The sequence below is a fragment of the Podarcis raffonei genome, chromosome 2, assembly GCF_027172205.1.
Source record: "Podarcis raffonei isolate rPodRaf1 chromosome 2, rPodRaf1.pri, whole genome shotgun sequence".
Classification (NCBI taxonomy): Eukaryota; Metazoa; Chordata; class Lepidosauria; order Squamata; family Lacertidae; genus Podarcis; species Podarcis raffonei.
In genome coordinates, this window is record NC_070603.1 from 74,455,976 (window position 1) to 74,585,250 (window position 129,275).

The 129,275-nt window shown below is 44.4% G+C and overlaps 4 protein-coding genes across 8 annotated transcripts; 2 read left to right on the forward strand and 2 right to left on the reverse strand.

Annotated features, from left to right (window-relative positions):
- Window positions 1-2,021: 2,021 nt before the first annotated feature.
- GRM2 (glutamate metabotropic receptor 2) lies at window positions 2,022-80,881 on the forward strand. Its single transcript, XM_053377476.1, has 6 exons — window positions 2,022-2,848; window positions 43,982-44,741; window positions 65,475-66,312; window positions 67,843-68,909; window positions 77,608-77,782; window positions 79,739-80,881. Exons 2-6 carry the CDS (start codon window positions 44,265-44,267, stop codon window positions 79,810-79,812), a joined length of 2,631 nt encoding a protein of 876 aa, XP_053233451.1. The 5' UTR covers window positions 2,022-2,848; window positions 43,982-44,264; the 3' UTR covers window positions 79,813-80,881.
- LOC128408182 (IQ domain-containing protein F5-like) lies at window positions 54,252-56,437 on the reverse strand. Its single transcript, XM_053377500.1, has 3 exons — window positions 56,332-56,437; window positions 55,115-55,192; window positions 54,252-54,693 (listed from the first exon to the last, which is right to left on the reverse strand). The coding sequence occupies exons 1-3, from the start codon at window positions 56,356-56,358 to the stop codon at window positions 54,334-54,336; spliced, it is 465 nt and encodes a 154-aa protein (XP_053233475.1). The 5' UTR covers window positions 56,359-56,437; the 3' UTR covers window positions 54,252-54,333.
- A 7,271-nt stretch (window positions 80,882-88,152) lies between the features above and the next one.
- RRP9 (ribosomal RNA processing 9, U3 small nucleolar RNA binding protein) lies at window positions 88,153-98,444 on the reverse strand. Of its 2 annotated transcripts, XM_053377486.1 has the most exons (15): window positions 98,290-98,443; window positions 97,553-97,635; window positions 97,069-97,175; window positions 96,042-96,109; window positions 95,434-95,475; window positions 94,784-94,910; window positions 94,390-94,514; window positions 93,582-93,674; window positions 92,850-92,950; window positions 92,597-92,731; window positions 91,699-91,761; window positions 91,454-91,599; window positions 89,955-90,034; window positions 88,999-89,072; window positions 88,153-88,442 (listed from the first exon to the last, which is right to left on the reverse strand). In XM_053377486.1, the coding sequence occupies exons 1-15, from the start codon at window positions 98,383-98,385 to the stop codon at window positions 88,337-88,339; spliced, it is 1,446 nt and encodes a 481-aa protein (XP_053233461.1). In that variant the 5' UTR covers window positions 98,386-98,443; the 3' UTR covers window positions 88,153-88,336. The 2 variants fall into 2 exon arrangements, with proteins under 2 accessions (XP_053233461.1, XP_053233464.1); XM_053377489.1 differs by lacking the exons at window positions 88,153-88,442; window positions 88,999-89,072 and having other exon boundaries at window positions 91,454-91,594; window positions 98,290-98,444.
- A 1,008-nt stretch (window positions 98,445-99,452) lies between these two features.
- Window positions 99,453-119,199, forward strand: PARP3 (poly(ADP-ribose) polymerase family member 3). Of its 4 annotated transcripts, XR_008328991.1 has the most exons (12): window positions 99,679-100,058; window positions 103,353-103,612; window positions 104,395-104,520; window positions 110,076-110,270; window positions 112,059-112,194; window positions 112,901-113,127; window positions 114,798-114,965; window positions 115,181-115,267; window positions 116,405-116,582; window positions 117,642-117,788; window positions 117,897-118,603; window positions 118,723-119,199. XR_008328991.1 is itself a non-coding variant. In XM_053377484.1 (11 exons), the coding sequence occupies exons 2-11, from the start codon at window positions 103,412-103,414 to the stop codon at window positions 118,064-118,066; spliced, it is 1,635 nt and encodes a 544-aa protein (XP_053233459.1). In that variant the 5' UTR covers window positions 99,453-99,560; window positions 103,353-103,411; the 3' UTR covers window positions 118,067-119,199. The 4 variants fall into 4 exon arrangements, 3 of the variants coding, with proteins under 3 accessions (XP_053233459.1, XP_053233460.1, XP_053233458.1); XM_053377484.1 differs by lacking the exon at window positions 99,679-100,058 and adding an exon at window positions 99,453-99,560 and having other exon boundaries at window positions 117,897-119,199; XM_053377485.1 differs by lacking the exon at window positions 99,679-100,058 and adding an exon at window positions 99,500-99,564 and having other exon boundaries at window positions 117,897-119,199.
- The last annotated feature ends 10,076 nt before the right edge of the window (window positions 119,200-129,275 follow it).

Sequence of the window (129,275 nt, forward strand, 5' to 3'; positions counted from 1 at the left end):
ACGTTTTGACTCCCAAACGCCGCAAAACCGGAAGTGACTGTTCCAGTTTGCGAACTATTTTTGGAAGCTGAATGTCCAACGGGGCTTCCATGGCTTCCAATTGGCTGCAGGAGCTTCCGGAACAGATTCCGTTTGACTTCCAAGGTACGACTGTAATACGTTTGGCACCAGCTTGTCTGCAGGAGTTGCTGGAAGGAGGATTACAAGATGCCATCCAACCATCTTAGGGACTCCATTCTGGATTTGTGTAGGGTTTCCTCCTTAACCTTTTCCTCTCCCAAAGATATCCCACAAGGCACTAAACCAGTAGCTAAATACAATAGGCTAGTAAACTCTTTAAAACTCTAGAAAGCTTTGGAGAACAGAAAGATCTCAAAGTTTGGGTAGGTATATGTGGGATGAGTTCCTTCAAATTCCTGGATATCAGGCTATGTAGGGTTTATAGGTAAGCACTAGTACCATAAACTGAGCTTTGAAAACAGATTGGAAATCACTGGTTCTCTTTTAGTACCAAAAATATATACTCCTGATGACCTAAAATTTTGAACCTATCTGTGTACACACCATACATTTCTAACACATTTCCTCCCTTCAAGAATCCTGGGAACTGTAGTTCAGGGATATTTAGAATTCTGGCTCTGTGAGAGGTAAACTACAGCTCCCGTGATTATTGGGCTGTGTGGACTGTAAATGTATGGTGTGTGAGCAGCCTTGGTGATGACAGCTGTAGGAGAGCAAGAAGTCATGAATCTGTGCCCAATTCCAGATAAGGGCCTCAAGAGACAATATGCAGCTCTATGTAGGAGCTTTACTCCCTTTTCCCAAGAGATCTTCTGCTAGGAAAAAACTCAAGGACGGGAGTATTGCAGGAGCCTAGAGCTCAAAGTCACGTATGTTAAACATCTGAGAGCACATCACTAATAATATATTATAAATACATTTTGGCCCATGTCCTGTAGATGTACTCAACTTAAGGTATTCAATTGATTTTTTAAAAATGGAAAGGGAAAGATGGCCTGTTGACTGAATTGTTTCCCCATTGCACATAATTAGTAGCTGATTAAAGAGGCTATTAACATGAGGAAAGGGAGAAAACATGTCAGCCCTGAACACAAACTATCCCTAGACTGGGAGCAATTCAAGAGAATAATTTGTCTTTCCACACCATCAAGCTGATCTGCTCACTTAGTAAATTAAGTTCAAACCATAGCTTTATCCACCAGTAGGATGTGATTAAACTTAAGAGAATGATCCCCCCTCCATAATTAAATCTGGGGTATTTCAAGCTCTTTCATCCTGGGCTAAAAATTGCTGCTAGTTTCTTCTATATAAAAATCTATTATATATTTTCTAAAGGAATATATGTTTCTTATGGATTCCCGGTACAGATCATTTGGGTGCTCAGGCAAGGGAGGACACAAATGCTGAAGAGCTGAGATGCATTTAACTAGAGGTGACAAACTCTTAAAATACTGAACCATCATATTTACCCACAAATTCATGGGAATTAGAAAGAGACGTCACCAGAGAGGCAAGTGCATTTCTTACAGTAGGGGTTGTCAGAAGTTAATCTGGTAGATCTCTGGGTGGTTTGCAGTAGCTGAAGAAGGATTTCTGACTCCCAGCTGTTTAACAATAGCAACAACTTTTTCAAATGCCACATTGATCTGCTGAAATTGAGAAAGTTTGGAGAGAACCTAGAATGGACTTTTGTGTGAAAGGACAGTGAGTTCAATTTTGGTACTAAAAGCAAATTCCTGGGTGCCCTGTCTTCCTCTCTCTCTGAGTATTTTGCACTCGGTTCCATCTGGTGGATCTTGGGGTTCTAGAAACAACAAAATAGATCCCAGCAGCTACATGTGAAAAATGCTGCAAGGCTTTGCCTTTCTGCTTTGGGTCTTATGTCTACTTGCCTATCGTTTCTTCTCCCTAATATTTATTTTATAACTTGCCTTAATTTACATTCTTACCCTTAACCCTTGAAGCTAGAAATTTCAGGACGTTTAACAGATGTTGTCACAAACATGCATTTATAGCTTTAGGTTACTTCACTTGAGGATTGTGAAGAGGCATCCTGAGATAACCCTCTGCTGCCTCCAGTCCCTTAGTAAGCTTGGGGGGGGGGCTTTATGGTGGTTTCTGTACTGGGATCCACCTACAGAATCCAAACAGGACAACATTCTTCCCCTTCCTATTGTTTCTAAGGATCAGTACTGATCCTGACGACCAGAAGGAAGTATCAGTACCATAATAAATGAAAGCCCTTTACAAGGTTCAGACCTTTCCTCCATCGCTTTGGTATCCTGGGAGCAAATAATTTAAGCAGAGGGTGTGCTCGCTCTGGCTTCCTGCGCGAAGCATTGCATGCTGAAGCCCCCTTGCCCCGGGAGCTTGAATTTAGCACCACGTTGTTGGACAGCTCCCTCCGGGGAAGGCTTTGTGCTCCTGGCCCCCGCGCGGGGAGTTTGATTTCAGCACCCTGGATTCGGACAGCTCCCTGCCGAGATAATAAATGCTTGGCAAGCTGCTTGACATCAGCGTCTTTGGAGGAGTTTCAAACGTGAATCAAATGTGTGAGCATCGCGGCGAGCGAGAGACCCGCTTGTACGCTAAGCAAATCAAGAGCTTTCAACACCAGAGCTGTGGGCAGCTACTTATGCAAGAGAAGAGGATTCGGAGGCGCAGCACCTCCAGCACTTGACAGAGGCGGCATCTTTACAGCAAGGAGCAGGCATCCAGTCCGCCAGAAGAAAGAAAGTCGGAGCATCTTTGCCCAGCTCGCCCGGGAAACCTCGCACAGAAGAGAGACGCTTCCTCATCACCTAACAGGTGTCTCTGCTTTGCAAAGGTAAGCTTTGTTATTCAAAAATGCCGACAATGAGTGGAATTCGAAGCCGTGCCTCTTTATTTTGTCATTTTCTGAAACATGCGGCTATACAGTGCTTCTTTTTCGAGAGGGTTCTGAAGGCTTTACAGTGCTATTTCTTGCTCTTATCTCGCATCATCAAACTGATATTTTCTGTTATTTCCCGTCTGTCCTCCTTTCCTCCCCCGCCAGTCTCTGGCATTTGGTTGTGGTGGGATGAATTAGTCCAACACGTTGCTTTTTAATCCTATAGATATCCTTGGCATCTAATCCTATTCTTCCCAACAGATTTAGAAGCTAATAGAAGATTGCACTGGAAGCTAGTTGTCTCTCTGCCAAACGCCCACAACCATTTCTGGTAATTAATTATCTTTCAAAGTTTAATTTGGAAGACATACCAATCCACTTCAGAGCTCATTGTATGAGCTTGATCCAGGATGTGAGAACCACTATTTGAGATCTCACAGGTAGCAAACAGCAGCAGCAGCAGCAACAACAACAACATTAAGTTTTGTAACTGGTGCTTCTAGGAAAGGAATTTTGTGTGTGTGTTTAACATTACTATCAGCTGTATCACAGTGGTGACCCTATTTGATGATTTTCTGCGATTCTAGCTATTCACTGATACTTTAGAAGACAAATGTGGGGGTAAAAATAAAAGTGTTTGATAATACCCCAAACAATTAGCTTTTCAAGATGTATGTTAAAAAATTGAAGCATTTGCAATTTAAGAAATGAGAAGATGTTGACAGGAGGAAGCAAGCATGAACACACGGGTTTGCTTCCACTGTCCCAAACCTGTAACACCTTGCCACTTCATTCTAACTTATAAGTAAGTGTTCATATTTCTTGGTTTAATACTTTTACCAGGTTACATTTTGCCTCATATGTGAATGTCCTCCACAGGAATTTGGAAATAAAAATCTATTTCTTCTCATTTTTCTATACTAACAGTAAGTCAAAAAAGTCACAAAACAATTAACAAGTTAGGTAAAATCAAGATTGAGAACAGGAAAAGTTCTTTCTTTCTATTTCCTTCCTCCCTCCCTCCCTTCCTCCCTTCCTTCCTTCTTTCTTGGTTCCCAGCAGGGATATCCTTTATAATCTAGAGCCAGAGGCAAGCTAAAGAATAGAGTGCTAGAACATTTAACGAACTCCTAAGGGAGAGGATGTAAGGTAGATTGTCTCTCAGCTCAAAAGAAATAGCCAGATGAAGCCCACACTGTAAGACATGTTAAACAAAGAGCATTATTTATCATTCACTGAATTTAAAAAAGCTCAAATACCTTTCCAAAAAGTTGATTCTATTTCATAAACGAGCAAGGTCTAACTTATTGCATTGCTTCCTTTAAAAACAAACCAATGAATGCTTGCAAAAATAGAAAGTCTGATGTCCATTTCCCCACTGGTGTCTTTCAAATGTTCTGTTTGACCAGCTACTCTGAAAAGCAGTCTGAATTAATTTGCGTGAATTTAAAATCACCCTGGACTGCCATCCATCAGACAACGACTGACAGAGCATCTCCCACTCAGAAAGCTGCCCCTACAGAATGTCTCTTTTGGGGTGATGCATTGAAATGACTGATGGTGTCAATTAAGCAAGGAGACATGGGAGCCTAGTTCTTGCCCTCAGAATCTCCTTGCATGTTTTTGAATGCAGATCACCACCAAAACCCAAGCCTTAGAACTCTAATATTTGGTGGGTGGGTGAGAACAAGGCAGAGAAGCAGGAGATTGAAGCGCTGTGTGGCAGCTTGCTTGTTGCCATTGCTCTTATGTAAAAGATACATGGCTCCTGCCCTCACAACGATGTACCACTGATGTCCTTCTAGACACTTATAGATCTTAGAAGGGTCTTGGCAGAGATTTTTGACCACAAGTGTATGGAGGCAGATATCCAAACGGCCTTAAGGGAAGAGCATTGCCAACTGGGGCAATTTCTTATTGCATGGCCCTGATCCAGGAATACATCTTAAGTTTATATTAAAGTTGAGTGTTAGCTGTGATTCCTGCTTTTCAGGGGATGATCCTTTGGGTCCATTCCAACCCTATAGTTCTATGATTCTGAGAGTGGAGTGGTGCATGGTATAGAGTGTGAGACCTGAACTGATGATAACTTGGATTCAAATCCTATCTTGGTCATGAAGTTCACTTATGGAGTGGCATAGAGGAAGTCTCTTAGCAGGATTTTTGTGAAGATAAAATGGGAAAACACCATGGGTGCTGCCTCAGGCACCATACAGGGAGGGCAGGATAACATTTGAAAAATAAAACAATGTTTCTTGAATCTTATTGGTGTGTGTGGAGTGAGGTCTAGGGAAGAAGGCTCTGCCAGTTTATCTCACTGGAAACAACAGGGCCATATCCACTTGTGGCAAATGAGGTACACCTGTTGGCCTAAGAGGAACTGAGAAATAATGAAAATAATTGTTGCTTGAGTCAATATACAGTGCAGGGCCAAACGGAGTTGAACACCCTCATAACACATGTTTTGCAAAAACTAAGCAGGAATTAATGTTACAAGTGGATCTAAAAGCGGTGACAAGTAAAAGTACAATCCAGAGTTCGCCATACATGGAGATCCTGATAACAGTTACCAGTTGTGACTGTAGCCAAACCCTGATCTGCGAAACCAAAGGGTGAAATGGGGTGGCAGTCTCCACTCAGCCCAAAAGGGCTGTGCCAGCCTCTGCCAGTGGAGTGACGCTAGTGTCACTCTTCAGCATGAAGTCCCCTATTTCACCCACCCCAAATGCAAGTGAGTGGAAGTATCATGGAAGCACCATGGACAGGATCCCCATGAGTGGTATCACACAGAGACCCCCAAAACAGAACAATCTGTGGGGAGAGGCTGAATCAGCCTGCAACCTACTGGATCCCAAGTGCCCCCCAAGTGCCATCACTTGACATCTAGGCTGGTGTAACATGGAGCAGGGGTTTGCCTACCCCATTGCATTCCGCCCTCGGTCAGCCAGCATGAGTGGCAGGGCTGCAGATATAGTGGTGTCTACAGAGCTCCATCACACCCCAATGCTGCCCAATGAGGGCTAGGATTGCTATGCCCGCTGCTTTTCTGGAACCATAGGAAGCAGCTAGCCACAGGTCGATCCAAAGGTTGGTGGACAGCGCTGCTTCCTAGAAGACTGGTTCTGCCTCAGCAATAGAGAAATGGCCAAGTGAGCCCTGTTGCTACTGCATGGATAGGGCATCATTAGGTTATGGTTCTTCAAAACAACACATAGAGCATTAGCATTTTTAGAGAAGGAACGAATAGAGGACAATACAGTATCCCTGAGCCCTTTTATTAACTCTTGGACCATCTATATCCCCTGTTTTGTGTATCGATTATGGTAGCCCCACCTTACCAAGACAAATCTAATGAAACAGGGAAATATCTATTATAGAATATGTTCTTACATATGTAACAGCCAAGGGAGAATTGGATAGAGATGTACACAATTCTGAATGGCCTGGGGCAAAAGAGGAAAACAAAATAATAATAAAAATCCCCCCCTGAACTGCTCTTCCACTGCACCTCTACAAAATTCCAGAATTGGAGGGCACCTACTGAAATGAACATGCAGCAAAGTGAACAAAAGGAGCTCTTCTCCCTCTTTCCCACAAAACTGTCGCTTGGGATCCTTTTGCAATGGAATGTGATTTACCAGCTGCTGAGAGGGCAAAGCAACAGGGGAGGGCAACAGCCTTCCTGCCCTCCCTATGAGCTTCCCAGAGGTGCCTGATTGGCCCCTGTGAGGAACAGAATCATTAGTCTTGTCCAGCAGGACTCTTCGTATATTCTTATGTGCAAGTGGATTTAAAACAACAACAGCAACAACAGCAACAAGGCAAGTTCATAAAAGAGAGGCGTATTGACAAAGACTTTTAATTAAGGTGGCCAAGGCATCTCTGCCGTCTTGCTGAATGGATTTCTAAGCACAGAAATGCTGGAGGCTCCAAATGATTGATAGTAAATGGATGTCTCTGGCAGTACTTCATTCTGTTAGACATTTTATTTAAATCAGGCAGAAGTAGTCTTTATTAAAAAATGGAAAGCTGGGCTAAATATTCCATTGGTCTGATCCAATTACAGCTTTCTCTTAGTGTAAAATTACCTCAGCGATCCTTCCTTGCCTATCAGTGGGACAGTGAAGTGGAGTGTTTATAATCTGTTTGCAACCTCTGGTTGCAAGGAAGTCTTTATGACAGTTGTTCTTCCAGGAATAGATATTAAAATGTGACATTATACAAATGTTTGACTAGAAGGAGACCGAGAGGTCAAATTTTTATCACTGGGTCTTGAAGAAACCATCTTTTTTGTTCTGTCAGATTGGAACAAACTTTCTGCGCTCCAGAGCAGCCTTCGCTAAACTGGTGCTTCCCATATATTTTTAGCTACACAACTTCTGTCATCTCTGTTCCTTGGCCATGATGATTGGGTCTGATGGGAAGGAAGGGTAGTCCAAAACATCTGCAGTGCATCAGGCTGGGGGTGGCACTGTGGTCTAAACCACCGAGTCTCTTGGGCTTGCTGATCGGAAGGTTGGCAGTTCGAATCCCCGCAACAGAGTGAGCTCCCATTGCTCTGTCCCAGCTCCTGCCAACCTAGCAGTTCGAAAGCACGTCAAAGTGCAAGTAGATAAATAGGTACTGCTGTGACAGGAAGGTAAACGGTGTCTCCGTGAGCTCTGGTTTCTGTCATGGTGTTCCATTGCACCAGAAGCGGTTTAGTCATGCTGGCCACATGACCCAGAAAGCTGTCTGTCGACAAACACCGGCTCCCTCAGCCTGAAAGCGACATGAGCACCACAACCCCATAGTCGCCTTTGACTGGACTTAACCATCCAGGGGTCCTTTACCTTTACCTTTTACTCTAGCACTTAATCCCCACTAAGAGGATATGTTGCTGCACGACCTCCACAGGGCAGTGAATATTTCCTAGAACTACAGACAGCAGGCCAACAAGGGTCAATTTTGGATCAGTGACTACTGGATACCAAAGGGCTTCCCTTCTAATTTATTGTAACATTTTCTGAGACATGATTGTTGACTATCACAATCCATTGCAAAAGGGTAGGATACCCAATGGGTGCCTTGTTCCCAGCAACACTTATGAGGAAGTGAAACAGGAGCTATCTCCAGAATATTTGCTTTGGTGTCCTAATAGATTATGGAGAAAGCATTGGTTCCAATCTAAGAGCCGATTGATTCTGTCTCTGTGAAACAAGCTACTTGTTACATGAGAATGTAGGAAATAGAAACCTAAATAGCTGCTGCTTCTATAGAAAGGAGGTTTGTGAGCACAGTCTGTAGGAGAGAAGCAGTTGGTGTGCTCATGCACTTAACTCTTTCCTGCCAGATACCTGCCTTCTGCAACTCTGCAGCCAGTTTCCAGATGCGTGCAATCTCATAAATTTACAGATACATGTCCGGAATCCTGTAAGTGGAGAGACGATTGGGGAAGTTGAAATGGAGAAAATACACCTGTCATGGGATGAATTAAGCACACCCTGCACTTTGCCACTTCACAACATCCCTTTCTGAAGCTGCTTTGCCTAGGAGAAGAAACTGTCAGTTTTGCTATGCTTTTGCAGTTTTCTGTGTATCATGTAGTTTGCCTCTGTGAGCATATTTCTTGCCTGCAGAATGAATATTTGTATCGAGACCAGGGTTCAAGTTTTGCAACCTGCATGCTTCCTTGAAAACTTTAATGTTTAGTTGCTGAATATATATTTGTTGATCCTATATAACAAAACAACTATATCCTCCTCATGGACTGGCTGTTTGGCTGGCTGTGTTGTCTCAGTTGCTGAAGGAGAGGTGGAGATTTGTAGCTTTAACCATTTGGAGAGCAGTCAGAGCTCGATGAAAGAACATATATTTTGCAGAAACTCCCAGAATCAGCCCCAGCATCATATTATGAACATCACAGGCTAATGTTAGCATGTTGGTTAATCCAGCCTTAATCAAAATGGAGCCAATCTCTCCTGTTGGTGGTGGTGGTGGGGAATCAAATGCAGGGCCACGTACAAATATACAAGTACAAGTACACATAGAGGAGGGAGAAAGGTTGTTTTCTGCTGCTCCAGAGAAGCGGACACGGAGCAATGGATCCAAACTACAAGAAAGAAGATTCCACCTAAACATTAGGAAGAACTTCCTGACAGTAAGAGCTGTTCGACAGTGGAATTTGCTGCCAAGGAGTGTGGTGGAGTCTCCTTCTTTGGAGGTCTTTAAGCAGAGGCTTGACAACCATATGTCAGGAGTGCTCTGATGGTGTTTCCTGCTTGGCAGGGGGTTGGACTCGATGGCCCTTGTGGTCTCTTCCAACTCTATGATTCTATGAGTCTATGATTCTACAAATTTTCTCAACTTTTCCACAACCTTTTATTGGACCACCTAAATGGAGCTAGCAGTCCACCCCCAGTCCACATGGATCACGGTTTCAGAACTTCTGTTCTAACTGGGTGCACTGCAAGGAAACTTTCCATGCTTGTAGCTTGTTGTCAAATTGTGCTTCGATGATATCTGGTAGTTGTTTACATTTTGTGGGTGGATTTACTGCTGTTGATTATATCCATATCTAAATAGCCATATCTGTATCGATGCATATATACATATTTTTGCACATAAACAAATGTGTTCAAATATCATCAACACGTTTCCATTCAAGGGATACAAATATAACAGGATACAACCCATCTGTCAGGTGTAACAAGATAAAGATAACCACTACTTCACCAGGAGGAGCCAGGTACTGTGGCTGAGTTCTGAATCTCTTCTATGCACATTTTGCTGAATGGCAATTAAAATTTGATTAAGTTTCAACATTTGAATTCCTGCCTTCTCCTTTGTATTTGGATTGTTAACACAGGAGAAATTCACACTGTAATTTTTTTTAAAAAAATTGAGGTCCGGTTTTAAAAGCTGTCTTCAAAATTGTGTGAGACCAGCATCCATGAAGACTCCCTCAAAGAGTGGGTGGATATAAAGCAAAGCTGGGAAAGGGTTTTTTTTTCCTGTGTAGCATCACATGCTGGCTGGGAGCAGGAGTTAGAGCTAGTGGCAGGCAGGGCAAGATCAAAAGTGGGAGGGGCACTCCCCCCTCTTTTTTCTTGCTCCACAGGGGGTCCTGTTGTTAAACACCTGCCACCATGTTTCTAACAGTGTTTGCTGTTAATGAAAAGTCCAGAGTTTTGTTAAAAATGAAGGCTTTATTTCTGCAGACTAAATGTGCTTTCTCATGCTTTAACTCCTTGCTCTATGTGCTGCATCACTTTGTGTGTGTGTGTTGGGGGGGAGGTCCCTCAAACCATGTCCTTTCTCTGTGACTGTCTCCTCTATCTAGTTTCCCGAGTCTCTCACTTAGTTCAACACATTGATACAATTTCTACCACTCTCTTCTCCCTCTCCCTCTATGCCACCCCCCTTGCCTCCTGGGTTCTGCCTCCTTGCCACCAGAATGAAATCAAGGTTGTCTACCTCCTGACATTAAAGGCAGACACAGTGCTTGGCTGGGACCAGGGGGGTCAGAAGTCAAATCACTCCTCAGTCTATCTTCTCTACCTCCTTGAGATGGTCACATAATTGTTGTAAGAAGGTTTCGTTGCAGAAGGATCCTTGCAGTGCTGCTTTGAATACAATTCATTCTTTCCCTGTGAATACAGCAAATGTTTAAACAGTTTAGAAGGGCTAGAAGGCAAATCTTAAGGGATTTGGCAGTGTATTTTTTAAAAAGTGGTTAATGGCAAGTGGTCAGGGCCTGCCTTGATTCTACGTATGAGCTGTGCTACTACGTCCCTCTGTTTGGAACTGGCAGATTAGGTTGAGATGTAAGGCAGCATAGACTCTGGCCCCTATTCCTTGCTAGTTGTATAAGGCCAAGGCAAACTGAGTATAAGCGAGAAAGCAGCATTTCTTCTTCATTCACCAATAAGAATCCAACCATTCATTGACATCAAAGCATGCCTAGCAAAGCAAGAATATAAGTATTATGTTAAGTATTAAGTATTAAGTAATTATTTTAAAAAACCCTTCATACACTTGAACAAGCTGTGTGGATGAGAGTGAACATGTTGTGCCTGAATCTAAACAAGATGGAAATGATGGTGGGAAATCCAGATGGTCTGTAGGAAAGAAGGCACTGTCCACTAGAACCAGAATGTCCCTACCTCTGGCAGGGCAGATTTCCAGGCTTGTCAGTGACTAACAGCCATGGCTCACAGTTCTGACAGTTCTGTTATTTGCAGATCAGGGTCTTTCTGAGATCTAGGTCCTGACACCCATTATTTCTGCCTATGTAGCCTTAAGGATAATTTACTGCAATACACTTCTTAGGAGGCTGTGCTTGAAACAGTTCAGAAGCAGCCTGATTGTTAACAACAGTAGGAGAAAGAGAACACATTCAGTCAAGCTTTTGTCAACAACACTGGGTGCCAGTTGGCTTCTGGGCCCATTACAGAATGCTGGTTTTGATCCAGATAGCTCTGCCAGTTCTGAGGCAATATTTCTTCCCCAGAAGAGGCTGTCCAACTATTAAAATCAGCTTGTAGCCCAAAGGCAGATAGATGCAGCAGGGCTTTCTCAGTAGTGGCCCCAGTTCTATGGAATTTCCAGCTCTAATTGTTCCACAGGCTTTTGTTTGTTTTGTTCTAGGCAATTTGATCTAGGCAAATGTTTTGTGAACTTCGGCGCTCTATTGAGGTGGTTTATTAGGACATGTGCATAAAATCTTTTCTGGTCATAGTAGTCATTTGATATTATGATGCTTCTTTTCATAATAGTTAAACAATCTTGACATTTTCTGACTTTATTTAATTATAAACCCATCACAGGGATAATCTCAGAGCAACCTACAACAGGAACGAATTCAAAATGTTGACGTTATTCCTGTTGTAGGCTGCCACAATCCTATCAGAGGAAGTGGGATAAATAGGTCAACAACTAAAGGCAATTCCTTTGAGTCCTGTTATTCTGTAATTTGAATTGTGTGGGTTGTTCTGTAAGTGGGGATAAGAGCAAGGTGTCATAGGGCTAACATAAGGTTACTTGAGAGCTACAAATTAATCCAAGCGTCATTGCCATCATTACCTGTAGCACCAACTTCTAAATAAACCAGCAAGGTGGTACTTCATAATCTCCTGCTGTGAAAACTGTCACCAGTTTTCTGCTACCTTCTTGGCTGGGGAATATATTTCTCTGATTTTTTTTTTAGAGTGGGCTCTTGTTCACTTCCCTGGGTCTTGCCCAGAAATGTGATGACTGGGAAGCTGTGGAGAGAGCCTGGTGCCACTTCCCGACAGCCATAGTTTCTGGAATGCCCTGGAAGTGGCAAGATGCAATGGGAAGTCCCATCAGTCCCAAGGCATTTCAGGAAGTTCAGCTGGCAAGAAACTGCAGAGAGAGCCTGTGTTTTTTTATATTAAAAGGCAAGGGACACACTCCCTGCCCCACAAAGAGAAAACAGGTAGTTAGCAAGCTTGTGTCCCAAATAATTTTAACATATTTATTTCCCAGCCCTGATATTTCCTGGAGATTCATTTCACTCTCCCCACCCAACCCCACCCATCCAACAAATAGTAAAAAAAAAAATCATCTCTGCAGGAACACCTTTCATATTGAGCCACGTGCTCCAAGATCAGCAGATGAGGCCTTAATAAGAGGTGCATGGTACAGGGGGCTTGTTGTTGTTGTTTAGTCATTTAGCCGTGTCCGACTCTTCGTGACCCCATGGACCAGAGCACACCAGGCACTTCTGTCTTCCACTGCCTCCCGCAGTTTGGTCAAACTCATGCTGGTAGCTTCGAGAACACTGTCCAACCATCTCGTCCTCTGCCGTCCCTTTCTCCTTGTGCCCTCCATCTTTCCCAACAGCAGGGTCTTTTCCAGGGAGTCTTCTCTTCTCATGAGGTCTTCTCTTCTCATGAGGACAGGGGGCTAGGAAAGGGCTTTTTCCGTGATGGCTCCACCTATGTGGAACGCCCCACCTCCACTGACCTGCATCTGGCTCCATCTGCTTGCCATTTTAGGCAGCTAGTTAAGACTCATCTTTTTTGGCAGGCATTTGATGAAGGAGATGGCTGGTTGCAGCTGCTACTAGTAATATGTATTGTGATTTGTAATATGTATTGTGTGATTTTATAGGCTTTAAAATCTATTTGCCTATCATAAACTTTTCTGTGGCTTGTGCAAATGACAGTATATAAATGATCTAAAGAAGTAATAAATTTTCAAGATTTTTGGCACAAGCCTCATTTCACCTGCTTTGGAATCTCCCTCAACATCATGTTTGCAGTATCTCAGGAACAGCATCCAATCACATATTTTCTCTCTCTCTAGCCTGGTGACTGCCCTATTCCCTGATCTAAGCCATTTGAGACTCAGTAACACATCCTTCTCTAGCTCTCCTACGTCAGGCTTTTAGGGTAGATGAACTGATCAACCAACATTCCATTTGTGTTAAAACAAATAACGGGCTGGGAGGAACATCTCAAATGCTGTAACAGCCCAAAATAAAGATGACTGCCCCTCAGTCTCCATTCTGTGAAGTATTCTGTGCATAGCCAAACTGCGGTAGTTAGAAGACTAACATCCTGGACTGCAAGCAAGTTGTCCTAGCTTGGACAGGTTAAGTAAAAGAGAATTGGAATAGCATATTTTAAAAATATTTTTCCTGCTAGGCTGCTAGTTCTCGCACTCTGCCTTCAACATCATGGGAAAGGTGCCTGTTTTTAGTCCTTAGAGATAGGCAAATTTATTTAAGTGTAATCAATTGTTTACAACAAGGCAGATGGTTAATCAACTAAATCTTGTTAGTGCCAGTATTATAGTGCCTATTGCTTGTTAATCCCCTGGGAACTTAGGCACATATCAATAAAAACATTCAAATGAATGCAGCTATTTATCTCTTCTTCTTCTTCTTCTTCTTCTTCTTCTTCTTCTTCTTCTTCTTCCTCTTCCTCTTCCTCCTCCTCCTCCTCCTCCTCCTCCTCCTCCTCCTCCTCCTCCATCTACTCAACTTACTAATGAAGAGGGACAATCCGGTTCCATACCACATCCTCTTCTCATGATTAGAACATCCTTTCTCTAACACACACACACACACACACACACACACACTTCACTGGCCCCTAGTCTTTGTTTATTCATTGCATTTAGATGCTATCTCTCCTCCAAGAAGCTCAAGGTAGCCCAGATGGCTCTTGCCTTCTTCATATTATCCTCACAGTTATCCAGTTTAGGCTGAGAGTTGGTGGATGGCCCAAGGCCCAAAGTTACCCAAGTGAACTTTGCTGCGAGGGTCGAGTAGCAGCTGTGGTGGCTTCCAACACGATCTCGTGAGAGTTCTGTGTGATCTTGCTGGAAGCCTCCCCCGGAAAAAACCCAACAAGTGAGGCTGTGGTGGTGTGGCACCTTTTCACTCCATCTCAGGCGGCAAAACGGAACCAGCTGCCCCTGCGTCTTCCAGATCCTAGTCCAGCTCTCACACAATCTTTCATACGCACACATATAATTACCACTTTCAAGGGTGTTATGTACTGAGTTGAATAGGATCCAAAATGCAGCTTTCTGACTGGTCCTAGAACAATAGGATTCAGAATGCAGCAGTCTGATTGGTCCTAGAACAATAGGATTCAGAATGCAGCAGTATGATTGGTCTGCAGGAGCCAATCCAGCTCCAGGCGGAAGTGAATCCACAACCTGATTGGCCTACAGGAGAATCCCGGAATTAGCCAATCACGTGCAGCCCATTGTGTAAATAATGTGTATAAAGCAGATATTTTGGGGGAAATTTCATTCCTCCTCACCACTATGAGCTGAATAAAGAGCATGAAATCCACTCTCGATTCCAAGTATATTTCAAAGGGACAGACTGGATCAGTCCATAGGTACTTCTGCATTACTTGAAATTTTAGATGCCTGTTTTTCTGCTCTTGGGAACAGGGAATCTTTCTTATGGGAATGGTACCAACATTTCTGCACTCAGTTAAGATACATTAAGTTTTAAAATAACCAAAGTCTTTTTTTCTCCCCAAGTTTCAGTGCAAAATATCCATAAAATATGCAACTTGATGCCTCCACTCCTAGACATTCATCTGTTTTGTCCTATTGCGTCTGCTCTCAAGTACTTAGTACTCTCCACTGTTGTCAGGTAATGGTAACAAACAATAAAAACACATGCATATAAATGAAAACAAAAATAAGAAATACAAAGCAACAGAGAATCTAAAAGCAGGTGATACTAAAGGAGGGGTGGGGGTGGGGTGGAGGAAGACCAAAAGTCTGCCACAAACGGAAAATATTCCCCCTGAAATGGGGCATCATCCAAGAGGGAACCAAAGATGACCAAGGCCTGGGCACAGCAACAGAGAAGACTCTGTCATCGCATATTCCCATCAAATGGTACAATTTCCCCCATGGATTTCAGAGAGTGGGCAAGTTCACATGATAGGTGCTGCCCCTAAGCCATTTGGGACCTTAAAGGTAATTCAACCAGCACATTGAATTGTTCTGAAAGCAAACCAGATGACAAATGGAGTCATGTGGTTCCAATAACATGATTTATTTCAGTGCAATTTCTTTTTTTGGTTAAATCTATATACCAGTTTCCTGCACAAATAAACTCCTCTCAAACAGGGATGAAAGAGTGTTCATGAAGCCTCTGGAATCTGGATGCAAAAGAAGGACAACCCCTATTTCTTTCCTAGATGTCTTGATTTCAATCATCTCATGATTTTGAGGAGCTGCATCACAATTTTAATCTCAACCTGAAAGGGACTACAAATCTTCTGGTCAACCCAACTGGCTGGATTGAGGCCCTAGGGAGATGGGGGTAGGTCATGCTTCCAGGAACGTGCTTCCTTACATTGAAATGCTGCCCAGTCTGTAGAATCATTGATATCTCGCTCCACCTGTGCAACCCCATGAGAAGTGCAAAAGCTCCATCAGCCTTGACTTGGCATCCAATACATGCATTCAAATCCCATGCAGATTAAATTACTTACATGCAAATTAAATACAGAAATGATGCGGCAATTTGAAGTTCACACGTTTCCAAGGAAGAGTCATTAGGTCTGAACAGAATCCTTCCATAACTTTGCTGGACACGTGATTCCCCTAAACTTGGAGATCCTTCCATGACCTGATTGAGCCCCAGAGACCAAAGTACTGACTCCCACTTTTACTCATTTTCCCTTGTCACCTTACCAAGCCAATGAGAATCTTCTGCTGAAGTAATTATCCTGGTCCATTCAGCTACCTCATGGTGTTGTGTGAGTCCCATCTTGCTAAGTGAGATATGAAGGCAAGATGCATTGTTGATGGGCTGTTTATTATCCTCCCCACAATGCTAAAAGCAGAGGTAGCTCTGTCAACATGGACCAGATGCAGTCTCTGTTCCTTGTTATTTAAGTCTACCCCTGATGCTGCAACTGATGCTCAGTGCAGAGCCAGAAGCCATTGCTGTGAGACTAATCAGGAGCAAAACCAGGGCTCCCTGCAATGAGGAGAGAAATAATATCCGTACTCAGTTATTATGTCTTTCAGCCTCCTCTGAGCTCCCCACAGGCCTGAACTTGCATGATTTCAACCCACTTTGCATGTATCTCACCCTTCCCATTTTGCTGCTGTATTGCCTGTTTGAGTTCATCTGATCAGGTCTCCTGTTCCTTAAGCATTATGTTTCACCATATTTATGAAATGCAATAGGCCAACAATTCTGCATGGACTGCCAGGACATGCCTGACTGCCCCATCATGCCATTAACAAGGGAAAGGTCATGGGGTATTCAGCAAATGTTTAATTCAAGAAAGCTGTTTCTGTTCTATTTATATCTCATTCAGTCTTCCCCTCCATGGCAGCTCTGGAATGGTCTACTGTAGTCACCATGGAAGATGCAGGATGGGAAAGGCTGAGAAGATGAACGGAGCAACTATGATGTGACTGGGACATATGCCAGGGTCCCTTCTTATGCCTTCATTTGAAACCAGAAATGCACAACAAAGTTTTGTTTTTAATTGTTTTGTTTATTATTGCATTTCCACCCCACCTTTTTCCTTCAAGGAGTTCAAGGTGACATATGTGGTTCTCCCCTTTTCCGTATTACCCTTCACAATGACACTGTGAGGTTGGCTAGACTGAGAGATGGTGACTGGCCCAATTTCAGCCAGTCAGCTTCATGGCCAAGCGGGCACTTGTGCCGTGCTCCCCTAGGTCCCAGTTCAACCCTCTAACCACTACACCACACAAGCTCTCTGTTTCCTTTCCTCTGTCTCTGCTACTGGAGAGAGATTGGCATCAGGAGACTCAAAATAGGTCTCCTGGCTGAGCTGCCCACCCCTTGGGTTTGAAGCTGGCAGCCTTATCTATGGAGGAGCCTCATCTACTGGGGTGCGTAGTGATCTGCTTTGATGCTTGATCCTAATGCTTTGCTTATTTAGGTGTTGAATAAGATGTTCTAACATGCTGAGGGGTTGAAACGAACTGCAGCACTTCAAACTGAGAGCAGAGGATGAAATTTTGGGGTGCATTCATAAGTTTTAAAAAAGCCTCCACACCAATAGAAAATAGCAAAATAGACAATTTTGCACTTAAATGTAATTTTCTGCCTGCAAGGGGTTGCATTGTGGTGCCGTGTTTATCATTTTTAACGCTCTCCTGTGTAATAATATGTACAGCCCATTCAACCACTTCAACATACTACCATCTCCTTATTTAGCACCTTATTCTGCTGCAGTGGTGCAGCTGGGTAATCTTAGGCGCTGGACTGAATGGTCTTCGTGATGTAGGTGTGGAGAATGGGTGAGGTATTTTAATACATCTTACTTCATTTCTCAGAATGTGTTAAGCCAGTCTTGCTGCACTTGGGGACCCTCCTGCCAGTGACAGCTAGTGATATTTGGAACTGGGCGGGGGGCAAAAGGCAGGGAAGCCCATCCTGCTCCCTTCTGAGTTCTGTCAGGGTAACACTGAGACTAAGGAGCAGAAAGCTGACATGAAGAGCCAATCCCTGAGACTGGCTGTAAGTAAGAAGGTTGGCAGGTGGGTGCCGGCTGAGGGCAGACTGAGGGTGGCGGGACACTGTTCCTTTTGCCCTAATGGACAAAATGCTCTATGGCCTCCTGCTCATTTGATTCCTCCTGGGTGGGGGGTCCTGGACAGCTGCCCCAAAGTCCTGCCCTGATGGTGCCACTCTTCTGCTGCGTGTTGAACAGCCAGCTTTGGCTATGGGCAGCCAACGCAGAGCAAAGTGGCCCATTGGGGCTGTTTTATGCTCTACTAAAAATAGACCCAGAATTGGTACTCTACAGATGATGCAGTTTCCAGCTTGGAAAGTTTAATCATAGACACCTCTGCGCCTTTCCTTCACATCAGGTGGCAGGCTGAGGTCTACCGTGTCTCACACGGTGAGGCAAAATAATAAGCAAAATCAGAAAGGCCAGCAGGTTTACTTACCAGAAGCACTGGGGTGTGAGGCTTGTAGAGGAGCTGTACTTGTCACACACCGGCTCCTGTGACCATCAGTGCGATGTCAGTTGTGCTCTCCTGGTTGCTGGCACCGTAACCTTGGCACACAGGAAAAATGTACAAGCCGTGGCCTGGATTAACATCCTCTAGAGTTTAAAAACGGAGGTCCAAGAAAGCAAATGTGACTAGAGGAACATTGGGGAGAAGGCAGAATGATAATTTCTCAGTGACTGTTTCACCCACCCCCAAGAAGAAGCGACAGTGTGTTAAGGTTAAATTGATTTGCATACAAGCATAGCCACGTACCTGTACCTTGGTGCAAGTTTTTAGCTAACTTAAATACTGGTAGATGAAAACAATCCTCCTCACGTGGGGAGGAATTCACTCTCTCTGCTACCTTTTATAGCAGCCATCAGTAAGTGGTGCGGTACTTTGTATTTCTTCCACCCTGCCAGTGTGCTTTCAAACAAAGCCTGCTCCTGGATTGCATTGTAAGTCCTCGCCAGACAGAAATTAAGGCAGTTGACCTTATTAAGCTGTAGTTACAAGGAGTGATCCAACAGCTGCTGGGCTCACTGTGGCTAGATAATGTGCTGAAGCGGAGGGGAATTACTGGGATTTTCACACCCTGAAGCTTCAGCTCCAGTAGCATTGGCATCTTAATACTGTTAAAGCACCACCAGCTCAGCAGTGCTGAAGTAGGGGCCTCTTTTCTCTGTTTCTTACTGCAGAATCATCTCAACAGGTTAGGAGTCTGCTATCCTTTTTACTAAGCCTTTGGAGAAGTGGCTGGTGAACACTGGGCACCTGGACTGCTTATTGAAGACTGCTTAGGATGACTGGACCAATTTAGGGTCAAATAATTTGGTTACGCAAAGGAAAAAAAGGAAGGAAGCTCAAAACAGCTTGTACCACAGGTGCTAGACTTATTTATTTACTTACTTTCATAATTTATAAACCATTCTACATTCAGAGAATAGCTGAGTGGTGTGCACAAGAGGAACGTAAAATATAGCACAGATCATAAAGCAGTATTGAAGCCTGAAAACCAGCAAGAATGAAAGACTTCTTAAAATGAAAAGAAAGTTTCTGACAAATGTCAAAGTCATAACAATGTTGGCAATTGCTTCACTTCGAAGGGAAGAGAATTACAGAAAACTGGTGTCACAACAATAAAAACATGTGCTCAAGTCAAAGAATGCTTGAAAGCAGGGAAATGTGGCTTGACTTTGAGTTCCAAAAAGTTGAGACCAGTCTTTCCAGAAGCTGCATTTTGGGCATTTTTAAAGTACCAGCTCATGGAGATATCCCTCATGAACTTTTGTTCTATGTACCTCTTATGATATTGCTCACATTTTGGGAAAACAACTGGACAAGCATGCTTCTGTATCAATAAGCTCCTGTTTCAGGAAGCTCCTGGGATTTCCCCTTCCCTGGGCTAATGAAAGACTTTGGGGGCATTCAAAACAGTGCCAGCAATGCCCACCACAACCAAAGCACTGCTTCTGCTCACCACCAAATGCATTAACATTCCATCTCCCCAAGCTGCCTCCCCAGCATCCCCTGCACTACCAGCAGGACCTCTGACCTGCTTGCTGCTGTGCTCTGGGGTAGCAACACCTCTCATCCCTTCCTGGCCCCTGTAGCTCCTTAAACTCAGCCCCCATTCACAGTTGCCTTCCATCACATTTAATTACCCAAAACACACTGACTCAACCCTTAGATGTATAAAAAAGCACTGTCCTGATCCATACATCTGTAGATCCTCAGTCGCCACAGAATCACATAGCCATAAAATCTATAAATAGATCTACAGGCTAGGGTTTTGCATTTGCTGTCTTAATTCAAGCAGAGTGTTCAGATCAAGGGAAGTAAGCAACACTCTATTCTGCCTTGGTCAAACCACACCTGGGTGCCACAAGGATATTGACAAGCCAGAACATGTGCAAAGCAGGGCAACCAAGATGATCAAGGTCTGGAAACCAGGCCTCATGGAGAACAGTTGAGGGAGCTGGGTATGTATGTTTAGCCTGATAAGAGGAGACTGAGAGAAGATATGACAGCCATTTTCAAATATCTAAAGGGCTGTCACATGGAGGATGGAACAAGCTTGTATTTTCCTGCTCCAGTGGGCAAGACTTGAACCAATGCATTCAAGTTACAAGAAAGGTGATTCCAACTAAACATCAGGAAGAACTTTTTGACAGTAAGAGCTGCTCAACAGTGGAACGGACTACCTCCTTGGAGGTTTTTAAGCAGCGGTTGGATGGCCATCTGTCATGGATGCTTTAGCTGAGATTCCTGCATTGTGGGAGGTTGGACTGCATGACTCTTCAAACTTTATGATTCTATGATTTGGATAATTAAACTTGGTGGGTGGGCACCATCCACCCAGCACTGAAATGACTCTTCATGCTTATAGAAAACCATTAGTAGCAAAAACATAGGCATATTGAAGTTGGGAACATTTCATAAGCAATTGAAAACTAGAAACTGAGAGTCAGGGTTCTTGTAATTTTTTTCTGAAGCTGGGACCCAAAGTACAACTTGGAGGAAGCAGTCATCATCATGGAGTTGAGTGCTGCTTTTGTTTGGGGCCTCTTGTTGCACACATGACCTTTTTCTAAAGCGTAGGGTTTTGGATATGACAAGCATGTATTTGCAAGCCCATCTATCATGCAATTACACACTTCAGGTAGCCACGATTGAGTGCTGAATAACACAGTGGCAAACTCAAATTTGCTGCTGTGTGACGTGTGAAAAGGCTAGTCCCTCCCTGGTGAACAACGGTGTGCAAAGTGGAGGATGTCTAACAGCGTTGCTTGATTGTCAGTGTTCCAAATACATCCAGCACTGCCACTTTCCTATTTTATTCTGTGCGTTTAGAGTTTGCCTTTTTATTCACGGAAAACCAGGAACCAAAGATCAAGAGAAATACTTGGTTCTCTTTGCCATTCCTCAGTCTGAGCACAGATCTGGTTGCTGCTGTTGCTGCTGCTGTTTGTTTTCTGGAGCTTCTGGAATTTGCTGTGAGACACACAAGTAATAACACCCCCTTAAAATAAGCAGTTGAAAAGGCTTGCTACTGATGACACACAAACACAGAGATTAGTGGATGTAATTAGTGTTCCTTCACACAGTTCATTCTTCAGGTCGGATGAGCGGAGAAGTGTTTGTCAACAGCCAGGGAACCACCTGTTTGCAAGTTGTATGCATTTATAATTCATACACGAAGCATAAGACAATCTGTATAAACTGAGAGCCGCGTGAGGAAGGGTTGTGAAACAGGGCAGGTGTTTGCCATCGAGAGGGCATATCAACAAGCAGCACAACAAATGTGGAAGTGTGAATCTTTGAGAAGGCAGATGCTCCACTCCCATCTGAACAGGGACCTCTCTAGGAATCGTTCAGCGCAGTCGATATTCTGGGCATAGTTGTTTACATTTTTGCATACACGTGAAATGATATTTTCACCATGGATTCTTCAATAACTCAGCATTTTACTATTGCATTTCACTTGTGTGGGTCTCAAAAGAGGCAAAGGATTTGGGTGGGGGTTTTTCTCTCTTTCCAAGATTGTGAATCTGGCACTGCGGCAAAAGTTTGCATACCCTCCAACGTTTCTCCGATGAAAATAGGGACACGTATGCATCTGTTGCCTTGAGCCAATTGCAACCTCTCTGCTTCACCTACCTCACAGGATTGTTGCTAAGAAAAAACGTGAGAAGGAAGTGACCATGTACAACACCTTCAACAGATAAATGGAATGAAATAAAATTTTAGTTGTAAGTTTGCCTTGAGTCTTTGTCAGGGGAAAAAGATGGGGTATAATGAGGAGGGTGATGACAACAGTGATGGAAGAAACTGTGAGAATGATCAGGAGCATACTAGACAGTAAATTCTATTGAGCTCAGTGGCACTTAATTCTGGGTAAAAATGCTTCAGATTGCAGTGTGAGGTTGTTCAGTCTTGACCCAGTTACCTGAGAGTCAGCTCCATTGAATACAGTGGGACTCACTTCTGAGTAGACAGTGTCAGGCTCCATTTACAATAAAGGAGTAAACACTCCACGTGTTTCTTTTAAAAAAAATGGCCAGCTGCAAAAGCACTGCAATTAAAGAATTTAAAGTGGGTAGGTGACCTTTCCTTTCAACATTATAGCAAGGGCTTTGTATGCCAGCTTCACCGTTTCCTTCATTTGGCGCAGGTATTTTATTTTCAGTAGAAACAGAACTCTGCTTTTGTTCTCCAAGTCATGCAGGGGAGGAAAAAAGAAAAGCGGGACACTCCAGGATCAAATCCGAAACAGGGATGGTTTCTGTAATTCCAGCACTGTCCCTGGAAAATTGGAACACTTGGAGTGTATGAGGTTGTATATTAGCATTTCCAATGAGCAAGTAGCTGCTTCAGGGAGGCTGGTAACCTTTTGGCTTTGCAGGGCTGCAAGTTTTAATCTTGCTGTTTTCATCAAAATAGAACTTTTTAAAGCATACATTTAAAAACCCAGATATCATTTAAACCTACACAGCCATTGCCAAAAACACACACCAACTTTTAAAATGTGAGGGACACTTAACTATTTATAATCCAAAAGCATTTCCCCCTCTAAATTAAAAGGAGAAAGTATTCCAACCATCAGACATAAAGAAAAAAAAGATTGTTCCATTTGAGCCAGAGCACATCAGAGCACAGCACAACATATGTATGGCCCAGTCCTGAAATTATGAAGTAATAATCTCTGCTCATGTGAGAGTTCATTACACCACACTATTGCTAATCAAATTCTGTTAGGTCTGAGATTTGGAAGAATATATTGCATGTTTGGACAAGGATGTGGAGTCATATCCAGACAGATATAGAGTTTTCTTTTTGGAAATTCTCTGCCAAACTCACAAAAGATCAAGGCAGAAATAATAGTCACAGCATTTCCCTTCATTCATGTGCAATCAAGATATATCCCCTGCTAGGAGAGGGACTTGTAGGAAGCAGATCCACAGACCTTTTCTGGAAATACTCTGATATGGTATGTGTCTACCTTACCTGCCTTTTATTTTTTTTTCTTGTTAATGAGGTGAAATAGCCCATGTGATTATGTCATGATGCCATGTAACTAGTCAGATGTAGCTAGATCAGGGGTCAGCAACCTTTTTCAGCTGTGGGCCGGTCCACCGTCCCTCAGAAGAAGAAGAAGAAGAGTTTGGATTTGATATCCCGCTTTATCACTACCCGAAGTGGCTAACATTCTCCTTTCCCTTCCTCCCCCACAACTAACACTCTGTGAGGTGAGTGGGGCTGAGAGACTTTAGAGAAGTGTGACTAGCCCAAGGTCACCCAGCAGCTGCATGTGGAGGAGCGGAGACGCGAACCCGGTTCCCCAGATTACAAGACTGCCGCTCTTATCCACTATACCACACCGGCTCAGACCTTGTGGTGGGCCGGACTATATTTTGGGGGGGAAACAAAGGAATTCCTATGCCCCACAAATAACCCAGAGATGCATTTTAAATAAAAGCACACTTTCTACTCATGTAAAAACACACTGATTCCCGGACCATCCACAAGCCGGATTGAGAAGGCAATTGGGCCACATCCGGCCCCTGGGCCTTAGGTTGCCTACCCCTGAGCTATATGAAATGGCAAAGTCAATTCAGAGTGCTTCCTGCCCTCAGTGCCAGCAAGTAAATGCTTGAACCCGCTTTGCACCTCCCCATTTCAGCCCAGCCTTATTGTCTAACACAGGAATTAAGGGACCAAATCAACCTTGTTTAGCGGAGTCCCAACTTCCAGACTGCTGTACCAGGCCAGGGTGGGCTGCTGTAGTGCGAACAACTCTAGGCGGCATTTGGCAAAAGGGAGAGAAAGGCAGAGAAAGGAAGAGGTGCTTGCTGCTGTAAGAGAGGCATGATGAATAATGCATGGGGTGAGTTTAGCCTCTTTTTCCGCTTCAGGAATCCCCGTGAGCAAATCAGCACTTCGTTGCATTTATTCATTACTGAGAATTATTCAGTGAATTTGTAACCCAAAATCTTTCTCTGGCTGTGAGTGCTGGGTGGGAATTGTTCTCTGCCAGGGACTGCAAGGGAATTTCACCTGTGTTTAGAAGGGACTCCCCCAAGAGGTAATTGGTGACTGCGATGAGGCCCGCAGGGTGGCATGATTCCTGTGCCTTGTTCAGGACAATCTGCCTTTGGTGGTTCTTATTTGAACCACTTTGAGGAGATGTAAATGTCTCCTTTCGCAATCCACACAGTAACAAATCCAGTTGCAAACATCGCAGGCACGGGAGCCAAAGCGCAGACAGATGTGGCTAGTTTGTGTGGGCATCCATTGTGTTCTCCCATGCAGTAACATACCCCTCAACTGTCCCCGTAAAACCAGGACATCTCATTTTTGTGTGCAAGAGCACACCAACCATTTTGTGCACCGCAATCTAGCCCCCCAAAAGTGCTTTTTTCCAGGGCTGCGATCTTGCATGGGTCATGTGATTTGTGCAGGAGTACTGCTCTGGAAGATTGCATCCCAGTTTTTTACCTTGCCATGTTGGAGGGTATGCAGTAAGAGCAATGGAGTTTCATCAGGGATATCTAGAAAGCGCCAGTGCTAGCCACGACTTTGTATGATCATAGCATGTACCTAAAGTTGTGTGTTTGCTGAAACAGGGAACCCTGCTCTTGGAAGTTGCAGTCCAGTGTTGCTGGTTAAACACTTTCTTCTTGCATGTACATATGTATGCACCCATCCACCCCCGTACACACCTTGATAGCATTACCTTTTATTATTATTAATATCCTGTGTGCAATGTGCTTGTGCAGCTGTCATGGGTACCTGCCTGTGACATCTCTCAAGACAAGAAATGCAGTTTCCCTGCCAGTCATGCTTGCAACAAATCCGAGTATTATTTTCAAAGCTCTCTCTCACTTTCTTTGTGTTTGTGTGTATATGCTGCCATTTACTGAACATTTTCATGTCATTTTTATTTGAAGGCTATGCAATCCCCTATCCAGCACTGAAACACACACTCCTGCGTTCTCCTTCTCTTCCTCCTCCTAATAACAAACCAAACAGCAAATGGGCTTTTATCCCAAGGCAAAGCTGTTCCTCCTCCAGAAGCACAGCTTTCCCCCATTCCTTCCGTCCTTCTCTCATGCTACTGACGCATGATCAGGTCTAGAAGGAGCACAGCAGTATAAATGAAGTTGATCTCATTTTATACACACACACACAACAAGCTCATTCGTACATGCCCTAATGAAATACATATGGAGGATTCTCCTGATTATCTCTACCAAAATTATACCCCCCTCAGGATAGTTCCAGCCTTCATAAGCTTGTTGCATTAGTATTAGATAATTGTGGCCAATTCTTGCTGTTGGCAGCCTTCCAGACAGCATTTAAAACACTAATAACTGCTGGATGTATGGTGTAGGCTTTGGCTCCCTTGAGGGGAAACAATTAAAACTACTAATTGATGGCGCCTGTCACTTCTCACCCCTCCCCCTCATCTATTTCTCTTCCAGGTATTGACATTCTGTGGTGTTGTTATCCTTTCCCCTGTTCCTTGTAGCTTCCGTTGCATCTCTGCTGTCTTGGGTGCAGCATCTCTTGATTAAGTTCTCTGTAGAGATGAAGGCAGACAGCTTATCAAAGAAGAAGCTTTTGCTCAGATAAATGTGATTACCCTTGAAATGTGATTGGCAGGAAGGCTCTCCAAGTAGCATCTTTCCTGCTCCAGTATCTAGAGTGGGCTTCTTTCTTCGAGAGAGATAGAGAAACGGTGTGAAGACATGTTAGAACCACTAAAATGAACATGTATGTGACTCATTCTTTCCACCTTAGGGTGGATGGTGCCAACACAGTCATAAGTTAAAGGGGATTGAAAAGATGCAACCGTTGCACTGAATGTTTATATCAAGACGGTTCAACTTTTCATACCAAGTGGGCCACAAGAGTACTTCAACACAGAATTCGCAGGCCGCACACTGCCTTGTCACAGGGTGGAGGGCAGCAAGGCCAAATTTTGATGCCTTCCCCCAGGCCTCAGCTACCTTCCCAACGTTGGCTAAACAAGGCACCAGACTTTGGGAAGGAGGCTTGAGGCTCTGGCAGGGTCCCAGAGCCCTCACACCTCCTTCCCAAAGTCCAGCGCCTCACTCCCCCCCCCCCAGCCCGGCTTTGGGAAGGCAGCTTGAAGGCTGGGGGGGCATCAAATGTTGCCAAGGGCCACCCAAAAAGGCCTCATGGGCTGTGTATGGCTCTCAGGCTGCATGTTGGGCCTGGTTTATACATTGTTTTGTGATTTGTTTTACTATTTACACCAGCTAAGAAAGTTCCCAGAGCAGCTTACAGCCTCTGGGGAACAAGTACTGAACAGTGCCACAATGTCCCTTCTATTTGGAAAATGTTGATCTGGCAACCAAATGCAACATGCTGCAGGGAGGCAAGGAGAAGAAGCCCATCTATATGTTGTACACAACAGCAAAATAATGTAAACTAGGCCAAGAGCAGCAAGTTGAACAAAAACTCTTCACCATGACATTGTGACAGTCATAGAAGCACATGGGGGGGGGGTTGAAATTAGGTAACTTTGCCACAGAGAAGAGAGGTCAGGATTCCTTTGTACAGGAGTTTTCATCGCCTTGTCTCTTATCCACTTCTTGGTACATTCGTATTTTTCATAGGTAATAATAGAAGTTGCAGAAATCCAGTAAGATTCAGAGACTGATGTCAGCAAGTCCCATGACTTAAAAGTGAAGATCGGCTCGTTCTTGTAACTTAAAGCCCCAAAGCCTGCAAGGCTGACAAGGCTATTGCTTTCATTAACTGTCTCTGTGACTCACCTGCTGTAGTGTCACAGGCTTCCATTACGCCCAGTTGGAGAGCTTCCCTCGCACCCCTCACCCCACCCCAGGCAATCTGTCCTTCTTTATTCACTTCCATCAGCAACAGGATGGCATACCTTATTTCCTTTTCTATTGAGGGATTATGATTCTATCTGTCACAGACTGGCTGGATGCAGAGGAGCGGTGGGAGGCACCAGCTGGGGAAACCCCAAGGGAACCACCAGGGGAAGAAGTCTCAGAGCCAGGGGTTTGGTGGTGGGATGACAACGAGTGGTCCGAGGGAGAAGGGGCAGGAGACTGGGAAGAGGAGATATTGGAAGCTGAAGAGGTAACGGGTTTAGTGAGCAGGAAGAGGCCGTGTCAGGCAGCAGTTCAGACTCTGAGGCTGAAGCGGAGGCTGGAGAGGAGGGTGGCCAAGAGGCAGAGTTGAGACAGGCCGCTGAAGAATCCAAGAGGTCTCCCCCTCCTGCTGAGACCAGCTCCACACACCCCTGGTCTCCCAGAACATGAAAAGGGCTGCGCAACGAGGGACAAGAAGGCAAAACCTTAGGCTGCTGGTGGAGGAACTGGGGGAGGAGCCTTAGAGAACGGTGGAAAGGTGGGCCCTTCAGTTCTCACAACTACCTCATTGGGGCAAGACCTACTGGGAAGAGCTGCTGTGATCACTAGGCCTGTGCTGTTTTTGTTCCTTTGAATAAAGAGTTATCTTCACGGACACCGGGTGTTTTATTGCTGACCTGCCCCTGACTCTGGCTCCTGACAATAATATCCAACCGTTTCTTCAAAAAGCTGTAAATGGCATGCATGATTCTTGCCCTCCCTCACTTTTTATCCTTAGCAGCAACCTTGTGAGGTAGGTCAGTGAACATTCACAGCTGAGAGCACATTTGAATCCAGGTCTCCCCGACTGTAGTCCACCACTCAAACTGCTACACCACACTGGCTCCCTATGTTGTCTTTAACTCAGCCTTTACTACTCCCCGAGGCAGAGTGCAAGGAATTTAAAGAGACAGGGATCAGGTCTGGCGCCTCCCATTGTGACATCATTCAGCGGCCTCTGACCCCTCCGCCACACACTTTGCACCTGGGAGCTCAAGTAAAGCCTCTTGTTTGCCAGAATAGAGGAGTGTGCAAGTGTGCGTAGAAGCTAGAGTAATGCACATAAATTTATGGTCATTGTTCCACCCATGTTCGTCTCTTGTCCCTTCTCACCACTGATCTGTGCCACCCCCACTCCTATGAAGGTTGTCCAGAAGGGAATGTAATCTTTGGACTGGATAAGATTCCCGACCCACCCCTACCTTAGAGGGAAATACATTTATCTGAGGATCTTACCACCCAAGCAGTAGGTCATGTTTCTAGCAAGATATTCAAATGACTGGGAAACAGATTTGTTTTCATATCACCTTCCAGAACTGATTGTGAGCCCTTTTTTGCATTGCATTGCATGAACTGCTAGATACTGTCCTAGGGAACAACACACCGTTCTCCTGTGCAAGTCCCATTGAAAGGCATGGGATCAAGGTAAAAGCTGTCCAAGTTGGGCTTGGACAAGAGAATCCCTTTCCCTGGTGGATTCTGCCTAGAGTTTCCTAACAATAAAGGGAGGCCATTCTCCTTATGAGATCCAAAAGAAGGAGAGGTTGATTCTGGCCAGGTAGTCCTTATGTTAATTATACAGGGGTCAACACCAGTTATATCTGAGGAAGGTAAACTCAGCCTTGCTCAAAGATGAGTTTTTGTGCAAGCATTGTTCAAAGGGACAGAGTGGAATCTCTCTTCTTTTCATCCCCATTTCCTGCAGCTGTCTGTCTGTACTGCTTATGCTAATGAGGACTAGAAACCCTACATGTGATAATGCGAGCTTGGGAAAAAATCCATTGCGTTTATTCTATAGGGAGACAGAAAAACAACACAGCTTTTTGAAAGGAAATCTTTACTTTGTTTCAAAGGCGTCTTTAAATGAACAACAAAACATTTCCTTTGTCTGGAAGAGACAATTAATCCCTACGGAGACTTTTATTACAAAAAAAGAGAACCGGAGTTATGTTGCAAAAGGCTTTGATTCCCCAGCCCCCACATTCATTTGTACAGAGACAGTGTGCAGTATGTATAATTTGGTATCATTTAATTTGGGAGAAAATTGTGTTTAAATTTTTTAAAAGGAATCAATACATAATCTGGGGATCCCCGTGGGACTGGTGGGGGAGAAAAAAATGGCAAGGAACAAAATAATGCTTTATTAGCTATGGAAAAAAAGACGGTTTAAAAAAAAGCACCCCACCAGAGTCCTCATACTTTTGTTATTCTGAAATAATTATGTTTGAAACAAAGAATTAATTAACTGGGAGTAGAATGCATAACTTGTCTCATGTAAAAGAGCTCATGGTGATTTACTTGGCATTGGCACTCTGCATTTGCATTCTGCCCAGAAATTGCATTGTTTGTGGGATGCTTCATACATTATAATCTTAAAGTGTACGACTAAAAATGTAATGTGTGAATATGGAAAGCATGTGTCTATAGTCGCAATTGCCAAAGAGACAGAATGGGATGTGGCTCCCTGTTGAATAGTAGGGTCTGTTGCTGTGAAATGACCCCGAGGGCTCCTTTCTCATTGGTGCTTTTAGAAAGTTGTTGTTAGGGACGCGGGTGGCGCTGTGGTCTAAACCACTGAGCCTCTTGAGCTTGCAGATCGGAAGGTTGGCTGTTCGAGTCTGCAGGACGGGGGTGAGCTCTTGTTGCTCTGTCCCAGCTCCTGCCAACTTAGCAGTTCGGAAGCATGCCAGTGCAAGTTTATAAATAGTCACTGCTGCAGCAGAAGCAGTTTAGTCATGATGGCCACGTGACCCAGAAAGTTGTCTGTGAACAAATGCCGGGTCCCTTGGCCTGAAGCGAGATGAGCATCGCACTCCATAGTTGCCTTTGACTGGACTTAATCATTCAGGGGTCCTTTACCTTTACCTTTGTTGATGTTATTTCATTTATGAATCCCTTCTCATCAAGCATCCCAAAACAACCTTGCAATATAATAATATATATGAAAACAGTTAAACCAATTGCACGCTGTATATAATTTTTTTAAAAAATGATCATAAATAAGCAACCCATTTAGAACAATGACAGCATACATAAAATCAATGTGGATCCAACCTTGATAGCAACTGGGATGAATGTTTTAAGAGGCTTGATGCTTTGCTTCATAGGAGTCCCACTAGACAAGGCAGCAAAAGAGCCACCCCAGATCTTCCTAAATACTTGGGCTTTGATATTGTTTTAAATTCCTCCGCTTCACAAAAAGTTGCTCAGAAGCAACCTTCGCTTTCTGCATAATAGTAAATTCAGGTGACATGATTTGTTTCATCATTGCATATTTATAATTTGCTTATATAATAGAAATAAAAAAGAGGAATAAAATGTGGAGAAAGAAAAACAGGAAGAGAAAACAGGAGGGTTGAGAAAACTGAAGGAAACGGAGGGAAGAAATCTGCATAAGAATAAACTGCTATATTAAGGAGAAAGAGGTATATGGAGAAATATTATCTGGTTTTATTATCATTCCAAAGTTGGAAGGAAAAAGCCCCTCTCCCAATGAATTTGTCCTGTTGGTTATTATTTAAAGCTTTCTCTTTGTATGTTTGTTTTGTCATTAATGCTATCTCCCAGATTTTACTCAGCCAATTTGTTGTGACCACATGTTACATTCATTTGGTGTTGTTGTTTTTAATCTGCTTACACACAGTGCAATTGCAGAAAAGACTGTTTTCTCACCCCATGCTGTACATGTATGTGTGGGGTGGAGTGATACAATTCTTCGTTTGAGGGCCGGTGTGTGCAGTAACGTTTTTTATGTTTAATGTTTTATTATGTTATGTTGGAAGCTGCCCAGAGTGGCTTGGCCAACCCAGTCAGATGAGTGGGGAGATAAGTAGTAAAATAATAGCAGTAATAACAGTAATAATAATAGAATAAGACGTCCCTATTTTCATCAGAGAAGTGTTGGAGGGCACGGACAGTAGATCATATGTGAGCTATTCTGAATTTTGCCTTCATCTTGCTCCCACTACAAATGGTCTCACCTTGCAATTCAGCTACATGAAGTCTCTGTTCATATCAACATCGACACACACACACACATCTCACCAGTATGATGTCATGTAGCCATCTTTGGGCTTAAAACTGAGACAACGTCCACCACAGCCAAGCAACCACACCCTAGGCCAACCCCAACTTCTATCACCACCAAAGGGACACAAGCAAATAGCAAAGAGAACCTGCACAAACGACACTGACACAAAAACCCCACACATACATTAAGTAAAATAGAAACATCAGCCTGTCAGTCAGGCTAGATGGATGGTGGGCCATTGGCATGACTCAGCTTCCCATGCTCTCCTGCGGCGTGACTTGCTGTTAGAGCAACATCTGCTTCTTCTGCCTCCAAGAGAAGCTACCAGATTGGGCCTTCTATTCTCAGCACCTGACACGCTGCCTGTCAAACCCAGAGATGTACATTATGCTTTGCCAAGCAGCCTGGTGATCTTGCTGTGCATTTTCAGTTTTCAGATCTGCTCCAAGCAGAAGCCACTGAGCCTGAATTCCATTCCATCTCATTTTGCAAGCTGGGGGAGCTACACTTCATTCATTGATGGCGTCACCCAAGCGCTACTACATGGTGCCTTGGTGTGAAATTGACTAGAAGACACTGTGAGAAGGGAGAAGCAAGCAAACGTGTCCCCTGCTCTAAGCGTCCCTCCCTCCCCATTGAGCCTCCTTTGCATTCCTCCAGGCCCGGCCGCTTCTTTGTTCTTATTCCTGCCAAAGGGTCAGGCAAATTGATGCTGATCATTATTGTAATCATGCCAGCACTATAAACAGAAGTGCTTTCCTCTTAATGGGGATTTAATTATAGAATTAAACAATTATTATATCATTTTCTTCGACTGATCCCATTAGCAACAAAGAGACAAAACAGTTCGATCTCATAGGCAGTAAGAAGTGCGCAAGCCTACGCATCTTGTTCGGGCAAGGCCATGAGATGACAAACAGAGGCACAGAAGTCTAGAGGTACAACTCTAACACATGGGTGAGTAAACACACACATACAAACCCATGCTATGTGAGGCATTACTTACTCTTTGTAAGCAATGAATCCACTATTTTTTTTAATGTGCAAAAAATGAGTCAAACCTATTATTCCATTATGTCAGGCTTTTTTTCTTTTTCTTTTACTTATGAGCTCAGAATGGGTCACTTGCCTAGAAATAAATGCAATCACATAAAATAGTTTGAATGAAAACCTCCAGCACTACCTAGACCTTGACTATAATACCAGCACCGCAAAGGAAAGACTCACATTGCCTCCCCAAGAGGAGTGGACTCTGAATCACCTCCGTATAGGGTGGAATCTACTTTTATATCATCTTTACATATGGCTGAATCCAGTTCTGCCCTTGTGCACGGAGAACAGACTTCCGCTTATGCAACAGGACTTCTTCTTCTTCCTCTCCTCCCATTGCATCCTTCCACTGCACCCCCTTAAAATATGCTGCAACAGGATAGGGAGACCCTCTAGAGTAGGTTCTGGAAGGGGTGCAGGACAGGCTGCAGGCCAGAGAAGAGGAAGCAAAAATCCCCTTGCATGAACAGAAGTTGGCTCATGTAATCTTAGAATTACAGCTTCTGTTATATTATAGAGATTTCAAATGTGAAAAAGAATAGTTTTCTCAAATGTGGAGTGCCATTTCATATGCTCATTTATTTATCATTGATTTTAAATATTATTTCACCTCCTAGAGGGCAATGGCTTTCAGCAATAAAGACAATAACAGTAAGAAAAAGAAAATATAAATCAAAACTAAGACACCTTGAGAAAACTAACTACTTAAGGCCAGCATGAGAGAGATCAACTGAGAGAGGCGGTGCGTGCAGCACTGCTAGAGAAAATAAGGTAGAAAATAGATGGGCATTTAAATTATTACATATTATTACTATGTATGCTCGTGTGCAGCTGCAGTATCCTTGCACATAAGGTAGCCATGGTATAATGGACACAGTGAAAGACATACATGCCTGATCAGTGTATGCAACTACTTGCATGGAGGCTTAATGATAGCTATTTCTCTTGTTTATATGATGTGTGAAGACAAAATGCCTCTGAATGTACCCTCATCAGCTATTAGCAAAAAAATAAATGCTGAACAATATTTCTGAGCCCCATTCAAGATACCTTTAAGGGCATTGCCCTTAAAAAGTGCTGAACATTTTTTAGGTCTTGGCTATCTCAGAGGCGTGGAATAAACAGATTCATATAACCAATATAGGTAAAGGTAAAGGGACCCCTGACCATTAGGTCCAGTCGTGGCCGAATCTGGGGTTGCGGCGCTCATCTCGCTTTATTGGCTGAGGGAGCCGGCATACAGCTTCCAGGTCATGTGGCCAGCATGACTAAGCTGCTTCTGGTGAACCAGAGCAGCGCACGGAAATGCCGTTTACCTTCCCGCTGGAGCGGTACCTATTTATCTACTTGCACTTTGAAGTGCTTTCGAACCCGTGTCCCTATAACCAATAGACTTAAGTCTAATTGATGCATGAAAGGGTTAATACCACAGAGTAAGCTGCCCTGCTGGGCTTAGATCACCTTGGGAGGGTCTAGGTAATCAAGGTTTTGTTCCGTCACTCTACCCAAGAAGCTCAGAATGTGACGAGGTTTTGAGCTGGTTGCTGCAGCTCAGACCACATGGCTCTTACAAGCCATTTGTGTGTTCTTATACCAGAACTTTCACCACTGTAACTAAGCTGAGTTGCAGCTTCTGTGCTATCTGTGTTTTCTGACTGATGTATGGAAAAACACATGAACCTGACCTTTGGAGAGTTTGTAAGTAAACTATTTTTAACTTACCGAACGTTTAGTCTTTTTCTATGCTAGGGGAAGAGGGGGACTTTAGAAGGAACTCACAAGGAACTCTAAAGGTCTTACAGCCTATATTTCCACACTTCACTTTGCTGCATGTGTTGCGATTTTAAATCTCTGCTGGGGTACTCTCACCAAAGAGTACTTGCCCCAAACTTGGGTCCAGGAATTCTCCTTTCATACTGTAGCTATTTTTTCCTTGCAACAAGACATACTTCTACTCATGTGAAAAATACTTAAGTTTATGATCAGCTATGCTTCAGGTTACATTTTATATGAAAGATGTTTTTTGTCAAGTTCTTTTCTTTTCTTTTTGAACCAAGACCCTCCCTCTATCTCCTAAACTTCTCTGGCATATTTGTTCATCTACTTGAATCTTAACCATAGAACTGGAAGAGAATAGGGATTGTTTGGCTTGCTAATTGATGTTTTTATTGATTTAAAATTGTATGTATAGCCATATGATAAGCCACTCTGTAAAGGTTTTTCCCCTTTGAAAAGTGGGTCATAAGTACTTAAATCAATACAGCCAGACTGGTTTGCAGCAGGGCCATCTCCCTCATTGCTCTGGAGCTTTTCTGCAGGTTGTTTGTTTGTTTGTTTATATTTTATTTCTGTACCGCCCTATACCCACAATGACACTGTGGTCTGGTGAAAATAATTCTTTTCTGCAGTGCTTTGGGGGAATTAGCCCTTTTGAGCTGCTCTAGGGCATGGCTTTGTATAGCTTTTGGTATTTTTATAATGTTATTCCTGCTTATAGGGGGAGATAATGATGTTGCCTTGTTGTTGTATTTCCACCATACTGAAAGCTTCAGCTGCAATGCAACTTACATGTTTTGTAAATAAATAAAACTATTGCGATGAGGACCCCTGTTATGAGATCACTTTCTGCTGACAACTGCCTTACCTTAGGGAGTTGGTGAAAAAGCAGGTAATCTGAAGCCCCAGCAGTTCCCAAAGTACCTGAAACCACAGCGCTCAAGAAAGACTGACACTTTTCCAGGGATGGGTGGATATGTCAATTCAGGTTTCTCTCAGTTTCTCATTTTTAAATTAAGTTCTCCACATTTCCACATCGGTTTGCATTCCCCCCCCCAAAAAAAAGGTTCCCATGAAAATTCAACATTTCCCCGTGAATATCTCTGAATATGCACATTTTTTAAAGGCAACTTTGCTTTATATATTTTCCAAAGCATATTTGTATTTCCCCTAATATAGAGTGGTACCTTGGGTTAAGAACTTAATTCATTCCAGAGGTCTGTTCTTAACCTGAAACTGTTCTCAACCTGAGGTACCAATTTAGCTAATGGGGCCTCCTGCTGCCACCGCACCGCCGGAGCACGATTTCATCCTGAAGCAAAGTTCTTAACCAGAGGTACTATTTCTGGGTTAGCGGAGTCTGTAACCTGAAGCGTCTGTAACCCGAGGTACCACTGTAATACATTTAAGTTATTTTCACAAATATATGCATTTTAATGCACACTTTATGCAAATTTGGTAGGATAGCTGTGCTTCGATTTGCATATTACCAACTGGGTAGACTCACCTTTAAATGTGTGCTGCATCCAATCTCTCTGTTTCTCATCCCTGCATCTTTCCCAAAGAAAAGAATTAATCCACTGCTCATTGCGCATGTAGTTTAGTAAATAAAAAGGCTCAAGAGCCCCGCAACACCTTTGCGCCCTCAATCCACCCAGGAAAGAACAAAACAATTGCAACAGGCACCAAGCTTCAGCAACTGCTAGCTGCAGGGCCACTTCTCCCTTTGAAACCTGCAGGGCCACCGGGCACAATGGCACTTTGCCAAATAACAATCTCAGTTCTGAAGCTTTTGCAAAAAGTTTCGTTGTGAAGATTGACCTCAGCGAGCAAAGAGGAATGGGCAGAGAGAGAGATGAAAGGAAAAACGAGAAAAACAAATCCTTCCTGGTATACAGTGATAGAGCAGTTGCCATTTCAAGCTAGAATTGGCACCGCCTCCCATGTAATCAGTTTTAGGCCCACCGCTTGGTCCCCCACGCAGAGTGAAATCTGAGAAGGTCCAAGGAAACATCATTTTCAATAGTCAGGCTTCCCACCCACCCCAGCCTCTCATTTCTCCAGCGGCAGGATCAGTCAATGCTGTGAAAGGCAAACTGGCAGCAGGTGGGAGGGAGCCAATCTGTCCATGATGCCTTGGTGAGGCATTAGGAAAGTGAAAGATGCCATGTGACAAGGCCTGATAAGCTTGTCAGTCTTGGTTCAGAACCAAGCAGTGTAGGGAAATCTGTGGATGCAACACCATGGAGGGCAGCCAAGAGGCTGGCAAAGAATTCTTCTCTCTTTTGCCTCCTCCTCCTCTTTCCCTACAACTACTTGCTCTTCAAGTACTACTTGCTCTTTCCCTCTTTGCTGAGTTCTTCAGAGGACTCTTTGCTTCCCACATTACCTTTCTGGCTCTCTTCCTGGAATGATTCCCCAAAACACGTCTTGGGGAAACATAGGAAGGCTTTAGACCTGTATCTTGTGTTTGTTTAATAGACAGCAAAATAGGTCGGGCCTGTCTGGGAATAGGTCTTGATAGGGAATAGGTCTTGATAGGTCGGGCCTGTCTGGGAAACAATGCTTTTGATGGCTCAGCCAACACTGAAGATTTAGAACAGGTTGCACTCTCAACCCCAAAAGCACTTTATCAGGATGAGAGCTTATGCGGTGCCCCAAAATGTGTGTGTTTTTGCGTGCCACACAAGATCATGGCATGAGAGCACAGTGTAAGATCACTACATCCAAAATGGCCGCTATGATCTCACATGAAAATATTGGATGACCAATTTTTCTGGGGTACTTGGGAGGTATGGAACATGACTTGCCTTATGTCAAGTCAGACCATTGGTCCATGCAGCTCAGTACTGCCTACACTGACTGGCCATGGCTCTCCAGGGTTTCTGAGAGAGGCCATTGCCAGCCTCACCTGGGAATGGCGGGGATCGAATCCAAAAGCTTCTGTATGCAAAGCAGGTCTTCTACCACTGAGCTATGGTCCTTCCTCATGCTGAAGGTTTAAAAATAGATATACCCCCAGAACCGCAGGAACAATTTCCCATCTTTTTATGCTAATATCTGAAGTGAAATTCATGGTTTGAATTTGTGTGAAATTGACATTTTTCAGTGGAAAAACAATTATAGCATGGCTGGCTTTTTGACGTCTGCTTGGCAAGGAATCTGGCCTTCCAAGTCCAGCTTTGTTCAATTTGGCCTCTTCCCTACACACCCACCCACACCCAGAGAGAGAGAGAGAGAGAGAGAGAGAGAGAGAGAGAGAGAGAGAGAGTTTAAGAAATGTCTCTTCTGGAACACAAACAACCTTTCCTTTGCTATTATCACAAATCAGGCAAATAGACACACAAGTAGATGGTTACTTACATGGTAGGTTGGACCATGTTATTTTTACACAGTGCAATTTTACTTTCCAGTAGTTGGAAACTGCAATTGTGGAAACATTAACACTGATTTGGTTCAAGCTGGGAATTGTTCTACTATGCTTGTAACATATAAATTGACATTTTTAATTGCAGGCTATCAACTAGCGCTTTGAGAAGAGGGTGACAACAGTTATTTAAACTTCCCAGCACACACCTGGCATGTCCTTGTTAAACAGGTGCTTCAGAGCTTTTTAGCTTTAGCCTGAGGGTAAATGTCTTGTGTTTGCATTTTAAAAAAATAAATAAATAAAAATCATGGCATTTAAAGTTTAGTACAGGGAATATGAAGGGCAGATTTGGGGTTTTTCAACCGCTATAGGTCTGACACGATTAGGAATAATCAATTTCCCTAAATTTGCATATCTTCCTTATTTAATTTTTTGTGAGGCGAAAATGTCCATAATGCCATTTTGATGGCATAGTCTCAAGGCTCAATCTGAGGCAGGACTCAGCCATGGAGCCTTACTTTCAGTGCTATGGTACAGCTCGGGAATATGGGAAGCAATCACGGTTGACTTAGTCCACACCACACATATATATGGGATGAGGAAGCACAACATCTACTTAGATTATAGACTGTGGATTTTAAGTATGTTCTTCAGCCCCATTTTGGCTTTTGGTTGTTTCTTTTAAGGGCAATTACTTGGAAACCTTCAAGTAATTATGTAACTAGAAAGTCCACCATTTGATTGGGACTCAATAATTTCTGGGCTTTATATATTATGAAAGAGATGTCATAAACAACACAAAGATCAAGTGCCCACTGAAAAGGACACCACAAAATGAATTAAAATACATCAAACTCTGCACAACCATTTTTTCGAGCACCTCTCTTCGACCCATAATTATTCTCATATACAGCATGTGTTATCCTAAGTCTTTGATGGTATTAAACAACTAAATGGTCATAAGTCTTTGATAGTAATAAACAACTAAATGGCCCTAAGTCTTTGATGGTATTAGACAACTCAATGGCCCTGAGTCTTTGATGGTATTAAACAACTAAACGGTCATAGGCATTCTCAGATCAATTTCACAAGTGGGTTCCTAATGGCCCTTTTCATACACAGCCACATACACAGAGAGAACTAGATGTGGCCTGTACAATCTATCACAATCCTTGCCTTGCTAGGGAGCCAAGAGGGTATTTAGCATAATTGTTTATCCAGTTGAATTAGGGAAGCCTACATCATGCTTTGAGGCTCATTTCACTAAACAATGCCTATTTTTCAAAGGAGCTTTCTACCAGCTCTTATCCACAACTTCTGAACATGTTATTATCTGTTTAAAAATAATTGTTGGGGTGACAGCATTGTAAAACTAACTGGAGCAGAATTGGCTTTTGAATATCTGAGAGTCTGATTGACTAATGATTAAAGCAACAACGAAAACATACAGAAACATTCCACGCTATTTACAACTCATGCAGTGAGCTCAAAGGCTGAAACCAACCTCCCTGAACAACAGGAAAGGAAAATATTTGAAATGCTTCTTTGGTCCTCGTACATCTTGGGATTGGAACTTTATTTGTTCAATTCTTCCACACAGACTCCAGGAACCTGTTCTGGCCCCCTGTGAGTTTCTGCTGTAAATGTTTAATCAACTGCAATTATGATAAACACATTTGTACCACAAGACAAAACGTGATAATAAGTTTAAAGTGCTATAAGCAGGCTAATAGCAGTGACTGATCTCGGGCAGTTTTATAACTCCTGTCGAAAACCATTGGACTTAAGGCACAAGACTTTATGATGCCTTGTAGCTATAGCATGACTTCAATATCACTGTTACATGGCCAACTATTAGGGCTCATGCATTTTTAACTTTTGCCCCATGCTTACTAGTGCCCCATGCTTACTAGGCACAGATCCAGGCCCTTCAACTGTGTCTCTATTTTCCAGGGACAGTCCCAGATTTACAGAAGCCGTCCCGGTTTCTAATTTGATTAGAAGCAGTAGACTGTGGGTTTTCCCAGGGAAAGCGGCAGGACAAAAAAGAAACCTTTCAGACCTGTGCCTAAAAATCATGGGGTGAGCTCTCAGTGTTGCCAAGTGTCTTTTGTTCCATCAGGGTTTGCAAGAACAGGCTAAAGTTGACACTCTCTTCAGGATGGGGATGGGAGAGAATGTTGGTTCGTTTCAGATTTTAATTTAATTTCAATTTGTTTTAATTTGGTTTGGTCCACTACCTAATTTAAGGGACGTGAGTGGCGCTGTGGGTTAAACCACAGAGCCTAAGACTTGCCGATCAGAAGGTCGGCGGTTCGAATCCCCGCGATGGAGTGAGCTCCCGTTGCTCAGTCCCAGCTCCTGCCAACCTAGCAATTCGAAAGCACATCAAAGTGCAAGTAGATAAATAGGTACCGCTCTGGCGGGAAGGCAAACAGCGTTTCTGCACGCTGCTCTGGTTCACCAGAAGTGGCTTAGTCATGCTGGCCACATGACCTGGAAGCTGTACGCTGGCTCCCTTGGCCAATTAAGCGAGATGAGCGCCACAACCCCAGAGTCGGCCACGACTGGACCTAATGGTCAGGGGTGCCTTTACTACCTAATTTGCACTTCCTGACACAATATGCAGACCAAAATACTGTACAACTATCCTTTGAAATCCACACCTTTACTTCTGGGTATGTCATCATTATAACTTCAGTTTATCCCTTGCTGTTTCTGCCTAGGAATTTGTCCCCCCATCCCCCATTTTAAACATGCTGTGTTCTGAGCCTCAAATTTTGCACTTTGCTTGGGAGGAAAAGGGAAGAGAAACGTGAGGAGAGAAGTGGAGGGAAGCAGCTATGTTTTTTGAGTGTCAAATCCTGGCTAGTGTTTCCTTCTTGTCAGTCTGCCCTCATCCCAGACACTTGGTCACAAGGGGAGACTGATGGACCGAGGGAGCAGGACGTGGTGTGAATTTAACCAGCTTTTAAAAAAACCCAAAGAAAACAAACAACCTTTATTTCCTCCAGCAACAGAATCATGCAAAGCATCAGGCAAGGCATATATGGTGTTGGCAAGCAAGAGAAATTTGGTTCAGAATGGCTAGGAGTTCAAACCCCAAGAGGTGCTATGAGGCACTCATGCCAGATAAAATTGGCACATTTGACACAGCTCATAGTGCAAAGAACAAAGAAAAGAGATGGTTTGACCAAAAGGCAGCCAGACTTTCTCCCTGTAGGAATTCTAGGTTTTACACATGCGCACATGCCCCTACCTGGCTTTAGATGTTTTGACAGTGGGCATTGTAGGCGGAAAGTCAAAATGACAACCTCTTTCACAGCTTCCCTTTTTCATGCACACTTTCCAAGCAGACACTCATAAAGAGTATGGAATAATTCAAGAGGAGTGGGGTGATTCTTTCTTTCTTTCTTTCTTTCTTTCTTTCTTTCTTTCTTTCTTTCTCACTATGCCCCCCCTTGTCTCTAGCACAGTGTATTTGCTACCTGCAAATTTTGCAGAGAAAACACTACCCACTGGACAGCGTTGCCCTAGGAAGGCACCTACAGCTGCTAAATGTTAAATCTGGCCCTGCACACATGTACACGCCCTGCCTCTCTATCTCCTGGTTGCCATGGTGACAAGGAATCCTGGGGAGTTCTATGCCAGAAGTTTCTTCATGTTAAATGGGGAGGGGGAGACGCAGAGAAGAAATCTGCAGTCTTAAAATACAGAACAGTACAAAGCTGCGCTACTCGTTCTGTGGATTTCTGAAATAATGGACATTCTGGAACAAAGGTGTACTCTGCAGGGTTGCAGACTTTAAAAAGCAAAACTTGACATACGGCAAGGGGCTAGAGATGTCACCTGGCCTATTCCCCCCCCCCCGGCTCTTTGTTTTATATCTTCATCAGTGGTAAAAGGGAATTTTTTTTAGTTGCCTGCATAGATTCCAGTCGTCCAATAAACAGTTGTCCAGCCTATGTTTAGTCATCCCAAAATAAAACATTTTCCCTTCTTGTTTTTAAAAAACGAACATTGCGTATTATGTCGAGTTGTGCTATTTAATTCTTACAGGATGTCATAAAATGCTAACCACTTAGCTACTTTGAACACAATACCAGAGAAACTGGTCATGGTTTGCAGGTCATTGGCCTGCAGTCTTGTTTTCTGAAGCACTTACTATTTGGGCCATGTTGGAGCCCCTGTGCCCCTCAATACCAGCTGCTGGAAGTCACAGGAGGGGGGGAGGGGAGTGCTGCTCTTGCACCCAGGGTCATCTTAGAGGCCTCCCAGGGGCATTTGGTTGGCAACTGTGGGGACAGGATGCTGGACTAGAAGGGGCACTGGCCTGATCCAGCAGGGTTTTTCTGATATTCTTATGGGGAGTAAAAGATTTCCTTAGAGGAATGAAATAGGAGGATATAATGTTTAAAAAATGGGACGAGAAATATTATTCTGTCAGCAGCAGAGAGAAAGGAGAGGCAAAGATGGAAAGAATTTTGGGTACTGGCCATACATTTTCAACCATTCTGATGTAGCAGGAAATGAGGACCCTGTGGCTCAACCTCCCCCCCCATCCCTTCAATGTTTCTATCATCCCTTCTTCCAACTTCCAAACAAAGCAGGGTTACCTTGCCACATTTTGAAGCAAGTGAAGGAATTCACCTTAATCCATTAAAAAGAGAATAGTCCCCAAAATATAATTAAATCTAGAATTGAAGTTTTCCTTTGCAATTCTGTGCAGATGCCAGGGGTCACCAACATGCCGCCCAGCTGGCCTGCTAATAACTCCCATGACAGTGCCTGCAGACGGTCTCAGTAAATATCTCCTTAAAAATCCACAATATTTGAGAGACAGTTTGCTCTTGCTGCTGCTCAGCTCCTGTTTGCAGAAGCTCTGCCTCTTCTGCACTGAACACATCCCCTTAAACATGTCCACAACCTGCTGGAGGACAGAATGGAGAAGAGGTGCTGAGAGCATCTCTCTGTGTGAAAGTGCTTTGGTGGCTAATGTAGGTGCCTTTCCCCCCACAGATAATAGGTCACTCTGGCAGCTCCCAACAGAATATTAAAAACACGATAAAACATCAAACATTAAAAACTTCCCTAAACAGGGCTGCCTTCAGATGTCTTCTAAATGCCAGGTAGTTGTTTATCTCCTTGACATCTGATGGGAGGGCATTCCACAGGGTGGGCACCACTACCGAGAAGGCCCTCTGCCTGGTTCCCTGTAACTTGGCTGCTCACAGTGAGGGAACCACCAGAAGGCCCTCGACGCGGGATCTCAGTGTCCAGGTAGAACGATGAGGGCGGAGACACTCCTTCAGGTATACTGGGCCAAGGCCATTTAGGACTTTAAAGGTCAACACCAACACTTTGAATTGCCTGCACCATTTTGTGGTCCTCTCCTTCTGCCCAAGAGGTTGGCAACCTAAGGACCATGGGCCAGGTCCGGCCAATGAGCTTCCTGGAACCGGCCCATGGCCATTCTGTGGATCGGCGTGGGGATCCCGTGCTTTTTTTCCGTGGTGCCATTTTTTTCTCACTGCAGGGACCGACTTCTGGGTCAGAAGAGCGCCAGAAATAGCGTGTGAGCATGCACACGGGCGCTCCTCTGTCCTGGAAGAGCGCCGGAAGTAGCTTGAGCGCATGCACAGGCGCGAGCGTGCACGCTCCGGCCCACTGAGAGGTCTGTCAGGAAGTGGACCGGCCCGGCCTCAAAAAATGTTGCTGACCCCTCTTCTGCCCTTTTAGATGTGGCAGACATGCCCCTACAGCAGCCATTTTGGGGCTGAAATGTTGGTGAACCCTGTTCTAGTCTGTCCACTGTGTTCCATCCCGGTATTCTATTCTAAAGCAAGGAATACTTCTTTGAAATAAGCATTAATTATTCAAAATAAGGGATGCTGATAACAAATTATATTAAACCAAGGGATACTAGTATACATGTGGGTGTTTTTCAAAATGTGGTGTGTGTATATATCATATAAAAAATATGAACAGTCTGTATAGAAGTGGGGGTTTTGTTTGTCTTTTATTGTAACTAATATAGTTTATAGTGCTTCCCTGGTTAGCCTTGTAACTCTTGAGAAATTGTAATGAATGAATAAATGAATGAATGGGCATAAGGTATCTATTTTTTACTAGTAATCAGCCTGTGTAAACAATGAAATGAGTACAGTTTTCATGGCTTGGAATCCTAGTTGTGCCTGAGGAACATATTTCCTGAGGCTTGCCTGAGCTCAGCAGAAAAGCTGGTGCCTGCCTAGCCTAAGCAAATACCATTTTCTTAGTAGGGAGCTACCTTGAATATGTGCTGTGAAGTGACTAGTTAAGGGATTCCCCTGTAAAAGTGATGATATTTATAGTACCCAGTAGTGGCACATTTGTGGCACCATAAAACTAAAGATCCAGAACTTAAAGGATATCTCCACTGGGCCTTTCATGCTGTAACTAATTATCCCCCCTCTTTTTCCTCTCTCTTTCTCTGTCTCCCACAGGTTGTTGTGTCTTTCTTTCTCCAAAGGGGCTGATAAAAAGCACAATTCCCAGCAGCAATTGCTTCTGTTTGGCTATATTTGGACATCACAATATAACTGTTTATTCACCTAAGGCTGGGGTTTCCTTGCGGCAGGATGGCCATTGGACACTGCTGTTGAATTAAAGGTGTTTCAGAGACACAACTGCCCACAACAAATGGTAGGCTATCTGACACCTTTGCTCTGACCAGGGAGGTCTCCTTGTGGCTTGGAAAGGTGCTTGCTGCCCTCTTGAGGCAGTGCAATGGCATCCTCTGCCACCCTATGGATTCTGCTGGTCTATCCTGTTGCGTGCCACACCAGCATTCATGGCCAGAGCCCCGGATACAACGTGGCAGCCAAGAAGGAGATCAGCTTGGAAGGTGACCTGGTTATTGGGGGCCTGTTCCCAGTCCACGAGAAAGGAAATCCTACAGAGGAGTGTGGCAAGATCAATGAACATCGTGGCATCCAGCGCCTTGAAGCTATGCTCTTTGCCCTAGATGAGATCAACAAGAACCAGCAGCTTCTGCCGGGCATCACCCTGGGAGCTCACATCCTAGACACCTGTTCCAAGGACACCTATGCCCTAGAACAATCCCTGGATTTTGTGCGTGCCTCCCTCACCAGAGTGGACGGCTCTGAGCACATCTGCCCTGATGGGTCCTACGCCATTCATGATGATGTACCTACAGCTATCACAGGGGTTATCGGGGGCTCCTACAGTGACGTCTCCATTCAGGTACCATTTGCAAACCAGGAGGGAGCTGGTGGGAATGTGGAGTGTGATGCTTAGAATTGGGGTGTTGTGTCTGGGGCCTTGTATTAGGGGTAAAAAGAATGAGTGTGAATGAAAGAAGCCAGGTCTAGGCATTTGCTCATTGGATAAGAGGGCTTGGAAAATTGATGGTTACTTGAGGAGTCTATGGGTGCAGCTATAGAATACAACTGTGAAACTAGGAATCAAGTCATTAAGTAGCTTCCTTTCAGTGAATTAAGGTAGCATAGTGGTTTCCACTTGCTTGGCCATGAGTTTAGTAAGTGGCCCTAAGGCAAGCCAATATTGTTCTGCCAGTTCCATGCCAAACCTTGGCAACTGTTATTCTTGGGCAGCTGCTGAGGCCCCAGTAGGCCTTCTCTTGGTGCTTGCTTTTGGCCTGCCACACTGAGTAGCTGGGTCTGGGAAGCCGCTGCTTAAATATTTCTGCAATGCCCTGGAATTCTGGGGCATTGTGGGAAATTTTTAAGGGCAGCTTTCCTGGGTCGGAGGAGAAGAAGAGTTTGGATTTGCTATCCCACATTATCACTACCCTAAGGAGTCTCAAAGCGGCCAACATTCTCCTTTCCCTTCCTCCCCCACAACAAACACTCTGTGAGGTGAGTGGGGCTGAGAGACTTCAAAGAAGTGTGACTGGCCCAAGGTCACCCAGCAGCTGCATGTGGAGGAGCGGAGACGCGAACCCGGTTCCCCAGATTACAAGACTACTGCTCTTAACCACTACACCACACTGGCTCTCTGTAGAAGGAGGCATTACTGTAGAAAAAGGTCCACTAGATAGCTTGATGCAAGGATGATGGGGGCAATGTCTGTAAAGCGCTTTGGTCATTATCAATTTAGGTATCACTATCTGGTTTTAATTCAGAATCAGTAGTCAGAAAATAAAAACCAATACCATCTTGGCATCACAAGATTCCCTTTCTACAGTATTCTGTATTAAATGTCTTAAGAAGTGAATGGGCTCTGCGTTTGCAGACTAAGGGTGCAGGTACTACTACATTTGGAAGCCCACTGGAAATCAGTGTGGCAGATTGTTCTGTAGATCGTGCAGTAGATACATCAAGAGAATAAGGTGGCATCAGAAGAATTTGTTTCCATAAAGCTAAGCACAGGACAGAGCAGAAGCTTCTCATGATTACCTATGGAAGGCATAGCCACAAGTTTAAAGACTTTATCTTATGTTGAAAGACTGTTGCATATTCAAGTGGATCATAGCTCTGCAAAACCAAATTGCTCTCCTCACGTCAGATTCTTCTGCTACAAAATGCCTCATATTTTGGAATGCTTCTCTATAAACTATCACCAGAACTGCAACTCTAGGCAATGCATTCTTACAATGGAAATCAATTGGGACCCTATAGATTTCAAAGGCTCTCCATACTATTGTACAGAACGAGATGAGAAGTGGGATGAGACTCCTGGGATGAGATGGTAGGAGGTCACATGTTATTCTAATATCAGATACACGCTCACCTTGGAAGTGAGAACAGAGAACAGGCAGGTTATATTTGTGAAAACATAGCTGATGGCCATTGGGGATAGTATTTTGCATATATTTTGCAGCAGGCTCAGTTATCTGAGCGAGCCTTTGTGTGCCCAGGATTTGTGGGTGTTTCCAAACGCCCTGCCATTGTTTTATTGTGATGCTTCCTGAGGTGCAGTGAACGTGGTAATCACAGCCTGACTCACACACCTGTACGAGAGACAGAGCGACCTTTTTATAGCCCACCCTGACCGCCACCTCTGCCTTCGGGTTCATCCCTCCCGACAAAAGCTCTGCCTGATTCTAGGCTTCCTAACGCAGGGACTGTATCCCAGAGCATTCGTGTGACAGAGTAATTAGCTGCTGCTCCTGAGAAGCCCTGAGGATGTATTAATGCTATAATTAATGTAAATTAATATATCATTATCACGTACAGAGCCCATTGCCAGGAGAGAAAGAGGGAGAGAGCTGAACACGGCTAGCTATCTCATTTGCAGAGAGAGGACGAGCCTGTTGCCAGGGCTTTGCTCATAGATGTCTCTGGCCCAATTCCCCAAAAGCAGAGCAGGAAGGAAGGAGTAGATGCTTGCAGCCTTCTGAGGGAGGCTTGCATTGCATTCAGCAAACTAGCAGTTTGAGGAGGGTCTTGCCTTGGCGATGCCAGTGCAAAATAGTTCTGTCCTTTCTCCTATAGCTTGCAGCTCCTGCTGCTGTGCTCTGCTGCCTCATGCTATGTTCGCCTCAGTTACAGATTTGACCCTAATTCCTGTGGGTAGGAAGACCACAGGATCCCTCTGAAGACACCTGAGACCCTGGCCATCTGTCACTTAATTTCAGGAGCTTCCCTACAGATATGCCAGGCCAAACTCCTCCTCCCTCCTTCCCTAGTCAAATGCCACTAAGAATGCATTGCTGGAACTGGGCTTTTGGTAGATGGAGCCGAAGAAACAAGAAGGACTTGCAAGAAGAGGGTTTCTATTTAGCAGGGTTAGTGGCAGCACTCGGCATCTGCCAGGGCTCCCAGAACCTTGGCACTGCTGAATCATCATCATCATCATCATCATCAACATCAACATCATCATCATCATCATCATATATTTATACCCCAGCCACTCTGGCAGCTCCCAACACAATCAAACATCAAACATTAAAAACTTCCCTAAACAGGGCTGCCTTCAGGTGTCTTCTAAAAGTCAGATAGTTGTTTATTTCCTTGATATCTGATGGGAGGGTGTTCCACAGGGCGGGCGCCACTACCGAGAAGGCCCTCTGCCTGGTTCCCTGTAACCTCACTTCTCACAGTGAGGGAACTGCCAGAAGGCCCTCGGAGCTGGACCTCAGTGTCCGGGTAGAACGATGGGGGTGGAGACGTTCCTTCAGGTATACTGGGCCAAGGCCGTTTAGGGCTTTAAAGGTCAGCACCAATGCTGAAGACTGGGCTGGGCATCCCTTAATTCCCCCTCCTCTGGCCTGGCACTCTAAGCACTGCCCATTGGCTAGATCAGAGGACACTTCCCCAGGGCCCACTGTGTCCTGATATTTTGAGAAGGTAGCAGGTGAATTCAAAGCAAATCCTCAGTGTTTTTTGGGGAGGTGGTTGTGCACTGGCTTTCCACCATATAACTGCCCTGAATGTCACAGAAGATCCTATGACTTGACTGCTGCTCTGGGCTATGAAGCTGGTGTGGTATAGTGTTTAAGAGCGGTAGATTCGTAATCTGGGGAACCGGGTTCGTGTCTCCGCTCCTCCACATGCAGCTGCTGGGTGACCTTGGGCTAGTCACACTTCTCTGAAGTCTCTCAGCTCCACTCACCTCACAGAGTGTTTGTTGTGGGGGAGGAAGGGAAAGGAGAATGTTAGCCACTTTGAGACTCCTTTGGGTAGTGATAAAGCGGGATATCAAATCCACACTCTTCTCTTCTTCTTCTGGGTTGGTTTGGTTTCTGAAGTTGCTGAGCTGTGGTTTGTGAACAGCATCCGTTTAGTGTCCTTTTATGCTACATCCGCTCCCTCCTTCTCCCTGTTTTCAAGCAGAGTATCACATGACTCCTCTGCCTTCCTGCTACTTAGAAGTGGCAACAGTGGGAGTTGAAGAGTGGGAGACTCAGACATGCTTCTTCCCGTCCACCCCTTCCACCCCTGCTCCCCTTACAGATTATTGTTCCATGCCAAATGTAGATGGCAGACTCCCTGGATCACATCCACACATGCCCATACCACCATTTCTTTTCCTTTCAAGGGAAGTCCCTTTGAACCAGGCACTTGCCAAACTGCAAAAAAAGAGGGACAGAAATCATGCACACATTTTAAGGGAGGATAAGGTATAACTGAAAGAAAGAAAGATGTGTGGGTGGGAAACAAAGAAGAGGGGTGATAAACAGTGGGGGAAATAGTATCCGCACCATACGTTTAAAGCACATTTAATGGCACACACATTTAGCACACATGGCTTCCCCCAAAGAATCATGGGAACTGTAGTTTACCCATCAGAGAGCACCCATTCCCAACACACTTAACAAACTACGGTTCCTAGAATTCTTTGAAGAAAGCCATGTGTGCTAAATGGACTTTAAATGTACAGTGTGTGGATGTTGCTTAAAATAAAGGAATGAAGCAAGAAAACCAGTAGGAAGTAAAAAAAAAGAACAATGAAAGACAAAAGAGGCTGAGCCGAGAAGGTGCAGAGAGCGGCAGTTAGATCTGATTAAGGGGAGCAGGGCACGAAGGAAATAAAAGGGGGTCATCTTTTTCCCCCTTCCTCATGCTCTGACGGTGTCGTGCTGGCCATGGGCAGACAAAGAAAGCAGGACGCAACATTCAGAAAGATAACCAGCTCAGCCGGCTAGATGGCTGTGTTTTTAATAAAGGAATCATTAGCTAAACTGACAGCCCAAAAGGTGGGTAAATAGCAAAGCAGGGCAAGGAGTTATACAAAGTGAGCGAGGGACAGTTGGTGAGATAATTAGGGAGCTTATTAAAAAGATCCACAGATAATTTGGTTACAGAACCCTCTCCGCAGAGTTCTGCACTGGCAACAAGAACACAAAGGCATTTTATTAATAATTCTGGGTTCTTCTCACTGGCTGCTGTCCCCTGTGGTTTGTGTCCCCTCCAGGCTGGAGGAGACCGGAGTGCTCTCTCTGCCTCTGATTCTCTCCCTGAATCCCCCAGGACTGGCACAGAAAGCTACAGATTTGATCCAGCTGAGACACTGTGTGTCTAAAGCAGGCAGTGGATTAACACCTTCCCTGCTTCTCTCCAGCCCTCTTTGCTTCCCAAGAGTGGTTTGGGCAAAGGCTGTATGAAAGGGAAAGGCTCGCTTACAGCAGTGGAGCACAGGCCCTCTCAAGGGTTCAAAGAGGCCTGGACCACATCCAGCTTTTGAGACCTCTGCTCAGAATAAAAATTAAAAATGGTGAGTCTGTATGCAAACAGAATAACACACACACACACACACACACACACACACACACACACACACACTACTCAACAACCAAAAGCTGCTTCCTTCCTTGTTTCAAACCCAGTGCAAGAAATAAAATTGATCTGCAAGAGAGCACATCTGAGAACTAAATATACAAGTTGAATGGGAGAAATTTGCACATTGAAACTCCTCAGATTCTCCAGTATTTCGGCTGCTATCCTAACTCCACTTACCTGGGATCAAGTCTCACTGAATTTAGTAGAACTTATTTCAGAGTAGACATGGTTAAGATTGCACAAGCCATGTTGTGCATTTTTAAAAACATGGTTTGTGGGGTGGGGCTTTTTAAAGGTAAAATTTAGAACTGCCCAGGGGTATGTAATTGATTATAATTTGCCTGCAAAGCATGCACCACTGTAACACACATTTTCCCCATGTCTGCGTACTCTACATGCTTTCTTGTTCAGAGTCACATTTTATGACATTTAGAAGCCTGCATGGAGTGGGAGAAATCCTCAGAACTGGGACTTTGGCAGCACTAATGCAAAGGAGTTTATAGAAAAGCTTCACATGAGGCGTCTTGAAACAGGGCAACAAAGCTTTATTTGGAGTGAGGGATATAAAAAACAAGAAGTCACAGAGCCACACAGTACAACAGGCCTACAAGCCTCAGCTCACAGTCTTCTTCGTACACAGACTATATCAGATTCTAGAACAACCACTTTTTATGCTATTTAAAGAAATACAGTGGTACCTTGGTTTACGAACTTAATCCATTCTTAAACTGAAACCGTTCTTAAACCGAGGTGCGCTTTCCCTAATGAGGCCTCCTACCACCGGTGCCCTTCCACTGTTCGGATTCCATTCTTAGACCAAGGTAAAGTTCTCAAACCAAGACACTATTTCCGGTTTTGCGGAGTTTGTAAACCAAATCGTTCTTAAACCAGACTGTTCTTAAACTGAGGTACCACTGTAGTAGCCTAAGACAAAAAGACCGCAAGCTACGAAAGAGCAGAAAAAGAAGAGAGACGGGAATATAAAATTGTACAAATAATCATGTTTTCCCCCATATTATCTTTAGTAATAATGATACTAATAATGATGACTATGCTTCTGCACTGTGCTTCCCTCACCTCGCAACAATTTGGGAGCAATCCCTGTACCCTGCTGTGTGGCAGACAGCAGGAAAATGATGCCTCTGTACTTGGCATCCCACCCCAAAAGAACAACAACTTTGGAACAATTCCTGCTATGGGGCATGCAGCAGGAACAGGGAAGAGTTGCCATATCCTCCCTTATCCTCACCCAACATTCAGCTGAGGCCCATCTCAAGCAGTTGCTTCTCTCCCTCCTACACTCCCATATATATATTTTTAAAAAGCTTGCCACCACACACACACATTCAGTAAGTCTGCCAACTGCTCCACATGGCTGGTAGGCAGCAAAGCAAGCACAGTAGTTCCCATGCTTCGTCCTCCTCTCCAACACATGGACACACACTCAAAAGCTTCATACTTGTTTGATGTAGCTGGCAGGTAGCAAAACAAACACAGTAAACACAACAACACACCAGTCAATCCCCTTGTTTTTTCCACTCTCTGTCCTGTTTTCCAGTCACTCCTCAGTGGGGAGATTATGTGCCTGTTGTTTGCTCTGCAAGACCAGCAAAGCAAACAGGAGGTGAATAAATCCCAATGCTTCTTCTCTCCCACTCACCACCCATTTTGAAAAAGCCTACCCATAGGCAGTAAACTGTTTCCACCCTCTTTTTTCAAGGAGCCCTCTATGGGCAAAGCCCTCTCAACTCTTTTCCATCCTTCACAATCCATTCCTGTCCCTTCTTCAAATAAAAAAAAAAGTTTGTTGCCTCTCCTGTGTCTTAGTTACTTACACTACTAGTCTAGTTAGAATAGTTGCTTATACAGTATCACTCTTCTCTCCTCCCAGTTTTGGCTAGAGTGGTAAGTTTTGCATTTTATCTATAGCTGTATTTTCATTCAATCCACCCTATCCATTTATCCTTCAGAACTTTGACTATTATAAGACCTTTTTGGGGATGCGGACAAGGAGAAGCACTAGAGCTACATGAACTCTCCCCTCATCCACTTGACTTCAGAACTTGTTCTAGTGCTTTTGATTGGGGCTACATTCACCTCAGATTGGTTTGGGAGACCTTCACAATATTAGGAAAACCAAAGCTACAGTCCTCTCATTGACTTCTGCCCGGAAACCAGAACAGCTGTAAATTTCTGAGTTTCCCCCCACATAGGTACATAGTAGCCAGCCAAGAGATTAACCCTACCAAATTTTGGATAGGTAGATCCAAGGTTTCTCCTGTTTCAAGGTTCAAAATGACCATAACCTTTTTGTAAAAAGACAATGAGTGAATAACGTCGCCTAGGGACACTTGCGGCAATGGTGGAATTATAATTGCCTAGGTAGGTAGCAGTGAAGGAATTCTAGGCAATGAGGGAAGGGGGAAAGGAGAGCTTCCCTTTCTCCTCCTCTTCAAAAGGCCTTCCAGGCAACAAAATGTGGTGAACGCCATCAGTTCTTCACTGTGTTTTTGTTGTTGTTGTTTGCAACCAAACATTCTCCAAAAATAAAAGGAAAACAGATGGCAGAAGGGCCTGCCTCTGACTCCAACCTACCACTTTGGCTCACAGAATGTTCCAGCACAAACTTCCTGCCACAGAGGAATGTGGGTCATAATACTTCACAGTCATAATACTGGGGGGGGGGGTAGGCCTTCTGCTGAGTCATTACCATTTAAAACTATTTAATATAACTTTATCTGTATCAGTTAAACAAAATTTTTAAAGCATTTTGCCAAATCACCATTCTTACTTGCTTAAATGTTCTAAACTGTGAATGTTGCATTTCGGTCCGATGTGCGTAAAAACAAGTTGCAGAACTTAACAAATGCTGAATTTGAGGCCTCCTTTGAGCTTCAGGCCCTCCTGGCCCTGCTCTGATAGTCCCTGGTGTGGTGCGCGCGCACACACACACACAGACACTTTCTTGTGGTATCTTCTTTTGCTTGCCTCATGTCATGATAGAACTAATTAAACTAACAAACTGACCCCCAAACTACCCTTCCTTTCGCATTGTCATAGTGATCTAAGGAACAGTAGTCAGCACAGCAAAAGGATCGCAATTTGGGGTCAGAGGAGGAGAAGCAACCAGCTTTGTAGTAAAGTGTTGCCTCTGCGGCACAACTTCTATATAATTCCTAATATGGCTGCCGTCAGGAACATCAAGCCCCCTAGATGTTGCTGGGTGCCAACTCCCAATAGCCCTGGTCAGCATGACCAAAGGCAAGGGATGATGGGATGTGTAGTCCAATAACAGCAGGTTAGAGGGTGGGGGCACAGGTTCATAGGGATGTTAGTTTAGTGGAGGGTCCATAGTTTCATGGCAGAGCACATGTTTTCATGCAGGCTATCCCAAATTTCAGTTCTCAGTACCTCCAGTTAAAAAGGATTGAGTAGGATGTGATGTGAGAGCCTAGAAAGCCAGTTCCAGTCTCTTGATAAGCAAACTGGGCAATTTTTCTGACATGGTATAAGGTAGCTTCCAATGTTCCTAGATGTTTGCATGTGAAAATATCATGTCAGAATGGTTCATCCATGCAGTATTCTGAGTGACGACTACACAATGAACACAAGAACTACTCAATTCATAGATTGCCTAGGGGTATGCTGCATGCGAACGAGCCATTTAAACTCTTTTACACATTTTGCCCAGAAGAAACATCCCAAGAGCTGTCCAGTGGAAGCCAAACATTACATTGGAAATGACTCCATGTATGTGAGAAGCTATTTATGCATTGTAAACTATTTTTATTATTCTTGTAACTATCAAGTTACAATAAAAGAGATTCTGACTAAACATCAGGAAGAACTTTGTTGTGACAGCAAGAGCCATTCAACAGTGGAACGGATTCCCTCAGGAGGTGGTGAACTCTCCTTCCGTGAAGGTTTTTAAGCAGAGGTTGGGTGGCCATCTGTCATGGATGCTTCAGTTGAGATTCCTGCAGTGCAGGGGGTTGAATGAGATGACCCTCAGCGTCCCTTCCAATTCTACCATTCTTTGATTCTAGGATTATTTATTAAATTCCTATACCATCCTTCAGCCAAGGAGCACAAGGTTGGTTTACAATATAAAAACACAAAAATGCACACCATAGTACCATACCCTCATGCTACCTGACATCAGATCTCTAGAAAGAAGCACTGTGCTTCCAAGATGCTTCCAGCCTTTAGCTCATGGCTCACTCTGTGTACCTATCTGCTGTGCCTGTCTGTGTTTACCTGCCTCAGACTGCTGACACACATACAAAATCTACAAACACTGGTGACTTACTCATTCCAGAGACTCTAATAAATAATCTAATAATTAATCATCTAACAATAGGGTCCCATCGAGAGACACCCCTTGCCCATCCTGGACTATTAATGAACATCAGCATTCATTTTGTCAAATCCTAGAGTGTGATCAGCCTTTGCTTTCAGTCAAATCCATGGCAATCGTCCACCCACAGTAAACAGACAGCAGCTGTACAACTGTATGACAAAGCATGCATTTATTTCACTCCCTGGAGTCTGAATTTGAAAGCAGTCTCTTCTACCTTCTCCACAGAGACTCTTTACTCAACAACAATCTCAATGTTCAAATCTATGCCATCCTGATTCAGGTTGCTAAGAGAATAGGAGCCGGAGGATTTCCGGAAGCTGTGGTGCCGCCAGTTACTTTGGATGATCTGGGCTGCCCTTTGATACTTCTTGTACCGTGTTCTCATAAGCCACATCTTAAACATTGATTGCAAGAGGACGGAAGCCTTCTCAGACCAAATGTACGTCGATAATGCCATTGCCCTTTTCTCTTCTCGTCTCCGGAAGGAAATCATGCGCCACCATTTCTGGACCAACCATGCACAGACGATGGCGTGTTGCAGGCTACGGCGGACTAGAGTACCACGCCACCATTTCTGGATGGTAATAGCAGCCTAAAAGTAGGAAACAATGACTCAGTTGTCACTACAACATGAGCAGAAAGGGGCTGAGGCACAAATCCCTTTCCCTGTTAGTTTTCTCTCTCATACAAGAATCAGTCATATTGTGTCAGACTTTTAATAGTTTCCGTCAGCCAAACAAGACACAAAACTGAAAAGATGCAAACTGGATGTTGAAAATGGTCTTTTCCCACCTGTGTCTAAGAGCTAGGCCACAACCTTATAGTTCTCACTAAAAAAACCAACCTACCTGGAAGCAGGAATGGTGGCAGTGAAGGAAAAGCGCTTAAGAACGTAAGAAGAGCTCTGCCGGATTAAGCCAATGGCCCATGTAGTCCAGCATCTTGTTCTCCCAGTGGCCCCCCAGATGCCTCTAGGAAGGCAAAATTGCCTGTATAGAAAGTCTGGCATGTACCTTAACTTCCTTTTTCGAAGTTTCTGGCATTGAAGGTGGTGGTGACGTTGGCGGTGGCGACGTTGATTTTTTGCGTGCCTTATGAAAAGATGGCCAGAATAAAGAAAAAAGAAATAAATATAAGCATAGAGAAGGGTCAAAAGAGTCTGTAGGACTGCTGAGCCTTATGCTACAAGAGCATTCAAGCTCTTTACCAATGGCTGCCCTTCCATTTATGTAATTTTGCATTTGTTGGGTGCAAAAGGCCAGCGCTTGACTAATGAGCAAGAGGGTGGTGCAGCAACTGACTACACTACATCTTGCTTTTTATGAAAACCAGTGCTTACTTCCTAAAAATAGATGTGCGGTTCAGGGATGTTCCGGAAGCTAACTGTTCCGTTGTTCCATCCTAATTCCAGAGATTGTGTGGGTTACTGATGTATCTGAAAGTGCCTACTTCACAGTGTGGAAAGCTCGCCCTAGCCCAGGCTCCCCACCCTCAGCAGCAGAGAAGCGTCATTCAAAGCTGGCACTGTTGCTGGTGCTTTGTGGGCACCACCGCACAAAGCAAATAAGGAAGGCTGGTGTGGTGTGGCACCAGCAGGGTGGTGGCACGGCAAGTCCGGTTTCAGCGCAAGTGGTTAAATTGAACAGGCCACCCCTGGTTTCACCCTCCTCTCCTCCACTATCATAACTAAAACACGGCCAACTGCCCCAGCTGTTGTTTGGCTTGGGGAAGAAAGCTCCCACTGATACCATTGGAGACATGAGAATGGCAGTGCAACAAAGGACTCAGTTTCTGATCATAGTATTTTGTGTAGCGTAGGACACTTTGCGGGGATGCGGGTGGTGCTGTGGGTTAAACCTCAGCGCCTAGGACTTGCCGATCGCATGGTCGGTGGTTCGAATCCCCGTGATGGGGTGTGCTTCCGTTGCTCGGTCCCAGCGCCTGCCAACCTAGCAGTTCGAAAGCACCCCCGGGTGCAAGTAGATAAATAGGGACCGCTTACTAGCGGGAAGGTAAACGGCGTTTCCATGTGTGGCTCTGGCTCGCCAGAGCAGCTTCGTCACGCTGGCCACGTGAACCGGAAGTGTCTGCGGACGGCGCCGGCTCCCGGCCTCTAGAGTGAGATGAGGTCACAACCCTAGAGTCTGTCAAGACTGGCCTGTATGGGCAGGGGTACCTTTACCTTTAAGACACTTTGCAAAGGAAGATTGGCATGCGGCACTCAACTTACGCAACATTTTTTGCAGAAAGCAATCATCTCTTTCAGGGAAAGCCCATGTCTCGAGGGGAAATGATGATCTGCTTCTAGCAACTGAAGCTCTCTTAGAATCGCAACATCGAGCTGGGTTGTAAACTCTGATGTCATAATGAACACGCCGACACTCCCCTGCTCTAATTCTCACTAGTTAAGAATGAGTCTGTCAGATAGGATTTGTCATTGCTTAACTGGCTGGGTTAGAGAAATGTCACTTCTGTGTGTGCATGCACCATGGAAACAGGAGGAAGTTTTCCTTCTGGAGCCAGTTTTTTTTAATTGGCAGAGAAGGCTGAGCTTAGGCGAGGGATGTTCATACAAGCAAGCAACTGCACCTGCCAACTGAGGGCACAACAACCATCCTTTCCCCCCTTCCTGTATGGCTGTGGGCGCACCTGGCTCAGTGTTGTTTTCTCTTTCACACCCATGGCCAGACGCAGTTGCACTGTTAGGGTCAGACTTTGTGGTGGGCATCTGGGGTGCTGCAGTCTGGGCGGGCCCACAAACGATGCCAGTGAATGAATGGCAGGTTCTGGGGGGTGGCTGTGGTCAGCCATGGTGTGTAACGGAACAAGGCAGGGCACCCTCCAAAGCTCTGCCCATCTGGCATTTTCATTCCCCCACCATCTTTCTGGCTCCAGAGGCATTCTGGGGTAATAAATATTTTGGGCAGCTGGTTCAACACAGCACTTGGTGGGCCAACCAAGTCCAGGACCAGGCAGCGAAACGACAATGCAAACCAGAGACACCTTGGCCAGCCTAGCTTACAATATCTTCTGACAAGCCTGGCCAACCCTGAGCTTCTGCAAGGTGGCTAGAGCCTGTCCTTCCTCTCAAGCCAGCCCCATCCACACCACTGAGATATTGTGGAAAACTCCATGCAATCTCATCTCTGGCCGTCCAAAACCTTTAGCAAAAAGGAAAGGGAACCCCTTGCACCAGGGCCATCTTTACCCAGGGGTGCAAGGGGTGCGGGGCACCCAGGCACCAAATTCGGGGGGGGGGGTGCCAGGTGTCCGCTGCTGAAGCCACCTAAGCTCTTAACTATCTACCTGTTATGAAATAATAAATAATTTTGATCAAGCTAGAAACACAAAATACGTATATATCTAGGTATCACCGAAATGTATACCTACTGTTTCACGAAAGGACTTTTGACTTTGTGCACTCATTTACCAAAGACGCGCCGCGCCAGAGGCGATACTTGGCATTCAGAATGGCGGCACTTGTCAGACAAGTCAACAAAGGCACTTGTCATTCTCAATGGCGCCGTGCACGCGAAATTAACTCTTACAAAATATTATGTTACGTATTGTATTGAGCTGCTATGTGGCAGTGGGGTGAGTCAGCGGCACCTTTGACATGACTGATCTCGCACCTTCCTGCTAGCTGCATGCAAGCTGCATGAGATCAGTCGTGTCAAAGGTGCCGCTGACCCCGAGCAAAACATTGCAAATTGTGTTTGAATTTCATCACTTACAGTTCAAATTCATTTTACGACAAATGCCAAAGTTAATTTGGGGGCTAAACTAAATTTGGGGGTGCTGGGCGGATCTTTGCACCCCGGCAGCGCATATGCTAAAGCACAAAGCTGATCACCAGCCACACAAGCACTTCTGCTTGCCTGAGGGAAGTGATCTGCCTTCTCCTTCCTCTGGGGGCTCTTCTGGGGGCTGTCTCCTGACCCTCCAGAGCAGATCTGAAGGGGGGCATATGGGGATGAGAGGGGGGGGAGCCCCACTGCATGAGTGAAAGTCCTTGTGTGGACTTCCACTGGTGGGACTGGTTAGTTAAATCTGTCCTTACCTAAGGGAGTCCCCCAGTATGTAGAAACCACTCCCTTATATGTTGGGTAGCTTTGTTTTGCTTCCAAATTTGTAGGCACACAAACACCTATTGGAACTTGTGGGGATAATTGTAGCCTAATGCAGTATGGAAGTGGATTTACCTGATCTGTGCTTTCCCTTGGATAATCATGGAATCCTAGAACTGTAGAGCTGGAAGGGAACACAAGGATCATCTAGTCCAACCCCCCCCCCGCAATGCAGGAATCTTTCACCCAACATGGGGCACAAACTGCTGACCCTGAGATTAAGAGTCTCATGCGATGGCTCTAAGGACAAGTTGGTGACGAGAGATAAATTGTTCTCACTAAAGTCTAATGGGTAACTAGCATTACTTTTACAGATCTTTTTTAACATTTGAACAAAAGAGCTACTTAGTCCCACCACCACCCCAGCTGTTACAGAGGCAATCTACCATAATTACGATCATAGCTGTTAAATAAACAACAGTCCATTAGCAAGAGAGAAATGGCTGCGTTATTGTAGAGGTCTTAAATGGCCCGGAGTTTTGCACTGAGTCTTGCAAAAGCCCCGTTCTGCAAGGGGTTATGAAATTATAACATCATGCTAATAATTCTAAAATCAAGCCTGGCAGGTGTGGAAGATTGTTCCCATTCCCCGCAGCGTATACAGTTAAACACAAGGCTTTAGGTCAAATGCCCTTGACACTGCCGGTGGGGAGTCCTTGAAGGGCAATTTGCCATCTCGGGTGCCTTCTTGCCGCTATGGAATGTAATTTTCTGCTTAAAATTTATTTGTGCATGTTAATTATGCAGCAAGGTTTTGACACATCCAGAGCTGTGAAGTGTGTTCTGGTTCTCAACTCCGAAGAGCCTATCAGATGGCAGGGCTTTTTCCTCTAGCCTGCCTCTTTTGTAGTCTGTATTTTTAACAACCTCATTAGTGAGGATTTCTCCCCTTTGAAGATAATGAGCATTACTGCAGAGCATCTGGACCAAGTGGAGAGTTTGAGTCGCAGACTGCAGCAGCACCATCCGCAGCTCTGGGTGCACATTTTCACTGCTGGTAGATTATTTGACTTGCTCTTCAGTTTTTCCTCTTTCGGAAGGGATCTTAGGCCAGGCACAAAGGCAGCAGATTAGCTTTCTCCCTGCACAACATCTGCTTGTACATCACTGTGATCTACATCAGTCGTAGAATTGTGTAGCCTGCCTTGCAGCTCTTACAGGAACGGATCTGCAACAACCTTATTAGTGAAGCCTCCCTTCTGCTGCCTTTTACATGAGCTACGTTATAGCATCCATAGTAACCGTAAATGTACTGCTTTGTCTGCTCTAGTTTGGCTTCAGACTGTAATAGGTGCTTGTCATTCTCCCTCCTAATAATATACTGGAAGCTTTTACCCCATGCAACCACTTCTGCTTAAATTCTGTGATCTTCCACACTAACATTACATATTAGACATTTCCGCAAAATTCCTTCCGGCTTTTACATTTTGTCGTTAGTATGTTAGCATCATCTCACAAATTCCCTACTAATTACCTGAGTTTATTACATAACCTCACATCATGTCTGATATCAAACTTGTGGTATATCAGGCCTAGCCTTGGTCAACCCCTTTCTCTGGTAACCTCCTGGTGAGACAACTGCAATATTTTACATGGGGCTGTCTCTCAGGAAGTGCAGTTCAGAAACTGCAGTTAAGTTAGAACAATGGCAGGGAACTGGTTCCAGCCCATAAGCCAGATCCTTACCTCCCTCATCTTCCATGGGCCAACTTAGACTGATGGACAGTGCCACCCACCTATCAATCACCCAACATCACAATGATGTCAGGTAATCTGCTTTCCTTGGCCTGCGTGGTTTGAGATCAAATTGCATGGGCAAAGGCACAGCGCATTTCAGACACTGATGACCAGCTAATTGTCAGTGCTTGTACTGATAGTGATTTTCTGCTTGCCAGTGCTGCAAACCCCTACCCTCCACCTGACATCCTATATGACATTGGGTGTAGGCCAGGTGGGTGTGGCTTGGCCAAAACAGCCTCATGGGGAAAATTGGGGAGGCATGCCAGGCCTAACTATATCTACAGGTTCCCCACCGCTAGTTTAGACCATGGCTGCTAGACAACAAGCTGTGCTGGGAATTAATATATATATATATATCACCACTGCTTTGCTGACACCACTGGTGACTGGTGTGGTTCTGGGCCCATTTGAAAATGCTGATCTTGACCTTTAAGGCTTGCCAACAGGAACCTGGAGGAGAGCCTGTCTCCACATGTGCCTGGCCATCAATTCTCACCAGAGGTGCTTCTTCAGATTTCTCCATGGCTACTGGGGAGAATAGAGGGCTTTCACTGAAGATGCCCTGGCTCTGACATGGCCCACATCCACCCTCTCACCGAGTGGTGAGGCAAGAGCGGGGCATTACAAGCATGAAGTGTTGCAGCTCATCTTCCTCACCCACGGGGCAGAGAAGACAAGTGCCAAGGCCTTGTGGAATGCCCCCTCTCTCCCTAAATTTGGCAAGAGTGGGGGCATTCACCCTCACAGCAAAAGTGGTAATGGCGGCATATTCCTGTTTCGCCTCAGGTGGAGAAAGGGGATGGACTCCCACAGCTTCCTTGATTTCATTCTTCATCAAGATCTCCACAAGTATTTTAAAGAGGGGGACAACAGCATGTCCTCAGTACCGGATTTATTTTGGTGCCCAGGATCACCAGCCACAATGATTATTGGGTTTCTAGCTTGCTGGACTCAATGTCCTGTTTGACATATTTTGTAGGTGGGCCTCTTCTCTGTGGAGAATGTATCGGCTCAACCACCGTCCACTGTCCACTATCATATGACCCCTTTGGCCAACATAGCCCAAGTGGTTTGCGTGGTACTCACAGGAGAGTGATTGCCTTCTCTAAATCAGGGGCAGCCAACCTTTCAGCTGAGGTCATTGAGAAGATCTTGGACACAGTAAAGAAGGTGCAGAAGCCTGATCCTGAAAATCCAAGCCACTCTCTCATAGCTTTGAAGCTTCTCCTTCTCCCAGAAATTTTGCAGGACCTGAATTCCAACTGTTTTCATGACAGCGCAGTGGCCTACGGCTCTGCTTTGCTGCACAGTGAGTGCATCGTACTGTGTCGTTTTTTGCAGAGCCAGAAGCCGCTCCCCTCCCCTTCTAGTCAGTGCAGCGGAGAAGGACAAGTGTCACTGCACAGCATTCCTGTGAGGCAGGAGTTTGTTTGTTTGGCGGTGGTTTCTGAAGAATAAAAGCACACCATTAATCTGTAAGATATAGTTCCATAACGGCTTGGAGAACGGCTTCAGACCGCAAGGGAAATAATGTCAGTGTAAAATAATGACCGAGAGTAAACTATTCCAGCCGTTGGTCACGAATGCTCTGGAGAAACTCAGGCCTCAGTCGTAACAGCTTGTTTTCAGCAACCTTTACTGCATTAGAGCTAACAGCTTTGGATTACTTTGCATCACGTCATCAAGGAAATATAAGAAATATCCTCAGGGTTTGCAAGCTCAACAGGTGAAGATATCCATTTCTTTGAAGCTCCATGCATCATCTGTTGAGTTTCTGCCTGCCACATCCCTGAAAGACCCAGGAGTTTGACAAGAGAAGGTGGCAGACATATAGATAGATGAAAGATAGATATAGATAGATAGATAGATGATAGATAGATAGATAGATAGATAGATAGATAGATAGATAATAGATAGATAGATAGATAGATAGATAGATGATAGATAGATAGATAGATAGATAGATAGATAGATAGATAGACAGACAGACAGACAGACAGACAGATGTTGCAACCTGCCTTGGGCATTTTTGGTCAAAAAGCAGAAAAAATATTTCAAGTAACTAAAGAGACATGTTAAGTAATTTAGATTTGGTGCAATTCCTTGTTTTGGAATATATAGCTCTGTGTTATGTGCATAAATGCTGGAGTATTGATCAATAATAATAATAATAAACCTACTACTTTATATTTACAGGAAAATTATTCCTAGGGTTTCCATATTTTTATAGTCCTTTTTACAGGAGCTTGATCAACAGATACTACTTTAGTAGGTGATAATGGCCCACCTGCTGATTCCTTCATATATATGCTGTTAATGCAAAAGAGTAGACCAGACATCTTCTTCTGAGAGTTGGCAATTCTAGTCCTTCCTTTCCATTCAGACTCCTTAGATATGCTCATAACTTGGTGTTTAAACAACTCTTTGCTAAGATTGCCTTAGAGAGGAGGGTTCCCCCTCCCCTTTTCTTTGACCATATCCCCTGGGTACTCTTTAAATGCACACATACTATGTTACTTTCTGATACTGAGTTGCATTGTATATGTGTGTGTGTGTGTGTGTGTGTGTGTGTGTGTGCGCGCGTGTGTGCATTGCATTGCATATGGTCTGGGCAGGGGGCGTTAATTTCTGAGTCTCCTTAATAGACCGGATGCAACATTTCAGTTTCCATGGGGGTGGACTGAGCAAGAACATGCTGATAGAGGAATAAGATTATCAGAAACGTTCAAAGGCCACTTCCTGTATGTATTGCAAAAAGTAGTGTATTTTAAGAGTGCTTGATGTGGTTTTTTCGTAGTAATCGGATAGATATGTGGTATTGAATATAGGCAAGGCAGGCTGCTCCTCCGCAGCCTAAATTGCAACATTTCCATAGTAAAAATTCAAAATGATTTCAGAATTGGCATTCCAAGTTGGTCATCCTTGAGCGAGCTCTCATATTAAGAGGCAGGTTTCTATTAGCTTTTTTCTTGTTGCAAAGTACTGTCTTTGAGCAATATCCTGCAAATGTGATGGACATTTGTACCAATTATGCATGCAGAGAGCTAGGGAGGCTGTCAATAGGATGCCTTATGCATACATTTGTTATGGCTGCATGTGCAGTCATGGTTAGAAGTGCTCCTGTGTGTGTGACAATCAATGCCATGCCTCTTCCACATGCCAGGAAAGAAGGATTTTACAAACCAAAACAAGATGCTGACAATCTAGAGAGGCTTGTTATTTTGCTGTCTTCAATTATAAAGAGTCTGTAACTTGAAACTAATGGGAAGAGTGGCTCATTGAGTACAACACATAATAGACCCTGCTTTATTTTTCTACTGTGGTAGCTAGGTGTGATTTAGCCTAGTTCCTTATAAAGGGCTAACCATGCAGTCAGTCATATGTAGGTCAGAACATATAGTGGGAAACATGTATCAGATTTTTGTATGAAGCTGCTACCTAATTCACCATCATCTTATCTTGCCACTTGCAATCCACCTCCCATTGAGGCCAGCGGCAAATGCCTATTGATTTGATCGAGATTAAACCCCAGGGTTTTAGCTATTGCAGCTCCAGAGAAAATGTGTCCAAAATGCCATCCATGTATTTATGAGTTCACATCTGTCTGTAAGAAGCTGCAAGAAGCTCACAATGAAAGTCCCCATTAAATGCCCTATTCATCTCAGCGAGGGGTTAATTTCAATGGTCCAGGAAGATGATTTAGGCCATTTCAACACCGCAGAACATCACACTTATTGTATTCTGTGTGGCTCAGACTTAAGGTGCCCACCGAACATGTGTCACTCTGTGTCATTTATTCTTTGTGCACTCCAACATCCAGTAGACGTTTGTGCAAAGATTTTCACTGCATACGAAACAGTTTAAATCCATAGTAAAGAAACATCAGCGTAGCATTGATGTGTCATAAATGATTAGCTCAGACAAGGCAAATAAGGTCAACAATGTTAACCGCTGTTAACCTAATGCCTTAGAAATGGGTTGCAGTATTAAGGATATGCTTTCAACAGCAAATGTTTTAATCCTTGGTGGCTGGTGCGACTGGTGGAGTGGGAGGCAGGGAGCCCAGAAGTAGGTGGAGCCAGCCAGAGTCAATGGCAGGCAGAACCAGCTAATTCTAGTTTTGCTCCTATTCGCCTTCCTTCTGAGTTTTACAAGGGGAAACACAGAGACTGAAGTAAAGGAAGCTGACAGGGAGTGCTCTGGGCTGGATGTAAGCAAGAAGGCAGGCAGGCAGGTGAGGGCTGGCTGAGGGCAAGCTGAAGCTGGTGGGGCAGCATCCCAATTGCCCTAATGGACCTACCTTCACTGGTTTAAATATTAGACCATCGGTATATCCCTCTACTGGTGCAGATACATCTCAGTGTGGTACAGAGCATATCATTTACTCGGAATTTGAGCTCTGATTTTTAGAGTACAATTTGCTCGTCCTCATATTCACACCAAAAAGTTAGGAAGTGTGTATGTATTGCCTGCTGAAGGCTCAGATGCCAGCTTATGCAATGCCACCTGGGTACCTGTGCCTTGCAGTTCTTCCATTCTCTTCCTCATCACATTAAACCAGATACAGTGGTACCTTGGCTTAAGAACTTAATTCATTCCGGAGGTCTGTTCCTAACCTGAAACTGTTCTTAACCTGAAGCACCACTTTAGCTAATGGGGCCTCCCGCTGCCGCCACACCGCCACCACACAATTTCTGTTCTCATCCTGAAGCAAAGTTCTTAACCTGAGGTACTATTTTTGGGTTAGCAGAGTCTGTAACCTGAAGCATCTGTCACCTGAAGCGTCTGTAACCTGAGGTACCACTGTATACTGACAGACTATGATCAATTTTGTTCTAAACACCAAACCATGGTTTGCATTGACTACAGTTTAGAATTTGAACCACAGTTTGAGAATCATATAGAAGGCAAACCATGCTTTAATTCAGAGCTTCTTGTGCGTTTCCATTTTCCATCCTCTCTGGACTCAGCTTCTTAAATGCATGTTGCTCATTTCCTTCACATGGTGAAGCAGCATCTGAAGGCAGAAGGATATCTATAGCTATGGCATGTCAAGTCAGATGTCATGCCAAACCACTGGCACCAGAAACCATAGTTTGGAAACCCACTTCAAGCAGTGGTTTCTGGTTTGTTGGTTGACTGCAAATGCTTGTTTTGTCAGTTCAGACCACAAACTAAACCATAGTTAAACTTCCTTAACCATGGTTTGGTCTGATTTCTAAACTGAATTTTCAGGGTAGAGTTGCTCAAATTAGGATCTGGGAAACATGAGGTTTATGAACTGCCTCCTCTTTTAAATGTAAACAGGAGAGTCTTCTGGGGGATTATGTTTAAATTATCACATTTTCCTCTACAGAGCAGGTAGAGTATTCTTCATCGCCACTGCTGCTTTATAACTATGCCATTTCTCCTGTTGCCACTTATGTGTTGCTCATCAAGTTCCTTCCTTCCTTCCTTCCTTCCTTCCTTCCTTCCTTCCTTCCTTCCTTCCTCTCTTTCCCTTCAGGTGGCTAACCTGCTGCGACTATTCCAGATCCCCCAGATCAGCTATGCCTCCACCAGTGCCAAGCTCAGCGACAAGACTCGCTACGATTACTTCGCTCGCACTGTCCCACCAGACTTCTACCAGGCGAAGGCTATGTCTGAGATCCTGCGTTTCTTCAACTGGACCTACGTCTCCACGGTGGCCTCAGAAGGCGACTATGGAGAAACAGGCATCGAAGCCTTTGAGCAACAAGCCCGGGCTCGCAACATCTGCATCGCCACCTCTGAGAAAGTGGGCCGTTCCATGAACAAGAAGACCTTTGACGGGGTGATCAAGGCCCTGCTGCAGAAGCCCAGCGCAAGGGTGGTTGTGCTATTCACCCGGAGTGAAGATGCCCGAGAGCTCTTGGCAGCCGCTCAGAGGATCAACGTGTCCTTCACGTGGGTGGCCAGTGATGGCTGGGGTGCTCTCGAGAGTGTGGTGGCTGGCAGTGAGCCAATAGCTGAGGGAGCTATCACCATTGAATTGGCTTCCTACCCGGTGCAGGAATTCGCAGTGTACTTCCGGAACCTTGACCCCTACAACAACAGCCGAAACCCTTGGTTCCGGGAGTTCTGGGAACACAAGTTCCAGTGCAGCTTCCACAGCCAGAACTGTAGCCGCTTCTCCCTGAAGACAGGCAAGTTTGAGCAGGAATCCAAGATCATGTTTGTAATCAATGCGGTTTACGCAATGGCGCACGCCCTGCACAACATGTATCAAGCGCTGTGCCCCAACGCCACCAAGCTCTGTGACCCCATGAAGCCTGTGAATGGCAAGAGGTTCTACAAGGAATTCATGCTGAATGTGACATTTGATGGTAAGCCGAGGTTGTGCTTTGGGGTGTGGGAAAATAAAGGCTTGGGGTGTGATGGGAGAAGAAGGGTGCAGCTTCAGCCTAAGGTGGTCAGTGAGGCCTCATGGCTAATTCTCATATTATATGGGGGAAATATGTGCTTTTCTGTATGGGCACATGCAGCACAATGGGAGGGAGGAGATGTGGGGTTGCTCCGTTTGGCCAGCCAAAATGCTTGCCCTGGCAGAACGCTTGCTTTAGCTTGATATCAAATTCCTTCTAATATTGCTGGCTCTGGGTCTGCATGCAACTCTGATCTGCTGTTGAGAAGGGAACAAAGCTTAGCCTGTAGGTGCCTTTCTCCATTTCTGCTCCATCTCTCAACCAGCAAGCACTCACAGTGGTGAAAAGCCTTATAGCACACGACCTGATAAGGAGGAGGAGGAAATGGGGAAAGTCCTCACAACATTGCATCTTCCCTAGACACGGTGTTAATCATCTAACTAGCCATTTCTTGCCTGTTTTCTCTCTCTAAAGAGCAGCCCTGAAGAGCCCTAATCTAGACTGAGATTGCAAGGTTGGTGGAGGGAGGCTTTAACACTGTGGCTCCTTTGAGGCCCTTGTCTAGATCAGGGGGTTTGTGGCTGCTGTTTAATAAAGGAAAAACAAGCACATGAAGCCAGTCATGTGACTACAGTAGTACCTTGGTTTACAAACTTAATCCATTCTGGAAGTCTGTTCTTAAATCAAAGCATTCTTAAACCAAGGCATGCTTTCCCATAGCAGTGGGGGACTCAATTTACAAATGGAACACACTCAACAGGAAGTGGAACATGTTCTGCTTCCAAGGCAAAGTTCACAAACCAAAACACCGACTTCCGGGTTTGCAGCGTTCTTAATCTAAGTTGTTCATAAACTAAGCTGTTCTTCAACCAAGGTACCACTGTACTGTCACGTCTAGATTGGTCCTTAGGGCTATTTCACCCACAGGTTTGCTGAGCCTATACAAACAAGTACAGTGAGGGCAACAGACACACGTCTGTAACATCACAATGCCTGGGAACATGAAATTATGGGTTGAAATAACAAAAATGAAAAGAAAAACAGCAGAACAGAAAATGTGAGCACATTTAGCGTGCTCAAACACATGATTATGGCACTTGCAACTGAAACTGTAAGGTCAAAAGGGACAAAGCACCCTATTAGGCTTTGGTTCATTTCTAACATGTTGTCCTGAATATCCATTTTGATTTTTGTAATTAAAAATAACCAAAAATGGGTTTCTATACATTGCATTCTAATGAAATAGGATTTTCTGCACAAATGTGTTTTTTCCCTCTTCTTAGTGAAACATTTTTCTGTCAATCCCATTAGTCAGAAGTAGATTTATTTCAAAGTATGATAACACTTTGTAGTTAATCCTCTGTAGACATGCCCTGGAAAGGAGAGTGACAGGTACGTGTGGAGCGCGATTCAATTATATGTGGACATTTGATTTTCTAATCATTTAGCTTTTCCATCATTTAAATGAGTCTTTGCTCTTCTGCTTCGCAGCTCCCTTTCGACCATCATTAGACACCAAAAGCACAGTTCGATTTGACCACTGTGGGGATGGGATTGGCCGCTACAATATATTCAACTACCACAGAGCCAACGGGAGGTATCGCTATCAGAAAGTGGGCTTTTGGGCAGAAGGACTCATCCTGAACACAAGCCTCATCCCCTGGGTGAAGACCTCCATCCCTGTTTCCCAGTGCAGCGATCCCTGCAAGAAGAATGAAATGAAGAGCATGCAGCCAGGAGACATGTGCTGTTGGATATGCATCCCGTGCCAGCCTTATGAATATCTGCTGGATGAGTTCACTTGCAGCGATTGTGGGCTTGGCTACTGGCCCAACGCGATGCTGAACGCATGCTATGAGCTACCCCAAGAGTACATTCGCTGGAAGGACGTCTGGGCTATTGGACCAGTCACCATTTCCTGCCTCGGCTTCATCTCCACCCTGTTTGTTTTTGGCGTCTTCGTGAAGAACAACGACACTCCCATCGTCAAGGCCTCCGGGCGCGAACTGTGCTACATCCTGCTCACCGGGGTTCTGATGTGCTACAGCATGACGTTCATCTTCATCGCCAAGCCCTCTACGGCGGTCTGCACCTTGCGGCGGCTGGGGCTGGGGACCTCCTTCGCCGTCTGCTACTCGGCCCTCTTGACCAAGACCAACCGCATCGCTCGGATCTTCAGCGGGGTGAAGGAGGGCGTGCAGCGCCCGAGGTTCATCAGCCCCACCTCCCAAGTGGTCATCTGCATGGCTCTGATTTCTTGCCAGCTCATTATCGTCGTCATCTGGCTCCTGGTGGAGACTCCCGGCACGCGGAAGGAGACGGAGCCCGACAAAAGGTACATTGTCACACTCAAGTGCAACAACCAAGACTCCAGTATGCTCATTTCACTCACCTACAATGTGCTCTTGATAGTCTTGTGTACAGTCTATGCCTTCAAGACCAGGAAATGCCCTGAGAATTTCAACGAGGCCAAGTTCATTGGGTTCACCATGTATACCACCTGCATCATCTGGCTGGCCTTCCTGCCCATCTTCTACGTCACCTCTAGCGATTACAGGGTAAGTCATCTCTTGCTGCGAATGAGGGCGGAAAGTAGCCTGTGGCAGGCACCTTCAGATCACCTATCCTTATTCTGTTGGATGGGGAGAAAATAAGGGGGAGCAGATTCACACCGGCTGCATCCACACTGCAGTTTGTTCGATTTTCATGACATTTTGCTAAGTGCTCATTTCCACATTGCATTTGAGCTTTCACATGACATGAAAGCCACTTCCAGAACTATAGTGGACTATTTGGCTTCCTGTCAGCTTGCCTTTTCAGTCTCCACACTATTAGCAGAAGCATACCTGGGGGTTGGCGAAGCCGCCCTTCGCCAGGGACATGGGCCCAGGGGGAGTGCAAAAAATCTGTGAGATCGAAACGGAAAAAGCTTCCCATCCTTCTTGCACCGTAGCACGAAAGTGTGCATATTTTTTCACCCTTGCCCCTTGCCTTGCTCTCACTCTGGACGCTTTGAGCACTTGGGTGGTGTAAAATGTAGCCATTTCTAAAGTAGTGGGTTTTTTCCTCTTCTAGGGGGGAGCTAATACAGCTCATTGCCAAGAGTGCAAGGGACCCTAGGGACTCTCTATTAGGCTATTATTAGCTGAAGTTACAGGGACGCGGGTGGCGCTGTGGGTTAAACCACAGAGCCTAGGACTTGCTGATCAGAAGGTCAGCAGTTGGAATCCCCGCGACGGGGTGAGCTCCCGTTGCTCGGTTCCTGCTCCTGCCAACCTAGCAGTTTGAAAGCATGTCAAAAGTGCAAGTAGATAAATAGGTACCACTCCGGCGGGAAGGTAAACGGCGTTTCCGTGCGCTGCTCTGGTTCGCCAGAAGCGGCTTAGTCATGCTGTACGCCGGCTCCCTCGGCCAATAAAGCGAGATGAGCGCCGCAACCCCAGAGTCAGTCACGACTGGACCTAATGGTCCTTTACCTTTAGCTGAAGTTACTACATATATCCCACTTCCCAAAAAATATTGCTGGAAGCTTTGGCTTATCCGCCTGTCTCTCCATTCCTGGAACCATACTTTATGTCAACTTTATGTCAAGTTATTCCAATCAAAATCATATACCAGCCCAGTTGCTCTTTTCTTCTCTCCTTCTATCCTGTCAGGTTTTTCTGAAGCAACCGGGCAAAATGGTGTTGTCAAATTGTTTCAGTCCAGCATTTCTCTGTTGTTTTCATGTGAAGGTGAGAGGTGGGGATTAGGTTGGATTTGTTGCATTAAAAAAATTAAAATTAAGTGAAGTATCAGCCTGTTTGGGATGGGTAGGCAAAGCACTCTTGAATTTTTTCAGCCTTTCTGTGCCGTTGTTTAAAAAAACATGCAGGTATAGCTTGTTTTGCTGCTATCCCAGCTGAAGGATTCATAGTGAATCAGTTTTAAAGCCTCCCTTGCAGGAACAGAAACTGGTACTGGGGCATTTTAAAGATTTATTGAAGGGGTGATTTACAGACTATTTGTTACTAATTCCACAAGTTGGATCAAAGTCAGCACAAACATTACAGCTTAGCAGAAAGAACACCCCTCCTCCTCTCCTCTCCCCCCTCCCCCACTGTTTTGGGAGTTCTCCTCCCCTGAGTCAATTTCAGGAAAGGTACACGGGGAGGAGGCTGGGGAGGGAGTCCCACTGCACAAAATGAATCACTTGCACAATGACTTGTTGGGTGAATCTCAGCCCCAGAACCCTCCAAAGCAGAATTTTGTGGGGCAACAGGGAGGAGGAGGAATCTGTGAAAATTGCTGCCCCTGCTTCATCTGGTGGGAAAGTCCCTTGGACAGATCTGGAGCCAAAACAGAAACAGAACCTTGAAAGAAGATATTTTGATAGTGCACAACAAATGAGCATTTCTTCATTTCTTAGGTTGTAGACTGATGAGCTGGAAAGCAATTTAGAGAGAATCAGTTTACATAATAATTCTTCAGTGAGGGATAGCTGCCATTTTCAGTGATCTGGTTGTGTTGAATTTCTGAGTATTCCATTTCAAATCCTGATCCCAGCTCACCATATCTCTGAAAAAAACTTGATCAGAAAATATTGGAGGCAATTGGAATCTGGACACACGTTGGAGAATTGCCAGAGATTTGGCCAATGCACTTAGAGGTGACTTGTGTTGAAAAGAACTGAATGTTTGTAAGCATGCTACTGTCGTAATGAAGACACAGCAATTCAGCTATTATGTGGGACTGTGGGGCCCATTCCACCCCCACAAATGTGCAGTTGCTTAAAGAAAACTCAACAGATTGTGTCAAAAATAGCAAGTTGCATAATTTTTCAAGAATCGTAGAAGAATGTGCATTGCTAGCAATGAACATCAATGATTATCTGCAACTGGGTAATTAGGGACGAGGAAATAATTACTTTCTGGACCTTAAGGTAATTTTTAAAATGAGTACAATATTTCCAACTCTCCATTCCTACTGCATCAGTCTCCCTGGGCCTTAGTGCGGCCCTGCCTTTGGTGTTTGTTTCGCTAGAGAAACAGCAGCCCCCAGTGGCCATCAATGTGCTATGCAGACCATACAGAGGTTCGTTTTCAATATCTGTGAGTTCCAAAGCAGAAAACAGTTTTAATTGTTAATAGTGCAATAACCTTTAATAATTATAATATGGTTCTGTGTTTTTTTTAATCTTCTGGATATGAAAGCTAAGCAATCTCTGTTGTGGCCTTGGGGGACATCATCCTTCATAAAATAGGGATTGTGGTGTTTGATCTACTTGTTGGGCAGGGAGTTAGGTTAACGCTTCCTTGCAGCTTCCCCCAACTGGTTTTATGTTAGGGCAATTTCACTGGAAAAGATGAGGTATCTGAAAAAGAGGTGCAGGAATTTGTTGTGATAGTCACTCCTTTGGACTATTGCCAAAGTCATGGGTCTTGCTAGTCTACTTGACTGGTGGGTATTGGGAACACTAGATTAATACGCCCAACATTCAAACAAACCTCCATCATGAAGCCCCTTCAAAGGTGTTGGCAGTTTAAACCAGGGATGGGCAGGCAGGCTTCTGGGATTGACTTTATTCTTTTCCTGCAGCTTCAAGGTTCACCAGCTGGAGTTGCATGCAAAATAGAGGTGCATGGTGGTGGAATTAAGATAATGAATTCTGATCATTAAGGAACAGGGTGCTCTGAGCACATGGCTCAGACCATGAATTTGTTTCCACTTTCAGTATCAGAACTGAGCTAACCCACAGATCCACCACTAGCTTGAAATGTACCTATTGCCCACTTCTGGTTTAACCCATCCTATGGCAACATCCCAATTTAAGCTGGGTTCCATCTTCTGTAGAGGTGGGTCACTGGTATAGGGATAGATACTAAAATCTGGTACTGGTAGCAGGCACCTGTTCCATAAGGTCTTTGGTTAAATGCACTTGGCATTTCTGAGAAGCTTGCAGAGTCTTCAGGGAGCTTGTTAATATGATGCTGTGAGAAACTTTGGAACGATGCCTGTAAGAAACTTGGCCCAAAAGGCACCTTATTAGAGCTTTCTGATTTCTGTAAAGAGTACCTGTGTGCTATTAATGGGTGCTGAATAGCACAGCTCCATTGAAGCCACCCGGAAGCAGGGACCTTGCCTGCATGAAATGTGGGAACTTGAGTTTGTAATTTGATTAGGCTAATGGAAAAATCCTGCTACGCAGCTACCTTCTGAAGTGCTGAGTGACAGGGTCCTCTGTGCCCTCGGCTCCCAGAATTACTTTAGAAACTAGTACAAAACTATAAAAGCTTTTATAAAACATCACTGCTGTCCTCCATCTCCCTGCACATCTCTCCCCAACTGCTTATTAGAACCCAGCATAGCACCCAAGCATGCTCAGGGCTGGTGCAAGACATTTTGCTGCCTGAGGCAGAGCAGCAAATGCCCCCTCCCCATCAAAGTCAATGTGAAGAAAGCCCAAGGCTGGGAAGTTCTTGTGGTACCCGAGGCAGAACATCCCTGAGGCAAAAGTCCCTCCTCCCAATCCATTGCACTAAGAATGCAACAATAAATTAAATAACCATCTTCTGTGCTTTCATGACACCTCAAATCTGCCTGAGGTTGCATCTCACTCAGTCTAATGGTAGGGCTGGCCCAGTAAAAGCTTGGATGTGTACTCTAAGACTGCCATTAGCTGTCCCACTTTGGACCCCTCTCTGTTGTGCTGCACGTTTGACCATCTCTAAATAACGTAGGACCCCAGTTTCATTAACACTTTGCACAATATGTATGTTGTTCCAATATCCATCCCAAACTCTGAAACTAGACGAACTCAAGGAGAAGTTTCTAAACACAAAGGTGTTTAATAAGACAAGGCAGCAATTTTTTAAAAAAGAAAACCATTCACAATATGTTCATGCCATCTTTTATCAAAGGAACTCAATGCGGCATGCATGGTTCTCATCCTCCCCATTTTATCCTCAGAACAACCCTGTGAGGTGGACTCATCTGGGAGAAAGGCATGGGTCATTCAGTGCATATAATTGCAAGTCAAAAGGCAAATTGGGGTGGAGGGGGAAGAGACTTCTGTATTCCACTTTTAATTTGTATACCGCCTTTCTATATTTCTATGCACAAGGCAGTTTACAGCAGCAGCAACAAAAGCAAATACATACACCTTATAATAATCTGATCCAATACAAAGCACCATAATAAAACATAACTTTAAAATAATCATCTTATATCAAATAAAGTAATATTCAGTAATCTATTATAATATAATAGTACACAATGCAATTAACTCTCAAGACACCAGCAAATAATAATTAAACAGAAATTCACTCTTAACAATTGCAATAAATAATGACTAAGCTATTATCAATAAAAATAGCTTCAAGTCACAATTAGATGAGGGGATCCAGTCATGCAATAGTGAAACCAAGGATGTATCACATATTAATCAACAAATAAACTCACAGGAGAAATTAGGTGTGCAACAACTGTTTGCAAGGTTTGAGCCTGAACTTGAATGTTGTACATTTGCAGCCCAGGAAGCTTGTTGTAAAATTTTAACCCTACTAGTCCAGCAAACTGCTAAGACCTAGTAGTGGCAAGAGACCCACTGTCTTGCTATTGCATTGCTGGGTCTCCACTTTCTGAGCTTGAGGTGGTGACAGAGGAAAACAGCATTTCTCTCATCTTCCCATGTGGCGTCAGACTAAAGGACTTCCCACAGGCAGGAAATTAGAATGAAAATTTCACTAAGCCTGCCAAATACCTGGTCTCAGAAGGCTCCAAAGCAAGAGGAAATGTTTCGTCAGAGTTTTGCTAGAGGGTCAGATCAATGACATGTCAAGCCCACTTTCATAGAAACTTGTAAGAGTGGTTTCATAGCAACTGTACAATTAAAACTACCCCTGGACTTGTGGAGGGATTAAGGGCTGCTTCTTACTTTACATCTTGTATTAAGTTACCAGATAGTCCAATGCAAAGAAGTATTTGCTTTGCACAAGCTGGGAATGGCAAATATCCATTTAAATTAGTACGGTGTTGTTTTCCTAAACCAGAATTAACTATTTTTTAGAAAAGTAGTAATATTTATTAACTTGTAAAGCTAACATGTGCTGTGCTCTGGGGAGCTATCACTAAAAAGTATATTTCTACTCCTTTGCCAGATAACTGAGCTAATCTCAGCTAAGTCATTTATTATTATTATTATTATTATTATTATTATTATTATTATTATTATTACCCCGCTCATCTGTCTGGGTTGCCCGAGTTACTCTATCAATTATGTATACTCAGCAAATCTTAAAGAAACAACGTACTAACACCGTAGCTACTTTCCTGGAGGAAATAGGGGGTATACAGAATATGGGGTGTGACGCTTTCTCCGTTGGCACATACATTTGTTTTGTTAGGGAGATTGTTCCTTTGTCTTCACTGTTCTCATTGTGGGAAATTGCAGTCAAACATAACTATGCATGAGTGCTAGTTAGTGCATGAAGGGGTTAAGATCACAGAGTTAGATTCATAGACTCAGCTAGGATATGCCCCCTTTCCTCCAACTAGGGAGGAAGTGAAGTCTTCTCTTTCTGTTTCCTCTCTCTTATTGTCATGTAACCTACGAGAAAGGACATTTTAAGCTTTGCTCCAATCTTAGAGCACATGTTTGAAACAATCTGTCCGTATTTTTCTACCCAAGAGTAGAGTTCTCCTAGCTGCTGCTCAGATAAATGCATAAATCTGACCCTTTGGCAAAGGAGCCCTGTAGACAGTCAAAATCCCCCTCCTTCCCCAACTCTTGTGGCAGAATTCTGTGAGCAGAACTCCACTCAGCAGCTCTCTGGTATTTCACATGGGACAATCCTAGCCCTACCTGGAGCCATCAGGGATTGAACCTGAGTCCTTCAGCATGTAAACCAAACGCTGTGGCCCCTCTTCCAGCTGCATCAGCTACTATAGATGAGAATGTTGAGTTACATAGAACAATTCCTCAGGTGCATATGTTAAAGATAATATACTGATTATCTGTATCTATAGATGCTTGATGCGAACTCAGCCATTGAGTACAGTAGTCCTCAGTGGAGCTGGAGGTCAAGGCAGGGATTCTGTTAATTTAATTACTGAGTCTGCTGTGCAAATCATCCTAGGCTAGAAGCCCTAGGAAAAAATTAGCAAGAAGTTTTCAACAAGTGTTTTTCTACAAAAAAAATATTCGGGCCCATGAGATGACACCAGCAACCTATACTATGTTAGTATGATAACTGCATCTTAGGAACCACAAAAATTATAGGACAATTGCTATTGCTGGAAGCATCAGGGAATAAGAGTAGATGTCATCCTGTGATTGGAAAATCACATGCTCTTGTGACTTTAGAGAGTGTGTTGATATGTCTCAGGAGAGGAACCAACTGGCAGTTGACATTATTAGCTTTTTGTCAGAGACTTGCTTTCTCTTTCTACACTCTCATCTTGGTAATTCCTTAATCTGTTGAAGGCTTCGTTTTCTTTAAGAAATATATATGTATATGTTCATGAAATCAGCCGAATCTCTTGACAGTTCCTGAGTCTTTGTGATAATAACTTTCAATTCATATTTCTCATTTGTTATATTAAATCCATTTATATGCCATGGGAGTTGTCTTCCATCAGTATGGGGAATGTACTGAGTGCAAAAACTGCAGAAGTGTATTAATTTTATCGGAAGATAGCATGCTTGTTTCTTAGCAATCCAAAGGCAGGGAATTTCAACTTCTTCCGCACCTTATGGAAGCCATTGAGTTAGTGTATGTAGAACTAGATTGCAACAAGGGGGCTACAGTAATACATTTTAAAGTTGATTTAAAAAATAAAATAAATATCCATGTAACCCAAATAACAAAATAGAACTTCATGACACAAACATAAGAACTAAATTGAGCCAGACCAAGGGTGGCATGTGAATCCTACATTCACAGGAAGAAGTGATAAAGCTGGTTGTCCACATATCTGTGATAATATACAGACAGATAAGTGGAGAGAACAACAATAAGAAATGAGAGAGCAAGACTTAAAATATATGCAGGGACATAAACCTATAGCTGAAACCATCAGATATATACTAATACATGACTTCCACTTAATTCAATGAGGCTTAATTCTGATCTATTGGATTGCATTCCTGAAGGATATGTTTTAGGATTTCATGGGCTGCACTCCTATTCCTTCAGGCTACACTGACAACTAACTAACTTGTTTAGTGTGACATAACCTTATATGGGAGACGCGGGTGGCGCTGGGGTCTAAACCACAGAACCTAGGGCTTGCCAATCGGAAGGTTGTCAGTTCGAATCCCCGCAACGGGGTGAGCTTCCGTTGTTCGGTCCCAGCTCCTGCCAACCTAGCAATTCAAAAGCACGTCAAGTGCAAGTAGATAAATAGCTACCACTCCGGCGGGAAGGTAAACAGCGTTTTCGTATGCTGCTCTGGTTCGCCAGTAGCGGCTTAGTCATGCTGGCCACATGACCCGGAAAAACTGTCTGCGGACAAACACCGGCTCCCTCGGCCTATAGAGTGAGATGAGCATGCAACCCCAGAGTCATCCACGACTGGACCTAACGGTCAGGGGTACCTTTACCTTTAACCTTATATGGACAAGCGTGGTTTTATAACTGTACACTCCTACACATGTCTACTCAGAAGTAAGCCCGACTGAATTTCATGGGGTTTGCTCCATCACCTGGTAAGCACCTATAAGATAGCAGCTTAAATCAGATAGTCTTAAAGGTGCTGCACAGTTCTGCAGACAAGGGACCCAATACATGTCCAGCCCTAGGAAGAAACAACTTTTTTTCATTTGTTTTCATTTCTTTTATTTTCAAGAATGTGATTGGGTTGCCCTTTTAATTTCCCCATGTCCTTTTTTAAAGTTAAGCGACCAGCACTGTGAATAGGTTGGGTTAGTAATGTATGACTTTTCCCCACATGCCAAAGAAGCCAAACCTTGAAAGAAACCTTCAGAAACGCACATACCCTTAGGAAAACAAGAGAATGATTGTTGGTAGGAGAGAACGAAGAACTCAGAGTGCATTGCATAGGTTTATACAATTTGGGAAGATTTATTGAGTGAAGATCATGCTTCTTCTAGTCTAGAATCAAATGGTACTTGCCTATTTCTCTGCCAGTTGGAAGTGTGTACTTGGGCAGTTCCTATATGCGGAGATACATAAGTATGGACACATGTAAACACCACACTTTCCTTCTTTACCTTACAAATTGATGCACTGTTTTTCTTTCTTTTCCTCTGCACAGGTCCAGACCACCACCATGTGTATCTCTGTTAGCCTCAGTGGCACAGTGGTCCTTGGTTGCCTCTTTACTCCCAAGTTACATATCATCCTCTTCCAGCCCCAGAAGAATGTCGCCAGCCATCGTGTTTCCACCAACCGTTTTAGTGTGACCGCTGCAAGCTCCAGCCACTCGCATGGTGAGTAACATAGGATTCCCCCTAGGTACTGTTCTCTGCATTCTGAATGGCTCATCAGGGCCTAACAGCAATTGATGGATTCATGAATTTGTTTAATCCTTATTTACAACATCTAAGCTACTTCCCATCACTACACAGTGGTGATGAATTTTATAAGCTATTTTTTATTTATTTTATTTATTAAATTTATATACTCCCTTTTATCCAAATATCACAGGGTTGTTGTTTTTTAGTCATTTAGTCGTGTCCGACTCTTCGTGACCCCATGGACCAGAGCATGCCAGGCACTCCTGTCCTCCACTGCCTACCACAGTTTGGTCAAACTCATGTTCGAAGCTTCGAGAACACTGTCCAACCATCTTGTCCTCTGTTGTCCCCTTCTCCTTGTGCCCTCCATCTTTCCCAGCATCAGGGTCTTTTCCAGGGAGTCTTCTCTTCTCATGAGGTGGCCAAAGTATTGGAGCCTCAGCTTCATGATCTGTCCTTCCAGTGAGCACTCAGGGCTGATTTCCTTCAGAATGGATAGGTTTGATCTTCTTGCAGTCCATGGGACTCTCAAGAGTCTCCTCCAGCACCATAATTCAAAAGCATCAATTCTTTGGTGATGAGCCTTCTTTATGGTCCATCTCTCACTTCCATACATCACACCTGGTGACAAACAAAATAATTTGAGGGAGTGAAACATACAAATCTAAGGGTACTGATTTTGGCACAGGTATAAAATTGTGTGTGTTAATGGTCAAGCACATGGCTATAAAGACAGCTTGGTTTTGCTAATCAGTATTGTGCATGTTATACTTTGCAGTAAACAAACAGTATAGATAAGCCAAGAACATATTTCTATTAATGACACAGACCATTTATTCCCTGTTCCCCTGTAAAGTTACACTTGGGTAGAAATGTCATGGGGCTTGCAGTTCAGCCATTACAACTCAGTTTCAAAAGCAGGAAACCAGTTTGGCTTGGGCTTGTTTTCCTGGTTTCCTGGTTCAGATGTGATGAGGAACTCCAGCTTAAAACAAGCCAAAACCTCCACACCAAGGTTGGCATGTGAGAGGAGGGGAAGAGGACTTGATCCTGGCACCCATTGTTGGCTTCCTAAGGCAATGGTTTCCAGAAGCCTAGAATAATAATCCAAACCAGGCCATAGAGTGTGGTGAATCCTCTATTCTGGGAGGAATAAAACACTCCTTTTAATAATTTTTCTTAGCTGTGTCCAAGTCCTAACAAAAGGGTGTGTTATTGCTAGATCTGCTGCTTCTCATTGGCAGTATGTTAGAAGAAAATGTGGTGACAAACAGCATCTTGCATTCCCTTGCTACTTGTGTCCATTTGGACAGAGACAACATGTGATCAGGATTTTCATATAAGAAGAGCTTTGCTGTATCAGATCTGAGGGAAACTCCCATTATCCCTGACCATTGGACAGCTTCCTTTCTCCAACAGTGACCAATCAGTGCCCTGAGAAGCCCACAGGCAGTGTGTGTACTCTTGCTTACATCACAGTGTTCTGTTGCACCAGAAGCTGTTTAGTCATGCTGGTCACATGACCCAGAAAGCTGCCTGCGGACAAACGCAGCTCCCTCGGCCTGAAAAGTGAGATGAGCGCCGCACCCCTTAGTCGCCTTTGACCGGGCTTAACCGTCCAGGGGTCCTTTACCTATCTTGTAAGGATGAAGACAGAGCTGTGCATATTGCATGGTATATAAATAAAAGCTCTAAACAAATCAACTCAGTGTTTATATCAATGAAATGTATTGATGATTGTGTTAGAGCTGATGTGCTAGAATTTGAGATGGCTGAAAATAGATGATTGGCAGCTCAGCTATGATGCATGGGAACTCAGCACCACCAGGTGAGATGGAGTGGTGGTTTGCAGATGGTAGTGTTTGGGTAAGTACAGGATTGTTAAAAACTGCTATTCATTGAAACCTCCTTCTGTTCTCTGCCCCACAGGGTCATCTTCTCAATTTGTGCCAACAGTGTGCAATGGCCGTGAAGTGGTGGACTCCACAACATCATCCTTGTGAATGCCTCTGTGTTCTCTGTCAGTTACCGTATGTTGCCTCTGTGCTCGCTCCCTATGAACACATGCCTTCTTCTTTCCCACTGGGCCTCTTGTTTCCTAAAAAGAGAGAGAGAAACCCTGTTCCCCATGCCTATTTGTTGAACAACTTTTTCCAAGGAAAAAGCAAGAGAACAGAGATTATCCTTTACCCCCAAAGTCCAGCACCAGTTTAGAGATGCAAGGAAACTTTGGCACAGTTGAGAATGTATCTGTGAAGAGGCCCATGATGTTGCCCTCATCATATGGATGCAAGACTGATTCCGTATCAGATTACTAGGGTGACAATGAAGAATCCACATATATTCCTTTATCTTGTCTACACTTGAAAAGGAACGGTGAAGCTGTTGGTTGTTGTTGTTTATAACAAACTGCATTCACTCAAACTTTTCCTCAATATATACAATACTTCTGCTGTTAAGAGGGAGGATCCATATTAAAACTCTGAAGAATACCAAGGAATCTGTGGTGCTATGGATTGAAAAGATGGGATAGAATCTCCTCACGATTTAAAAACCTGGTGGCACACACTGATACTTGCAAGGACTCCAAACATACATATATTTGTAATATGTCTACCAGCTGCTTGCAAGCATAATCTCTGTGAGAAGCTTCCTGAAATGAATTGACAAAATGCTCCTGTCATAATATCTGAGAAGAGAAATAGAACTACACACCTGGTTTTTAACAGAATAGTGAGTTATATCTTATATGCCGCTCTGCAGAACGAAACAAGATGAGGCAAAGAAAACACACATCCCAGATGAGTCCAGTATTATTCCTTGGTTGGCATCCATCTGTCTCAGGAGACAATGGAGGAGTGCACCTTTGTGGGTGAAGTCAAACTGTTAGAAGGTTACAGCAGCTGCTGTGGCTGTAGAGACCGATCTGGGAGAGACATGTTTTGTTGCAGCTGGGGCAGGTGAAGGTGTCTGGCTGTGCTGCTACAGGTGCAACATGGAATTTCTTTTCTCTGCTCTCCTCCCAGCAGTCATTCCTCCTCTGATCACTGCTATGGATACACATCCCGGTCGTCTGCAAGGGATTCCCACATGGCGGGTTTAATGTTGCCAGCCTTTATGTCACATTTGCAGACATTTTTGTAAAGCAGAGTTGGTCTGCCAACAGGCCTGGTGCCTAGAGCCACCTTCCATTCTGCGGACATGGCTAAGCCAGCATAGATGTCACGAAAGACAGAAGTGCAAACCTGCTGGGAATGTGGGCTTGGAAGAGCACATCTTTGTTTGAGAGCCTGTTGTGCCATGTGATGCCCAAAATCGTCCTGATACAGCACATGTGGAAGGCATAGAGGAGCTGCTCCTGGCAGTTGTAAGTTGCCCATGACTCCCTTGCAATGAGAATTCACGAAAAAAAGCAGCAAGTGATAAGGCCATGGGAAGTGTAGGAAGGTGATTTATTTATATGAGTCTAAATGGAGAGACACCATTTTGCCCATATGTCCCCAGAGTCAAGTTTCTCCATATTTTTTCCTAGATCACTTGGAGAATATTAGGGCCCTGGTCAAGAGCAGCCTTTCCCAACCAAGTACCTTTCAGATGTTCTGGACTCCAGTGTTCATCATTCACAAGCACCTGGCAAATGACCAGGAAAGTCCAAAACTTGGAGGGTACCAAGCTGGTACAAGGCTACTCTTGTAAGAGAAAGAGAAATGCCTCTGAATACCTGTTGATGAGAGTTGCAGGAGGGCAGAGTACTGTGGCATTCATGCGCTGCTTGTGGACTATTATGAGAGCAGGATGCTGGGCTATATGGGCCATTGGCCTGTTCTAGCAGGCTCTTCTTATCATCTTAGTTCTATCCTTCAAGCCTAGGCCACTGGAGTAACCAAACTGCTCAGTGTTATAAGGAGTATGATAGACAATTGCTCATATTCTTGAATAGACTGGAAGGAAAATTCCCTTTGTCAATACCAGTCATACAGCTCTTGAAAGTGGCTCATAATTACCTAGACACTTGCTTTACAAATAGCACTGGAAGATTTCAATGGAAAACACTTCAGGCCAAAGTATATATGGTGCTGAATAACATTGTCAGTTATTAGCTAAACTTAACAGTAGCCTGTTATAAGCAGTCATAGTAAATTGTACAGTCAATATAGACAGATTTCACAGTATAACCAGCGCACCAGACCATTTGTGTTGTTCCAGAAACCTTTCTGAATCTCATTGTCATCAACAGAGAAATCTTCTACTTATTCTAAATGATGCTGATTTGAAGCAAATATTCCCCAGCAGACTATCACAGGGGAAGTTGTTTGGCAAAAATGTGACCTTGAGTCAAAAACCAAGACAGTCATCTCTCAGATGATTACTTACAAGAAGCACATCCCAACAGCGAAAAGGGGAAAATTTGACTGCCCCCTGCAAATATGGACTTCTTTTTTCTATGTACTCTGTAGTTGCAGTGTAAACTCTCCTCTCCTCTAAAAAGTTAGGATGAAAAAAGTGCTACATGCATGACTTCTAGAAAAGGAAAGTAAATGGGGAGGGGGAGATTCACTTGAAGGCTGACTCCAGCTTTTGAAGGACCTTTGGCCTGGGAGGACTCCCTAAGCCTGTCAGGATAAAACTGGAGGCACGGTGAACAAGGGGGGCATGATTTAAGAATCCTCTGCACCACTGCCAATGGGCCTTACCAGCCCTCTTTTGTTCATGAAAGGAGACAACTTCCCATTTCTGAGCTAGTCAGGGCTTCTTCTCAGTGAAAACCAAGATGGTAGCACTGAATCCTAAGGTTCTGGTGGTGGTCCTTAAAGGGTCAGAGACCCCACTTCTGGCAGCAACTTTGGCACTCATCTTTCATTTCTTTACAACAAACATGCCTGGTTTTGAGTACCACGGGATTTACTCTACTTTAGAACATTGAGTCCCAAGTCCCATCCATTTTTGTTAGCTAATAAGGCAAATGATACTTCCGTTTTGCTATTTTTTCAAGTTTTGCAGAATATAACAAACAGTAACCCTCCCTCCACTTCTTTAATGTCAATTCACACAGTGGACCTGGTTTGTAGATTGACATTGATTGAGACATACATGAGGAGTCTTAATGAAGGACCACTAAAATGGAAAATAGTAATTTACAAAAAGGTTCCCAACTCTGCCCTGAACTCATCAACGCAACATTAATTACTTTGATTCCTTTATATTTTATTCCGTACACAAATCCAGAAACGCCTACTATATACTGCGGAATGTAACCTCTTCCTGGAAGCATAAAACACACTCCATATGTATGCTTAGGACCAGTAGGTCTCGTATCCAAAGCTCAATATGTACTGGTCTAAGCCTTCCAGCTTTGCAAAATGATGCACTTAGCCACTAGCGGAGCTCTGCCAAACCATCGCCTCTCCCCACCTGCCAGTTCTCACTTATGGGTAAAGTTGTCTATCAAGCAGTACCAAACTTTGTGAAGTCTTTGTTATACGCCTCTGTTTATCTATGATGCTCGACAATCACTTGGGCTGAAGTTTCTCTTTGAGAGCCGATTGAATTCCTAGCAGCTGAGGGAAATGAAATCACCCATGTAATTCTCTCTCAAGATGAGATACAATGCAATTGCTATGGCAGATCTTTGCTTCCCCCTCCCCTGGACAAATTTTATAGCTTAGGAAATGGATGGCATAAGGGGAACACTTCAAGCCTTAGTTGTTCACAATAAAGGAAAGCTAAAATAAAACAAGTCAGAAGCACAATTTTACTTCTCTAAAGCAATTCCATTCGTAACAAAACTATACAGAATCATTCTATACAGCTTCCAAAGCTGGTACAAATCAAGAAGCTTGGAGGACAATGTTTTTTCCCCTGTATACAGGCAGCAGGCCTCACTCTTGCCTCTGGAATGAACAATTCTCCCTACAGCTTTGGGGGAAGGTGGAGCTACCTCACAATCCCAGGAAGATCAACATTTGAAATGATAGTATTCTTTTTTTTAAAATATACTGTTTGGAATCCCAGTTCATAGTTGTGAAACTGACTCAAAGGCAGAGCTAAAATCACTCTATTACTTTACCATTGTGAACTCATGCTGGGAGCCATCAGTAGAATGGCAACTACATTATTCGAACTTGTGAAAACGCTGAAAACAGGGAATTGGGTGTTTATGAGGTATTTGCAAATTGCAGTATTTCCTATGTATTCATGTAAATGTTTGAACCAGGCAATGTATTCTAATGAGTCGCAGTAGAAGTGTTTTGTTTTTTTTATAGGCAAGACATAATTAATAGAATACCATTTAAAATGTTGTGTCAGTGCCACTATTTTTTAAAAAATAAAGCAGTAGACCTATGGCATGTCTATACTAGATTTCTTCCGCAAGTGATGATTTGAGGCACTTACACTATACCGTGGACCTGCCTCGCCTGTGCCATCCATATTGACAACAGGTGTGAAATGTTGTAAGGTGCCACTACATGTCATAGCCCTGTTTGTTGCAGCAAGATGAAGAAAGATATTTCCTCATTCCCTCCTAAAAGGGGGGGGGGGATTTTGCATGAATATCTCTTTAATCGATCAGGTCTGCTTTTTAACATCTCCTTGTAGTAACTTTCTGGGGCTGAATCTGTGTGCAAAATTCTGAACCAGAAAATGGATGGCCTAGAAATTATTATTCTAAACCAATAGGAACATAGGAAGTTGCCTTATACTGAATCAGACCATTGCTTCATCTAGCTCAGCCTATGTTGAGTGGTAGTGGTTCTCAGGGTTGTTCCCAGTCCCTACCTAGAACCTGAGACCTGCAGCAAATGCTGAACGGATACTCTACTGCATGCAAGGGAAATCTTTCCCTACATGTTGGACATGAGACTGCGGTTTACGAGACTCAATAGGGGCCTATAAAAAGAAACGCCTCCTTCCCACCAAAAAATGTGGAAGCCCTGCTCAAATACATGAAACTACCCTTCCAAATGTTGCTGGACTCATCAGCACCCATCGGGCCCAACCAGAATGGCCAATGATCAGGGGGCGATAGGAGGTGGAGTCCAACAACATCTGGAGGAGCACATTGTGAAACACTGCTCTACACTAGTACTTGGCAGAGGCAATCTGGCCTTATCAGGAAACATTTGTCTCAAGTAAGGTAAAGGTAAAGGGACCCCTGACCATTAGGTCCAGTCGTGGCCGACTGTGGGGTTGCGGTGCTCATCTCGCTTTATTGGCCAAGGGAGCCGGCGTACAGCTTCCAGGTCATGTGGCCAGCATGACTAAGCCGCTTCTGGCGAACCAGAGCAGTGCACGGAAACGCCATTTACCTTCCTGCCAGAGCGGTACCTATTTATCTACTTGCACTTTGACGTGCTTTCAAACTGCTAGGTTGGCAGGAGCAGGGACCAAGCAACTGGAGCTCACCCCGTCGCGGGGATTCGAACAGCCGACCTTCAGATCAGCAAGTCCTAGGCTCTGTGGTTTAACCCACAGCGCTACCCGCGTCCCAAGTACCAAAGTATAAATGCCCAACCCTAGGTGGGAGGAACAACTGTGGCTGCTGACACCCCTTAGCAGATCAGTGCCATCCAGTTAAACGGGATTACAAGTAAAAGCATGCAACTCCTATCCCATTCAGTCTGCTGCTTCAACAAAGAGAACAGCTGTAATTATGTATAAAAGTTCCTACATTGCTTGGAGATTCCAGAATATACCCGTAGGGTTCTTCTATCTATTCCTCTCTTCTAACCCTTTCTACTGTTGTTATTTAAGCAGTGAGTCTTACATCTGAAATTCACAGAAGTCTATTGCTGTAAGCCACTTTGGATAAAGGGGGAAGACATGCCACAATCGGATCTGGTCTACTCTCAAAGGTCTTAAAACAGTGGTCTGTGCATTGTAAGATTTTCAAACTGTATTATTAATGTATATTTAAGAATGCACTTTGTGGCAAACAACAATAGTAGAAGAAAGGAAGCATCATGCTGTTTTCAGGCAGACTGCTACACTTGCTTCTTTATTGTATTATTATCCCATCATTTTCCTAAGCATTGCCAGGAGATACACATGGGCTTCCTTCTTCCCCATTTTTATCCTCGCAATCGGCCTGTGACGTAGAAGTTAGGTAAAATCATTGGCTGGTCCAGGATCGCCTAGAGAGCTCCATGGCTGAGTGGGGATATGAACCTGGTTCTCCCTGCTATTTGTTTCAGTACTATCCAGAAAGCAAGCAAAAGGAGAGTACAAGCATGTGGCAATCAAATTCCCAGATAGACTAAGCTCTTTAACTGCCCACATTGTTCTTCCTGTAAGAATTACAGCCACCATTCGGAACCTCTTCTCTTATTTGTCGCATACTATTTACTTTTTGCCACCTCAGGAAGAAAACATTAGATGAAAGGGAAACATTTTGACCAAAATGATAGAAGGTTCACCTTTTCGGGTTATTGTTTTATTTTTACCACAGGAATCACCAACATGATGAGGCTTTTCCCAGCACACAAAGGGTCCCCTTCCTTTGCTGAAATTAAGCTTGTAAGAAGCAGTCTGTGAAGAGATTACAGTGTATACCAGGCACGTCCAACAGGTAGATCGTAATCTACTAGTAGAACACTGGATGTCTGTAGTAGATCACTGGCTCCCCCCCCCCCAAAGAAGCTCAACAACTTTGGCTCCACCCCAAAAGGCTCAAAATTTTAGCTCTTCACCCCCCCCAAAAAAACAGGGTTTTCCTCCTGCCTCAAAAAAAGCTCAACATTGACCTGAACCCCTAAAAAAGGGGGTAGATCACTGCCAGTTTTTAACTCTGAGTAGATCGCAGTCTCTTGGGAGTTGGCCACCCCTAGTGTATACTGTACCCAGCAGTTTCTATCAGTTTGCAACGAGGCCCATAAGGGGTTAGGGATCCATTTAGTATCGGAAACTGTGAAAGGTAAAGGCATTCAGGGGAGGAAGACAGGGCTGTTGCAACAACAAAATGTTTGATGTGGGATGGGGTAAGGAGAATGTGAATTTTATCTAAAGACGCAAGTGTTATTGTGATACATACTGTTTAAAAAAAATGGAAAAGTTTAAAGTAGATTTTTTGTGGGAAAGTTTGTGACTTTTGTAATTTATGTAAATAAAGTGCTTTTTTATTATTGAAGCCTTGTGTGACGAGAGCATCTTGTTGGTAGTTGGGATAGCAGGTTGCAAAAACAAGCAGGCCAACTTTGACTGAGCCCACCATAGAAGCTTCAACTGCTTACTTGCCCTCAGATTCTAGCTAAGTGACGGCATCATGTCAGTGGCAAGTCAGTCTTGTCATCTGCAAATGTTGGACTTGATTGGGATTATGAGCAAGGTGTAATTTTACTCTGTCCAGAGACAGGTGGGCTCTGCTCACCCACACACAAAACTGCTAGCTTGTGAATGCCTAACCCAGGGGTCAGCAAACTTTTTCAGCAGGGGGCCTGTCCACTGTCCCTCAGACCTTGTGGGGGGCTGGACTATATATATATTTTTGGAGGGGGGGATAATGAATTCCTATGCCCCACAAATAACATTTAGGAGGCAATTGGGCTGGATCTGGCCCCCGGGCCTTAGTTTGCCTACCCATGGCCTAACCCAATACAGAAATAAGCATACTTGCAGCACAAAAGCAGCCAATTCACCCTGATTAGACTCTCACAGCTGTAAGCTCCAGGAGCAGAATGGAGCAAAAGGTTTGTGAAGCTGCTAGTGTTGGGCAACTGATCTCCCTCAAAGCAGCATGCTGTCTAATCCGCTTTCACTCAGGCAACCCTTATCACAACTTCAAGGACCTTTGCAAATGCATCTCTCTCCCACTGCCTCCCCTGCTGGAGAGAAAACATGCTTAAGTGCCATTATTCATAACAAAAGAACTAATTAGCACTCAATATTCTGAATGTGAACTTTACACAAGTCATGCAATGCCAAAATCTGAAATTAGACAAAATTCTTAGCTAGAAGCCCAGAAGCTTCTGGAAGCAGAATGAAAGAACAAGAAAACACACACCCTTTGCAAATGCAAGTTGCTAGGTTTAGGCTGCAATTGTATTTCCAGGGAGGGGTGTGGGGGTGTAACTCAGGTGGAGACATGCATTGGACTGCACTGTCAATCTCTGATTAAAAAGCTGTGGGCAGATCTTGCTACCTAATATCTTGAGAGAGTTGTTTCTAGCCCAAATGGACAGTAGTCAACTATATAATCTGACTCCTGGTTTCCTGAATAAAGGCCAGAGTAAAATATCCAAATAATGGCCTTAAGCTACCAAATATTTCTGAAGATCTGGGTCTGGCTAGTACCAGCCTGGGAATGTCATATACTTTCCAGATTCTTCAAGAAAAAGGTAGAACACAACTGTTTTAAAGGGGCCTCCAGACCACAACAGATGATTGCTCTTTTATTTCAGAAACCACAGCCCCCTTGCTTCTGAAAACCTCATCCACAATTCCTGTGGGGAAAATAGCGAAACTATAATTAAAAGATGGCCATTACCATTTTACAAACACAAAATATGGCTTTAATAAACAGGTTATAGAATATTAGGAGCCTTCATCAGGTATCTGTGAGTTTCCTGCTATAGTCTTCTTGAGCGGAATAATGCAGATGCTGTTCTTGGCCTCTTTGATCCTCCACCAGCGACCCAATCTGCAATAAAACCCAGGTGAAATAAATTTATCTGCTACTAATACACTCCTTTTAGGTGCTGTGATAAAGTATATCTAAATTTAAACAATCAAGTAAACATTACACAACCCCTATATGGTGCAAGAAGCCATCATCAGTAAAAGAAAAAGACAGAGACATATATTTCTCACTCCTGGCCTTAATAACAGAGGAACTTAGATTTAACTAAAGTTTACTCTAAAACACTAAGAATTGCAAAGACACTAAGAGACTTCTCCCATGAGAGTGCTAAGCAAGGTATATTTTTTCATGGAAAATGGAACAAATCTCTTTAAGGGCACAGAAGTGCTAAAAAGTTATGACCATTAAATTTTCAGGAGTACTACCAAACTCCACGAGAGATTTAAGAATTCTGCAAGGCAGTTGTAATCTCATCTTGAAACTGAGATCTTCATGATAGTTTGTAGTGGGGGGACACTGTGACAGTTTAAAGCTATTTACATCTATTTTAAAGATGGAGAATGCAATTCAGAATCATGCACACATTGTAATAAAAAAGGAATGGAGTACGGGATACCTGTGTTCTTGTCCAATTCCAGCAACTAGGAAGTTTCCAGAATTCGAGAACTTCAAGCTATTAACAAAGCCAACCTGAGAAAGAAACACACCGAGGTATAAACTTCAGATTCCAGGCTGCATGACTCTTATTTGCTAATATAACAAAGTGACATGATTGGTCTAGAAGCCTCCCTTTGATATGCTGACATGGCAGACAGTTTCCATTTCACCTCCATCCAAAGTGTGCAAATGAACCACCAGCACACCAGAATTATGGAAAGTCTGAGATGTTTTCAAAGTGCTCTGTATATTCCAAGCTGCCATTTTATTTTACTTTTCACTCATGATTTCCAGGACATCCCAACCTTCTTGCCCCCTTTCTATAGTTTAAGCCAGTATTTTACTATTCCTTATGGCCAACCTACAAGTTTTCCATGAAGTCGCAAACATGGCAACTGCTTCAAAGGATTCCTTAACTCTTTTAAGTTCTGAGCTAGTAGCTCTCCTTCTGAAGCCTCTGTGCCAGAACACTATCAGAAGAAAGGGAATACTGTTTTGGAAACTTTGAAAAGGTCATTCTGCTATACACAGTGGGTTTTCTATATCAAAGTAAGCTCACATGACTACTCAGCAGGATATACTGCTGAACACAATGGTTAGTTTATCTACCACTCAACTGCCCCCAATTAATAAGCATTGATTAATTTATTAACTTACAGCCTTCAAAGCGTTTAATACACATGATCTCCATCATCCCTGCAGCAACAGGGCCAGGGACATTAGAATACGGTAGTTATCTGCATATTGCAAGGGGAGGAGCTAACAGAAAGGCTGGGGCCATGATCAGAATTCACGGTCAAGGTGAGCTCTGTGCAAAGAAGTCCCCTGGTCAAACAACACTGTGTGCTGTGATTGACAATGAAACGCTACTGATGAAAAGAACACCATCCTCCTCCATGCCCCCAATCTCCTCACCAGGGGAATCTCAAAGAGTGGCTCCAGCCTCCGGAATCCCTCTCCACACTTCCACAACTTCACACTGGCACTGTGCGAACCTGCCAAGAACAAAAGCGTGTCAGGGTTCGTTGTCACATTCAGGGACTAGAATGAAGTTTTCCCCACACACCCGGCCATGTCTTTCAACATCACAGGCCAGGACATTGGCATCCTTCCTAAATGGAACCCAGAAGAGAAGCTTGCGAAGCAACTCACCTATATGTGTAAATAAAAAGCTCACCCCAACACCAAAAACCCCCAAACAGATTATTTATTGTCTTTAGGACACTCGCATGGCAGCAGTCAGAAGACGAGGGAGGTTTATTAACATGTAGTTCTTCTGAAGAATACTAATAAATAATAATAATAATAATAATAATAATTTTATTATTATTTATACCCTGCCCATCTGGCTGGGTTTAACCAGCCACTCTGGGCCACTTACACCTAACAAGGATCTTGAAATGCATCATGAAATAGTATCCGAGCCCACACCTGTTAGGCAGGCTTTGACTAAAGCAGAATACAGTCATACCTTGGGTTGCGTTTGCTTCATATGTTTTTTCAGGTTGCGTCCTGCAGCGACCCGGAAGTACTGGAAAGGGTTTTTGCCGCTCACGCAGGTGCAGGCGCGCAAAATGACATCACACGCATGCACAGGCGCAGCGAATCGCGACCCGTGCACATGCGCAGGCGTGGGTTGCGTTCTGCTCATGTTGTGAACGGGACTCCAGAACGGATCCCGTTTGCAACCAGAGGTACCACTGTATGGCTTTATTCAATGTTCCAAATATAGGCAGGCTTCCCATTGAGCAGAGTGTACAAGTGCAACCAAAAATCTACTCAGCATTGAATCCCACTGAGTTCAATAAGCCCTACTTCTAAGTACAGAAATGCAGCCTAAAATACACAGCTAGCTTTTACTATGGCAGACCTTTAAAAAAAATCACCTCCCTTCTTTTAGCTACAGCACAATAGAAAAAGCAAGACAAGGGTTTCAGATGCTGTGTTCACACATCACTTTAAACCACCAGTCTTCAACTGGTGGATGTCGATCCACTAGTGGGTCTCTGCCTGAAGCAATGTGGGTCACAACAGGAGCCCTAACACCATACAAGTATATGGTAAAAGATTAAGAAATTGGTGCCCAAATGTTTGGGCTAAAAGCGGTCCTGCGACTGAAACAATTGAAGATATCTGCTTTAAAGGATATCTTGGTTTAACGATGGATGCACAGCATGGTGATTCATGGAATAAAATTTGTAGGCAATATACTCCTTCTCCACCAGCCTGGGTTCAGATGTAACTGTAGACCAAACCATGGCTTAGCTCCCAGAAACACAGCAAGAGCGAGGCAGAAACAAAGTGCCTTCCATTTTAACATTGCGCACCAGCATACTGCACCTTCACCTTTAAAGCACAGTGAAGCTTAACTGGGGTTTACAGTAATGTGCAAATGAGACCGAAGTATGAAGTACCTGTGGCTACAAGGTCACTGTTCAGCAAAGCAGCAACTGAAGAGATCCAGTATGGTTGTTCCAGGCCCTCTGAGCCATGGAGACTGTGGGCTTTCTTCACTGTGGTTAGCGGTTTCTTTTTTGAGAGACCCCAGAGGCATACTGACCTTCAGGAAATATCAAACAATTATATGACATATGTGCAAGAAGAGGCTATGGGGTGAAAGTGCTAGTTCAGCAATGTTAAGGCTTGAGGAAGTACTCACCCATCATCTGCACCAGACACCATATGCTCCTCATTGATCAGCTGAATACAGTCAATGGAGCCCCTAATTCAAAACAGGAAGCCATTATTCTTTTTAAGACTGCATGCTGCAGTACTTATAAAAACACCTTTTAGGACCAAGCTCTCCCAAGATGTGTGTCCACAGCCATCCTTTACACATAATGAATGAATGAATACCAGCAAGGAACAACAACCATTAACCCACAGATCCTATTTCTTTAAAAAATGAAAGTGTAGAACAGCGTTGCAGATTCAACAGCCTTAGCATGAGAATGCCACAGCATACAGATCTGTTTTACCCACTTAAAGGTCCGCATTGATAGAGACCAATGAACTGCCATTTCTACAGGTGTGGGGTCACTGTCAAGAAGGGGGCGGGGATGCTCATTTTGATGCAGGAAAGAATCTCTGCTATCTTCCCCTGCATTAGCAGTTTCATGTATGGTGGGTGCCTCAAACAATGTCCATATTTAAAACCTTCGCCTTCACAGCCCCCTTTTTAAATAGTCCTGCATTTAGGTCCATAACCACTGTGAAGGAACTAGCGCATACAACACGGTTTTCCAGCCTTTAGCGTTCCTGTCCTATTTTTATATACATTAGGCGCTGGGGAAGGACCATAGCTCAGTGGTAGAATAGCTGCTTTGCATGCAGAAGGTCCCACACTCAATGCCTAGCATCTCTAGGAAGGGTTGGGCTAAGTATCCCATCTGAAATCCAGGAGAACTGCTGTCAGCTAGTGTCGACACTGACCGATAGTCTGACTCAGTGTAGGTCAGCTTACAGCAAAAATCGCAGGGTGCCTTGTTGGATGTGTGACACGCTGTATGCAGCCCACCAACCTGTCTTCCCCCCACCAATTCTATGTAAGTACTTACTGGTGCCCATAAAACACCAGCTGGGCTTCCTCAGGGATCTTCCAGATTCTGACAGTGCCGTCCCTCCCTCCTGACGTCACACAGCACTCCCGACTCAAGCTGTCCAGCCCTGTGATCATGTCTTGATGACCAAACCTGAGAGGAAAGCAGGTGTGGGAATAGCAAAGCAGATGAGATTCAGCTGTGGAGTGTGCATTTATTTCTCTAATCCCATAAGCATACTAAGAAGAAGGGGGAAAGGCAAGCTCCTTACAGAGTTTCCACGTAAGCATTTTCAGCCACGTTCCACACTTTGACTGAACGATCATGTGAGGCGCTGTACAGCTGGTGGGTCCCCTTCCGGAAAGACAGGCCCTGCATTTGGAGAACAGGGAGAGTAAGGAGAAGGGGGACAGTGGTGCAGAAGAGGCGGCAAGATTGGCAGGGATTTTTATTTTATTTATCTGGCCTAGTTGAAGTCATTGCAAAATAAAAAAATACATAAAAACATAAATAAAAAATACATAAAAACATAAAAAATGAAAATAGGCAGGGATTTGATTGGTGTTCACAATCATGGCAGAGTTGAATCTCACTGCCAGACCTAATTTGCCTCCTCTCCAGAGCGGATTTCAAATCTATGGAACAAGCAACCGGCACAAGCTACAGGTGGGGACAAGAGCTTAAACTCAAGTGACATGGCACTTGACCCAAAAAATAAAGGAGGGCTGAGATATATTTTCTGCTACACAATGTAGGACACCACCTATTTTGCAACATGCCCTCAGGCAAAAAGTCCCAAATTCCTTTTAAAAGGGACATCCTTGCATTTATCTATATCTAACAGTAATTTCTTTGAATTTAAAATATTTTCCACCTCCTTTCCTATAAGATATAGCTGAACACAGCTCACATTTTAAAAAAGAAATCCAGAAAAGCCCACACCCAAATCCTGTGCCTGCCTAAGCTACAGCATCACTACAACCAAGGCAATGAACTTACTTACCGATACGGCATCACGGTGACCTGTGAACTTATACAGGTGGCTGCAGGTTGCAGCTTCCCAGATCAAAATAAGTTTGTTCCTATCTCCTGTTGCCTAAGAGAGAAAAGGCAAGGCAAGATGCCTATCAGTACCCACAACCCTTCAGCAACATTGTACATGTTTACTGGTATCAGCAGTAGTAAGACAACCACTAAGTCAACAACAATTCATGCTGGCTGCTGGGTTGGCTCCCTCCCCTTTACTCTACTTGGCTTTTTAGATCTAGCTTCTAGAGAGGCCCAGGGCACACTAAAATCCAAGCCAACAGCTTCTCCACTTGGTGTTAAGTGCTCTGCATGCAGAAGGTCCTGAGTTCAGTCCCTGGGATCTCCAAATAGAGCTGGGAAAGACTTGCAGCCGAAAGTCCAGAGCGACACTGCCCATCAGTGTAGATATTCCTGAGCTGGATGGATCAAGGGTCTAGCTTGGTATAAGGCAGGCTTTTACCACCCTATTAGCAGCTGACAACAGAAGTGCCTAACTTTATCCATTCCTGTGAAAGGACAAATATACAGTGCAGGAATGTCTGAGAACCACATGTGCACCCACATGCGGCCATGTCCAATAACACAAGAGTCTGATTAGCAACCACCTGCCAAAGGGACATCATGCTAGCCAAAAGCCCACCCAAGCGGATTAAGAGGAGCAATAAGGACAACTGGAGGAGGGGTTGTCTGGCTTTCCCTCTTCAAAGCGAAATCTGAGCTGCAAAGATTGAGAACTCAAATAGTCCTCCGTCTCTTGGGAGGAAAGTGTCAGTTTCTCTTACCAGGTATTTGCCATCTGATGAAATAGCCATGGAGAGAATGTGTGCTGTGTGGCCAACGTGACTGTCTTTTGTCCCCTTCTTTCCTCTGTGGATCACATGCACCTTCTTCCCACTCTCCACATCCCCTAAGATACAACATGGGTTAAAATGAGTTGGACAAGAAAGCTAATACCACACAGTCATTTTCAAGGAGTTGAGTTACTGCAGTCCATGGTTGAGGAGGCAAAAACGTCGAAATTTCCTTTTGAAATAAGGTGCCTTCTAACAGTAGTTAAAGAGAAATTAGCAGAGATCACACAGGGAGGAGATGGTGAAATTTAAAACAACAGCACAGGGTTGGATACTGCTAAGTTCAGTCTTAACACCATGTCATTTTGTATAGAATAAGACTCACATTTGATGATTGAGCAGTCTTTGGCTGCAGAGAAGATGTATTTATCATCTGGTGTGATGACCAAACAGGTGATGGGGAGCTGGTGACCTCGCAGTACCCTGATTTCAGATGCATCTGGAGGCTGCAACTATTCAAAGACTACCAGTAAGAGCAATATTTGAGGCTGCATCACAAATAATTTCATGCCCAGAGATAAAACTTTAACTGTTTTGAAGTATGGAAAGGAAACATTCCATTCCACTGACTCTGCAAACTGAGGCACTTTATGTCTCCTATTTCCATACTAGATAAATAGAATAGTAGCACTAAATGCTCTTATGCAATACCAAGCCAGATTTGTTAAATAAAACTGGAGCATTGAGCCACCAAAATAACCAACTTCTTTGAAAATTAACTTGAAACTATCAGAATTTGGCAACTGCACAGTTTCTGACAGAACTATTCCATGAATGTTACAATGGCCAAGGAGAAGAGAACAAATTTCATTTAAAAGCCAATGACTAAATCTCCAAGTAATCTCAACTAGTAGAAGAAAGAGTGTCATGTGTAATCTGGTAAATTAATACGCCACCTCTCCTTCAAGTAACAGAGCTATAGCTGCTCTGAAATCCTGCAGGAAAAAAGGCTCAAGGGATGCTGTATCTACTTACGATTTTGGCAATTTGTCGCTGCAATTTTCCTTTCTGTTCAAGCTATGGGAGAAGAGTAAAATAAAATTGGATGGAATGGAATCCTCTCTCCCGCTTCCCAAAACCCAAGTAGTTTTAACAACACTGCTCAAAATTAACAGAACTGATAGGTCTTATCTTTAATTTTTAAAAATCTTATGTTTCCAGCTCTCATGAGTGTGGAGATAAGTATTAGAGGACTGTAGTTACAAATATGCTTTAAGATAGGAGTGGGAAACTGTATGTGTGTGTACACACACACACACACACACACACACACACACACACACACACACCATCAACAACAGCCCTTGCTGTCCATTTCCACTTGCTGTTTGAAAGGCAAGCATGGGTAGGCAGAGATGGACTGCTGATTTTCCTCCTTACCAACCAGCTTCTTGCTACTATGTGGAAGAGGGCCTCTTGAAGGGGCCAATCCCCCAGTCAGCAGCTACAACGTGGAAGGAATTTCTCTTTTACTCTCTAATGAAAATACCCCATTAAAGCTTATTCATTAACTGAGAAAATCTGCCTCTCCTCTGCCCTTCTGAAGCCCAGCACCTTTTTACCAAGTACAGTATCCTACTCACCACATCTTCCTTCAGCCGGCCAGCAACCAGGTCCTTCTCAAAGGCCTCTTCTTCAGCTTTTTCCTCTTCTGCTCAGGGAAACACATACAAACAGGGCATAAGACCCAAGGCTTCAAAGAGTGAATGTCATTGAACATGTGAATGTCTTGATGTACATGTGTGTTTCTGTTCCTCCCTGATTCACCCATGAAAACTATGGGAAAGAATTGCCGTGGCTGGAAAACCATCCTAAATTTCATCACATAGTGTGAAGCGTGACAAACAGTGGGTAAATTACAACACAAACTATTTTTTTCTGGAAGCAATTAGCATGGAAATCAGCATGAAACTTCCACTACATTCTGTTAGATTTCCAGATCACGTAACACACAGCAATTACGAAGTAAAGAAAATGTAATAAATGTAATAAAGTGCTGCCTGAATGCAACCCACAACTCCTACCATCACCAGCCATTGACTAAACTAGTTGGGGAATGACAGGAGTTCAGTCCACCAACCCAAGGATTGAAGAATACTGTCCTAGAACAGCCATTCGTCAAGGTACTAGGGGTCAATTTGTACATATTCCACAAATGCATGGCTGCCACTTGAAATTGCTGGGTGTACCAGTTCCCTGGCAAAAGCTGGCTTATCAGATAAAGTGGCTGTGGCAAAGAGAATCAGAGTTGTTTGTTTGCATAACCACAGGAATTGACCCCAAACAGGCCATTCCAGACACTTTGAGGAGAACAAGTACCCCAAACCAATCTCCCTTCCCAACACACTTCTTAAAAAATTGCTTCTCTTAAGCAGATTCTAAAAGTCAAAGAGTTGAGATATGTCAGCAAGCTAAGCTGTACTGTCTTAGTAAATTTCTGCAATCATTCCCTCTACATCAATGTTTTTAAAAAAAGACCATGAGCTTCTCATAGGAGCTTTCACTCTTCATTCCAGATTCTCTTACTTTTTAAAACCATCTTGGTTGATGTTCTACAATACTTCACAGAGTTTGCAGTCATGTTATATCACAACATATTCAACATCTCACCTTGTTGTCGAAGCTGCTCCAGATATAACTTTGCTAATCTTAGTTTCTTTTCTTGTGCTGTCTCCTCAATTTCATCTGCTGCTTCATTGTTCTTTTTTCTTGCTGGGCTACAGGTGGGAAAGATACAACCCATAAGGCTCTTACAATCATCCATTAGCTAGAAATAACATTCTCACAATCTCAGAGGAGTTCTCCCACAGTGTCCCCTAAGGGTCAAGAAAGGGTTGTGTTCCAAGAATCCCTGTGAGCTACACTGCAAAGTATTACACAAATGTCTAGACCTATACAAGAACATAACAGCCTGCTTTGCAGCAAGGAGAACACAATTTTCTCACCCAACTCTCTTACTATCTTACCCCCCTTAGGGAGGGGATTCATACCAAGTCTGGTTCTCTGAATTCATTTTTCTGAGAACATGCATCTTTATTCAAGATCATGCATCTTTCCTTCTAAGCTACAGAGGGAGACCAATGCATATCCTTACGTGTCTGGTTCAGAATCACTGGAAATCTCCTCATTCAGCTTAGAGCCAGCTTTCTGCCACGCTTTCTCATCGGCAGCAGGGAGCTAGGAAGTAAAACAATCATTTCAGAAAGCAATTGCAAGTCTACTAAGATGAAGCATTGCTATACAGTATTGAGGAACAGGAGTTTTAAGTGGTAAAGATGGCCAATGACTAGTAACTGGAGAACTGACTAATTGTGCAACCAAAACCCATTCTACATGCAAAATTCTCTCTCTGGATTCTCCTAACTCCCAAAGTACGGGTATGAAGTACAAAGCTAATGGCAAGTTCTCAAACGGCAGAATTATGACCCCTACTGCTTATTTAACAAGTAATTTAAGCCTGCGATGCACCCTCGAGTACCGCTTAAGGCCGCTAGCGAAAAGAGCAACATGCTCGACTGAAACCAGTGGACTTCCTCGCGAGTAAACTTGCTAAGGCTCACTGCACAGTTGCCGGTGCTCATCCCACCCTATTCCTTACTGTTTTGAAAACGAGCACGTGGCGCTACCCCCACACCCTCCTCACCCTCGGTCTCTGCCCCCGTGAGAATAATTTGCTTAGGGCAGTGGAGGGGGGACCCCTTAAACGAGCCCGACGGCCGAAAGGGGAGCGCCTGTCGCCAAAGTAATTCTGCCACGCGGCGCCCCGGGGTGGGGGGCTCGGCCGCTCTCCCCTCTCCCCCCCCCCCCCCACTTACCGCACTCCCCACTGACCTTGCGCTTCTTGCGCGCTGCGCCCCCCGCCGTTGAGCCCGAAGCGGAAGCTCCGCGCTGCCTCTGCTGCTTTCTCTTCATCCCCGCCGCCGCCATGCCGCTCCCGGAGCTGCTGCTACTGCTGCTTCACCGCAGCGCACTTCCTGCACGCGGCTCGCCGAGCCAACCTCTCGGCGCTTTCCTATTGGGCGGAAACGCCTCCAGCCTTTCATCATTGGCTGAGATTCCTTCCGAGACCCCGGAGGAAGGAAGGAAGGCTGAGACGGGTGGGTTGGCAGCGTCACGCCTCCTTCCGCCGGGTTCGTTTTCATTGGTCCGTAGAGTCAGCTACCTGCCTTCTTTAATGGTCCCCTAAGCCGCTCGTCTTGCTGTGGAAGCGGGGGACTGGGCAAGCGCGGTGCGCTCCCCTTTGCCCAGGAGGTGGGGAACGCACAGGCAGGGCGCGCGCAGCTTCTGCATTGTGCTTCGCGCACCAGTTGGGGGCGGGCTTTTAGCGGCAGCAGCGGGGGAGCAATTCCCGCGGGGACCGGTGCGCTTGCACCTTTGCATGCCCGGACTTTGGGGAGGCTTATGGCAGAAGAGGAGGGACGAGGGGTGGGAAGGCGGTGGCGCTGGGAGGCACAAGAGGCCAGCTGGCGGAGTGGGTGGGGACGTGGCTTAGCCCTTGGAATGCGCAGGGGGAGGGTGAACCACAGAGCTATGCAAAGCCGAGAGAGCGAAGAGACCGCTGATTGCCCGTGCAGCTTGCTAGTTTGCACGGGATGACATGAATCAAGAGTTTCCCCTTCTGGGTGCCCTTGTTTTCAGGGACACGCACAATCCTCAATAATCCCTGGTGCTCTTATCGCTGTTCATTCATGCATGGGAGATTGGGGGGGGGGGGTAATTAAATAAAAAAACATTATTTTAATTTAGTGCCCAAACAAGTGAGTGGATGCAGAAGAAGTTTCTGCGCTCCTTGTGTGGGCTTGGCTGGTCCGGCTGTTCTAGCACGCGTTGATGGACAGCTCGGCGTGCAGCCGGGCTCTGCTGCTCAGCCCCTTCCTTGCCTCTGCGCTGGGCTGGCTCCTTCCCTGGGAGGCGTGTTGCTGCAGCCGCTGATCGAAGGCTGAGGTCACCAGGCGGGAGGAGGGGACGGCAAGCGAGGGAGAGTCGCCCTCCGACTTGCCCAAACTTGCCCTGCCACTTTGCCTGGCTTCTTTCTGCAGCCCTCCGCGTCTAGGAGGACCACCGGGCTACGAAGAGCCGGTGCACCACCCACCCACACCGCGGTGAGTTTTGCTACTCTGGGCAGGCGGGAGGAGGGTGGGGTTTGAGAAGTAAATAAATAGCTGGGTGGCGGCGACTGGCCCTTTATCTTGTTTGTCTCTGGTTCGTTCCCAAAGCGACAGTCGGGGAACGTGGACAGAATCCGTAGCTGTCTATACCGGATCTGATTTCTTCGAATTAGAGAGAGGTGCAGGAGACGTCCCCAAGCAACGTAGAGCCTCTGTATCTTGATAACGGGGTACTGCGGATTCCTTTTAATCCTGGCTGGAACCTCCGCTGTAGTTGCGCCCTCGCTGGCGCTGATCCTAAGCGAGTACTTGACAGGGCTGTGCGCTTTTTGCTTTGACCCTCCTCCGCAAGTTAATGGGTCGCTACCCACTTTTTAAAAGGGCAAATCCCCACATAGCATCCTTTGAGTGTAAACACCTATCTGGTAAATTGGGGAAAGTGCTGATTCTTGCCACCTTGGTCTTCAGGAAGAAGGGCAGGAGAGAAATACAGTAAGTAAATTATTCCCCTTTCCTCCCCACACACATTATGTTCCACATTATTAATACAGCCGTACAGTATTGGTGGGCCAGCAAAAATTCTTGCATGGCTTGAAACCTTTGGCGAAATTATTTGCAAGTCTTCCAAAAGTTGCGCAGTTCGGAGACAACCTGTGAAAGCAGCCAGTGGGCTGCCCATCTGTAGTATGATGCCAATATTGGCTCTTAATTGCCCCGCCCCATCCCCCCAAAAAGACCATTTGCGCTTTTCATTTGTGCATCAAGAGTGCATACTTTCCGTCATCAGAGTATGTATGCTATACATTTTGCATACAGCAGGCTATGGATGATTGCTTACATGACTCAGAAGGTTTTTCCTCTCTGGTAAGATTTGATTGCTTTTTGTTTTTTAAATCTTTGCTTTGTGTGGTTTGGCTTGCTTGTTTAAGTATGGTATTTATTTAGCAAGCCCCTTTCTGGACCAGAACTGTTGAGCTTGGTGTATGCTGTCAGCTGAGTGGGGTACCCCAGCCAGATGGGCGGGGTATAAATAGTAAAAATTATTATTGTTGTGTAGACTGGTTTTACGGAGTCGGGAGGTACAGATAACAAAACAACCCTGTTATGAGGCAGCAATTTCTCTCAATTTTAAGATGTTAAATAATACTAAAGAACAGGATTTTCTACTAGATTTGCACTAAATTCCTCAATTCAAGGTGCAAATCACATTCTTAATTCAAGCAGGAGGAGGATACTAGCATGAAGGCAAAGGAAGTTGCCTCTGCCTCTTCATTAATATAGGTAGCAAAGCATAGAGGCAAGTCCAGTGATCCTGAAAGATAAGAACATTTGCATAATATTGATCTGTCTACTTCTGTTATTTGGTATCTCTATTGGTTTTGTAGTGAAACTAGTGAATGTACACATGGTTGAGTCCTAGCAGACTGTCTCCCGGAACACAATATGTAGATAGGCAGAGCCCAGGAGCACTGGCAGACTTTGAGCTGTTTATTACTCAAATAATTTTGTTCTGAGTTCAAAGAGCACTAGTGCATCTAGAGGACTGCTTGCTGGATATCATACATTCATCTGTTGTTAGCTGGTCTTATATTTCTGCCTCCAACCATGCTACATAGCAATGATGTTACATTTCAAAACCTTGCATCACTGTACCTGGCTTTTAGAAAACTTGTTTGTTTATTCCCCCGTCTTGTGGCTAAGCTCCCCACAGACCAATTGATGAGGGTCTGGGCAGACCATTTATGTTTTTCCTAACTGTTGTAGCAATTGTGATGCGCTGTGTTAGACACTGTATGGCTGTTTTTACTATTATTGCATTTTATTGTATTACAATTTGAATGTTGTAGAATTCAAATTGTAACATAATAAAACGTAAGCAATAAAAAAGCTGCCAAAACATAGTTAAAAATCAATGTGATTATTTAGTGAGGTAGACGTGTTGTTTCTCTCATCATTAGCCACCAATTCATAGATGCTCCATAGACTACCTGACTGAAGCCCATGGACCATAGTTTGGGAATTCCTCACTCGGTCCCTGCACATGCTTTCTTGATGCCATCTGATCCCATCCACTATCTCACCTGCTATTCTCTCTCACCTCCACCAGATAATCAGTCTGCTTCTCGGACTCCTTCCTTTGCTCTGTTCAAGCATTATCTCACCTGTTCTCAAACAGCATCCGTTGGTTCACCTTTCCTCTCCAAGTCTTACCTTCTGGCTATAATGCTTGCAAAATCCTTTATATTGTATGCAAGTATACTGTTTCTAAGGCCTAGAAAAGACAGTTTCCTCTTGTGCAATAATGCTGTGACTTGTTAGTGAAAGCTGTGCACTGTTATTGAAATAGCATGAACATAACCGTGCACTTTCAGTTGTGACTCATTAGGAAAATATTCTCCTGCCATTGACTGCCAGTCAGCTGTATGCAAGTTAAAAGTTGGCTCCTTGCCTGTTACTGGCATTGGATTAGCAAATCAGAATTTAAAACGCTTGGAGTAGCTGACAAACCTACAGGTGATGGGAAGCATAATAAGGTCCAGCCAAAGGTTCCAGATTTCCCAAGGCTGATTTGTTAACAGATTGATACAGTTAAAAACCAAAAAGGAAGATCTGCTGTCAAAGGAATAAAGGTCTGAACTAACAGGGTGATTAGGAAGGAGAGGGCTTGGGGCTGAGTCAGCTATGAAACCGGCATTTGGCTCTGATAGTTGTCGTATGGCTGTTTGCCTAGGGTGTGGGCCTGTGGGCCTAGGACTAAAGACAACATGTTCATCTCTGTGGCACAATGGGTCAGTGCACCTGGCTGTTAACCCAAAGGTTTGCATTTCCCTCCTCAGTGTTAGATGAGAATGCTGCTGCTGTTTCATACATAATCAATTTGCATGTTGAGCTTCTACATTTACATAATATTCTACGGCTGCGCACACACCATACATTTGAAGCGCGCGCACACCCCACACAGAGAATCCTGGGAACTGTAGTTTATCCCTCACAGAGCTACAATTCCCAGAGCTATGGTTCCCAGGATATTTTAGGGGAAGGTATGTGCTTTAAATATTCTTTACCCGTATGGTATGTACACAGCCTATATCAGGGAACAGCAAACTTTTTCAGCAGGAGGCCAGTCCACTGTCCCTCAGACCTTGTGGGGTGCCAGACTATATTTTTTGGGGTGGGGGGAATGAATGAATTCCTATGCCCCACAAATAACCCAGAGATGCATTTTAAATAAAAGAGCACATTCTACTCATGTAAAAACACACTGATTCCTGGACCGTCCGTGGGCCAGATTTAGAAGGCATTTGGGCCAGATCCGGCCCCCGGGCCTTAGTTTGCCTACCATGGCCTATATCTATATGCAGGCTTTGCTAGATCTGAGCAGAGTGCGCAGCCACACTCAGAATTCTCATATGTGGGAATGTCATCCAAATCTGTCAGGAAAGAAAAGCAGAAGTCTTTGGAGCTACATTATGCCAGCAGCAGCACACCTTGGGGTCTTGGCTGTTGTAATACCCAGCGGTGTGCTGTTGCCGCTAAGTCAGTCTTTCGTAAAGTCTGTGTTTTGCCAGAGTTTTATTGAAGAGCCTGATCAGTCAGCAGAAAGGAACTACTCCAGTATTCCTTTATAAAATTTATTTAATGGTAATGTTTGAAGTAGACAAGTCTTCTCCCTGTTCTCACTTAAACGAAATCACAGAGAAGGTCAGTGTGGGTCATTTAGGGACTGGTACTTCTAGTGACCTCCTGAGTCAAGAATTAACTGGCCTCTCTTTTTTTTTTTTGCAGTTGAATAAGAGCAGCAGCCTGACTCCTTTGGGAAACAGGGTAAGGCTCTGGAGGGAACGATGCCACCAAAGCGCAAAGCCCCTGCCCAAACCAGGGCAGCAGCCAAGGGCAAGAAAGTGAAACAGGAGCCGGAGCTAAAGGCTGAACCTGAAGAAGACAGTTTCCGCTCCACCGTGGAGGCACTGAAGGCAGCTCCCAAAGAGAAGCTCAAGGCCAAAATTGACTCTGCCTGTCAGCTGAGCGACGTTGATAGCGCCAAGGTGAGAGCAAAGCTCTGGCTGAAGTGTTCCCTGTGCCCAGCATCCATTGGGGGTGGGTGGGGAAGGGGTTATTCCCACTTTCAGCTGGCCCTGCAGTGGGATAGTGTAGCATAATGGGAGTCCTCCTGTCTCTTGTGGGCACCCGTGGTGGGTCAGTGAAGGTCAAAGTACATACTGAATCTTGAGGCTTCTCTCTTTTCCTGAAGCTTTTCTTTGCCTTCCTTTAGCAGGGCAGCCAGGGCTGCATGTCCCAAGTCAGGTATAGGCAAACCTGGCCCTCCAGATGTTTTGAGACTACAATTCCCATCATCCCTGACCACTGGTCCTGCTAGCTAGGGATCATGGGAGTTGTAGACCAAAAACATCTGGAGGGCCAAGCATGCTTATGCCTGTCCCAAGTAGAGGAGGGGGAAATTAATGGAACCAAAAATTGTCGTCGTCCCCGCCCCTCCCCACCAGAGCCTTATTAGGATTGGACAGTGTTCTGTCCTTCAGGACCCCTTCTGCCCATTTGTCTTCTGCATAGATCTTTTAGCAAAAACTACTAATCAAGGTGAGGGTGCCATTGGGAGAGTCCAGCCAGACTAGGAATTTATCCTCTTGGATTCCGGCCTAGACTTTATTATAGCACTTGGTATTTGTTAGTTCTTGCAATACTCTTTAAGTGCTGGGCTCTGATTGTACTCCGGTTTTGCCAGATGTCAATCACAGGCTGGAATTTAGCCACACAGAGGTTGCAGTGGGTGTCTTAGGGGCGTTCATGTTGTCTGTTACGATTTTAGATTCACGAGGACTACGACTGCATGCTGAACCAGACCAACATTGGCCACAATAACAACAAGTTCTACATCATCCAGCTCATAGAACAGAATGGGAAGTACAGCTGTTGGAACCGCTGGGGCCGTGTGGTGAGTAGCTTGCCCTCAGGATGACCCCTGCAGTTGTTCTTTTCTCAAAAATCTGTGTGGGTGGGGGTCTTCATCTCTCTAAGACTGAGACAATTATATACAGCTGTGGATAGTGATGCCTAGCACTGGAATAAAGGGGGACAGATAGCCCAAACCTTAGTCAATTTAAAAGAAAGCCTTAACTCTTCCAGCAATGTTTCCTGAATGACATTTTGCAGAGCCATAACACGTCCAGACCCTGTGCTTGCTATTAGTGTTCCTAGCCATATTTATTGCTTAATATTCCCCAGGTTGGTTAAAAGATACGAGGTAGCAGGCCTAGCATTAAGAAAGTCTGGAAAATACCATTCCTCATTGACCATTGAGACACAGGAGAGAGTGAGTCAAGAAAGTTGAATGAGCAGGAGTTGGAACTAAGGAAAGGAATAGTTTCACATACATGACACCTAAGTGTTAGGGCCTCTGGGCACCATTTAAGTAGTACAAGATTCCCTGGGGTTAAGTGGCTACGGAGCTGTGATCATCCAGTTCTTATGCTGAAGCAGGCAGAACTACTGCTGCTGCCATAAAACTGTTTACAAGGTTGTAAACACCTTTAGCCTGGTAATGTGGATTCTCGCTTCGCTTAGCCTGGAGCTGTTGGTATATCAGGTGCAGTGTTTCAGCGAACTTGCCACAGATAATGGTTTCACAAAATAATTGTCTTGGAGCAGTGTGTTACCACTTCAGGGTAATAGGTAGGATAGCCACAGTGTGCAGCTCTCTTGGTCTGTGGCTTCTGGGCATTTGCGATTGCGGGGAGGAAATAAGCCTTTTTCCAGTTGTAATAAAGTCCTGTGTTTCAGACCTTTGGTCTATTCCAGGTACGCTCTTCTAAAATGACTCCCTGTTGAGCCTGGAGTAGCCAAACAGGGTGCCCTCCATATGCTGTTAAGACTACAACTCCCATCAGCCCCAGCAAGTGTGGCCCAAAGGTCAGAGATCATGGAAGCTGTAGCATAGCAGCATCTTGAGGACACCATGCTTTGGGCTAATGGCACTGCCACACATTTCTCCCTTTTATTTGCCCTGCTTTCTTAATATTGCAAAACATTTTAAATTAACAAGGCGAAACACCATGGGCGCAGCCAGATTTATGTTTCGGGGGGCAGAACTGAGCTACCTGCGTTGCGATCAGTCAGTTAAGTGTTTTTATTTATTTATTTACTTGATTTGAGGGGCAGCTGTCTCCTGGCTATGCCCTTGTGGAACACAGAACAGCAACAGTCACTAGATGTCAGAGGTGACCTGCAAGCCTGACTAGGCCCAGGGGGGCGTTTTAACCCAAACTGTGAAGAGGCAAAAGCCTTACTGCGAAGGAACGACTGGGAGCTTAAGCACACTTCCCATCCAGAGCTCGCTAGTGCAGCTCCTGGTGCTCTCAGCTCAAATAAGCTTGTGAGCACTCGGAGCCATCCCCCTGAAGTTTGTTTTGCAAGCTGCTTGCGTTTAATCTAGTAAGAGGCCAGTGACCTTGGAGAATCAACGCAAGGCAATTGTTGTTTGCTTCTTCCAGACCTGTGTTGCAATGGCAAAATTGCACAAGTTCATTCTTCAGTTATCTATTAAAATTAGACATGAGCTTGCAGTAAACTAATCGATACAGAGAACATTGAGACAATGTGCTCTTGAGAAAGAAATGTTTACATCTTATGTTGATCAGGTTGTTGTTGTTGTTAAATTGCAACGTAATTCAGCAGTTGAGATTTCCTAACAGCCATGGTTGCAATCCCACAAATGTCTTTTCAGAAGTCCCTTTGGATCAAGTGGGTCTTTGGTGGGTGTCTGACTGCAGCCTTAATTAATTTTCTCAGTAGAACTCCTAGGACGTGTCCCGGTTCCTAGGACGTGTCCCGGTTCCCCAAGCTGCAATTTTGTAACCAGGGCAATAGTGTTTGTTGAAGCTATAGGCAGAGATGGAAGACCCCAGAGTGTCCAGGTTTGCTAAACTGCAACTCCTGTCATCCCTGACAACCTATTGGGAGTTGGGATCCAGCATTTTCTGCTGTGGGGGGATCTCTCTTAAGGAACATTGGGTGGTATTCTACTAAGAGAGACTTGATCCCTTGAGATTAATGAACGTGACTAAGTTAGGACCATTAATTTCAAGACGTCTCCTCTGAGTACAACTTTCAGCTGTGTGTCCAGCTTAAAGCAGCCTTTTATTGTAACCTGTGAGGCAGACATAAATGCAAGCTGATTAAGTTTTTCTTCACCTGATGTGCCCCCTTGGGTGAAACCCTCTTTATGTCAGGCCTTTAGACCCAAGTTTATTTGCCTACCTGACCGTTGAGGGTGTGGGTGGCTAGGATTCTTCTCTGCCAGTTGTCTTTTCCTCCTCCAAGGCTCAAGTTTCAAATGGCTTTTATTCCTGGAATTAGGTTGTCATAACTTGGCAGGGACTCTGTGCTTGAGAACCTGGAATGGGAGCTGTACTGAGTCATCCATCAGAATAGGCTCTTTGCCACCACCCTTTTGCTAATTTTCACCACATGTTGCCCTCCCCTCTTGCTTTGTTTGCATACCAAATACACTCTACAGTGACTGCCACACAGAGACACACTTTCCCCCCCTATCCTTGGGCTTTTAGGCGGATACACAAAACATACTTCTCTGGAGACCAAGGTAAGGAGCTGAAGTTATTAGCTAGCTTTCTCTTATTCCAGAGGCTAATAGCTCTGATAGGCCCATTGCAGTTCTTCAGAGAACGCAAATACATGTCTGTGTATTCCAGAGTGGTCCCTCTATGCTCTAGCTGGGGTGGTGGGGAGGGAAAAAGATGTTAGGTAAAATCCCTGTAAGTTGATGCTAGGAAGAAATCTCATGGCTGCTGTCAAGGAGCGTCCAAGCCAAAGGAAACCCCTTCTGAATAATTCAACATAAATAGAGATGGCAAACAGAAACTAACAATAGCTTTAACTTTCCATATTCGCTGTAGCTGACGTTATAGTAGCATGGCTGCAACCTTCTCCATGAGGAGCAGATGAACAAACCAGCTAACTTAGCCGCTCCTGTCGTTTTAGCAGTTGCCGATAAGAGCAATTAGATGCATTCCCCACCCCATGCTATTTTTATAGTCTATCTACGTAAGGCTTATACAAACTGCTTCCCTACTTTAGCTTAAGACCAAATAATAAAGGAATTCCTTTTGCTCCATCCTAATTCACTGGCAGTGCCCCAGTCAACCTCAGTGCTTTCAGCTCAGCTTCTTTTGTCCCTGGAATCTGGATTCTCAGCAACTGTGACTTTTTTCTGTCTCCTAGCTCTCCCATCACTCTCTGCTTGTTTGCCAGCATCATTTATATGTATGATTCATCATTCCAGCTCCTAGTCAATCAGAAGGACGGTAGAAGCCAACTCCAGACACAGGCACACTGTAAATTTAGGTTTGCGCAATGAAAGTGGATTCAAGTGCTCAGGTGCAACAAAACCACTTTTAAAACAATATAGATATAGATATATAGATGTCTTTTGCAGTTAGTAAAGTGACAGGGAAATGCACTATAAAGTGTTGGATAAAAACAGATGGACAGGCAGGCATATGACTTCCCTGCAAACAGATCAGGATGGATGCTCATTGTCATATAATCAGAAGGATTTGTTTGCAAGCAAATTGAGATGAATGCTCAATAAACAGGTTGTCTGGAGGAGTCCACAGTTTTGCTAAGTTACTCCCCTCCCACACACACTCACACATGTACATGGTAACTAAGCTTCATTCCACCCCCAGGTTAGTTTCCTGTGCTGACCTGTTGCACCTTCTATGACCTTTTGAGTCCCCTGGCCAGAACTACCTCCATAAACAGATGACAAAGGTAAAGATAAAGGGACCCCTGACCATTAGGTCCAGTCGTGACCGACTCTGGGGTTGCGGCGCTCATCTCGCTTTATTGGCTGAGGGAGCCGACATACAGCTTCCGGGTCATGTGGCCAGCATGACTAAGCCGCTTCTGGCGAACCAGAGCAGCACACAGAAACGCCGTTTACCTTCCCGCTATAAAGTGGTACCTATTTATCCAATTGCACTTTGATGTGCTTTCGAACTGCTAGGTTGGCAGGAGCAGGGACCGAGCAACGGGAGCTCACCCCATCACGGGGATTCGAACCGCTGACCTTCTGATCAGCAAGTCCTAGGCTCTGTGGTTTAACCCACAGTGCCACCCGCGTCCCTTGTAAACAGATGACAAGCATTCTATAAAAACTAATACAAAATTTCCTTTACAGTAGGGAAAAATGCATATAAAATATTTAAAGAGGAACAATATGTACAGCTGTTTACATACCCATGCTAAAAACCTGAAAGCCAAGTTGATTAGAGGACCTGGTGCAAGAAGAATATATGTCTCTAGAAGGTGCTTCCCAAACCTTGTAGAACAGTGCAAATCAGTAGGATAATTTTATCGTCATATACCTTTGCTTTTGTTGGAGAGAGATTCCAATATTTAGGAACAGATGCTGATCTGAGAAAATTCCAGGCAAAATGAGAAAGGGATGAGGAGTGGGGAAAGAAAAAAGAAATATAGAATTAGGCACATGTTATTAGCTACTTCACTAAAACTTTTATGAGAATCTTGAGGTGCTGTAAGAAATAGAAGTAACAGCAACATAGAGAATGATTTTATCTACTCTGCAAGGCTCTTGCAGTGCACCAGGGTAATCATAAACAATGTCTACTCAGGAGTAAGTCCCAGTGAGTTCAATAGGGCTTGCACCTAGGTAAGTAGCTAGAAGATGGCCGCCTCAAAGGCTAAAATGGCTCTTGGGCAGTATTTTTCTCTTTTCTTTTTGTAAAAGCATCTCTGAGACACCCAGGTGATAAATCTGTGTGCCTCCAGACTCCAGCTGCTAATGACCTAAATTGAGTTTCCACTCTGGAGGCACTTTATATTTATTACAATTCATCTTTGCTCAGACATCAAAAGAAGCCACTCCTGGATTATTTTCACCTTTCTAAAATATGCTGCACTTAGAGAAGGTGGGGGAGGGGGGATTAAACACCCTAAGACTGGGAGCAAAGAATGCAAATGGGACTAAGTGGGCAAGGAAATCTACCTCCACTTCAAAGTGGAGATTAAGGACTTCAGGGAACCATTGTGTACAACAGAGAAGCCTGCACCAGAGACTCACTGTGCATGCAATTGGAAGGCTATCTGTTTCCTCTGGGAAAGGCTGAAGCTTGGTGGAAGAACATGTGTCAAAGGATGGATTGGTGGATTGTGCTTTCTACAAAGAGGTTGTGGTCCCTTCAGAACCAACATATGCCAGCAGACAAGATGATGCAAGATGTCCTTCTAAAGTGTACAATTGCATGCAAGGACATGTCCCCCTCTATAGGTTACCCTACTTTGTGGAAGGTGTGAGTGTTCCTGCCTGTGAGGATGGCCGCATCCCTGCCCATCCTTTCCTGCCCTTCTTTCATTGCAGGACTAAGAAAGGAAGCACAAGATACGTGGGAGAAGATGCAGAAGTTTCTGTCTCTTGCTGATGTGTGTTTCCTTTCCTCTCGTTGCTCGCAGGGAGAAGTAGGGCAGTCAAAACTCAACGCCTTTCCATCCTTGGAGGCAGCCAAGAAGGATTTTGAGAAGAAATTTCGGGATAAGACCAAGAACAGCTGGGGTGACCGGGAGAACTTTGTGGCTCACGATGGCAAGTACACCTTGATTGAGGTGCAACATGCAGATGATGAAGAGGAGCAGGAGGTGACTGTGAAGGTACTGAGCCAAGGAATACACTGGGAGCAGACTGGCACACTGGGGAGAGGCATAAGTCAGTGCAAAACAGCAGAAACAAACAAAGCCTAATTGCAAACAGTCTAGACTAATACATTTAAAATTAGGTTAGTTGATTTGTTGGCAGTGCAATCCGACTTGCAAGAGAGTCCTATTGAATTGAATGCAACTTCTCTGTAAGCATACCTAAGATTGCATGGTAAATCACTATGGTAAAATAAGTAACAGATTAATCAAACTAAAAAATAGTGGTCCAGTGCTTCTTTATCAGTCGTCCCAATACTTTGGCACACAGTATCCAGAACACGCTAAGCCCAGGAGTGGGTTTACTTCTTATTCATCACTGTCCATATGGTTTTTTGGTTGTTTCAGAACATATGGTGCTGTGGACGTTTTGAAATGAAAGCACAAAGTTCAGGGAAGAGAAGAGACCTGGGATGTGTCTGGGAGAATCTGGTCCCTGTCCTTACATACCCATACACACACCATAGCTTTGGCCCAAGGACCAATGGGAGGCCTCATTTGGAGAGCCAGATGGTTGAACCCTGGGCATTATAGCATCAGGCACCTCCTGTGGGCCGACCAGTGACTGAAGGAGTTCAGCATAGCATTAAGCATCTCTGCTTGCCTGATTGAATTATCTTCCCTTTCCTCTCTCTCACCCACTGTTCCAGAGGTTCCCCTGATGCCCACCAGACCCAGGGGTGCCAGGGGAAGGAAGGAGGTGGAAAGCCCCATTGCCCTAGCGAAAGTACTTGGGTGGGCTTCAACTGGCGGGACTACTTAGCTGAATCTGGTGCTGAGAGTGCCAGATGAGTTCTGCTGGTGTGCCTGCACAGCCCCAACCAAGCCGCTATTCTGTCTCTGCCCCACACCATTAGGAAGAGGCAACAATGCTGTCAGTAGCCGGGCAGAGCGCCATCACCTGGTTAAGGCTCCTGGTTGAGGCTATGTGCGATCTTCGATCACCAATCCAATCCTCACAAAGTTATCCTAGCAGCCTAATCACAGTCTATCTCCCAGTTATCAGTGATTTAGAGGACTCCTGCAGGTTTTCAAAGTCTGTGTGAGTTAGAGAACATGGACAAGCTCTTGTAGTGAACTGCGTCAGGGTTGGTGGAGTTAATGGAAGTTAGTTAGCATTTCCATGTGCTCAAGGGTGCTTGCTTAAGTCCTGTTATTTTGAAAGGTGCTGTCAGGTGCTGTTGCGGTTGCTCGAGAGTAACCAGGCAGGACGCCGACCTGCGTTTTACAGGCTTTATTTTGGTGCAAACTATTTACAGTGAAGAGCCCCAAAACTCATGTCTGGCTCAATTGCTAGCAGAATCAGGGAGTGGCCTTTTTTTGTACCTCCCCCAGCATAAAAGTTTTGTTACCCCCCCCCCAAAGTCTACGCCCCTCTCTGCATCTTAGACTACTGCACAGAATGGGCGATGGCAAGGGCATGCTTCCCTCCTCTCCGGCTTGTTCAGGAGCGGTGTTAAGGCTCTTACTAGCATTCTCTGGTCCTTGCACCTCTTCCCCACTGGAGGTGGGGCTTTCCTCCTCCCTGGAAGAGGAACTGCTTCACAAGATTTTCGGAGGCTCCCTGTAACACAACTGCCCTTCTATTTCTCCCCCCTGTGCCGATGGCAGTTCCCTGACAGGTGTTCACTGCCAGGTAAAAGCTTGTGTGTCCTACTGTGAATCTAAGGGCGAAGTCCAGCCCCACTAGAAGAAGCTGATTTGTGTGTATATCCAGACCCAGGTTGGTTCTTTCCTGTTTCCAAGGTGGACAGTGTAGATGGAGTGAAGCTATCCAAGCAAAGGATACGGCCCTGCACCTTGGACAAGCCTACTCAGGAGCTGGTCTCGCTCATCTTCAGCAACGACATGTTTAAGGATGCCATGCAGACCATGAATTTAGGTAAAGGGTCAAGGGATCTTTTGGTGGTGGGTTGGGTTGCTGTTGTTGTTGTTTGCTTTGCCGCAGGTGGGAGACGCACCCAATGGCTTCAAGTTACAAGAAAGGAGAGTCCGACTAAATATTTGAAAAACTTTCTGACTGTAAGAGCTGTTTGGCAGTGGAACAGACTACCATGAGAGACGGTGGACTCTCCTTCCTTGGAGGTTTTTAAGCGGAGGTTGGATGGCCACCTGTCATGGATGCTTTAGCTGAGATTCCTGCATTGAAGGGTCTAGATGACCCTGGAGTCTCTCCCAACTCTATGGTATCTCCATCTTGCCTGCTCTTGGCATCAAACATACGTTATCTGTTTATTGTGGTTTGCTATCCATTTGGCTAATAGAGAAAGCTGGTATATATAGTTGTAACAACATCAAGCTAAACCAATTAGTGAGAGAAAACTCGGTTATGGGGAGGAGGGAGAGGGAGAGAAGCTCAGGTCACCTGTACTGGTGAGAGTTGATTCTTTGGTCCTTGGTCACAAATGAAGACCAACCTGGGAAGAGCAGAAAGTGGTTCAGTTATAGAGTGAAATTGAATTAAGTAGTGACGTTCTGATCCGGGTGGTTTCAGCTCCTGATTTGTAGGATTCCTGGAAGCCCACAGAGTTGTTACACTGATCTCTGCCAAACATCCTCATGTCACCCTTTTTAATCCCCTTTCCCAGATGTGAAGAAGATGCCGCTGGGGAAACTGAGCAAGCAGCAGATTGCCAAAGGCTTTGAAGCTTTGGAGGCCATTGAGACAGCACTGCAGAAGCAGCCGCCTTCTCAGAAGCAGCTGGAGGAACTCTCCTCTCGCTTCTACACCATCATCCCCCACAACTTTGGCCGGGCTCGGCCTCCACCCATCAGCACTCAGGAGGTTGTCCAAGCCAAAAAGGACATGCTGCTGGTAAGGAGCTCCGAGAACTGGGCCAATCCCCATGCCATTAGAGCAAGAGACATCTCTGTGCTGTGGAAGGCTCTGTCAAGAGTTCTGCATGCTCAGACTGCGAGACCAAGGTCTTGCCTATGCAGCAATGAAGTATCCTCACTGACACAAAAATTCTGTACTGCTATGCTTCCTTACCTGCTCTGACAGCCACAGGTTCTGTCTGGGGCCCAAAGCTGCCCAATGACTCTGTCAAACGAGAAAAATGGTGTGTGGGTAATTGGCCAGAAATGTGTTTTAAATGTTTGAGAGGGAACTCCAGTGGCCATAGGTTCTGCTCACTCAGTCCCATGCTGTGTCTACTGCACAGTCTTTTTCTACCTGTGCTAAAAGATAGCAGAATAAATATTTTAATATTAAACATAATAATGGAAGCCTTTATAGCAGTTCAATTTGCAGTGTTTAGTAAAGGTAAAAAGTTAAAGGACCCCTGTTGCTCTGTCCCAGCTACTGCAGTGTTTAGTACTATAGGAATGAGAGCTGAAACCACTACAAAAAGAAAGGAACATAGGAATCTGCCTTATACTGAGTCAGACCATGAATCCATCCAGCAGCTGAGTACTGCTGACCCTGAATAACTGCAGCTCCCCAGGGTTTCAGATGGGAACATTCCCAACCCTACCTGGAGATCAAACCAGGGACCTTCTGCATGGAAAGCAGATGTTCTACCATTAAGCCATAGCCTTGCCTGCAAACAATGGAAACACAGTAGCTGCCTTATGCGAAGTCAGACCTTTTGTCCATGTAGCTCCATGTTGTCTACACTGATTGGCAGCAGCTCCCTGTGATGGACCATCTGCATGCAGCTGTTCTGCCAACAAGCTGCAGCCTTTTGAAACTGAAGGGTATGATCTTGAGAACTAACAAAACAAAAAGGCCAATAACTTTGGTCCAGTTATGATTTTGCACTATAAGCCCTCAGTACCCAAAATGGCTGCTTAGTGGGTGCAGCCTTCAGGGTTAATAATCGCTTCCACTCTTGAGTTCAAGAGTCTCTCTTTCTTCATTTCATTTCATTCGTTACATTTCTATGTGGCTTTTCACTTGCACAATTGACAAAGCAGCTCGCAAACAATAAACAGCAATAACATAATAGAACATCACAATTAAAACATAAATCGTATAAAATAATTAACAAATCATCATTAAAGCAATTAGAAATCATCTGTAAAACAACCACCTTCTATAAAACACTATTAACAAAGCAACTCAAACATAGCCAAGCAGCACAACCACAAGTCATATTATAAGATTCACAAAGCACTACAGCGTTCATAATCTACAAAACAATATTAACATTAGCAAACTAACAACCAAAAACAAAGAAACACTATTGAATATTCTCTCTCTCTCTCTCTCTCTCTCTCTCTCTCTCTCACACACACACACACACACACACACACCACCCCCAATAGCAATATTGAAAACATATGAAAAACCGTAACCTCCCCCCCCCCCTTTTGATTTCAAGCTAGAGCACCAATGAGATTTCCCTAGCTGAAATGGGCTACCAATAGAACAGTCCTAGATATGTTTACTTGGAAGTGAGGCTCACATAGGATGGCAGTGTAAGTGTCAAATGGTTCCTCCCACCACCAGTGTTTGTGAAGATTGGTTCCCTTTCCTGATAGGTCCTGGCAGATATTGAACTTGCCCAGAGTATGCAGGCCCAGAAGAAGAGGGAAGAGGAAGAAGAGGAGGAAATGAAGGTGGAAGAGGTCCCACACCCAGTGGACAAGGACTATGGGCTCTTAAAGTGCGAACTCACCCTGGTAGACCCATCATTGGAGGATTATAAGGTAGGGTGACCCTACAGGAAGCTTCCCAGTCTGGTTGCTGTGGTACTGTAGGGTACTATGCATGCCACTGCGTTGGAAGCCCAGGACCTCTGAAAAGTGGGGGCAACATGCAGGCGGGAAATGTTGATTCTCTGCACTTTCCATTTTCCTCTGTCTGCCTCAGTGCTTTAATGATCACTTTTTCCCTCTGCTTCTCTCCTGCTCCCTGCAATTAGCTGATTGTAAACTACGTAGAGAAGACAGGCTGCACTTATCGGAAGCTTCAAGTCCTGAACATCTGGAAGGTGAACAGAGAAGGCGAGGTAAGGTCTACTAGCAGGGCCCCTTCCCTTCTGTTAACTGACTGTGTGTACTTCTGCCAGTTGCCTGAAATTGGCTGTCTTTGAGCAAAACCACTCAGAGCATCTCACTTTGCAGCTGCCTCTGGCACCGGACAGAATAGACCTAGGAGCATAGCAACAAGGAAAGGCCCTGAATGGCAGTTCCTGGCTTATTCTCCTTTGGTTCCAGCAGTGCCAGCGTCCCTTGTGGAACATAGGAAGCTGCCTGAAATGGAGCCTTTTGAGCTCAGAATTCCAGCACTGGCTGGCAGTGTCTCTCCTAGGTTTTAGGCAGGGGTCTCTGTGGGACCTTTTACATGCAAAGCATGGGCTCTCCTACTGAGCCTCAGCCCTTCCCCATTGTGCTGGTTGGCAGCCCTTGGCATCCGTCAGTCTGTATAGCAGCAGGGCCCATAATGAACCTAGCAGATGCTTTTGTGTAAAGAGCTACAACCCTCTGTTGCTGGCTAGGTATCACAACACTGCGGGTGCCAGCCAGAGCAGACCGATGCTGTCTAGAGAACTTGTATGTTGTGGGGCAGTGCCCAAATGTTGTCAGTGGTTCTGGAGGTGCTCTTGAGTTGAGAAACGGCAGCTTTGGATTCCCAAGACCCAGAATGGCTACATGGTGGCAGAAGAAACCAGAGACCCTCTAGTCGAGCTACAACCCCAAAGGAGGACTCTTTGCCTCTTAACACAGGATTGTCACTGTAGATCAGGGATGGGGAAACTCAAGTCAGGGGGAAACGGGGGACGTGGCTCTCCATGCCTCACTATCTGACCCCAGTTTATACGAGTGAAAATACAACCAACAACCGAAAGAGAAACGTCTTCCCCACTTCCTTTTTCTGTAAAGGTGTCTCCGCTGGTAGGCAGTAGGTTGGTGTTGGGAGGGAGTGGGGAAGAGGACACGTTCTCACCAGTTCATGCTCCATAGGCGCCCTGCTACACGTGGCTGACTAGTCACAGTTCAGCTTTGCAGTGTGTACAAGCCATGCTCGGTGCTCCCAACAGAAGGCTTATCTTGCTGCCCATAAGCATAAAATTGCACCCTTCACATGGAGGGAGAGCTCTGCTTGCTGAACTTCTTTTTCTATCCCCACCCCATTCTGCTAACAGGGCAACCGTTTCAAGGCTCACAGCCACCTGGAGAACAGGAGACTGCTTTGGCACGGCACCAACATTGCTGTCATTGCAGCCATCCTGAAGAGTGGTCTACGCATCATGCCGCACTCCGGCGGGCGTGTGGGCAAGGGCCTTTACTTTGCATCGGAGAACAGTAAATCGGCAGGATACGGTGAGGCAACCAACACTCTGTGCACCCTTTGGGCTGCAAGGGCTGCTGCCCCTCTTGTTCTTTCCACCATTTTCTCAGTGGTTTGCTGCCTTTCTCTGCTGCTGCTGCTGCTGCTGCTTCTCTGGTCTTAATAGTGGCAGGGCAGAAGGCAGGTCCATACAGATACCCCTGGTCCATGTCGACATGCTTTTAAAAGCTGCCACTGCTACTTTTCACGTATATAGATATAGATATGAGAAAGGGAGGTAAAACTGAAAAGTGTGCATTTATATGCCTGTATTTAACTATTTCCATTAAGTGATCCTGGCTGTGTCCCTTCTGGCGCTTTCCACAAGCACTTAGGTCTTTTGTAACCTTGTAAACTGGAAATGAACCTTAGAGGCTTCTAGCGCCAATTGGGTGAAAACCTGTTCCAGATTGGAGAATGTACACCATGGTGGTCTTTGGCTTTGCTCTAGTGGAAAACACATCCTCTTCCAGAAGCAGGGCATCCCATTTTTTTGCCAATCCATACTAATTGGATAAGATCACCCCGTCCCACTGGAAAAAGTGCTTTTGACAGTTATGGGACAGTCCAGAACAGTATGGGATGTGGCGCAGCAGGCTGCTAGCAACTTTTATCCTGCTGAAGATCTAAAACGTGTGCATGTCTGTTTGGACCAATACAGAGTATTGGTGCTCTAGCCATTCCTTCCTCATAGAAGTTGGAAACGTCCAAATTAGCAGCCCCAGTTTGAAAGAGCAACTTCTTTGCTTTCATCCTATGCCATTCAGGGAGGATGAAACCTGTGGTTGCATATTTGAAGAGGATATTGGCAATGCCATCTGAAAACAATACTATCCATGATGGGATCTGTCTGTCCTGTTCAGCAGAGATTATTATTATTTTTTGAAATCTGGAATATGTTCGTGATATATTCATCCTCCTACTTTCCTAATCCCACTGGATTTGTGGGCCTATGTGAAGCAGAGCACAAGGAAGGATACGGTACAGTGTATGTGACTCGAGCTGTCCATCACTTTAACCACTGGGGCCTCTTTTTCCTTACTCCCCCCCAGTTGGCACCACCTCCAATAGGGTGGGGATTATGTTCCTGAACGAGGTGGCCCTTGGCAAAGAGCATCACATCACCCAGGATGACTGTTCGCTCCGCAAGCCCCCAGACGGTTATGATAGTGTCGTGGCCCGTGGCGTGACTGAGCCAGGTAAGCCTGAAGGTTGGAAATAAACAGTTGTGATGTTTTGCAGCCTGTTAATCGTATGCTAACCTCCCTCTCGCTCTCTTTGTTTCTGGCTTGCTGTACTATCCCCAGACCCTGCGCAGGATAAAGAGATAATCCTGGATGGGAAAAAAGTGCTGGTATCCCAAGGAAAGCCTGTTCCTATGGCTAAGTACAAGAGCTCCTGCTTCTCCCAGAGCGAGTACCTGATCTACCAGGAGAGTCAGTGCCGCATTCGCTACCTTATTCAGCTCCGCTTCTGAGGCGTTTCTCGAGCGGCTTGCCTGCTGGGCCCCGCCTATGCAGCAAGGAGGTCCTCGTCTGCCTAGCACTGAACAGGCACGTGACTGTGATATGGCAGTCCGCAGTTGGACTGCCTTGGTGTAGCCAGCCATATTTGTCAGCTCTTAGTGGTTCACTCAGGAATTCTGGGGTCCCAGCTGGGCTGAGGAAAGCAGAACCACTCTCCAAGTTCGTTTTAGGACTGTGTTAGGCTCCGTAATACAGATGAAAGTCTGGCAAGGTGAAGACAACCAAATGCTGACAAGTGGCACCTCCTCCTTTCAGAGCACTTTAAGGCCTGTAAATAAAAGAATGTATGTTAAGCCCACCTAATGTCTTTCCTTCCCTGTTACTGTCTACCTGGGCACATAGCTAATATCCACGTATTTGGCCCACCCACTGTAGAAGTCCAGGTACACAGGGAGGCTAAATGAAGAAAAGGAATCTCTGAAGGCTGTGACTGGGTTCAAACGTGGCATGCTCAGACACGAACGCAGTTACACACCACTGCACTAAGCGTCCTAAACCAGGCATGGCTAAACTTGGCCCTCCAGCTGTTTTTGGGACTACAATTCCCATCATCCCTGACCACTGGTCCCGTTAGCTAGGGGTGATGGGAGTTGTAGTCCCAAAACAGCTGGAGGGCCAAGTTTGGCCATGCCTGTGACCTAAACCCACTGTAGTCACATCTTCCACTAAGTAATCCAGCAGAATTTGTATGATATGCTGCTGAGTCATACTGAAACGTTGTATTCCTTTGTGCGTTCCCTGAGGTAAATGGGTTGTTGCACATCTGGCAAAGTGCAAATGGGCGGGGGGAATATGGGGTGGGTTTTTGTTGTTTTTTCCTCCATGTGGTCAAGGAACTGCTACTGCATTTACTTTATTTAAAATATTTCAACCCACCTGTCGTCGCAATGCAATGCCGCACCGAGAAGCAATAATGAAAAATGCAAACAGGAAAATTAAAGGAGAGGATAAAACCCACCACAGGAGCAGCAACAACAATAATCGTCAAAATCCAGCCAGGCAATCAATCCCCTGTAAAAGGCCTGTTCGAATAGGTGGGTTGTCACTGTGCACAAGGGCAATAAAAGAGAATGTTTGCACCAGAGATTCTGCAGCCACTGTACAATTTGTCCTTGGGCAAACTTAAGGAATATCTTCTCCAGCTTGAATTTCTCTGTTGATTGAACTAAGGTGTGGTTTACTTATTTTTTATTAGCCTCATACGTGGCATTGCTTGAGAATTCTAAGAAACAAACGAATCAGTTCACACATTCATCTTGATCCAAAATTGTGTCCAATGGTATCTTTTTCTTACTTTGGGATTTTTTAAAAAAAAATTAATGCAATAAATTAGAAAGTGAGCTTTTTGAAATAAAAACAGAGGGTATAGGGTATCATATGTTAATTGTTAACAATTACAGTTTTTAAGCTACTGTATTTTGTATAAATGAGATTAAATTTAATTTTACTTGTCCATGAAGTTAAAATAATCCCATTGTTGAGGCAATATAGGAACCTCTCATTCTTTATTCCATTCATTTCTTAATATCAAATTGACTTATTTATAATAAATATCTATAAAAAGTAATAATAGTTTTTTTAGTGTTAAATAACTTAACCAATTCTAGTATTTCGGGTGTCTCAAGCTGAAAATGCTGCTGGTCCAAACAAAGATGTTAACAAATGTAGCAGTAGATATTGCCAGTGGGTTACATCCAATAGCTCCATGTTTATTTCATAACATGGCGTATGTTAAAAATTCATCTTCATTATCTATCAGTTGATCCAAAGTCAATATACCTGCTTCAATCCAACTGTATCTGAACACGGATGAAAACCTGCTCTTTGATCTTGGGAACCATCATGAAAAATTTGGTTACAGGATTGTAAGAGGTGTGCCAATGTATACTGAACCAACAGCTTTCCATAATAAATAGTTGTACAGTGGTACCTCGGGTTAAGAACTTAATTCATTCTGGAGGTCTGTTCTTAACCTGAAACTGTTCTTAACCTGAAGCACCACTTTAGCTAATGGGGCCTCCCGCTGCCGCTGTGCCACCACTGCACGATTTCTGTTCTCATCCTGAAGCAAAGTTCTTAACCGGAGGTAATATTTCTGGGTTAGCGGAGTCTGTAACCTGAAGCGTATGTAACCTGAGGTACCACTGTATTTATATTCTTGGAGGATATGGGCATACGTGCACAAATGGGCTTAGGTGTCACACAGTCCGTAAATATTTTGTATGCACAAAATGGTACACACAACAGGCATGCTAGTTTAGAAGGCATACTTGAACACTTTGGAGAAAGAGCTTGAACTTTCCTGCAAATCTCATCTGATTTGGGAGAATTGCTATCACATTCCTGCATACACTTTTCTCAGGAAGGAAAAAACACAGTATTAGAACGGAATGCCACCATGAGGCTTTTTCTAGTAACTGTCTTATGCAGGGGAAATGGATACATGTGTGTTTTCCAAGGATGGCCATAAACTCCTGGCCTTAGATTGAGGAGAGGAATTTGTGCCCCTCCTATCATTCCTGACCATTGACCATACTGACTGGGGCTGATGGAAGTTGGAGTCTGGCCACATCTGAAATGTCACAGGTTCCTCGTCTCTGCCTTTAGATGGAATGATAGGAAAAGTATATGGCTTACTCTGAGCTTGGACAAGTTAAGCAAGTTGTCAGGAATTCTTCAGCTGTGACTCCTGCATTTCAGGGGGTTGGGCTAGATGACCCTCCAGGTCCCTTCCAACTCTACAATTGTAGAAGCTGGTGTAGGCCAAGATGAGGCTCACTCTACGCTTCTCCCAATTCTGCCCTTTTTTAAAATAAAAAGGATGAATGGGTTTTATTTTTGCAAATGTCTGGGAGTCATAATCTCTCCTTATCTAATTATATATTTGTAGCTTCCATCACCATAGCATCACCGAGCCTCTCATGTATTTACAGAGGGAAATAACAATTATGGCTCTGTCTTTTTTACCCTCTGCTCGAAGCCTGAAGCAGGAAATGCTAGATTACATTCTAGGGCTGCTTTTAATATGTGCGAGTGAGTTTGTCCAAGATTGCCGAATGAAATCTCAGGCTGCATTCCCATCATGCATTTAAAGCACTCTTGATACCACCTTAAGCAGTCATGGCTTCCCCCAAAAGAATCCTGAGGGCTGCAGTTTCTTAAGGGTGTTGATAGTTGTTAGGAGAGCCCTAGTCCCTTCGTCAGTGTTTATCAATCCCTCTTCAAGGGGAACTCTGGAAATTGCAGCTCTGTGAGGCAAATAAGGTTTCCTAACAGCTCTCAGTACCCTTAATGAACTACAGATGCCAGGTTTCTTTAGGGGGCGCTATGGCTGTTTAAAGTGGTGTCATCGTGCTTTGAATGTATCATGTGAAAGTGGCCTCAGTCTTTAAGCTGGGCTCTTAACTTTGGTTCACAAAGTCTAGTCAAAGCTCATTGGAAGGAGCAGTCGGTGAACCTCTGAATCTGCCCCATTAGGAGTCAGTCTATTGGTCCATATAACTCAGTATTGTCTTCTTTGATTTGGCAGCTGCTCTCTAAGGTTTCGGGCAAAATTATTTCCAAGCATCAGTCAGCTGGGAACATTTTTATCTGGAGCTGCTAAAGGACTAAATCACGCCCCACAAGTGTCCTGGCAAAACTGGGACATCCTGTTTCTTCCCACGAGAGTACATCAATTTTGGGCGTCGGGATAATGTGTGATTATCCCGAGTGCTTTTTCAGGGCTGCAATCTCTCATTCCCCCAACACACATGTTTTTGGGTGCCGTGAGAGCACACCCCTGAAAAAGCCTGTGTCTTTTGGACTCTGTGATCTTGCACAGGAGTACACATGGGAAGGCATTTATGCCTGTTCATCTACATTTTGTGTCTTTATCTGTTCTTTTTGATGAGGCAGCCATTTTGTTTTCTGCCACACACTTCATGGGAGCCATTTTGCCCATAGCACATCCTTGAAAATCTAAATGTGCACATTGACCCAAAGATACTGGCAACCTCTGCTTTGAAAACTAAGGGTTGTAGTCAATGTAAGTCCTACTCAGAGCTGACATGACTAACTTGGAGCATTGAATTTCAATGGGCCTGCTGACTAAAGCCTAGCTGAATGCAGCCCTCGGCTTGCCTTAAAACTCCCAGCTAGGTTCCTCCTATGCCTTCCAACAACCACGCAACATGCAGAAATTAGCCACTGAGACTGCAGGGCATGGGAACCCACACGATCCCCTGCTGCTGCCACCCAATGAACCAGCTGTGGCAGGCAGAGAAGAAGAAGTCACTGAAGTTGTATCTTTAAGAGCACAGGCCTTATTAGCATATTAAACAGCATGCTAAACTGAAAGGGGTTTGGGTTTTTTTTTACTTGAATATGCACCATAGCTGGATCTGTAGAAAAGAAGGGTTGCAGTCATAATCCATTGTCATTATATAACCAAGGAGAACAAAACTCAGGATGATGCCTTGACATGAGCTAAGCAGGTGACTTCCCTGAATGCTGCAGTAGCTCTGTCCTTCCTTAGTTTAGAAGGCATTAGTTTGACCAGGCATAGATGTCTCAGAAGTCAGAGCTAAAATGACAGCGGCACTTCACTGAGCGTGCGTTCTACAATCCACATCAATACCATGACATAACAAAGCTGCCCTTTGTCCCTTTGCAACAACAAGTAGTGTCTGACAACAGCAAGTAGTCACTTGCCATTAATTGTTCTGTTCCCTCAGAAACATGTCATCACTGATCAGTCAAAGCAACATTAGTGTACCAGAACAAAACCACAGCACTCCATTAGGTCAATCTGATATATGCACCAGTCTTCTGTTACCCAATAAAATTAGGATGCACAGTTCCCAGGATAGACTGAAGGGCCGAGAGATTAAACTACCTAATTGCAAACAACAATTTTAAGGCAAACATGCTCTAGGAATCAAAGTTTGGGCATCAAACAAGCAGTTCTGTGTTCATATTCTAAAGCCTCACATTCACTGTGCAAAGCAATAACAATGCCCTTCAATGGTCCTTCAATGCAAATGTTTGTTTTTGTTTTTTCAGAATTTTAAAACGCTTTGCAACAAAAGACATGAGAGTAGATCCTCCAGGAAGAGCACACACAGTATGCTGTGGCCCCTAGAGACTAGTTTAGCTTTAGTGACAGCCCACTTCAGCAAATATATGCAGTAGATTGAGAAGGGGTGTATGCATATAGTTGAGGCTCAATGGGAGAGAATAAAAGATAATTGGAAAGCAAGGGACACTTGCCTATGGTAATGTGAATACAATACACAGGATAAAACTGTTGCAGGACCATCAAACAACCTTTGGCACCTTCCTATTTGCCCAGGCATTTTAGATCAGCCTTCCAGGTGTTCTGGATTAGCAATCCCATCAGCTCTAACCAATGTGGCCTATATTCTGGACTGATGGGTGTGGTGGTCCAAAACATCAGGAGGATACCAAATTATGGGAGGCCAGTTTATATAATTTTGGGGATTTGTGTACAATTATGCTCTTTAGTTTTAGGTGCAAAGAGCTGCATGTGAGGCTTTGTTCAAACAATGTATGTCAGCAGTTCTCATCACTAGCATCCATCTATCTCGGGAGACAATGGAGGAGATGAAGGTAACCAGTTGTACTGATGCAGGCATAGCATGACATTTCTTCTCTCTGCGCTCCTCCCAGCAGTAATTTCTCCTCTGGTCATTGCTGTGGGTACATGACCCATCTGTCTGTCTCCAGGCACTGCGGCCTTCTCCCAGGTATTCCCAAACGGTGGGGCTGATGTTGCCAGCCTTTGTGTCTCATTTGCAGGCATCTTTGTAATACAAAATTGCTCTGCCAATGGGCCTGATGCCTGAAGCAGTGCAGAGCACGGCCTTGGGGATCCTGCCATCTTCCATTCTGTGGACATGACCAAATTGATTTTATATTTATATTTACATTTAACCACATAATAAAGTTCTGAGTGGTTTGCAATATTGATAAAAAATTAAAATCCAGCTGTCAGGCATAAAATGTATCTCTCCTACAGTGGCAACTGCTTCAGCAAAACAGCAAACAAAATCATAGGTTGACCTGACTTTCTCCTTTCTTCTTCTAAGTACCTTGTTTTTCCTTTTGTCGGTGGTAATAGCTACTGTAGGTTGCCAACATCTGCGGAATAACAGTAGCAATTTGAACTTTGGGTTGCATCAATGCTTCCTGCAAGAGTTGGGAGATGAGTGATGGCTCCTGTTTCCTTGGAACATTGAAGCAGTGCTGCTTCAGAGACAGCCTGACATTTTACAGGCCCATTATGACAGCCATTGTTGTTGCTCTGACAAGTTCTATAATTCATATATATTTAGAAGGGAGCCCATAAACTCGCTGGTCCAATCTGCTCCCTGGATACCTTGTACCTAAAATCACCCAGGGCAGATGTTTATCTGGATTTTTCTATGGTACTGTACCCATGTCAGAGGATGAAAACCAGTATGCAGTTGTGCAATGAGCATATTCTAGAGTTACTGACACCTTTAACTGCACTTTTCTAATACACAGACCACTTTACTGAACTTAATTGTAACCATCCTCAGAGCAACTCTATGCAGACCATTGATTAATATTTCTGTTTTACTATTAGGGCATAGTCAGTATGTGCAATAGAGAGAAAGAGGCAGCTACCCAGGCAGGACAGAGCTGATCAGGCTTTAACTTATCTCTCCTAATTCCAATGCCCAAAATTATCTACTAAGTCTTGATACTTGGAATTAAGACTGGCCCATCCCACAGGGCTGTAGTAGATGTGTTGTTTTATATTCTGTAAATTGCCACGTATGTCAATATCTTCCTATGGACATAAAATTGTAATGCTGTCATCATGCTGCAGATCACATAGCTGCCTATTGGCGGCCACACCAACTGCAGCATGGCAAATGGCAGGTAGGTGAGGAAGGAAGCAGTGTGAGTGGCAGGCAGCCTATGTGAACAGTTTAACAGCTTGAACACGCCTGCAGCAAGGTTTAGTGGAGGCAGGGAGGCATTCCACGCACCAATTCTCTGTGAAGCAGCTCCCCCTCTTTTAAAAGGGCTTGGCACTTGGGTGAGCTGTGAAGGGAGGGGTAGATGTAAAGGTAAGAGGCTTTGGTCATGGTGGTTGGCAAAGCGGTAAGTAGGGTTGGTTTAGTATCCCCTATGAAACAGCAACGTAGGTGAAGCTATGTGAGGATGTGGATGGCACTGTGGTTTAAACCACTGAGCCTCTTGGGCTTGCCGATTGGAAGGTCGGCGGTTCAAATCTGTTGCTCTGTCTCAGCTCCTGCCAATCTAGAATTTTGAAAGCATGCCAGTGAAAGTAGATTAGTAGGTACCGCTGCGGGGGGAAGGTAAACGGTGTTTCCGTGCGCTCTGGCTTCCATCACAGTGTCCCATTGAGCCAGAAGCGGTTTAGTCCTGCTGGCCACATGACCCGGAAAGCTGTCTGTGGACAAACACTGTCTCCCTTGGCCTGAAAGCGAGATGAGCACCCCATAGTCGCCTTTGACTAGACTTAACCATCCAGGAGTCCTTTACCTTTTAAATTATTTTTTAGGTGAAGCAGTATATAAACTACTAAGTATTATTTGGCAAGTATGAAGAGCTGTTGGCTGTGGGTTGCCTGTTCATGTGAGCTACAGGCCTCCCTTTCTTCTCAGGGCATGCAAGCCTCTCTTTCTTCACTGGTTCTTATCAGTGCTGTTAGGAAGGAAGGAAGGCAGGGACTGCTACCTGCTTTCTTTGAATCTTCTTTACTGAGGGCTTTGCAAACATTTAATTAATTGGACAAACAGAAAGGTCTGAGGAAACACTTTCTTACATGCAAATCAGTGATAATGGAAAACAAAAGGAAGTGAGCCACTGTAGACCAGTGACAGTTCTTATCTCTAACCCTTCTGATAGAGAAATTGGAAGCTTTAAAAATTAACCAGTGTTCAATCAATACATGAGCAAGAATATTGCTAGCATTTGTTACAAATGCATGCTTTTTAAGTTTGTTTGTTGGTTAGAGTTTTTAACCCCGGAACTGGAACGAACAATTGATGTCACTGAGCTGAGCTCTAAGTATAGAAATATTATGTTTGTAACTATCTGCCTGTCGATAGAAATTTCAGGTGAGTGGTCCCAGCCATGTGTCAAAGCTGGCTAGTAGCCTTAAACACTTAACAATTAACGATTCATTTAAAAGATCTCAAATTTAAGTGAGCATAAAGTTTACTAATAGGCCAATTAACAGCTTCCAATACTATCACATCCCAAAGTAGCTCAGAAGCGAATGACAGTACTACCTAGCAATCCTCCACACCATTTATGAGCTCCCGTTGCTCTGTCCCAGCTCCTGCCAACCTAGCAGTTCGAAAGCACACCAGTGCAAGTAGATAAATAGGTAAATGGTGTTTCTGTGTGCTCTGGCTTCTGTCATGGTATTCCGCTGTGCCAGTAGCGGTTTAATCATGCTGGCTACGTGACCTGGAAAGCTGTCTGTGGACAAACACCAGCTCCCTCAGCCTGAAAGCAAGATGAGCACCACAACCCTATAGTCGCCTTTGACTGGACTTAACAGTCCAGGGGTCCTCTACCTTTAACATAGTACCTAAAGGCCAGAAAGCCCTCTCACAGTTTCTGATATGAAACCATTGTGAGGTGTGTGTTTTTATTACAATCAAGCAGTCTATAAATTTAACGAAATAAATAAAATTCATTTTCATTTCTCCCCTCTTTTAAAAGGGCTGATCACTGATGAAGAGTAAATGCTTCCTCCTCAAACTTGGAGCCAGCAGTGCCCATCATAATCTGATCATGAGCTGTGTACTATTTACCCTGAAGAAGAGGCAGCAAGTATAGGCATCACCCCAGATACAAAAGCAAGTGTTCTTGTTGGGGTGTTATTAGATACTAGGAGGCGGTATTGGATATTATTCTGATTTCCTCATGTGTGTGAGTTCAGTGGAGTGCCATCCCTTTTGCAGCTTAAAAGGGAAGTTGAGATTGGCTAGTTTTAGCCTTTTAGTTTAAGTAATCCAGGACGCTTTAAGGTAGACGGGATTTCCCTTTTCTCCCCCATAAATCAATAATCACACAAACAAGGATGTAAAAGGTAAAAATAACATTTGCGCACTCAGAATACTTCTTGAAGAGCAACAGATACAGAAGCTTTATTCAGGCAGGCTTAAAATGGTAATTCGGTTACAAAGATATGCAGGCATCTCCCCCCACCCCTTACACGGGGCACCAGGAAATCATTAAATAATTCAATTCAAACCCAGAAATGGCGAGCGAGAGCTGGAAAGTTCTCGTGGCTTGAGAGGAGACCTTCCCCGGAGCCCAAAGAAGATGTCATTGAGGGCGTAGGAAGCCCAGAACAGACTTCGAGCACAGTGGGGCTTTGTTTAGGCTGCTCAGCCTCCCCACCTAACAGCTGATGTTTGGGGTAGCAAAGCAGAAGTCACCATTTCCACACACGTCCTCCAGACTCCTGCCAGCCCCAGAGCTTCAATTCAAGTTGTGGTCCTTTTTGCTACAGTATTTTTGGTGTGGAATGGAGAGAGAGCATAAGAGAAGGCATTTAACGGGTGCTTAGAGGTGCTGCCCACTATACGCAATTTCACTTATGTCTGTGGGGGCCCAGAATGTAACCCCTGCTCAAGGGGGGACCTGCACTTAAGTAGCTTTAAAATGGAGTCTGAACTCAGACTGCAGGTGTTCTCACATTGCTGGCCTGTGAAAGTGGAAAAAGCAGAAAGAGGGGTGAGGAGGAGGATATATAGCTACGCCCTCTTCCTGTCAGGGCACAGTGGGAGTGTGTCTCAGAGTTGTCTCTAGCAAATTTACAGGAGAAACTCTGTGACCTTTAGCTCCTAACATGTGCCTATCTAGGAAAACAAGAATAGCTGTTTTGACTGCACTTAAATATCCCCGAGTTCTGGCCCCAGGTAGCCTGGTTAGGTGACAGCAATGGCTGTACATCACTTGAAAACATCACTGGATGATTCTCAGCTGAATGCAGAAGCTGTTTGCAGGAATCTGAAGTGTTACGGAAATTCTCTCTTTAATGACTGAGCTGTGATGATGGTTTGTGTTGTTGCAGCTGTTGTGAGGGGAAGATCCATGTATGGACTCTTCTCAAACTCCTTGTCCCTATGGCCTTTGCTGTCCCTCTACCTGATCGGGGGGATCTAGTGAAGGGGTGTGCCAGGGATTCCTTACTCTTGCAAATAGAGCTCCACACTTCCACCACCACAAGGGAGACAGTAAAACATCTCCCTGTTTTTTTTGACGACAGTCCCCTCATGACATCTGGCTATTAATCTATGAGCCAATCATGAGAATAATGTTGTCACATAGATCAAATGAAACAAAGAGCCATTGCTCATTTGCTATGGTAATTCATGGAAATGTACGCACATTTAACATTTGCCTGTCACCTGGCTCTGAGTCCGAGATAAAATATACATGACAAGCTATACATATTGTAAAATTGGCAAGTATTATTTTAAGTAGGCTGGGAAGAAATTAGGGGTGCTTGAGGATTTTGACTTCTTTGAATTTTGAAGTGAAGTGAAGTCCACTTGGACTAATGTGTGGATCAAAACCTAATTAACGTTCAGGCTTCATCATTCTCAGAATTTTGCAATACAGCTCTCTACTGAAAAGTAGAGGAACTGTGGAAGGAGTTGGGTATGTTTAGCCTGGTAAAGAGGACACTGAGAAGAGATATGAAAGCCAAATATCTAAAGGGCTTTCACATGGAAGATGGTGCAGGCTTGTATTCACCTGCTCCAGAGGCTAGGAACTGAACCAATAGATTCAAATCACAAGAAAGGAGATTACGACTAAACACCAGGAAGAGCTTTCCGACAGTACAATATTTTGGAAAAAATATATGAATGAATTCCTATGCCCCACAAATAACCCAGAGATGCATTTTAAATAAAAGCACACATTCTACTCATGTAAAAACGCTCTGATTCCCGGACTGTTTGTGGGCCGGACTGAGAAGGTGATTGGGCCGGATCCAGCCCCTGGACCCTAATTTGCCTGCCCATGGACTAGATAGCCCACTCTACAGTTATATGATTCTATGATTCAAAAAACATACTGAAACACATAAAAAACGGTATTTTAGTATAAAATACATTTATGAATGCTTACATACAT

Coding starts and splice junctions, on each gene's coding strand:
- GRM2 (XM_053377476.1), top strand. CDS start 44,265: ATGGCATCCTCTGCCACCCTATGGATTCTGCTGGTCTATCCTGTTGCG. Junction 66,313..67,842: donor GCTGAATGTGACATTTGATG/GTAAGCCGAGGT, acceptor TCTGCTTCGCAG/CTCCCTTTCGACCATCATTA. Junction 77,783..79,738: donor AAGCTCCAGCCACTCGCATG/GTGAGTAACATA, acceptor TCTGCCCCACAG/GGTCATCTTCTCAATTTGTG.
- LOC128408182 (XM_053377500.1), bottom strand. CDS start 56,358: ATGATTGCTTTCTGCAAAAAATGTTGC. Junction 55,193..56,331: donor CTTTCTGCAAAAAATGTTGC/GTAAGTTGAGTG, acceptor TCTTTTCATAAG/GCACGCAAAAAATCAACGTC. Junction 54,694..55,114: donor CTTCGAAAAAGGAAGTTAAG/GTACATGCCAGA, acceptor TCCTACTTTTAG/GCTGCTATTACCATCCAGAA.
- RRP9 (XM_053377486.1), bottom strand. CDS start 98,385: ATGGCGGCGGCGGGGATGAAGAGAAAGCAGCAGAGGCAGCGCGGAGCT. Junction 95,476..96,041: donor GCCGGCTGAAGGAAGATGTG/GTGAGTAGGATA, acceptor CTTCTCCCATAG/CTTGAACAGAAAGGAAAATT. Junction 89,073..89,954: donor CACTCTTTGAGATTCCCCTG/GTGAGGAGATTG, acceptor TTTCTTTCTCAG/GTTGGCTTTGTTAATAGCTT.
- PARP3 (XM_053377484.1), top strand. CDS start 103,412: ATGCCACCAAAGCGCAAAGCCCCTGCCCAAACCAGGGCAGCAGCCAAG. Junction 110,271..112,058: donor AGCAGGAGGTGACTGTGAAG/GTACTGAGCCAA, acceptor CCTGTTTCCAAG/GTGGACAGTGTAGATGGAGT. Junction 113,128..114,797: donor CCAAAAAGGACATGCTGCTG/GTAAGGAGCTCC, acceptor CTTTCCTGATAG/GTCCTGGCAGATATTGAACT.